Raw genomic sequence first — 117,034 nt, 5'->3', positions numbered from 1 at the left:
TAGAGTGATTGTGTGGTCAACTCAAGTGAGGTTGGAGTGAGTAAGCATCATATTGTAGGTTTCCTTCTCACTCTGTGTCAACAATTTTAGCCATTTCCTGATTCACTTCTTTTAATATGTGTAAGGGCACTTATAACCTTGCCACTGAGTGCCCGTAATCTCCATACACACGTTGAGTGACGAAAAGGATGAAAGTTGCTAGGAGCAAGGTCCAGCATGTAGTTGATGAAGTCACAGTGAAACTGCCTCAGTAGTATGGTAGATTTCTTGGCTGTATTCGGTTGTGTGTTGTGAAGGAAGATGATTCCCTCAGTGAGAAGCAATGGCCATTTCCTCATGATTCCTTTGCACAATCGTGTCGAGGTCTCACAGTACCTGTCAGCAGTCACTGTTTTCCCTCTTTCTATATCTCCATGAGTACAATCATTGTGGCCACCACATTCACAGCAGATGGCATCACCTTAAACTTCATTGTCTATGGAGAGGAGGGGTGTTTCCATTCCACTGATAACTGCTGGGGGGAAGGTGGCGGATCCAGGTTTCCTTACTTGTGGCAATGCAGTGAAAAAAACTGTTCCCCTCCCTGGAGAACTGTTGCAAAAATGGCAGACTTGCCCCCCATGAGCTTCTCCTTGTGTTAGTTGGTCAGATTTTGTGGAACCCATCAAAAACAAACTTTCTGGTGCTGCAAATTATGATGAACAGTGTGATGAATGCTTCTGAATGACATTCCGAATTCTACCATCATATACCATAATGTAACCCTCCTGTTGTTCTGAATCAGCTTTTCCACATGAGCTGTGTTCAGATATGCTGAAGCCATGCTGGGTTAGTCACTGTGATCCTTATTGGTGACTTTTCTGTACCAGTTGCAAACATTTGACATTCTGCAACATATTCTCCATATGCCTCCACCAGCTGCCAATAAATTTCAGTCACAGTTACATGTTTTGCACGCAGAAATCAAATAACATCAGACTGCTTTGTGAGACCAGTTTTCCAAGTGAGTTGCCATTTGTTTTTGCTTATAAGTAACACTGTAGGTGGCGGGTGGCTGAAACTACATCTACAGCTACATAGATACTCCGGAAGCCACTGTACACTGCATGGCAGAACGTACTCTGTACCACTACTTGTCATTTCCTTTTCTGTCCCACTTGGAACTAGAGCAAGGCAAAAATGACTGTCTGTATGCTTCCTTATGAGCCCTAATTTCTCATATCTTATCTTCATGGTGCTTACGCACAATGTATGTTGCCTGCAGTAGGATTGTTCAGCAGTCAGCCACAAATGCCAGTTCTTTAAATTTTCTCAATAGTGTTTCTCAAAAAGAATGTCGCTCTACCTTCAGGGATTCCCATTTGAGTTACTGCAGGATCTCCGTAACACTTACGTGTCGTTCGAACCTACCGATAATAAATCTAGCAGTCTGCCTCTCAGTTGCTTCATTGTTTTCTTTCAATCCAATGTGGTATGGATCCTAAAAACTCTAGCAGTCCTCAAGAACAGGTCACACTGGTGTCCTACATGCAGTCTCCTTTATAGGCAAACCACTCTTTTCTAAAACTCTCCCAACAAACTGAAGTTGACCATTCGCCTTCCCTGCCACAGTTCTCACATGTTCGTTCCTGTGCTGGCACAATCTGTCGCCAGCACACCAGGCAGCAAAGAGGCTGCGAGGAGATCGATAGTAGGTGCCGGAGCAAGCAAACCTATCATGAGAGACAGTAAAGACAAACTCACAAGAAATGCGCTGCCAACGCCCTCTTGACCACCAGTATTTAGATCACCGCTATGGACTGGAGGGTCCAGTCAGTTGCAATTGCAGTCACAGACAGAGTCAAGTCATCACTTGTGCTCCAGTCACTGTCAGAGTCAGTCAGCACCTAGTAACCAGAGTAGAGTTCATAGAGGGACTTGTACTTCACCAGCCGTGAGGCTAATGTGGACTATTACAGAGAGCTTGTGCTACAACACGTAGACTATCTTAAATTACGTAGCTTCCTCTTTATGTTAATGAAGAACCCTATTAATATATGCACACAGTTGTGTTATAGAATGAAAATACCGGCCACCAAACAGAGAACCCTGTCAGTATATGCATACAGTTGTGTTATAGAATGAGAATACCAGCCACCAAAAAACATCCTCTCCTTGCTTCCAGTGATACAAGCCTACAGTGTAAATGGGAAGACACAAAAACCGGCGATGAGCATAATTCAGTGCAGATTTTGCTTGTTTCTCTTGTGGTTTAGCTTGCACATGTGCTCATTTCTATTTGCTAACATGTTGTTGTGTTCTTGCATGTATTCCTGGAGGGGAACTGCAAAACTAATCAAATTTCTCTTTCCAGAGGCTTTGCTTATCTTTTTGCTATAACATATCTGTGCAAACCATGGCTACCCCACCTCATCCACCCCCTGCCCCTGTGCCTCAGTCATAGACGGCCAATGTGATGGATCTAATACCAATTTTTCAGTTTCAGAACCAATAAATTGCTACCTTACTGATTATGGTACAACAACTACTGGCTGCAAAGCCGCTTTGGCCACACACTAACAACCAACTGAATGACCAGCCCAAATAGTGCCACTGAGCAGCATACCAATGTTCTGGCAATTTAACGACACAGAAGAGGAATGGCTCAAATACCTGACACAGTTCCTAGCACATTGTGAAGTTCATTGAGTCTAAGGTACTGTGAAGCTACAATACTTTCTGTCGATTGCAAGGTCCCCAGTGTTCGGGTTAATACAAAAACTATTCCCAACCATGTCTCCTAACAAACTCAGCTATGATGAAGTAATCGCTACATTCACTCAATTATGGCCAGCAAGTCCAAGTAGCTGCAGCCAAATATCAGCTTTTTCGCTTGTAGGAAAAGTCGGAACAGACGTACCGCCAGTGGTACACAGATTTGACAAGCATGACTAGGAAGTGTAAATTTAAGTGTAGTTGTGGCAACTTTTACAGTGATTTAATGATTAGAGATGCAGTAACATTCAATGTCCCAGATAGTAGAATATGGGAACAGATCCTAAAGTATTCTGATCTATCGCTTCCTCAAGTATTGCAAATCTTAGAGCAATATGATTCGAGTGCCACAGCGGCCGATAAGTTTGACCAGGCTCCAATTTGTTGGGTTGAGTCACTCCATGCTCGCGGCTGCCCCGAGCAGCCACAACAATGAGCACATACACAGTTGTGTGGACAGCCATGTAGGATGGTAAACAGACCTGTGCAATTAGTGAAGTCTTGCCGTAGATGGTTTGCTCACCATAAAAGACAGGATTGCCCATCACATAATGCAACATGTTACACATACGGAAAAAAAGACCATGTCAAAGCACTTTTTTTTTCAATGGCACAAAAACACCAATTTTGCCCATTCCCAGAAAAAACAGGTTTGTGCACATGCAATGAATGTTATGTTTACAAAGTGTACAACAGGTTCTGACAAAAGTAAAATGAAGGTTGTGCCACATTCTCGCCAGTGCTGTGCAACGGCATTCTAACAAACTATTTGTCTCCTTAAGAACTGCTGGCCATCATGTGAACTTTCAGTTGAACACAGGTGTCTTAGTAACTCTGCTTAATTGTGCCATGTACGAATGGTTAGGCTCATCAAGCCTTTCTAAATCTAGCATGTGTCTCACTGCTTACAATGGACAAGTAATTCCAGTGCTTGGACAATGTAGTTTGCCTGCCACTTACAAGTCTCACTCCAGGATACTGAATTTTATTGTGTTGAAATCAAGACACAGTGAGAACATTTTCAGTTTAAATGCCTTTGATTTGTTTGGAATTAGCATCCATGACAATGTACTTTCCATATCCACTTGTTGTCCAAAAGACAGTGTCGCTAGCTTGCTCAAAGAATTTCCTGAACTATTATCATACAGAATGGGAAAAGCTAGTAACTTTTTAGTGCATGTTACATTGAAAGACAATCCATGCCTAAGTTTTTCCGGGCCTTCCCCATTCCAATTGCTTTCAGAGCCAAAGTAGCCAGTGAACTGAAAGAATTGCAAGATAACGATGTAATTGCTCCCATTCTAGCTATTCAATGGGCAAGTCCTCTCATTTGGTTGCCTAAGCCATTTGTGCTGACTTCAAGTCCACAGTCAACCCACAGGCAGTAGTTGACACTTATCCATTACCTCACCGTGAAGAACTCATGCATATTGACTTTGCAGGACCATTTTGGAACACTTGTTGGCGCATAGTGGTAGAGTCTTTTAGCAAGTTCCCATTTGTGGTGCCTATGGCTTCTACTGCATCACATAACACCATTCAAGTATTGTCCTCCATATTTTGCATAGAAGGTTTGCCAGAAGAACTTGTGTTGGACAGTGGACCACAGTTCACTTCACATGATTTTGAACAGTTTTGTGAACGGAATGGCATTCGCCCTCTCACAAGTGCTCCATTTCACCCGCATTCCACCGGAGAAGCAGAACGCTTTTTATGCACTTTCAAACAACAGTTGGCCAAGCTTTGCACGACCTACACACAGGAACAGGTGCTGCAACTCTTCCTCGCCTTCTATCACTCCCACCCACAAGACAGACCATCTTCGGCGGAACTTCTGCATGGCCACTGCCAACAGATGCTGCTCCACTTGCTACACCCACTGCAGCATCCGGTGCCACCAGTGGTCCTCAATCATTACTTTGTGCCATGTGATCTCATTCTTTTAAGTTTTAAGGGTTTATGGCAACCGTGGGCATTGGGAAAGAGGCGTGATCCAGGAACACTCACTAAACGGAAACGGTGTGGCATTTCAGGGAGGAGGAATGTGCTGGTGTAAGCTGTTGCCAGCACACCAGACAGCCAAGAGGCTGTGAGAAAATTGTTAGTAGGTGCTGGAGCAAGTGAACCTATCAGGAAAGAGGCCAAAGACAAACTCGCAAGAAACGTGCCGCCAACAGCAAAAAAATGGCTCTGAGCACAATGGGACTTAACACCTTAGGTCATCAGTCCCCTAGAACTTAGAACTACTTAAACCTAACTAACCTAAGGACATCACACACATCCATGCCCGAGGCAGGATTTGAACCTGCGAGCGTAGCAGTCCCGCGGTTCTGGACTGAAGCGCCTAGAACCGCATGGCCACCACGGCCAGCCCGCCAACAGCATCTTGACTGCTAGTATTTAGATCACTGCTGTGGACCGGAGGGTCCAGTCAGTCACAATTACAGTCACAGACAGAGTCTAGTCATCACTTGCAGCCCATTCACAGTCAGAATCAGTCAGTACCTAGTGACCAGAGTAGTGTACATAGAGGGACTTGTATTTCACCAGCCGTGAGGCTAACATGGACCATTATGGGAAGCTTGTAACATAACACCTGGACTACCTTAAGTACCTTCCTGTTTACGTTAATAAAGAACTCTGTTAATACATGCATGCAGTTGTGTTACAGAAAGAGGATACCAGCCACCAAATAACTTCCACTCCTTGCTTCCCTAGGTACAAGCCTACAGTGACAACAAGACGGCACAAAAGTTCCATTTCAAATTGCTTTGCAACGTTATGCCGAGATATGTAAATGAATTGACCACATCTGCATTAACTTAAATTTTTCCACATTTAGGGCCAGTTGCCATTCATCATACCAACTGGAAATTTTGTCTAAGTTGTCTCGTATCTTTCTATAGTCGCTCAACTTTGATACCTTACCGTACACAATGGCATCATCAGCAAACAACTGCCAAATCATTTATAAATTTAGAGAACAACAACAGTCCTATCATACTTTCCTGGGGCACTGCTGATGATGCCCTTGTCTGTGATGAATACTCGCTGTCGAGGTTAATATACTGGGTTCTATTATTTAAGAAGCCTTCGAGCCACCCACATATTGTGAACTTATTCGATATGCTCTTATCTTCATTAACAGCCTGTAATAGGGCACCATGTCAAATGCTTTCTAGAAATCTAGAAATGTAGAATCTGTCTGTTGCCCTTCATCCATTATTTGCAGTATATCATGTAAGAAAAGCTGAGTTTTGCACTAGTGGTGCTTTTTAAAACCATGCTGATTCATGGCCATAAGCATCTCAGTCTCAAGAAAGTTTATTACATTCGAGCTGAGAATTCATTCAAGGATTCCACAGCAAACAGAAGTTAAGGGTATCGGTCTGTAATTTTGCGGGGGTCCGTTCTTTTTTACCCTTCTTACATACTGGAGTCATCTGCACTTTTTTCCAGTTGCTTAGAGCTTTGTGTGAGATGAGAGTATCCCGATAAACGCAAGGAGCCAATGCTGTAGAGTACTCTTTGTAAAATCTAATTGGGATTCTCTATGCAGTTGGGGGTTGGGTTGTTTGGGGGAAGAGACCAAACTGCGAGGTCATCGGTCTCATCGGTTTAGGGAAGGACGGGGTGGGACGTCAGCCGTGCCCTTTCAAAGGAACCATCCCGGCATTTTCCTGGAGCGATTTAGGGAAATCACGGAAAACTTAAATCAGGATGGCCGGACGCGGGATTGAACCGTCGTCCTCCCGAATGCGAGTCCAGTGTGCTAACCACTGCGCCACCTCGCTCGGTCTCTCTATGCAGTTACCAACCATTTGTATCAGACTTACCGCACACTACTAATTTCTTTATAACAGACTAAACTCCAAACTATTGGTCTTGTAACCTAGTTTCTGATCATCCCTTGTACCTCCATGTTACTTTTGTAAGATACAGGTGGGAAAAAGGAATATTGGTTTACTGTCTTGGAATGTACACACATGGAATTTTAATATCAAATCACATTGTGATGCACAACACTTCTCATTAGTGTCTGCCATTGGAACATCTCAGCGAGTTTTCACTTTTACTAAACAAAACTGTGACGAAATATGTTGCTCTTCTTTAGACCTTTTCTATTTCATCTATCATTCCTATCCGTTACGGGTCCCAAAGTAAAGAATTATACATATTGCCTGAACAAGGATTCTGTAAGTTATCTTCCTCAGGCTGAACTACACTTCTTGAGGATTCTTCCAGTGAATTTGTCTGTCTTTCCTATGATTAGTTTTGTGTGGTTGTGTGGTTGGTCCACATTAAATCACTACACACACACACACACACACACACACACACACACACACACACACACACACACACACTCTCTTCCAGATATTTTATGGATATGACTGCTACCAGTGATTGTCCATAAATCATGTAATCATAAAATAATGGGTCTTTTTTCAGATAAAATTCAGTCAGTTGCAATGGAGGGTGTCAGCACAACAGTGGTCTAAGCCAATTTTTTAAGAAATAGAGAAACAGAAGGTCAACGTTATACAATTGTGGTTTTTCTTGGCATTTGGAAATCCCACTTTTTTGGTAGTGGTGTATTCCATGATGATTGGTTAACTTAACCACAATGTTATAAAGTTTTTTGTGAATTAGTTTTAGAAATAGTGCAGTTTTTATGAGGCACCTGCAACTCGTTTTCTTGGTTAGATCACTGTTACATTGACATTTTTGTGTACATGAGAAAGAAGGAAAAATGTTATTTGAATAAATGTAATGTAATTAATCATATGTTCGTCCTAATAGTTCTTTTACAAATTTTAATATGAATTTAAAGTAACAACACATTACACAAAGTGGTTCTGTCAGTAAAATATTAAGATTATAAACTTATCATTACAAGCAAGAGCTTTCTTTTTCTGTAAACTTTTTCAGTATGTGTTTTGCAAGATTACACAGTAGGCCTACTATACATAACAGGAATATCAGAAATGTCTTCACTGTCATCCTCCACAATATGTTGTATATTTGCATCTTCCTCAGATCTATTTTGAGATACCAGACTATTGTAAAATGAATGGTGAATGGGTGGAACATATTTCAAAAGGTCATTAATATCTTTAAAATTCTTTGGGTTTATTGGCCTTGGATTGGAATGTTTTGGTACTAGCTGAACATGTTGTAGTTCAAGGGTGTGTTTATTCTTTCTCTTTTGTCCTTTAACGATATTCAGATATGCATCTTGCTCTATACCATCTGAATAACAATACCTGGCACAATATTTCCATGGTTGTTCAACAGAGACTTTCAGCATTGAAATGCGACTGAAAGCAACAGGTTCTTTATCCTCAGTATGTTTACAATTAGTTATTTTATGAGTTAAAGTCTTTGAACTTACGAAATCAACCTGTTGTGTTTCAGTTACATTAAATTTTCTTTTACCTGTCCTAGTATTTTTTATAACATCTACCCACCCAGCAGGTGTATACACATATTTTTCCAATCTCTTTTACATCTCTATGAATCCGAAGTCCCTATCACAGGGTAGGTAGCTATGACCTGATACTAGATTATGATGATGATGAGTCCCATACTTCTTTACAGAGCATAGGGGAGCGACGCGGGAGACCCGCGCCGCCTTACTAGGCAAGGTCCTAGTGGAGGTGGTTTGTCATTGCCTTCCTCCGACCGTAATGGAGATGAATGATGATGATGAAGACGACACAATGACACCCAGTCATCTCGAGGCAAGAAAAATCCCTGACCCCGCCGGGAATCGGACCCGGGACCCCGTGCTCGGGAAGCGAGAAAGCTACTTGTGAACTATTTCCTTAACATATAGTTTGTGAATAAGTTGCAACCAAAAACATACTAAGGATATATTCTTATTTTGAGCAAAACAGTTATCAGAATACACGATTAATTTATCAATATTTTGAAGATTGTTGGAAGTATATTTAATTAAACATGATATTATTTCATCAGCACCCTGTCCTGCAATATGTACTGGCCATACATGCATGTGCAAATCATCTGAAGTACAATCACACACAAAAGTTACAAGTCCACAACTGCCTCTTGTAGAAAACTTCACTAGTGTGTAGATGGGTTTCACAGATCTGTGGTCTTTAGAATAAGCTGTATCATTCTTTAGATTATTATATGCCTGTTGTGCTTTTAATTGATGCAAATCTAACTCTCTTAGGACGTTAGCTTTTTCAACATCTTCCTCCGCATGTGAAAGTTTTATGCGCATTGAATCACACACCTTGCATGTGTCAGTAGGTGGTGAGGAAAAAAAGTGAGGTTGAATTTTGTATTTAAAATATCCCTGTAAATATACTCACTAACAATATCTTCAGAATTATGTTACTGTTTCATCCAAGTAACATAAAATTTATACATCATAGCTGCATTAAGACCTTCAGGCAAATCTGTTCTGTTTGGAGCAGAATAATGACTTTCACGCAATGGAAAACTATTAGTATAATTTACAACTAAATTGAACTGATGATCACTAGTTTTATTGAGTCTATTTCCATGTCTTCCACGACCATCTTGTTTTGGTATTCCCTCAGTCTGTTTCTGTGAATCTGCCCTCGAAAGTCTACCATTACTGATTCCAATCAAAGATATGGATGCCTGTTTGCAAACTCTTTTATCACTACCATCTAACAAAATATAATATTCATGGGTGTGTTGTCTCCTACTCTCATTTCCACTCACACCATATCTTTTCTTCACTAGGTTTACTTTCACACACCCACTAATATACACATTTTGTAAACTAAAGTCACACAAATTTCAAAATCTTTTGAACACTGTTTTGGGTTTTTCTTCACTGAAACATGTGTAACACTTACGTTGACAACCACATGGTGTGCCTTGTCTATGTTTGTGGACTTTCTTACCTGTTCTCCCTACATATTCTTCTCCTGCATTTCTTTTCCTATTCTTTATATTCCTGTCCCAGGAATGTATACACCTTGCCCTTTTCCACTGTTTCTTCATTATTTTCATTGCTTGAGACATCACTCTTGGCCTGAATGTCAGCCATACTTGATGTTATTATACGTGATCCAGATACTGACCTCTCATTGGCTGTTTGAGGTTGCACTCAAACAAAACAAGTTTGTTCAAGGGAAGAAATTAGTGGCTTCTAAATACATGTGTAGGTGGTGATATTGGTGTATGCCACATGATAGAAAGGTAGTTCACCTCACTAGACAACAGATGGCACCAATATCTCATTTTCCGTATTGGAGAGGGTTAGACCACTGTTGCGTCGACCCACTCAATTTTATCCTGAAAAAATAATACTACAGTTGCTGAAAATTACAACCATGAATAAAATAATAATCAGCCTTTTCACCTGTTTATGTGCCATGCGTTGCTGCATTGTGTCAGACAGGTCCAGACAGCTAAAGAAGCCATGTGGATTGGCCTGACACATCTGCAGTGTCTCGCTTGCTGTCAGAAGCTTTATCAATGAGCTGCACCATTCAGCTTTACTTCCTCTAGTGGCTCTCAGTATTTTATTATGTACCAGCCAGCGAGGACTGCAGACATGTACCTGCAAACAAACACAGCATTGACTACTTTTTGAGATGAATAAAATTTTATGACTACTCAACATAACATTACTGGTGTAGGGTCATTAATAAACAGCAGAAAAAGTAAGGATCCTGAGAGGCAAGCTTGTGGACCATTACATTTAATTAGTTCCCTGTTGGATTATGACTGATAGCTCAATATAGTACTTTTCTATTGATAGTCTTTGTTTCCTATCAGAGAGCATTGTGGCATTTCCTGTTACAACATCATATATTAATTTATTTAAAAGGCTATTGTGCAAGTAATTTACTGAAATATTTTTGACAGATCAGAGGCTACATTAGTAGCCTGAAATGTACTGCCTAACTATTGTGACACGCCAATCTTTCAAAGTGCCGCCACGCAGTTACGCGCGTCCTCTACATGTGGCGCTGTCTGCCAGCCATGCAGCAGCAGCGCCACCTAAGCGGCCAGCCAGCCAGCGGCTGCTAGACTCGGACTCAGTTATGATTTGACTGTTAAAGTGTACACACGTCTTACTCTGTTTACTTGATCTGTGACTTTCATGTATTGCGTCTTCCTTGAAATATATTTGTTCAACTTGAAGTTATAACAATTGGTGACGAGGTAGTGATTTTTCTTTTCCATCGTTGACCCACATGTTTCCATGGCTACTTTAGAGCAACTATTGCAAGGTCTCATAGAACATCGAATGCTTCTCACAAATGCGATTTGTGATTTCATCGCGGCATCAAATGTGGGGCGTCTCTCGTCGTTGTCTCTACCTCCTTTTCCTCCTTACGATGAGACGGCGGAAGACTGGTCTGATTACGAAAAACGTTTTCAACAGCACATCTTGGCATTTCGTGTCGCAGATGAACAAACATGTAAGTCTCTGTTCCTTTCATGGATTTCACCTCAAATGTATCGGTTGTTGTCGCAATTGGCTCCTTTGAAAGATCCTGCATCTTTGTCCTTTGCTGAAATGTGCTCACTTCTGTCCATCTATTTTCAAAAGCAAATGCATGTGGTAGCGTCTCGTGTTGCCTTTTATCGTTGTCAAAAACAACCAAATCAATTCTATCATGCTTGGGCTGCTGAACTTCACAGCCTCAGTAGGAAGTGTCAATTTGTTACTGAAGTTCACAAAGAATCCTATGCCGATTCCATGGTACGGGATGCTATTATCCGACTGGCGCCCGACAAAGAAGTTAGGCAACATGCCCTTCAGTTGGCAAATCCGACTCTAGATGAAGTCCTATCCATCGCTCAGTCTTTTGAAATTTCTCACGCTGCTGGAGCGCAAATAGAGGCATGCGGCGACATTGGGGAAATACAACCTCTGTGTGATGTTGACAAAGCGTGTGGCATGTCCCCGCCGGCCGACGTGGCCACAGTACGCTCCCAAGCGCAGCCTCGGCCTAACCGTAAACAAACCCCTAAGAAACTACAGCACAACCCATGGTAACTTCCTTCATGTCTGCGGTGTTTTACGAAACATTCCTGAGAAGATTGTCCACAACGTTGGGCCGCATGTAAAAAAAAAAAAAAAGTGGGGGGGAGGGGGGCTCATGTGTCATCCGTTTGCAAATCCGACCGCATACATGATGTTCATGAACATGACGCTGATTCTGATTCTGTGTTGTCTGTCAATTGTACTTCTTCCCTTTCAGGGAAGTTATTCCCCACTGTCCAAATACTCGGTCTAGATGTTCGCATGCAGGTGGATACTGGTTCTGCTGCCACTATCATCAATTCTCAGACGTATCTTCTGTTGGATTCACCAATCCTGTCACCTGTCACTAGCCAATTATGGACTTACAATAAACAGAAGATTTCTCTCTTGGTACAATTTGATGCTGAGGTATTGTACAAATCTGTCGTTCGCACTGTTGCCATATTTGTGGTCAACCATAGTAACGCGGAGAATCTTTTTGGTTTTGATGCCTTCTGCGTTTTTGGGTTCTCCATAGATGACTCTGTCAATATCGTCTCTGATGCTGTTCCTTATGCTCAATTGGATTCCTTTTCGACGACATTTTCGTCCCTTTTTTCTCCTGGATTAGGCCGTGCAAACGACTTCGAAGCTCATATCACGCTCAAACCCACTGCTCAGCCTAAGGTTTTTTTGGGCTCAGCCCATTCCTGTCGCCCTTCGTGATCAGGTCAAAAGGGAGCTGGATTATCTCACCGCTTCAGGGGTCTTGCTTCCTGTCACTTCCAGTGAGTGGTCCTCTCCTGTCGTTGTCATTGCTAAGCCAAATGGTGATATTAATCTCTGTGGCGATTTCAAAGCCACTGTAAATGCTCAATGCCTTATCAACACTTACCCTATGCCTCGACCTGAAGAATTGTTCACTAAACTTGCTGGAGGCCAGTGTTTTTCTAAACTTGACCTGTCAGAAGCTTATCATCAACTTCCTCTCGACGCTGCTTCCCGGCAGATTCTGGCCCTTAACACGCCTTTCGGCCTCTATCAATACCAATGATCGCCATTCGGGGTTGCCAGTGCCCCTGCTCTCTTTCAGCGATTCTTGGAACAATTATTGCTCACTGTCCCTGGGTGTATAAATTACCGGGACAACATTGTTGTCACTGGCTCCACCACTGACGAACATCTTCAAAATCTCCACACACTTTTTCATGTCTTACAGACTGCAGGTCTTAAGTGTAATCTTCACAAATCAAAATTTTTTCAGGCATCTATCATGTACTTGGGGTTTCAACTCTCTCGGGATGGTATTTGCCCGCTTTAGCAATCTGTCGCTTATCTCGACCCATTATCATCAGGGACACTTCAGTCCATATGGAAAGCCTCCTCCTCGAGACTTTACGGCCAGTCAAACAACACCTATAGATGTTAGCAATCTACAGGCCACCTCCATCAAGACCTGTGCAAAAACTTCAAAGGGGGGAAATGTGTTGTGACTCGCCGATCTTTCAAAATGCCGCCGCGCAGTTACATGCATCCTCTACATGCAGTGCTGTCTGCCAGCCATGCAGCAGCAGCGCCACCTAAGTGGCCAGCCAGCCAGCGGCCGCTAGACTCAGACTCAGTTATGATTTGACTGTTAAAGTGTACACATGTCTTACTCTGTTTACTTGATCTGTGACTTTCATGTACTGCGTCTTCCTTGAAATATATTTGTTCAACTTGAAGTTATAACAGTAACAAATTAAGTAAATGTTCTTTCTATATGTGTAAATAGCCTTTTCAGTATCAGAACACTTCAGGTAAGATGCATTGTTATGTTTATTATATAATTTGAGAACCAATAACAGTGAGAGAATTTAGAAATGACTTGAACAATATCTTCACTTGTGATATTATTTCCATGTAAAACATATCTCCTAGGTAGCTCAGCGCTAAGATATGTGTATATGTTGGGTTGATTGTGTTCTTCAGTTTAGTTAATGTGAGAAAGGAATGATTATATGCTCACAGTCCAAGAGGAATATCTTGTGTGTGGACATTAACATTTCCTTCTTTGATAATATCTAATTCTGTGTTGTATTTATTGTCATATTCAATGTAGTATATGCATCAGACACCTAATGGGAGCCAAACCATCAGAATACCTTTTCAATGTTTCCTCTTTCTGTTTGTGACAAAAGCAAAGTTTCACTAATGCTGAAGAAAGGTATCTTTTTTTCCAGCTGGCTTTTCAGTCTGAGTTGTCATACTCAAGGGTCCAGCTTATATTTCTTACACTATTTTAGTAGCATTCTTTTGGAAAATTTAAAGCTTGCATTTTTCAATGAACATTGAGCATGTAGTGCCTTGATATTTAACTGATATGAAGCCAAGTACCATGACATGTAGGCCATTAACTTTTCATAATGAATCTTCTTCTGAGGTGGTCCAAGTCAGGTGGCAAAGCGGTATGAGAGTGGGTTCATATATGGGAGGAAAGTATTCAAATTCTCGTGCAACCATACAGATTTAAGTTTTTCCACGATTTCCCCAAATCAATTAAATAAAATGCTGGGGTACTTCCTTTGGCTGATTTCCTTCCCAAATCAGAGCTTGAGCTCAGTCACTAATTAGTCTTTTGCTAATTGGACGGGAAACCCTAATATTCCCTCCTTTTTTCTGAGTGCAGATAAATCATCAAAAACACTCAAGCTTTAGGAAGAAGAATATGTAAAACTGAATGTTCTGATTCTTGGGTATGCATATTGACCAGAACTAGAATTGGAAATTGACCAGAATTTGAATTGGAAATCACACAGGTTTTCTCAGGCTTATCATTTAATCAAAGGTTACTCTACATGTGTTGTGATAGAAAGATCAGAAAGTTACTTTGCATGCAATGTTCTGGAGCAATTTTACAAGTAATATTCATTGTACAGAAACATTCTGTAATGAAAAGCATCCATGTTTTACATGTGTATAGGCAACAGGATTTTTTTTAATAATCTAGACTTACTAATAACAGTCTCAATACAAATATTCTCATATGAAGTTTGTTATTAACAACCAATCACAATATTAATATAGCAGTAGCATTCATGAAGAAAACACTAAGAATAAAACTGGCCTACACTATTCAGACCTTAACCTTATTCTTGTATTGAAAGGAGCCAGGTATGCACCTATTAAAAGTGTCTGACAATTTTGTTTGTTAAAAAAACACTGCTGACAGACAATGAAAACAATTTTCAAGCTAACAATTTTTTCTGCTTTATATCTACTACCACTCTACGTGAATTTCTACGTTTGTAATATCAATGTGAGATTAGGTTGTACTTGGCAAATTTGTTTGTGATTGAAAGTTAAAGTAAAAATCAAATAAAGTAAATGTTCAGCAAGTGGTCATATTTTCACCAAGAAAATGTATAAATATGTAACCAACTGTCATGCTACGTGTCATGAGCAGCCACGTACAGTGTTAGACATAACTACATACATGTTCGAGGATATGTAAGAAATAATATTTGGTTTTAAGTGAAACAAACTGTAGTGTCACACCTCTTCACACAGCACACATCACTGTGTTTCACTGTGTGGAATTCAAGTGTGTATAATTTGTAATGAAAGCCATCAAGCCTATATTCAGGACAATAGAAATTAAAATGTTCTATGATGTCTCTCCTGCTCCCAGTCGGCCGTTCCTCTGGGTGGCGATGTAGGCTGGGCTTATGCCGAGTGGACAGGACGTTTATAAATGGGCATTTGCCTGGTAATTTGTCAAAAGCAGTTTTAAATGCCTAGAACCTGGGCATTTATAAAAAAGTACTTTTTTTAGTTTTTACTGCTAGAGTGTATAATTTACTAATTCAGATTGGGGGAATGGGATGATACTCCCAATATAAAAGTAAGTAAATGTTTATACTTGCCTTTATTCTAAGAATAAAAGGAAAGAAGAGTGAAGCCGGGTGATGTGTGTATGTGTGTGACAGTTGCGCTCTCTCTCTCTCTCTCTCTCTCTCTCTCTCTCTCCTCTCTCTCTTCCCCCTCCCTCTCAAACACACACACACACACACACACACACACACACACACAAACACACAGAGCACAGGGAGAGAGAGTTGAACAGCTGTGAACATTGTCCTTAAAAATCCATGTCAGATCTCTGAATAATATTGAGGAATGATTACTGATAGCAAAATTATTACTGAATTTTATAAAAAGCTGGCATGTGTTTCATGACAATAAATGTATTCTTAAATGTTAAACTGTTTTCAGTGGGGGAAAAAAAGGTTTATTATCAGATGTAGTGACATCGTAGTTTTACTTTCTGCTCATTTCTTTATATACTTTTGAATGAATGGACTGCTGTGAAGATAAAATGAGAACACTGACATAAAAAAGATTTGATAACAAAGATTCAGTGCCCAAAACACTGGAAACGTACAGTTCCAATACTAGGTGATTCCTAAAGAATCTGCAGTTCTTGGAATTGTGGAATCAGAATTTGTATGTCACACATCCCTAATTAAAATCACTATGAATAAACTTTTCTACTGCAATTCCAGTTTTTATAAGTACATATTAGTGCTTTTATTGCAAATAGATAGTAGATGAAATTTTGAGTAAGCAGCTGGTAATTTCAAGTAATTCATACAATTCTGTGGGTTATTTAGTTAATTGGAATTGTCTGACTGTTTGGCAGTCATTAAAATCTGTCATTGAGTGAGAAGGAACATAACCTGGTCTCTGTTGTATTTACAGTGTTATAAACAATGGGCTATTGAACAGTAGCAAGATGGTTAAGAAAAAAGAACCTCTTTGATTTTTCAGTTTAAAAGGGAAAGGAGGATCTTGGAAATATTGTTTTAAGGAATACAAACAGTCACATTCCAACAAAATAGGAAAGCATATCAAAAAGTGGTTCAAGTGCCTTTAGAATTTGAAAAACCTGCTTGAGTTAGGTACAGTGATTGAGAACAACTTTCTCATTCTCTTACAGTAGTATATTATAAGTAGAAATAATACCCACAGGCTAGCTACTTAATATAAACTATACTTTTTTTCAAAAATTACTTTTAAACTTGAGTGTCATTTTCTTTTTCCATTATGTACTACCCCAAGAACTGACCTCATTAAAGATGTAAAAAGTTACATTTGCAGACCAATTTATTTGCCCTAATAACCCTTCCCTAATTCTCAAACAGCTTTTTCAGTTTGGTTAACCAATCTCTGAAGAAGCATTGTTGCAAAACACCTTTTCCAGTACAAAATACCAGCTTAAAATTTCTTTATAAGCACTGCTTATCAATTGATCTTTAAAATGCATAAATGCCTGTGCATTTATGAATTTTGGGCATTTGCCCAGACATTTATCCTGGCTATTTTCCCCAACTTATAAATACCCAGGCATTGTATACCACTGCCTCTGGTGTTTCAGAAGACAACTGCATGAAAACAGCAAGATCAGTGGATAGAACATCTCTCTTCTAAGCCTGCATTTCACGTCAAAGGCGCTCGGTATAGGCACCTTTTATGATGCGGCAAACATCTATATCATTATCAAACTCTTGTACATGTCCCAACACTTCTACATCTACATCTACATCTACATCCATACTCTGCAAGCCACCTGGTGGTGTGTGGTGTAGATATTAGTAACCACATCAATTATCCTTCCTTACAACTCTTCTAAATTAAGTGGCAGGGAAGGCAGCAAAATACAGTCTTTGAAATAATACCATTAGAAGAAACCACATGGAGTTAAGTCAGGTGAGTGTGGAGCTATTCAAGGAGAGAAACCACATGGAGTTAAGTCAGATGATTGCAGAGCTATTCAAGGAGAGAAAACTCATTATAGGAATCATGTCCAATCCAACGCTGAGGAAGTTCAGCACTGAGGTAACTGCAAACGTCTGAAAGAAATTGTGGGGAGCATCGTCTTGTTACAAAATGAAGTCTCCACTGTCTTGCTGTAATTGTGGCATAATGGGTTCTACAGCATGTGCAGCTACACAAAATCATTCACGATTTCCCCTCAAAGAAAGTTGGTCCATGAAAGGACATGCCACAAAAGTAGCACCATATAAACAGTCTGCCTGATGGATATGTTGTACTGTCCATGAATTATTTGGTTTGTTGGAGCCTTTACCTGATATTTGGTGCAAAATTGTCACTGAACTATCACAACTCATTCACATTTAGTGAATTCAAAGCGACACAAAGCATGCATCACTACATTATACACCACATTCTTAAATGCTTGCTCTCTAGTGACATGCTCTTCAACTACACCATGGTACATTTAAGAATCTAAACTTAGAGAGATATTTTATAGTTTTCAAACAGCTGTTTTCTGAAAGCTTGGGGGTACTTATGAATAATCTTGTATATTATCCAAGTATATGCCAATAATTAAACTAAATAAACCAATAAACTTATTTTTTTGCCAGCACTTAACCGTGTGAAAACTTAGCTTACCATTGCTTGGTACAGTTTTCTAATTTTAGTGTTTTTCTCACCAGGAAGAAAAATTTTCTGAAAAAAGGTGTTGACATCTCCACCTAATGGTAGAATACAACATAACGATTACAGTATTCTCTACATTCAGTCTTAACATAGCTGTAAGTGTGGATGCAAGCAAACCCCTTCTAATTACAGAACCATTTTCATCCTTCAAATCTTTTCAATATATCTTCTCAAAGTAGATTATGATGTAATAAAAAGCTGAGAATAACTTCTTAATGACCTTTCACAATTAACTTCTAGTTAACTCCTACATATAGACAGTACCATTTTTCTTCCATTTCAAAATTATTTGAAAACAAAAGATCAGAACACCTTAAAAACTTTTCAGTTTTAAGTAAAACACAGTTTGACTTTAAAGAATGTACCAATTGAAGAGACAATCTTCACATTTATGGATGACACCTTAGAGTCCCTAAACAAGAACTGTTTGCCAGTGCATGTAGTTTTTGATCAGATTAAATCCTTTGATTGCATTGATCACAGTCTACTATTAGTGAGGCAGTCTTCAGCTTTGGTGAACCATGCAAGAATTTTTTCAGTGATGCAGCTAGGAGTGCTTGTTTGTGAACAGACTGATGGTAAAAATTCGTTACATCAAGAAATCATTGTAATTCTTCAAAATTAAGTGTATGCCTTTCGCATTCATAGTATAGTCTAGGAACTATACTTCAGCTGCTCTGAAGATGCATTTCAACCATTTGATAAGCAGGCTGTGGGCGCCTATATGAGTGGAGATCTGTCATAAGTGTGACTTGTGTTCTGCTTTTGAGTTTGACATGACCAGGACATCATCGATATACACCTAAAAAAAAGTCCTAAGTTACATGTGACTTCATCCATGAACTGTTGAAATGTTTGGACAGCATTACAAAGTCCAAAAGGCATTTGGATAAATTCAAATAGTTTCAACAGTGTGCAGATGGTGGTCTTAGCTACATCAGCTGGTGCCACAGGTACCTGGTAGAAAGCAGATACCGAGGATGCACTTACCATGGACAGTGACTGTAAAATCTTCAATATGTAGCACTGGATATTGATCTGGAATGGTTCTGGCCTTGCGCTATCTATAGTTGCCACATGGACACCATCCGTTATTCTTCTTTGGAAATAAATGTAATGGAGGTGCCCAGGTGGAGTCAAAACTAGTGCACCACAGAGTGCTGTGCTGCATAGGTGCTAATTTGGGAGTCTGGCATGTGATCTCCGGGAACTGTCTGAGGAGCTCTATGAATGGAGCATTACCAATAATCATCCATAAAGCTTTTTCTTCCACACAATGCTCTTGCACTTGGCTTACTAGATTGGTAGAAGTGTCAAGAAAATGTCAGTGATGGAGGTCAGGCAGCAGCTACTCTGAGTATGGGCTGCATCACACCCTCTTTGACAAACTGCCATTCAGATTTGCACTGTAGGCCTAAGTTCAGCACTAATGTGATACGATCATACATGGTGAGCATAGAACCATTGGTGGCTAAAAGGTGGCAGTCATTACAGTTGCAACACGTCATACGGGCAGATGGATAAACTAACTTGTCAGCAACTGTGTCTACCAAAAACTGCAACTTTGTGCCATGTTATGTTACAAAGAGTCGATGGCTGCCATCTGGAGAACCAGTGGCCATCATCACTGACTTCCTGCTGAGTTTCCCTGATCACGTGGCAGGCTGTGCTTCCACACTTTGGAACCGTAACATTGGTGGGACTAGCTGACTTTTGCTGTCGAAGATAAGCAGCTGTGTTTCTCCAGTGAGCAATGGTGGTGAGATCAATGACAGGTAGTCTGGGTCCATAATGCAGCAAACTGGGCACTGAGCTCAACAATCTGTGCTTATAGCATGGTGAGGGTGTTATCTAACTGAGGCTATGAGCAAACTGTTGCCACATATGTCGACAGATACATTTCTGCTAAGTGATTTGTGGTTTGCACAAGTGCATCTAGCTCACTGGCAGGCGCAATAACCAGTATTCTGCTGAATGTCATCACTGACTGCATTGCTTGCTAATATACACAGCCAGCATATTAGCTGTGATGAGGTGCAATCACCTGCATCTTCAGTGCAGAGTAGTTTCTCTGATCTCTTCGCCTCTGCCTGTGAGAGACAGGTAGTCAGGGCATCCTTGCTGGTTATGCAACAATCAGTGCTCATTGGTGATGCCAGAATTTCCTGCACCTCTGTGATCACATCTTCATTGAGCACAGCAACTACATAACTGTATTTTGCATCATCTGCTGTTGCGTGCAGTAACATAAACTAGTTTCTAGTTATGCAAACCAAAATGGTAGTGGTTTTACTGTCATGCAAATAAATACTGTGCCAGTAGATATGGCTTGTAATGGTCGCCTAGTCGTAGATATTGCTAATTGCTATAATCGCACTATTTCACTCCCATTTACGGAGCTTGTTAGCACTTGATGTTAGGTTGGCACCATTAAAATGCATTGTGTTGTGGTAATCGCTGCTACTTACTGGATCGCTGCTGTGTCTCGATGCTGATGCTGGCTCTAAATCTGGTTGTCTAGGGTTAAAAACATGAGGTCCCATGTTTTTATGTGCTTTTGATGATAAAGAACGAGCGAAACCGACAAATATGTAAACTTCAAATATTTATTACTCTGGTGGCCATCTTAATTCCACTGTCCACCAAAGACCATGACACAATACAAAGTAGTACTTCCTTTACATGTTCTTTGCATTGTTTATCCACCTCAAACAATAACACACAAACACACTTTACCAAAGTGACATTCCGACTGCGCCCCGACCCTTCTTGCTGCTTGTATTTATAACATTGTCAAAGAACTACTAAAAAGAGATATAGTTTATAAGTCGCATGTACATCTGTTATCATAATTTGTGCAGAAAAGTTATTAATTTGCATCGAGTGACGTAATTTAACATGTTACTAAAATGACAAACAGATTTGTTGACTTGACAGAATAATTCTTTGTTACAAAAAGGCCGTTTTTTAGAAGTTTGTCAATTGACTTCTCTAATTTGCATAAATAAGTAAATAACATGAATTATTAAGAATTACATTGGTTTTCGTCTAAAATAGGATTGATTACGTGAATACTGAGTGAAAACGCTCCTAGTGAACAAATAGGTTTCACTGGGTGATTTTTATTTAAGGAGATCCAGAATACCTAAGTTGGCCACTATTTTTCGTACTTCATATTAATTATTTAAGATGAACTTAGTGTTTTTACATGATGACATTTGCTGTATCAGTGATCAAGTGATATTAACTTTTGTGTGGGTCAGTTATTCAGTATAATTTAATGGGTTGACTGTTTATGGAGACATGTTATGCAATCATTGTTAACATACACAATAACTTTTCTATAATCATAAATACTCATTAAACTGGTTGAATTTGGAGGGTATCGCATACTTCGGTAAAGTAAAGCCTTTAATATGTTCCGTTACAGGCTGTAGATGGGAGGGGTCTGACATTGTGGAGTTGCATTGAACTGGGATGTGGAAGATGCATGACGTGTTTGACACAGATGTTTGTTCTCAGTGTAACGTGGCACAATACGAAGCATTAGTGACCATCAGATATCATGACAGGATCTCCAGTTGTTGCAGGGCTAGATGAATTAACTTTATTGCAACATAAAAACTTAACTGCACCTCACATGACTCTGTTTAATAACACATTCAACAACAAAGTAAAACATATATGAAACGAAGAGAAAACATAAGTTAACAACTGCACCAAAGATAGTCATTTAAAAAAATGATGAGGGCTAGTAGAAATCCTTGGGTAACAGAAGAGACATTGAATTTAATTGATGAATGGAGAAAATATAAAAATGCAGTTAATGAAGCAAGCAGAAAGGAATACAAACATCTCAAAAATGAGATTGACAGGAAGTGCAAAATGACTAATTAAGGATAGCTACAGGACAAATATGAGGGTATAGAAGCACCACTGAGTGGTCAGCACGATAGACTGTCAATCCTAAGGACCTGGGTTCAATTCCCAGCTGGGTCAGAGATTTTCTCTGCTCAGGGACTGGGTGTTGTGTTGTCCTAATCATCATCAATTCATTCCCATCGACGCGCAAGTCACCGAAGTGGCGTCAAATTGAAAGACTTGCACCAGGCGAGTTGTCTACCCGACGGGAGGCCCTTGTCACATGACATTATTATTATTACTAGGGGTAAGATAGATACTGCCTACAGGGAAATTAATGAGACCTTTGGAGAAAAGAGAACCACCTGTATGAATACCAAGAGCCCAGATGGAAAACCATTTGTAAGCAAAGAAGAGAAAGCAGAAAGATGGAAGGAGTATATAGAGGATCTATACAAGGGCGACGTACCTGAGGGCAATATTATGGAACTGGATGAGGACATAGATGAAGATGAAATGGGAGATACAATACTGGGTGAAGAGTTTGACAGAGCATTGAAAGACCTAAGTCGAAAAAAAGGCCCCGAGAGTAGACAACATTCCATTAGAACTATTGATAGCCTTGGGAGAGCCAGCCATGACAAAACTCTTCCATCTGGTGAGCAAAATGTATGAGACAGGTGAAATACCCTCAGACTTCAAGAAGAATATAATAATTCGAATCCCAAAGAAAGCACGTGTTGACAGGTGTGAAGTTACTGAACTATCAGTTTAATAAGTCACAGTTTCAAAATACTAACACGAATTCTTTACTGACGAATGGAAAATCTGGTAGAGACCAACCTTGGGGAAGATCAGTTTGGATTCTGTAGAAATGTTGGAACACACAAGGCAATACTGACCCTATGACTTATCTTAGAAGATAGATTAACTAAAGGCAAACCTACGTATCTAGCATTTGTAGACTTAGAGAAAGCTTTTGACAATGTTGACTGGAATACTCTCTTTAAAATTCTGATGGTGGCAGAGGTAAAATAATGGGAGAGAAAAGGTATTTACAATTTGTACAGGGACCAGGTAGCAGTTATTAGAGTCAAGGGTCATGAAAGGGAATAAGACAGGGTTATAGCATATCCCCAATGTTGTTCAATCTGTATATTGAGTAAGCAGTAAAGGAAACAAAAGAAACATTTGGAGTTGGAATTAAAATCCATGGAGAAGAAATAAAAACCTTGAGGTTTGCCAATGACATTGTAATTCTGTCAGAGACAGCAAAGGACCTGGAAGAGCAGTTGAACAGAATGGACAGTGTCTTGAAAGAAGGATATAAGATGAACATCAACAAAAGTAAAACGAGGGTATGGAATGTAGTCAAATTAAATCAGGGGATGCTGAGGGAATTATATTAGGAAATGAGACACTTAAAGTAGTAAATGAGTTTTGTTATTTGGGGAACAAAATAACTGATGATGTTTGAAGTAGAGAGGATATAAAATGTAGACTGGCTATGGCAAGGCAAGCATTTCTGAAGAACAAAAATTTGTTAACATTGAGTGTAGATTTAAGTGTTAGAAAGTAATTTTCTGAAAGTATTTGTACAGAGTGTAACCATGTATGTAAATGAAACATGGATGATAAAGAGTTTAGACAAGAAGAGAATAGAAGCTTTTGAAATATGGTGCTACAGAAAAATGCTGAAGATTAGATGGGTAGATCATGTAACTAATGAGGAGATACTGAATAGCATTGGGGAGAAGAGGAATTTGTGGCACTACCTGACCAAACGATGGGATCAATTGGTATGACACTTTCTGAGGCATCAAGGGATCACCAATTTAGTATTCGAGGGAAGTGTGGAGGGTGAAAATTGTAGAGGGAGACCAAGAGATGAATACACCAAGCAGATTCAGAAGGATGTAGGTTGCAGTAGTTACTCGGAGGTGAAGAAGCCTACACAGGATAGAGTAGCAAGGAGAGCTGCATCAAACCAGTCTCTGGACTGAAGACCACAACAACAACAACCACCTCTGTGATGTCATCTCAAGGCCACCATTGTAAGGGAATTTGAAATGAACTGCCACAAGGTGCAGCTCTGAGTACAAAATACTAACTAAAATGGACTGTAGTACACAATTTGAAACTTGAACTATTGTATGGACCAGGTCTCAACGGTCATACTTTAACCATGTCACTGTAATCTGACAAAAAACGTATCCACAAAATCGTGTGTATACATTCCGAAAGGGTTAAACACTTGCCCAATATATTTTAGAAAGGCAGTAACAATATTTCTGGTGGGAGTATTATTTCAGATTGAGTTTAGCATATTTTGCCTACTTGTTATTTCCAATAAATCTGCAGTTTAAGTCCATAGATTCTGAACTATATCCCTGTTATGGTACTTTTCATTCTCAGGATGCCACAAACTCCTCCTTTGACTAAACATATAAATTTCTTGCAGTTCAGTTATCAGGCTATACTGCCAGTATTGTATTAGTTTTCACCATGATACCATACAATGAGCTGCTGTGAAAACACAAATATACTTTTCGTTAATTAAATAATACATGCTTACCCACATACAAATTTTGTTCATGCAGCATATAATAGAAACATCTACTTTCACCATATAAATTAACCATTATGTGCTCATAACCTCATTAGCAAAACCTTTATACATCAAAGTATGTGAGTGTCTTTAAATGTGCCTGCCTGCAACTTGAGGCGTCTTCTTTATGGTAAGTAGTAATCTGTCTTTCCCTACATTGTTGATATTTGTACACCAAAGTCATACATTCTGCTACTGTAGCATAATAAACCATGCTCTGAACATGTCCTTAGTGAATGTGTCACTGAACCTACAAATTATTGTAATACATACTTACAAAAATGATAAACATCAGGTATTGAATATTAGCTTCAAAGGTGATGGCCCCCTTCTGAAACTAATCAGTGGTGAGAGAAGGAAAGTGGTGTCACAAAGCTAACGTGTTTTTAACTTTTGTGGCATGGTGTTTTCTTTTCATCTCATATTTGTAAAACTTTCATCTCATATTTTCATAAAACTTGTCTGGTAATGCCAATAACTGAAGGCAAAGCATTTAGTACTCACCGCATTCCTTTCATGACAGATATAGTTTATTTACATGTGTCCAGCTTCTTTTTAATAGTAAATGCCACATTGTAACACTAGTCTCCAAGTATAGAGGTGTCGTGGTTTCCATCCCTCCCTTGGGAGTTAAAGTCTAACCTACTTCATACATGGAATAGATTCAAAACTGCCCTAAACTCCTAGATCCCACCAAAAACTGATGAATGAGATTGGACACACTGTGACGAAGCTGTCTGCCTATGTTATTGGGTGACCTCTGGCAATGGTGCCTGATGACTGTTGTTGGTGCCACAGTGAACACAGTCTTATTGGGCAACGATGGACCTCAGATCACGAGGCCAGAAATATCCACAGAACTGGCACGTGGTTCAGGCCCATTGCGGAAATGCCCTTGTATATGACCACCTGTTGTAAGAGCACTTGGTCCTTGAAGAAACCTAAGTAATGCTACATTATTTTCCACTTTTTCAAAAAAATATAAGCAACTAATTTCTGAGACATTACCTCCTAAGACAACTATAGGAAAATATGTACACCATAAACTAAATGTTTTGTCCTCTGGTCAAAACGATACGGCATTTATGAGATCAGAGAAAGCTTATTGGCTATTTTTGTCTTCATTCATCTGAACACCAAACAGTTATGCACATGAGCTTCAAATATTTTCTATAATGAACTGTTAAAGTGTTTCCATTTAACTATTTACAATCCTATTCAGCTAAGTCCTTAACTGTATGTGGTAGGGTAGACTTTGAACCCTTTAGTATTATGCTTTAGTATTGACATCTTTGGTAGGTTATTACTGACAGTCCAGAACGGGAGTGAGGTAAGTACTGTACCATGTGGTATGCCGTGTCCATAAACCTTTTCCTTCTTCTATGTCTATTATAAGGTTTATAATTTGAAACAGCAACCAGCCACAAGTATGGTTTTAAAAGTTTATTTCAATCAAACCTTTACTCATTTCAGATTTCTTGCAAGTCAGTTGTAAAATGGCCCATACAGATTTCTTTATTTTCTTCTTGTAGCCTTCTTTTGTTGCTGTTACTGGTTTCATGCAGTGTTATACACTTCTGTGTGATGTATTCATCATGTATAACCCAATTCTCTGCTGTGGAAATAAGATTTACATATCACTTGTTGGAATAACATGTCAATTTCTCTAATAGAATTTCATGATTTTGTGGCGATGCAAGCAGTTGGAAGTGTGGACTGGGCCTATGTGACAGATGATCTAGAAGCATCCTTGTCTATTTGTTAGCCCTTGTTTTGTGAGATCTCTCTGGTTTTTTTTGTGTTTGATTAAAGTAATAAATTGTATAATATTTACACTATTTATAGTCAATTGTGGATTATAGTTCCCACAAGTGGCGACACTGAGAATGGCAGATGATAAGCTAATCAAGAGTGAGATTACTTTTCCTATTAAGGTGAACATTGCACCTCCAAGATGCTTACTGAGTCTTTCAGAACACCCTTGGACTATTCCACAACCAGTGTTAACTTCCAGGGAAGAGCCAGGTGCTTCGCATCTTCTGCAGCTCACAGACATTTCACTGTCAAGCTGCATTGTGCCTTCCAAGCCAAGTAGCAAATTCATCGTGTCACTGTACCTGCTGCAACAGCCTGATCTTTGAGGCCTACTGCATCTCAGATGATAACATGCTATTCACCCTCACTGTTGGAGTATTTGACTCACACACTTTATTGTTAATATTGGATGTTGTGCACAAATGCCTCCTGGGGTAAATATACACACATAAAGAACAGCATGCTTCACCACATGCACAAATCGATGGACATCTGCAGTCAACAAGTGCTACAAGGTGAAACCATTGGTGACAAGGCCCTGTCTGCTTTTTTTCTTTTTAGCAGCACTTACAACCACTGCTTTCCATGACCAAGGTTTTGTATGCCACACTCAAAACAGATTTAGGTGAGGCAGTTACATTTTGTGGTGAAAAGCACAGTGATTTCCAGTACTTTCTCATCTTATGATTTGCTGTCATTGTTTACAGATCAACTAGATCATGTTCTATCATTCAGTGTATCATGTTCTATCATTCAGTGACACAAGTACCCCCCCCCCCCCCTCCCCCCACAAACTGGACAAAATTATGTCATGGATATGGTTACAGGCACTTCCTCTAAGGAGCGATAGCTTCCATTTGTGAGACAAGTGAGTGTACTTTGCAGCACCAACACTCCTTAGTGGCAGCTCCTAGGAACTCCAGCCATTTCCAGACTACTCAGCATACCACATGGTGCAGTGCAAGGTAATGTCTGCCAGCAGAAACAACTCAGTGATTGAAATTAGGCACTACCAATTGCTGCACTCTACAATGCATACTCACTACTATAAATAATTCTACCTCCACTAGAAGGAGGTGAAAAACTTATACTCTGCTACACGATATCAATGTACTCCCTTGTATTGGCCGTGTATCTCTCTCAGGTACAGCTGACAGTCTCTCTATTCTTCACAGTGTTCTGACATCACATCGGCTGTACTTTAAGGGTATATTGAATGAGCTAGTTTATATAATAAACATAGGCTTGGATGTCACTCTTCTCCCTACAGCATCAAGAAACCATTCATCCATAAAATCATGGCTCACAGCAGTGAACAATTCAAGGATTCCTACCATTGGTCTCTGAGATGCAATCATTAATTTAAGGTTCACACAGAATTTTCAATGGACTTTCATGATCTCTGATGTTACTGAGCCCTTTCTTGTGGATTTTCTCCTTTGTTACAACATAACTGTGTCCATGTGGTAGGCTGTACCTCATATGAACAATGAAACTGTACAAGGTGATATGATAATTCTATGAGATGCTTTCGGGTTGGCAACTACCACATCCCCGCATGAGAGGACTTCAGCTTGTTCAGCAGCAGGTACGAAAACACCACTGTTAAAGGATCTCCTTACCTTATCATTCAGTATTAGTGATCTAATTTCAAAAGTTATGAAGATGCACAAACTGACGGGCAGCAAGGCTCTGAATGCCTTCAGTTCAGACAGTGCCACTGCACTTGCTACAGCTCAGGAGCACCTCCGTTAGTCAGGGATGACATCACTCCCAGCATGATTGTGGATGCAGCAGAATGCCAGCCCGCACAGCAGTTTTGTTAGAATTGTGTGAACATTATATTTCATGTAAGGCAGCAGCAAAGTGCATCATGTGAAATATAATAGACCTCTCTGTTGCTATTGTACTCTCTGAGTTTTATGTGTGTAATATAATGTTCCTTGGTTGTTGTGTTCAAAGTATTTTACCTGGAAATGCAAATATAGTTACTGGCACTAAATGTCTTTTTCTCACTATTACTTATTCAACTGTGTTGACTCTAATAGGTTATGGGCCCAGCGATACATTTGGAATAAATACATCCATAATACAGTAGTGAGAAAATATTCGAAAAGTTCCAAGTAGTGCACTTGCATGAATTACGAGTTATCCTTACAAGACGAACGCAACTCTTTTGTATTATTCTTTACATAAGGAAAGATCAAAGTTACTGTTGAAATGAACACAGCATAAATTCCACAGATTGAAAGACTTATGGGTCGCGAAAACTATGAAACTTGGAGATTTTCAGTAGAAGCATATTTACGTTTGGACGACCTATGGGAAGTGGTGGATGGGACAATGAAATCCACAGATCAGAATTATTCAAGTAAGGATAGGAAAGCAAAATCAAAGTTGATATTACTGGTTGACTCAATGAATTATGTTCACATTGAAAAGGTGGGATAGCTAAAGAAGTCTGGGACAAATTACGAAGTGCATTTGAGGATGGAGGTTTTACAAGGAAGGTAGGATTATTACGTGAGTTAATTACCACTCAGCTGGACAAATACAAGAGTGTAGATGAATACATCAACAAAATAATAGCGACATTGAACCAAGTGAGAAACATTGGGTTTGAGATCGCTGACGAATGGATAGGGACACTACTGCTGTTAGCATGAGTGACGTAAAAGTAGACATCTTAGGTGTTGTGAAACAACTCAGATCACTTAAGAAAGGCAAGTCTTCCAGTCCAGATGGTATACCAATCAGGTTCCTTTCAGAGTATGCAGATGCAATAGCGCCTTTCTTAGCAGTCATATACAAATGCTCATTTGATGAAAGGTCTGTTCCTAAAGACTGGAAAGTAGCACAGGTCACACCAATATTCAAGAAAGGAAATAGGAGTAACCCATTGAATTACAGACCTATATCACTGACCTCAATTTGCAGTAGGATTTTGGAGCATATACTGTACTTGAACATTATGAATCACCTTGAAGAAAATGACTTATTGATACATAACCAACACGGATTCAGAAAATATCGTTCTTGTGCAACACAGCTAGCTCTTTATTCCCATCAAGTAATGAGTGCTGTTGACAAGGGATCTCAGATTGATTCCATATTCCTAGCTTTCCAGAAGGCTTTTGATACTGTTCCTCAAAAGCAACTATTAATCAAATTGCGGGCATATGGAGTATCATCTCAGTTGTGTGACTGGATTTGTGATTTCCTCTCAGAGAGGTCACAGTTCATACTGACAGACAATAAATCATCAAGTAGAACAGAAGTGATATCTGTCATTCTGTAAGGTAGTGTCATAGCCCCTCTGCTTTTCCTGATTTACATAAATGATCTAGGTGATAATCTGAGGAGCCCCCTTAATTTGTTTGCAGATGACGCTTTAATTTACTGTCTAGTAAAATCATCATATGATCAATTCCATTTACAAAATGATCTAGAGAGAATTTCTGTATGGAACGAAAAGTGGCAATTGGCACTAAACAAAGAAAAGTGCGAGGTCATCCATGTGGATACTAAAAGAAATCCAATAAATTTTGGGTATATGATAAATTGCCCAAATCTAAGGGCTTTCAATTTGACTAAATACCTAGGAATTACAATTATGAGCAACTTAAATTGGAAAGACCACATAGATAATATAGTGGGGAAAGAGAAACAAACACTGCACTTTGCTGGCAGAACACTTAAAAGATGCGACAAGCCTACTAAAGAGACAGCCTACATTAGACTTGTCCATCCTCTGCTGGGATATTGCTCCATGGTATAGGATCCTTACCAGGTAAGATTGATGGAGGACATCGAAAAAGTGCAAAGAAGGGCAGCTCATTTTATGTTATCGCGCAGTAGGGGTGAGAGTGTCACTGATATGATACGCGAGATGGGGTGGCAGTCACTTTGCAGTGAGATTCATTTACGAAATTTCAATCACCAATTTTCTCTTCTGAATGCGAAAATATTTTGTTGACACCCACCTTTTTCCCACACGCCATTCGAAAGTGGAATGGTAGAGAAGTAGTATGCAAATGGTTTGATGAACCTTCTGCCAGGCACTTAAATGTGAATTTCAGAGTAACGATGTAGATGTAGATGTAGATGTACTGTTGGCAGGACTGCCCAAAAGGTATGCACCTATGATTGTGGGGCTGGAAAGCTAAGGTATACCAATTATGGGCAACAGTGTTAAAGTGAAAATGCTACAGGATATAAAGAGTATGTCAATCTGTCATGTTGCTGCACTAGTATCAGTCTTAATTGTACGAAAGGGGAATTTTGTTAAAATTCAGTAAAGGCGCAGTTGGGCGATGAAGTCTGGGGCGGCTGGCAGTGTGTGGTAATAGTCAGCAGCCAGTAGGCCAGGCAGGGTAAACATGGCACAGAGTTGCAGCGGCTTATTGCATGTACAATTTGTTTGGATTGGAGCAACAGCGAGTTAGGGAACTGCAGCATTGCTTTAAGTTATTGCGGTGTACGTGGCGAGGCAATAGGATAGAGCCAGGACGCAATGTGTAACTGGCTGATGTATGGGAGTTTACCCCTGCCATAGTTTCTGTCTCTCTCTGACACTACATCAGAAGCGAGGGGAAAAGCAGTATAAATAGTCAGGCACTTTTAGCTTGCGGGTTGTGCCAGGTCAGTCGAGAGTCGGGTCAGACCCATGCTGGTCTATGCTTATAGGGGCCAGTCTGGCAGCGATGTTGTAAATATTCTGTGTAACCCTGTACTTTGTTTCTATGTACTTGTTTGGGCTGTATTCCACCTCTGGGGACACAACACCTGGCGGGACGGAATGGCAGCTGGGCACTTGGAGATTGCATGGTCTGCAGCGGGTCCAGGACGGGCCACATTCACTTCCCACCTGGCATACCGGGGTCCGGGTGAGGTGTATGCTGTGGGAGGTGCAGCAGCACTGAAACAGCATTAGGGATGGCCGTGGGTGTTGCCATCCAATAAGCACCACTAGCGGCAAGTTGCGGCTCAGTGTCCAGGAGGGCGCAGGTTTGAGTCTGGTCCTGTGCTGGGAGCAGCAGAGGCCGCAGGCCACGGGTGACCAGTACAATCACCTTCATCCAATGGTCGGACAGAGCAGGCCAAACGGGGTGGTGGGCGGCGGGGACCATGGACTGTAACAGTCTCCGGAATCATGGGCAGTAGAGTGGCACCAGTCGCTATGCCTTGGCAGGTGCCGACCGCAGCTGCGCTTCTGTAAACTAGCTGAATAAAGTAATACTTCCAAATACCGCTGTATCACTCTGCACTGCCCCTTGATGCAATTGAACTTGTTCGGCCTCCTGATGAAATACGGCGCAGTGTGTCGCAGCTTCAGCTCGGCCATCTGGAGTCCTGGGTTCGACCACTGATGGGGCGCAACAGTGGTGTCAGAAGTGGTACTGGTTACAACACTGGTACTGTATTTCCTTTCCCATATCTTAAGTTGAGCAAGTAGCATTGAGGTGTGCCTGTGTAGAGGGGTGTTTCAGGTGTTTGAATGCATTTGTGACGGGTGGTCGTACACTTCTTGTTATGCCTTGTCGTTCAGGAAGTGTTTGTCCTTACCAGTATAGGGAGGAAAGCAGGACTGTCACCTGCGCATGAGCACGATGGGCATGGGTGAATGACATTTGATTTACTGTTTCTGTGTCATTCTTTTGTGTTTTAAGGGGTTAAATGCCAATTAGGATGGACTTTTTGAAGGTGTCTTTTGTAAGGCCGGAGGAGCCTATAGATTTATCTGAATTCAGGGGAAATGGGGGACATGACGACATAGCGCCTAAGTGATGAAATTTTTGTAACCTTTCAGGCCACGGATTAGTGTGTACAAAGTGGGTGCCAAAGAGTTGTTTTATTTGTAACAGATTTGGACATTTGGCGCGCAATTGTTCAGAACGTAGATGAGATGGTTCGCCGCAAGAACTAAGTTTTAGGAGTAGCAGAGTGGAATTAATACTGATATTAGAGCTATAAGAAGGAATGGAGGAAACACAGCAAGCAGCGGAGGCTGCGGCAGTGACTACAGTGGAAGCTGTAGCCGCTCTAGCTGAGCAAATTCAGGTACTGTCAGAGGCAAGGATAAGGGACAAAGAAAAATATGAAGAACTAGTGGGGAGATTTGAAGCATTGCAAGTTGGGGAAGGGATGTCAGGCGAAAGTAAATTACAGTTTGTGGAGTGTAATAGACCATTTGACCCAACAATCGTGGCACTGATTAACCCCTTTTCGGATAAAACAATGGAGGATGTGTCGGTATTCTTTAATGACATTATCACAATGGCTGAGGCCAATGGGTGGTCAGATGATTTAATGTTGAGAGTGGCGAAGTTATGCTTGATAGGGGATGCCAAGTCATACATACTGTACCATGAATTGCTGAACAATGTGGGGACGTTTGGAGAGCTTGAGGCTGGGTTATGCCAGAGGTACCGAAAACAGAATAGTACCAGGTTTTCTCAGGAAAAATTAAGTGCGTTAGTTACGAGAAGAAATGAGACTGTGGAGGTTTTCTCAGTCAGGATTCAAAAGCTGAATGCACAAATGTTCCAACTGTCACCGAATGAGGAGACGAATAGAGTGCTGTTACAGGAGGCCGATAACAGGGCATTAGATGTGTTTTTGCAGAGAGTACCGCCAGAGATGTCATGTCGGGTGAGAATGTAGAATCCCAGTGATCTTGCAGAAGCTGTAAGGATTGCCACATACTTAGAGGAGGTAGATTATATGACGAAGCAAAGGGTGAAGCATAAAGTTCTGGCAGTGGAAAATAAGTGTTTTGGTTGTGGCCTGGTAGGGCATATTAGGAGGCAGTGTCAGCATCAGTTGCGGTGTCACTCATGTGGGAAAATGGGTCACTGGGCAGTGAACTGCACAAGTAAAAGTAGGGGGGAACCTTGGCAACAGCAGCCATTAAACGAGAATGGGACTGCTTCAACCTTCCAAGGGCGGTCCCAGTGAAATTAGGTAATGCGCTTGTAGGTGCACAGATGGAAAGCTGCTTATTAGGCTGGATGAGCAGAAGGAAACAGAGGTTTCTGATTGAGACGGGGCACATGTATCTGTTATTACTTTAGACCCCTGGTTAGCAGGAGAAGGCTTGAGCCACCATGATATAGGTTACGTGGGGTGGGGGATAATAAAGTGGAGTCATTGGGTACGACGATACTTCAATTAGTGAGCAGGTAGTGGTGTTACCATGTATGGGTGAGGGGTATTCGGTGATTCTCGAACTGGACTTCCTTGACAAACATTGTGCGAAGATAGATCTTTGGCAACATACAGTGGAACAATGTTTTGCATGGGGAAAATGGTTGCAAATGGATGAATGTCACAAGGCGCACTTAACGTGAAGGTCATGCCAGCTGAAATGCAAACGGATTTATTAAAGGTCAATCAGCAGGATAACATACCGGCAGGTAGAGGGAAGGTAGTCTGGGTTTCAATAAATACGGACCTACCAAAGGAGATGTTGTACATGGTGGAGCCACTCTCGAGTAATGAGGAGTTGGATAATGCGCACTGTTTTGTGCAGAGGAGTTTAGCTCACGCAAGTTATGTGGAAGGAGATTATAGGGTTCCTGTAAGTATAGATAACTTCAGCAGAACAGATTTTAGCTTGTCAAAAGAGTTGTTATTGGCCACATTGGGGTTTTTTGATGAAGATAACCTTGATAGGGAGGATTTGTAGGAAACCATATAGGGTAGCACGTCATATGCAACCGCTGCTAGAGGCGTTTATAGAACAACAGCTACGGGATGGAATCATAGAGCAAAGTGATAGTCTGTATTCAAGCAATGTAGATCTTGTACCTAAGAAGTCTGTGGATGGTACAAGGAAATATAGGTTTTGTTGTGATTATAGGTTTCTGAATGCGGAAACCATTTCGGACGCATATCCGATTTCGAATATCACGGACACATTGGATAATCTGGGACAATATAAGTATTTTATGATGATGGATTTACAGAGTGGATACCACCAGTTGGAAGTAGCACCAGAGGATAAGGCAAAAACAGCTTTTACTGTTCCTGGGGGACAGTATCAGTATATATGTATGCCGTTCAGGTTGAAGAATGCTCCAGCCACTTTTCAGTGATTATTAGATGGGATTGTATAGTTTACCTAGATGACATTATAGTATTTTCAAACAATATACCAAAACATGTATCGCGTTTAAGAGAAGTCCTTAGAAGACTGCGGTCAGCATGGTCAACATTAAGTTTAGAAAAATGTAATTTTTCGCAGACGCAGGTCAATTATTTAGGTCATGTAATCAATGAACAAGGGGTTCAAACCGATCCTCGGTTAACAGAGGCAGTTCAGAATTTTCTGACACCATGTACAATGAAGCAATTACAATCATATATTGGGTTATGTTCATATTATTGTAAATTTGTAAAGGATTTTGCTAAAATAGCCGAGCCATTAACAAAGATTTTTAAAGAAAGGGGTTATATTTCAGTGGATGGAGGAATGCCAGCAAGCTTTTGATGAATTAAAAATGAGATTAATTTTAAATTAACAACAGCCTCAGTTGCAATGTTTACCTAGATTTAACTAGGTTTCAGTTGGGATAACCCAACCTTCTTCAGAATAAAAGGAACTATGGTTTGTCCATAATGGACAACGTCAAAAACTATAATATAGTAATACATCATCATATTGCAATAACTTATCTGGGAAACAGCAATATGATGATGTATTACTATATTATAGTTTTTACTTTTTGACATTATCCATTATGGACAAATCCTAGTTCCTTTTATTCTGAAGGAGGGTGGGTTATCCCAACTGAAACCTAAGGAAATTTAGGTAAACATTGCAACTGAGACTGTTGATAATTTAAAATTAATATTTATACAGTTGCTGACAGGGCCGCAAAATGTTGAAAATATTAAAAAAGAGATTAGTTTCTGGTCCAGTGTTGGTGTTTCCGAATTTGGAAGAAGACTTCATCTTTTCATGTGACGCTTCAAATGGTGCAGTAGGATGTGTTCTGGGGCAAATGGTAAAGGGACAGGAGCATCCTGTGGCATATGCTTCCAGACAGTTAAATAGGGCAGAGCGGAATTATTCCAAACAGAAAAGGAGATGTTGGCTATAATATACGGAGTAACGTATTTTCATTGTTACCTTTAGGGTAGGAAATTTAAGGTCGTGACAGACCATGCAGCGTTGAGATGGTTACTGGGACTCAAGGATCCTTCTAGTCAGTTAACATGGTGGGCTCTAAAATTGAGTGAGTTTGACTTTGAAGTAATTCATAAGCCAGGGAAGAGACACGGGAGTGCAGATGCATTAAGTTGCAAGTTAGACGCGTTAGATGTAATGGGTAAGAGTGTCGCGGAATGGCAAAGGGCACAAGCAGAGGATGAGGAGTCCCAGGGTTTTAAAACTCAACCACATTTCATTGTGGAGGGAAATTTGTTGTGTAGAGTTACCAGGTGTGGACCACAGGTAGTACCAAAGAATTTGAGAGAGGAGGTCTTAAAGTAGGCCCATTATCATGTGCTTTCAGTGCATGGGGGTCATCAAGCAACGGAAAGACGAGCAGCAGAATGATTTTGGTGGCGCACTTGGAAAAGGGATGTGGAACAATACATAGCAAATTGTGGACCAGGTGCACAGCGAGCGAATGCAACATGAGCAAGAATTCCATTGTAACAGTTACCAGAGGCTTCGAAACCTTTCAAGTTTATCGTGCTAGATATCTGTGGGCCATACAACAAAACACTGGCAGGGAATCGTTATGTTTTAACTATAATTGATAATTTTTTGCAGCTTCTAGCCCTGGTCACAATACCAGACCAACAGGCAAGTATTGTAGCACAAGCTTTAGTCAATAACTGTTTATTGAAGTTTGGGGTTCCTGATACCATAATTATGGATCAGGGAACAAACTTCATGTTCGAATTAATGTCACAGTTGTGTCGTTTTTTGAGAATTAAAAAATTACGGACCAGTCCATGTCATCCATAGGTGAATGGGAGAATGGAGTGAGTACATAAGACAATTTCAAAAATGCCAAGTTATTATGTGAATGGAAACCCTGATAGCTGGGACGTTTATCTTCCGTACATGGTATTGAGTTATAAGATCAAAATACATTTGGGGGTCGAAATGTCACCATTCGAGGTTGTCTATGGAAGAAAGATGCCATCACCGTTTGACATTCTATGTCCGAAATTGGGAGCTAAAGAGAACGCAGGGAGGAAATTTGCACGGACAACACGGGAAGTCTGGAAGAGGGTACAGAAAGCCAATACAAAAGTGTTGGGAAGTCAAGAAGAACAGAATAAGCACTTGGGACCTTTACCGCAGTACAGGGTAGGTCAATGGGTACTGATCATGAATCAATATACTCATAGGGGAAAGATGAAAAAATTCTTGATGAAGTACCACGGACCATACCAGATCATGGAGATGACTTCCCCTGTAAATGTTAAAGTGCAGCTGCCAACAAAACATCCATTATCCACATAAGTATAGTAAAGCCTTTTAAAGGAATGGTGGACAGATTACCTCAATTACAAGGAAGAGACCCAACTGCAGAGACTAGACAAAGCAAACGGAAGAAGAACATCATGGCAGATGGACAACAGCAGATGCATAACGTTCCATATGCATTACGGTCATGGAGGGAGTAAATTATTATATGTGCAATATTGTATGGTATGTGTTTACATTTTGTGTTTTTGTATCAAGGGATAGTTTGCAAATTTTTTTTTTTTTTTTTTTTTTTTTTTTTTTTTTTTTTTTTTTTTTTTTTTTTTTTTTTTTTTCAGAGATTTCGATAGGGGCGGAGTGTACTATCAGTAATTTTGGAGTATGTCGTATGGTGTTGTAGTAACTTGTAGTGGAAAGAGGTGGTACAGGCATGTTTCGTTTCTTTTCTTCACAGGGTCAGAATATATGTGGACATGTGGGATGATAGCCATGGGGATGCTGGTCTGTGGGTACAGCAGGGAAGGGGTTCTGGAGATATTACCAATGCAGAATCTGACATATTTAAACTCCACGTTAAATCCAAAGGTTTTGAAAACATTGCATTCCTTTATTAATGCACAAGAAGGATCTATCACAGTTAATAAAGTATTGTAACACATTCGAACACTACAACAGCATTGCACAGACCGAATAATTACAGAGAGCGTTTCAGCCGCAGGGTGTACCATTTTTCTATTTTTCTTGAGTATAGCTTTGTGGAGAGTGTGGAAACGTGCACCAGTAGAGGAGGTGCTAACACATTGGTTGCCTATGGCATTGGTAATCAGTGTAAACAGTGTATAGGAGTAACGTTAATGTTTTTATGTTCTCATTAGTTTTAGTCAGTGGCATATAAGTTTTGTGAACAAGGTATGTTTATGCAGTCACAGGCCATGGCTATTATATTTCGATTTGGGATGAATCTTGTTGAAAGGAAGGAGGTATGCTATGCTAGTATTAGTCGTAGAAAAGGGGAATTTTGTTAAAATTCAGTAAAGGTGCGATTGGGCGATAAAGTCTGGGGCTGCTGGCAGCATGTGGTAATAGTCAGCAGCCAGTAAGCCAGGCAGGGTAAACATGGCTGCTGCGGCGTATTGCATGGACGATTTGTTTGGAGTGGAGCAACAGCGAGGCAGGGAACTGCAGTGTTGCTTTAAGTTATTGCGATGTATGAGGCGAGGCAGTAGGCTAGAGCCGGGAGTGGCGATGTGTAATTGGCTGACGTATGGGAATTTACCCCTGCCATAGTTTCTGTCTCTCTCTGACACTATGTCAGAAGTGAGGGGAAAAGCAGTATAAATAGTCAGGCACTATTAGCTTCAGGGTTGTGCCAGGTCAGTCGAGAGTTAGTTCGGACCTGTGCTGGTCTACGCTTATAGGGGCCAGTCTGGCAGCGATGTTGCAAATATTCTGTGTAAACCTGTACTTTGTTTCTATGTATTTGTTTGGGCTGTATTCCGCCTCTGGGGACACAACACCAGGGCAGGACGGAATGGAAGCTGGGTACTTGGAGATTGCATAGTCTGCCTGAAGGAGAGCAGTGACAGTGGTCTGCAGCTGGTCCTGGTCCAGGATAGGCCACATTCACTGCTGGAGGCGCCGCAGCACTAAAAGTGCATTAGGGATGGCAGCGGGTGTTGCCATCCGGCAAGCACCACTAGCGGCAAGTTGTGGCATGGCGTCCAGGAGGGCGCAGGTTCGAGCTCGGTCCTGTCCTGGGAGCAGCAGCAGCCGAGGGCCATGGGTGACCAGTACAACCACCTTCATCCCATCTGGCTGAGTTCTATCGTCAGGCAGCCTTGATGACCACAGCAGTGGTGTCGGCAGCCCAGGAATGCTGAGATGGCCGGACTCGCGGAACAGCATGCGGGTGGCGTGCCGACATGCTTCTGTAAACTACCTGAATAAAGGAATACTTCTGAATACTGCTGTATCACTCTGCACTGCCCATAGCTGTTATTGAACCTGCTCAGCCTCCTGACAAAGTATGGTGTGGTGGGTCCCGGCTTCAGCTCGGCTATCTGGAGTCCCGGGTTTGGCCATCGACAGGCTGCAACAATGTATTGGAGAAGGGAACTGCATCCACTCTTTATTCAAAAAACAAAAGGAAGAAATCAGTGAGGTTCTATACATATCAGAAGAAGGGGCATATTGAATCTCACTGCAGAGAAAAAGTAAACCCAAGGTCAGACATGCAGAAAAAGAGATATGTTGCTCAGGAACCAATAATAACGGTAAGGCACTTTCATGTTTTCATTCTTTTGGAGATGTGGGTAATTGTCAACTGGAATGGATTTTATACTCAGGTGCATCTGTGCATATGGTTAAATTGTTTTCTTTCGATGTTAAAGGTAAGACTTAAATGGGAATATCTACTGTTGATGGCAGCAAGCTCCAATGTCATTTGCCTGGGAAATTAGATCTACATGTAACTGTAAATGGTGAACATGATATGGTTACAGCACATGATGTTCATTTTGTAAAAAAAGGTTGCAACTAACCTACTGTCTGTACGGAAAATTGTCAAGAAGGGAAGTACAGTCACTTTTGACATGTACGGAGCAAGAGTAATCAACAAAAGGTGTATTTTTAAATTGGATACCATTGACAGTAAACATAGAAATGTTAGTCATTCAGTGTACTCAGCAGAAGGTTTTTTTATGGCAGCACAGACTTGGACACTTAAATAGAAAGTGTATGTCTTTAATAAGAGATATGGTAAAGGGATACAGAATTACAGTGTATGCAAGGATCCTTGTGAGATATGCACAAAAGGAAAACAAGTGAGGCTACCTATTAAGACTAGTAAAAGTAAATTTGCAGATGTCTTACAGTTAATCCATTAACATGTATGTGATCCGATGGAGTGTGAATACATAGGTGGGAGTTATTATTTTCTTATGTTTATTGATGATTATTTATGATATACTCATGTTTATTTTCTTACTTCCAAAGACCAAGTGAGTGACACTTTTGAGGAGAATTGTAATATGATCGAAAGGTGGACGAGAATGAAGATTAAGATCATCAGGTTTGAAAACAGGATAGAATATATTAACCAGAAATTGAAGACACTTCTGGCAAAAATGGGAATCATGCATGGAACTACCAAAGGTACAGCCCATCTCAAAATGGGTTTGCCGATGGGGCTAATAGGACCATTGTTGAAATAGTAGGGAACATGATAACTGATGCTGGATTATCAAAAGAGTTTTTGGGCAGAGGCGGTATCAACAGCCTTATATTTGAACAATATATCACCTACAAAAGCATTAAGGAATACATCCCCCTATGAGGTATGGGTAGGAAGGAAACCTGACCCAAGCAATATAAGGGTTTTTGGGTGTGAGGCAATTCCAAAACAGCTGAGTGGAAAATGGGACCCAAAAGCTAAAAAGTATATTTTTGTAGGCTGTTGTGAGAATTCAAAGGGCTACTGATTAATGGATCCGTTGAATAAAAGGATAGTTACAAGCAGAGATGTAGTATACTTTGAAAATAGAAAGGACTCTGAAGAGCGCAAGACTATTAAGTTAACTGCACCTAGTTCCAAGAGTGAAACCTTATGTGAAGAAAGAGGGAGTGAAGAACAGTAAGAGGAGAGTCAAAGGCAAATGGGGACTATTTATGATGACAATGAGTTTGAGGACGAACAAAATGAAGAGAACACTGTAAGGCATTCTTCTCACATACCAAAACCGAAAGAATATCTGGATTTTGAGATGTATGCAGCACAGTATTTTAATGATGAGCCAGCAACAGGAGAAGAAGCAATGAGTGACCCGAACTCTCAAGAATGGAAAGAAGTGATGGAGAGGGGATTGGAATCTTTATCTCAGAATGAAATCTTTGAATGGGTAAATATTTCGGCAGATAAGGAACCATTACAGGCAAGATGGGTATTCACTTTGAAGAGCCCCGAAAATTCATCACCAAGATATAAAGCATGACTTGTAATAAAAGGATATTTGCAAAAACAAGGGGTATATTACAAAGAAACTTTTTCATCAGTAGTCAAGCATGCCTCATTGAGATATCTTCTAGCCTTGGCAGCAAAACGAAATTTAACAATTCATCATATGGATGTAAAAACAGATTATTTAAATGGGAAATTGAGGGGTGAGATATATGTCATTCCAACAAGAGAAGTCATGAAAACCAGATCGGAAAGGGAAAAGATTTGGCGTTTGTGAAAAAGTATTTATGGACTTAAACAGAGTGGACATTGCTGGAATCGATGTATAAATACAACTCTAATAAATATCAATATGAAGTAGTCTATGGCAGATCCCAGTATATACTATAAAAGGGGAAGAGAAGGGATAATAATAATGGCAATAGGGGTGGACAACTTCTTTATCCTGACTGAAAACAAAAGCCAAATGAGAATTTTTAAGAAACAGCTGCAAATCAAGTTTAAGGTGCATGATTTGGGAGTCGTTAAACATTATTTAGGTATGCACATCATTAAGGATGAAGGGAGACAAGAATTGAGCATAAATCAATCATCGTATACAAAAAATATCTTAAAGAAATTTGGCACGAGTGATTGCAAACCCATAACTACTCCAATGGAAGTAAGAGTGAAGATAAATATAAATGAGACAGATGTGGAATGTGATAAGAATGTTCCATATTTAGAAGCAGGAGGGAGTCTGTTATATTTGTCTCAAATGTAATGACCTGACATTGCTTTTGCCACCAACGAAGTAAGCAGATATTGCAGAGACCCAAGGGAAAAGCACTGGAAAGCTATGAAAAGGATATTCCGATATCTAAGAGGAACTTCAAACCACGAATTAAGATACCAAAAAGAAAGTAATGCAAAACTAGAAGGCTACAAAAATGTGGACTGGGGGAATGAATTGGGAGATAGGCACCCCACTACTGGCTGCTGCTTTAAATTAATGGGGGGGCCTCATTTTATGATTCTGTCAAAAGCAAAAAACTGTTGCTCTGAGTACCGTAGAGGCGGAGTATATGGTGCTATCTTACACCACACAAGAAGCATTGTGGCTAACAACATTAATATGTGAAATAGAACCCAATTTAATTGTGGAACCTATAAAAATCTTCTGTGACAATGAAGAAGACATTAACCTAGCTAAAATGAGGTCACTAGTGCTAGGACAAAACAATCAATATAAGGCACCGTTTTATTTAGGACCACATAGAGCAACAGAATATCGCCGTGTACTACCTGCGTGCAGATGACATGTTGGCTGACCTTCTGACAAAACCCTTGCACAAAGAGAACTTTGAAAAGATTGTGGGGCTATTTGGTTTATCTTGTAAAGGCAAAAAACCACAAAATAGATGTTCATAGGGGGGTGTTGGAATTGTGTGAACAAAATACACTCCTGGAAATGGAAAAAAGAACACATTGACACCGGTGTGTCAGGCCCACCATACTTGCTCCGGACACTGCGAGAGGGCTGTACAAGCAATGATTACACGCACGGCACAGTGGACACACCAGGAACCGCGGTGTTGGCCGTCGAATGGCGCTAGCTGCGCAGCATTTGTGCACCGCCGCCGTCAGTGTCAGCCAGTTTGCCGTGGCATACGGAGCTCCATCGCAGTCTTTAACACTGGTAGCATGCCGCGACAGCGTGGACGTGAACCGTATGTGCAGTTGACGGACTTTGAGCGAGGGGGTATAGTGGGCATGCGGGAGGCCGGGTGGACGTACCGCCGAATTGCTCAACACGTGAGGCGTGAGGTCTCCACAGTACATCGATGTTGTCGCCAGTGGTCGGCGGAAGGTGCACGTGCCCGTCGACCTGGGACCGGACCACAGCGACGCATGGACGCACGCCTAGACCGTAGGATCCTACGCAGTGCCGTAGGGGACCGCACCGCCACTTCCCAGCAAATTAGGGACACTGTTGCTCCTGGGGTATCGGTGAGGACCATTCGCAACCGTCTCCATGAAGCTGGGCTATGGTCCCGCACACCGTTAGGCCATCTTCCGCTCACACCCCAACATCGTGCAGCCCGCCTCCAGTGGTGTCACGACAGGCGTGAATGGAGGGACGAATGGAGACGTGTCGTCTTCAGCGATGAGAGTCGCTTCTGCCTTGGTGCCAATGATGGTCGTATGCGTGTTTGGCGCCGTGCAGGTGAGCGCCACAATCAGGACTGCATACGACCGAGGCACACAGGGCCAACACCCGGCATCATGGTGTGGGGAGCGATCTCCTACACTGGCCGTACACCACTGGTGATCGTCGAGGGGACACTGAATAGTGCACGGTACATCCAAACCGTCATCGAACCCATCGTTCTACCATTCCTAGACCGGCAAGGGAACTTGCTGTTCCAACAGGACAATGCACGTCCGCATGTATCCCGTGCCACCCAACGTGCTCTAGAAGGTGTAAGTCAACTACCCTGGCCAGCAAGATCTCTGGATCTGTCCCCCATTGAGCATGTTTGGGACTGGATGAAGCGTCGTCTCACGCGGTCTGCACGTCCAGCACGAACGCTGGTCCAACTGAGGCGCCAGGTGGAAATGGCATGGCAAGCCGTTCCACAGGACTACATCCAGCATCTCTACAATCGTCTCCATGGGAGAATAGCAGCCTGCATTGCTGCGAAAGGTGGATATACACTGTACTGGTGCCGACATTGTGCATGCTCTGTTGCCTGTGTCTATGTGCCTGTGGTTCTGTCAGTGTGATCATGTGATGTATCTGACCCCAGGAATGTGTCAATAAAGTTTCCCCTTCCTGGGACAATGAATTCACGGTGTTCTTATTTCAATTTCCAGGAGTGTATTTTGTTTGAGATGGCAGCAAAGTGCATCATGTGAAATCTAATAGCTCTCTCTGGTACTATTGTATGCAATGAGTTTTTTGTGTGTAATACGAGGGCTGTTGGAAAAGTCTGTGCAAAGTCCTATGGTATCAAGGTCATGTTTAGTTAGTAGCATCTTTGGAAGGGACGCACACCAAGTTCCAGCCATATTGGTCTATTTCTTTGTGTTTGACAATCATGTGAATCAAGGAAGTCAACTCAGTGTCAAAAAATCGACAAAAAAGAATTTAGTGTGATGATTAAACATTAGTTTGTGTAAGGCAAAACGCCTCAGAAGACCAAAGAGAAGCATTATAAACATTATGGTGACTCTGCACCTTTGATTGGTTTCAAAATTTTCGGAATGGCCATATGGGCACAAGTGATGCTGAATGTTCTGAATGCCCTGTGGAGGTTATGACTTCAGAAATCATTGATAAAATCCACGATATTGTGACGGATGACAGAAGAGTTAAGGTGCATGAAATTGCTAGTGCTGTGTGCATCTCAAATGAATGGGTACATAATATTTTGCATAAACATTTGGACATAAGAAAGCTATCCACAAGATGGGTTCTACGATTGCTCACGCTTGACCACAAACGGAATCGTGTGAAGTGTTGCAAGGATGGTTTTCAGCTGTTCAGGAAGAATCCACAGGACTTTAAGCATCGTTTCATGACTGTGGATGAAACATGGATATATTACTATACTTCTGAGACCAAACAACAATCTAAACAATTGTTTACCAAGGGAGAATCTGCAGCAAAAAATGCGAAGACCATTCCTTCGGCCGGAAAGGTTATGGCGACTGTCTTTTGGGATTCGCAAGGGATAATCCTCATAGACTATCTGGAAAAGGGTAAAACTATTACAGATGCATATTATTCATTGTTATTGGACCATTTGAAAACTGAACTGCAAGTAAAACGCTGGCTATTGGACCGCAAAAAAGTCATTTTCCATCACGACAATGCACCAGCACACACCTCAGCAGCTGTGGTTGCAAAAATTATGAAAATGGGATTCCAACTCGTTAAACATCCCCCCCCCCCCCCAATTCTCCAGTCTAAGCTCCCTCAGACTACTATTTGTTCCCCAATTTGAAGAAATGGCTGGCGCGACAAAGATTTTATTCAAATGAGGAGGTGATTGCAGCAACTAATAGCTATTTTGCAGACTTGGAAAATTCCTTTTATTTGGAAGGGATCAACAAATTAGAACAGCATTGGATGAAGTTTATAAGTATAAAAAGGAGACTATGTCGAAAAATAAAAAAGGTTTACCCCAACATGTAAATAGTTTTTATTTTTGCGCGGACTTTTCAAACGCCCCTCGTATAAGGTTCCTTGGTTGTTGTGTTCGATGTATTTTACCTGGAAGTGCAAATATAGTTACTGGCACTAAACGTCTTTTTCTCACTATTACTTATTCAACTGTGTCGACTCTAATAAGTTTAAAGTAAAACATGATACTAAATGCACCATATTTCCACTACGCCAGGTCCACCAGTGGCTTACAATACCCTTCGGTTAGCTCCTGATAAGTTTGCTGTTACAAAGAAAGAGTTTAAAGAACTGCTGGCCATGGGTTTACTAAATATTCCAACAGTCCTTGGGCATATCCCCTACATCTAAATTCGAAGAAAGACAGTTCGTTGCATCTGTACAGGGCTATCACACCCTGAATACATAGGCCACGTTAGATTACTACGCTATTCCCCACTTACATGATTTTACAGCTGCTTTGGCAAGCTAACAAACATTTAGTGCTATTGACTTCCAAAAGGCCTATCATCAAATCACAGTAGCACCAGGGAGGTACAACAGACAGCAGTAATCGCACCTTTTGGCATCTCTGAATATGTATGGATGCCATTTGGCCTTAAGAATGCCACAAAAAACATAGCAACATTTTGTTGACGAGGTTTTTTGCTTTGTGTACCTCAACAATGTGTTAATTTTTTCTGCATCTGCTACAGAGCATGACTTTCACTTACGGACTATTTTTAAGACAATTTCTGATCATAGATTGAAGATAAACAATGACAAGTTTGTGCTTCACAAAGAGGCAGTGGGCTTTTTGGGACATCAGGTGACTCCCGTAGGTAAGAGGCTCTTATAATTTAAGGTATATTTATTTCAATTATTTCCCCTTCCGAAAACATATCAGTAGTTATGCCACTTCTTAGGCATGGATAATGCCTACAGGCACCACCTATCACACTCAGTGGCAGTCTAGGCACCATTCAAAGTAGTGCCTCCCAGCATCACTTCACAAGAAAAACTCGGTGTCACATGTACACCAGACATGTCTGCTTTCCACAAAGTCAAATCCTCCTTGTGAAGCAGTCCTTGCTCATCCTCTCCCTTCAGCACTACTGGCTGTGGTCATAGACCTCAGACTGCTATAGGAGCAGTTCTACAAGTGAAGGTAAAAGGGCTGTGGCAGCCACGCTATTTTTTCCCATAAATTGTTGACAACACAGACTAAATGGAGTGCTTATGACCATGAGCTGTTAGCACTCTATAAAGTAGTTACACATTTCTGACCACAAGTTGAGGCATGCTACTTCACTGTCTTTACAGATCATAAACCTGTTTCTTTGCTATTTAACATCCCTTGCAAATCCTGTTCTCCCCAGCAGTTTTGCCACTTAGAATTCATTGCACAATTCACTTCCAATTTCTGTCACATGCAAAAAGCTAACAATGTAGTTGCCGACTACTTCTCAAGAACCAACATGCTCTCTGAAAGAGTGGATCCAATGGATCCAACCCAGCTAGCTATGTCACAGGAAACAGACGAGGACTTATACGAGTTTCCTACCAAATAAATGACTGGAATGCAGCTAAATAAAGTACCTATGGGAACCTTCCTCATCCAGTGTGACATTTCTCAGAGCTGACCCTGACATTTCATACCTTTTCATCGTAGGAAACAGATTTTTTACACAATTCACGACTTTGCACATTCTGTAGCCAACATGACTATTCGTATCGTAGGGGTCAGGCATGTTGGGCCAGGAGTATGACATGATTGTCATTTGTGGGTTAAAACCTGCATACTTTGTCAGTTGGCCGAAGTTGGATGCCATATCCAAAAGCTTCTCGGCTCCTTTCAAGGTCCACCAGGCTGTTTTTCTCATATCCACACAGATCTCAGAGCCACTTGCCCCAAGTGCAAGGATTCAAATATATTCTCATAGTTACAGATAGGTCTACTAGCTGGGTCAAAAAACTATAGACATTTCTGGAGAGATCCTGGCAAAAAGCCTTCCTGACTACATGGATTTTAATGTTTGGGTGCCCAACATATGTGACAACAGATCAAGGTTGACAATTTGAGCTTCTTTGTTTGACAAACTAGCTGCTTTATGTGGGTTCACTCCTCAATGTCCCAGCAGCTATCATCCAGCAAGCAATGGCGTGATGGCACCCTAGCCACTCACGTCAGCAATAATGTGTCACAAGCTTTCCTGGTTGACAGCACACCACTGGTACCACTCAGGCTGTGGACTGCATCCAAAACCAACCTTGGTGCTTCAGCAGGAGAAATAATATATGGTGAAACCCTGAGACTTCCACTGGACTTTTACTCCACACAACAAAAAATCCTAAAGACCCTTGCTCATTGGTGCACGAGAAACTGTATTTCAAATTTCCAACGTTCAATGGTGTCTTGCCACACAAATCCACCCATTTTCATTCACAAAAGCCTCCATCACTGTGCCCATGTACAACTGGCGTGATGGCACACCAGCCACTCACGTCAGCAATAATGTGTCACAAGCTTTCCTGGTTGACAGCACACCACTGGTACCACTCAGGCTGTGGACTGCATCCAAAACCAACCTTGGTGCTTCAGCAGGAGAAATAATATATGGTGAAACCCTGAGACTTCCACTGGACTTTTACTCCATACAACAAAAAATCCTAAAGACCCTTGCTCATTGGTCCACGAGAAACTGTATTTCAAATTTCCGACGTTCAATGGTGTCTTGCCACACAAATCCACCCATTTTCATTCACAAAAGTCTCCATCACTGTGCCCATGTACAACTGTTATTAGAGCACCCTGGCAAACATCTTACATCAGTCCCTTTCCAGTTTCTGATTTAGGTTTTCCGTGATTTCCCTAAATCACTCTAGACAAATGCCGGGATGGTTCCTTTGAAAGGGCACAGCCGGCTTCCTTCCCCGTCCTTCCCTAATCCGATGAGACCAATGACCTCGCTGTCTGGTCTCCTCCCTCAAACAACCCAACCCCCTTTCCAGTTTTAGAAAGAGACGCTCATGCAACGACGCTCTTTATTAACCCCAAGCTAAACAGGGTTTCCACTGAATAAGTAAAACCAGCATACCTGCTTCCTCATATGACACTGTGCAACAGCAGCCTCTCCATCAGCTGATACCTGCTTTCAGACTTTCTCCTGCTGACCAGGCCTCCACTCCACTGGCCCCAACGACCACTATACCATCATTGTCAGTGGAGTCAGATGCTGCAGACGCTCAGATATCAACAGGCACTTCTTGTCTCAATGAGCCCTCTCATTCACTATTGCCAGTATGGGCTGCATGGGAGCAGGCAGGATAATTCAGCACAAGTTTTCTTTTATTCCAGGAGCTAAACTCTACATGAGGGGAACTGTGTGATGACAAAATTAATCAAACAAGTAACTGATAATGTGGACTATCTATGTGCCTATGTGATGGGCACTCTAACAGCACCTTTGTCAATTTCTTACTCCTTATTATGTGAGATCCCTCTGGTTTTCTTCAGAGGATTTTGTTCATCGATTTTCATGTTTGATTAAAGTAATACAGTGTTTAATATTTTCACCATCCGTATTCAATTGTGCATTATAGGTCCCGCAATTTACAAAGTCACAAACCTTGGTAAGTTTGCATAAAATTCAGAAATGACAATTTACCTCATATAGCTTGTCACATTATTTCCAAATCAGCTACATCAATCATAATGTTTCATTCTACAAAATCTCCATTTACACTCCTGGAAATTGAAATAAGAACACCGTGAATTCATTGTCCCAGGAAGGGGAAACTTTATTGACACATTCCTGGGGTCAGATACATCACATGATCACACTGACAGAACCACAGGCACATAGACACAGGCAACAGAGCATGCACAATGTCGGCACTAGTACAGTGTATATCCACCTTTCGCAGCAATGCAGGCTGCTATTCTCCCATGGAGACGATCGTAGAGATGCTGGATGTAGTCCTGTGGAACGGCTTGCCATGCCATTTCCACCTGGCGCCTCAGTTGGACCAGCGTTCGTGCTGGACGTGCAGACCGCGTGAGACGACGCTTCATCCAGTCCCAAACATGCTCAATGGGGGACAGATCCGGAGATCTTGCTGGCCAGGGTAGTTGACTTACACCTTCTAGAGCACGTTGGGTGGCACGGGATACATGCGGACGTGCATTGTCCTGTTGGAACAGCAAGTTCCCTTGCCGGTCTAGGAATGGTAGAACGATGGGTTCGATGACGGTTTGGATGTACCGTGCACTATTCAGTGTCCCCTCGACGATCACCAGTGGTGTACGGCCAGTGTAGGAGATCGCTTCCCACACCATGATGCCGGGTGTTGGCCCTGTGTGCCTCGGTCGTATGCAGTCCTGATTGTGGCGCTCACCTGCACGGCGCCAAACACGCATACGACCATCATTGGCACCAAGGCAGAAGCGACTCTCATCGCTGAAGACGACACGTCTCCATTCGTCCCTCCATTCACGCCTGTCGCGACACCACTGGAGGCGGGCTGCACGATGTTGGGGCGTGAGCGGAAGACGGCCTAACGGTGTGCGGGACCGTAGCCCAGCTTCATGGAGACGGTTGCGAATGGTCCTCGCCGATACCCCAGGAGCAACAGTGTCCCTAATTTGCTGGGAAGTGGCGGTGCGGTCCCCTACGGCACTGCGTAGGATCCTACGGTCTTGGCGTGCATCCGTGCGTCGCTGCGGTCCGGTCCCAGGTCGACGGGCACGTGCACCTTCCGCCGACCCCTGGCGACAACATCGATGTACTGTGGAGACCTCACGCCCCACGTGTTGAGCAATTCGGCGGTACGACCACCCGGCCCTTCCGCATGCCCACTATACGCCCTCGCTCAAAGTCCGTCAACTGCACATACGGTTCACGTCCACGCTGTCGCGGCATGCTACCAGTGTTAAAGACTGCGATGGAGCTCCGTATGCCACGGCAAACTGGCTGACACTGACGGCGGCGGTGCACAAATGCTGCGCAGCTAGCGCCATTCGACGGCCAACACCGCGGTTCCTGGTGTGTCCGCTGTGCCGTGCGTGTGATCATTGCTTGTACAGCCCTCTCGCAGTGTCCGGAGCAAGTATGGTGGGTCTGACACACCGGTGTCAATGTGTTCTTTTTTCCATTTCCAGGAGTGTATTATCATATAGCCAAGTAGTATCAAAACATGCAACATGAATCATTATAAGTGCATTTTTAGCAAATTAACAACTAGTTTTTCACAATATGTTTCTCTGTGGAAAGTAATAATATTTTTCCTGTGGTCTGGTAGAATGGTTGTAGATAAACATTGACTGCAGTATTTATTTAAAGTGGATTTGGCTTCATGTTGATTGAGACTCTGCCTCTTTCTTTGGAAGGTTGTCATTTACTTTCCTGTGGTTTTCTTCTTATAAACATCATCTTGAAATTAAAAAAAAAAACAAGCAGTCTTGGTTGTAGAGTTTTTTTAATTATTATTTCCCAATGATGTTGCGACGTAACATGCTCTCTCATGCATCAATGGCAGTTCTGCAACATAAATTGTCCACCTACCTTGATACTGCTGCAGATCTGCATACGTAACTCCTGACTGCAGCTACTTAAGAGATCTCAGAAAAGTAGTGTTGAAGAAACTGAGATTTCATAACTACACGTCGGAGGCCGCTATAAGTACAAAAAGCTCAAAATAGTCTTGTGAAGTCTAAAGAATAAATCGGAAATGGGTTGCTGTTCAAATTTCTAAGTTCAATGGTCCTTTTAAACTTGCATTAGGATTTTTTTTATTGCTATTAAGCAAGATCATCAGCCCACATGTGTTCAAATCATTTAAGTTTCTGGTCACAGTCCTTGTCACACTCAAACAGCCAGAACTTTTCCTATCCAATTCCGAAATCATTTATGAGAGTAACACAGTCAATAAACTGCTATTTACTTTTGCACTTGGCATTCAGTGGTTGTCTTTAAATAATGTTTTTGCTCGCCATAAATACTCAGTTATAAAAAATTTACTTAGTACCACCACGCTTTTAGTTCAAAGTTTACACACGCGATTTTCTCCAGAACAAAATATCTCTTGACTCTTAAAATTTCACAAATAGTTAATGGTAAACACCAGCTACCTTTATCACTGTACCGAAACGCGGAAGTCACAATATCACTTCATTTTACACATAATGCGTTCGGACGCTTTCAGCATGACCGGCTCCTTCGAAAGCTAGTCCACCACTTCCTTCTTCTCTCTCTGCCTCTACAAGCACCTCTATCTCATCGTTAGGTGGCAAAACCGTCTCACTTCTTATTGGCTGTACAGAATTACAGCCAATCTGAACTGACTTTCAGGGCATGGCTCACGCCAAAATCTAGCAAGAACCAACCACTGCTCTCAGCTCATGGACTTCATTAAAAGAAGCAACTCAAAACTCTCTTGTTAAACAAATAAAGTGAAATAAACTTTAAGCTGTACTTTACATCCGGAATTTAACTATATAGTCGCGAATGTTCTGGCTGTCTCTTACACATTCAAACACGCTTGGACATCCGTCATCCACTAGTAGGGGAACCACCGGTGGATTCGTTCCCACGATACAAAGCTGGAACATTGGCAAGTTCCTATAGAGAATTTCAAACTGACAATTTAATATTGGCGAATGTCCCACATACACTCACACAAGTACTCCCTTCACACTCACCCTAACACAAAACATAAATATCTACTTGAAATTCTTAAAGTTATTACTACAGCAAAATTACAAAAGGTTTTCTAAAATGAGAACTTTCCAAATTTGAATCTAAACACTGAAGGTGTTATCACATCTTTTCAAATAATCACATTTGGTGAACTATTGACATATATATATTGATTTAGTTTTTTAAGTGGCGGATAATTACGTTTTTTACTGACTTCTATTTTTTTTTAGAGTGAAATTTTCACTCTACAGTGGAGTGTGTGCTGATATGAAACTCCCTGGCAGATTAAAACTGTATGCCAGATCGAGACTCAAACTCGGGACCTTTGCCTTTCGCAGGCAAGTGCTCTACCAACTGAGCTACCCAAGCATGACTCACGACCCATCCTCACAGCATTAATTCTGCCAGTATCTCGTCTCCTACCGTCCAAACTTCACAGAAGCTCTCCTGCGAACCTTGCAGAACTAGCACTCCTGGAAGAGACGATATTGCGAGGACATGGCTTAGCCACAGCCTGGGGGATGTTTCTAGAATGAAATTTTCACTCTACAGCAGAGAGTGTGCGCTGATATGAAACTTCCTGGCAGATTAAAACTGTGTGCCGGACCAAGACTCGAACCTGGGATCTTTGCTTTTCACGGGCAAGTGCTCTACCAACTGAGTTACCCAAGCATGACTCACGCCCCATCCTCAGAGCTTTTTTTTTTTTTTAACTTCCAAATTATGACACTTCAGATTTTGACAGATTGTTCCTTTACACAACAGAAGGTTATGTACCTAATATGAAGTTCCTTAAGCTATTTCTAGATCAGTTATTAATTTGTAAAGTTCCAGAGAATGTAACTACTCTGAAGTGCCTCTCCGATACTTTCACACGCTGCAGTCATGCTATATGGTCATGATGCACATCTGCAGGACATAGCTCACCCGTTGCAGATTGTATAAGATTCTGACTGCTTACACTGGAGCCCACATACACTCATATAAGAAAGCTTTAATAGACAAATTGGCGATCGTGCCCTAGCTCCGATGCCTCAATGTGATTTACCTTTATTTAAGCATCTTTGCATTGACTGATATTTGGTAGCGATGGGTACATGGGATACTGCACACAAAGTACCCATCAGGTAAATGCCCTTTGTCAAAGCTTTAAAAATAGTGTGCGGTGTCCTTATTACAGTATGTGGTGCGGTGCAGTGTGGCGCAAACCAAACAGGATCAGGACTACAGTAAATTTTTATATTATAAACCTGCCGGACGTGTAGTTCGTATTCTGACTGTACACATTGTGCTGGATATCCAGTTTGTTCTGGATATCCAGTTTGTTTTACTGCTTCAAATTGTTAGTTTTTGTTGTTTTAATTCAATTTGAAATTTTGTGTTCTAAACTTCAAGAATTTGCATTTTTGTTTCATAACATTATTTTTGAAAGAACTATTTTTTGTTTAATGTAAGTCACTACTCTTGCCGACACAGACCTGGCTGTAACCATAAGTCCCAAATGATTTAATTAACATTTGTCTATGTAGAAATGTTACACAATTTTTCACACTTGTATACATTGCAATTTCTTGTTAATTCTCCTTAAGTTACATGCTTTCACTAAAACTAATTCTGTCCTTTCAAACATGCTGCAGACATCCACATTTTGAAGTATTAATCTGAGTCTAATTTGTATCAAATGATTTTTCTGTAATTTTGTACATTTGTTTGTGATTCATTACAAGTCAAATAAACTGTATGATAAAAAAAGTGTCATATCAAATAAATACCCATTTCCAAGTTTACATCTCTAATTACTTTTTCAGTTTCAAAATAATCAATGAGAGGGTGAACCTTCAATGGAAAGTGTTATATTTATGTATTGTCCACAACAATGTCCCCAAAAGAAATGTTTCTGTTGATTCAGATCCATAATAATTGAAATAATTTCTTCAGTCCGACCAGTAGTATCACATAACATGTATGCAAATTTGTTTTTGAAAGTGTACATGAGACCTTGTGTCAATTACTTCATTAATGGAATTCTGCCTACCCCCCCCCCCCTCCCCCCCACCCCCCGCCGATACGTATCAAGCTCAGAAGAATTTAATTTATTTTTGTATGCATGTTTCACAGATTTATACAGCAGTAATATGGTCAGATTGAATATTACTTTTGCAAAAAAATTACTTGCACAACACACAATAATAAAATACTTATTCATATTATTGACTCAGCAAATGACACAGTGTCTTGAAAGGAGGGTATAAGATGAACATCAACAAAAGCAAAACGAGAATAATGGAATGTAGTCTAATTAAGTCGGGTGATGCTGAAGGAATTAGATTAGGAAATGAGATACTTAAAGTAGTAAAGGAGTTTTGCTATTTGGGGAGCAAAATAACTGATGACGGTCGAAGTAGAGAGGATATAAAATGTAGACTGGTAATGGCAAGGAAAGCGTTTCTGAAGAAGAAATATTTGTTAACATCGAGTATAGATTTAAGTGTCAGGAAGTTATTTCTGAAAGTATTTGTATGGTGTGTAGCCATGTATGGAAGTGAAACATGGACGATAAGTAGTTTGGACAAAAAGAGAAGAGAAGCTTTTGAAATGTGGTGCTACAGAATAATGCTGAAGATTAGATGGGTAGATCACATAACTAATGAGGAGGCATTGAATAGAATTGGGGAGAAGAGGAGTTTGTGGCACAACTTGACTAGAAGAAGGGTTCGGTTGGTAGGACATGTTCTGAGGCATCAAGGGATCACTAATTTAGTACTGGAGGGCAGCGTGGAGGGTAAAAATCGTAGAGGGAGACCAAGAGATGAATACACTAAGCAGATTCAGAAGGATGTATGTTGCAGTAAGTACTGGGAGATGAAGAAGCTTGCACAGGATAGAGTAGCATGGAGAGCTGCATCAAACCAGTCTCAGGACTGAAGACCACAACAATAACAACAATATTGACTATAATACTGTATTAGAAACACAGTACTGGTGTATTTGTACTTGAAAACTTGTCTAAACTAAGCAATCTTTGCATGATAGTAATCTTATATACATGATACTGATATTTGCACTTGAAAACCTCATGCAACTGTTCATGGTAATTACTTATTTTCAAAGCTTGTATATGCAAACTCATCAATACAGTAAAAATTCTGATCCAACCAAAACTACCATAATTCCACTTTTATGTATGTCATCAAAAAAATGCTGAAGTATTTATTATGCTGCAAGTATTTTTGACAATTTATTTCATCATTTCCTCAGAATTATTGAGATCCTTGGTACAGTAAACCATGCAAAACTATTCCACCTGGCATAAAAGATGTAAAGACAGGTGAAATACTCTTAGACTTCAGGAAGAACGTAATAATTAAAAAAAAAAAGGGTGGGTGTTGACAGGTATGAATGTTACAGATCCATCATTTTAACGTCACAGCTGAAAAACACTGAAATGAATTATTTACGTAATTTTTGGGTTCCGGAGAAATACCAGAACACATGAGGCAATACTGACCCTAAATTTTAGCTTAGAGGGTAGACTGAAGAAAGGTAAACCTACATTTATAGCATTTGTAGGTTTAGAGAATGCTTTTGACATTTACTGACTGCACTCTGAAACTTCTAAGGTAGCAGGATAAAATACATGGAGCCCAAGGTCGTTTACAACTTGTACAGAAATTATGAGTCAACAGACATGAAAGGGAAACAGTAGTTGAGAAGGAAATGAGATGGCTTATAGCTTTTCCATGACAGTATTCAATCTGTACACTGAGCAAGCAGCAAAGAAACTGTGACAAAATTGGGAAAGGTAATTGCAGCGAATAAGACAGCTACCAGAGGCACTCTTGATTTGGCAATGGCAATTTTTTGTTTGACACTCCATGGAACTAAAACATGAGATTTTCTTTGTGGTAATGAAGACACATCTCACCATACATTACATCTGAAGGCAAACATTCTAAAGAAGATAGTTTTCTAAGCCATGAGAAGTTGCCTGCACTGATCATGTCATGTCCAGAAATCTTTTGTGGCATGTTGAGAACTGCTTCCTTGTTGTTCATTTCATTGTTTCTAAAGTCTGTTTTGGCAGAACAGTGACTTCTGCTGCAATTTAAAAGATTTAATGATTTGCATCTCATCAACATGTATCTTGTAAATAAATGATCTGTTATTTTTAGAGTTCCACAACTGCTAATAAATCTGTGCCATACAATGGCTGATTTACCTGATCACATGCACATAAGAAGTTAGGATGGTCATTGCACAGCATTACTGACGTTACTCACCCTGATGTGATTAAGCCTACAGGTAATTGACCACAGAATTTTGAAATTACCAAAATGCATGTGGTAACACAAGAAGATATCAGAGACAGTAAGCCATTACATTACCTAGGGCACCTGCGTAGTAAAATCAACATAGTAACTGTGCCTGACACAGATTAGATTAGATTAATACTAGTTCCATGGATCATGAATACGATATTTCATAATGATGTGGAACGAGTCAAATTTTCCAATACATGACATAATTAAGTTAATTTAACAACATAATTAAGTTAATATAACAACTTTTTTATTTTGTTTTTTTTAATTTTTTTTTGAATTTATATCTAAAAATTCCTCTATGGAGTAGAAGGAGTTGTCATTCAGAAATTCTTTTAATTTCTTCTTAAATACTTGTTGGTTATCTGTCAGACTTTTGATACTATTTGGTAAGTGACCAAAGACTTTAGTGGCAGTATAATTCACCCCTTTCTGTGCCAAAGTTAGATTTAATCTTGAATAGTGAAGATCATCCTTTCTCCTAGTATTGTAGTTATGCACACTGCTATTACTTTTGAATTGGGTTTGGTTGTTAATAACAAATTTCATAAGAGAGTACATATACTGAGAAGCTACTGTGAATATCCCTAGATCCTTAAATAAATGTCTGCAGGATGATCTTGGGTGGACTCCAGCTATTATTCTGATTACATGCTTTTTTGCAATAAATACTTTATTCCTCAGTGATGAATTACCTCAAAATATGATGCCATATGCAAGCAATGAGTGAAAATAGGCATAGTAAGCTAATTTACTAAGATGTTTATCACCAAAATTTGCAATGACCCTTATTGCATAAGTAGCTGAACTCAAATGTTTCAGCAGATCATCAGTGTGTTTCTTCCAACTTAATCTCTCATCAATGGACACACCTAAAAATTCTGAAGATTCTACCTTAGCTATATGCTTCTGATTAAGGTCTATATTTATTAATGGCGTCATACCATTTACTGTGCGAAACTGTATGTACTGTGTCTTATCAAAATTCAGTGAGAGTCCATTTACAAGGAACCACTTAGTAATTTTCTGAAAGACATTATTGACAATTTCAACAGTTAATTCTTGTCTGTCAGGTGTGATTACTATACTTGTATCATCAGCAAAGAGAACTAACTTTGCCTGTTCATGAATATAGAATGGCAAGTCATTAATATATATTAAGAACAACAAAGGACCCAAGACCAACCCTTGTGGAACCCCATTCTTGTTAGTTCCCCAGTTTGAGGAATGTGCTGATCTTTGCATATTATGAGAACTGCTTATTTCAACATTCTGCGCTCTTCTAGTTAGGTACGAATTAAACCATTTGAGCACTGTCCCACTCATGCCACAATACTTGAGCTTGTCTAGTAGAATTTCATGATTTACACAATCAAAAGCCTTTGAGAGATCACAAAAAATCCCAATGGGTGGTGTTCGGTTATTCAGATCATTCAAAATTTGATTGGTGAAAGCATATATGGCATTTTCTGTTGAAAAACCTTTCTGGAAACCAAACTGACATTTTGTTAGTACTTCATTTTTACAGATATGTGAAGCTACTCTTGAATACATTACTTTCTCAACAATTTTGGACAAAGCTGTTAGTAGGGAGATTGGACGGTAATTGTTGACATCAGATCTATCCCCTTTTTTATGCAAAGGTATAACAATAGCATATTTCAGTCTATTAGGGAAAATGCCCTGTTCCAGAGAGCTATTACACAGGTGGCTGAGAATCTTACTTATCTGTTGAGAACAAGCTTTTAGTATTTTGCTGGAAATGCCATCAATTCCATGTGAGTTTTTGCTTTTAAGCAAGTTTATTATTTTCCTAATTTCAGAGGGAGAAGTGGGTGAGCTTTCAATTGTATCAAATTGCATAGGTATGGCCTCTTCCATTAACAGCCTAGCATCTTCTAATGAACACCTGGATCCTACTATATCCACAACATTTAGAAAATGATTATTAAAAATATTTTCAACTTCTGACTTTTTGTTCGTAAAGTTTTCATTCAATTCGATGGTAATACTGTCTTCCTGTGCTCTTGGTTGACCTGTTTCTCTTTTCATAATATTCCAAATTGTTTTAATTTTATTATCAGAGTTGCTGATTACAGACATGATACACATACTTCTGGATTTTTTAATAACTTTTCTTAATATAGCACAGTAGTTTTTATAATGTTTGATAGTTTCTAGGTCACTACTCTTTCTTGCTGTCAGATACATTTCCTTTTTCCGGTTACAAGATATTTTTATACCCTTAGTAAGCCATGGTTTGTTACATGGTTTCTTACGAGTATATTTAACTATTTTCTTGGGGAAGCAGTTTTCAAATGCATTTACAAAAGTGTCATGAAATAAATTATATTTTAAATTGGCATCAGGTTCACGGTACACCTCATCCCAGTCTAGCTGCTGTAGGCTTTCCCTGAAATTTGCAATTGTTAAATTCTTGACTCGACATGCTACTTTGGAGGACTGTTTAGTACTGCTGAATGGAGCTATGTCATATATTGTAACACATTACTTCATATGCTCTGGAGTAGTTGTCTTCCATCTTGAGTTAACCCCTTCATACCCAAATAAATTTCAACGCAAAAGAAAAGTAAAAAATCATCTTTTGTTACTAGTAATGAAGTGTTACAGAGTACATAAGGTCAAATCTATATAAGATATATTATACCTGTCAGGTATAACTGGGTATATACACTCCTGGAAATTGAAATAAGAACACCGTGAATTCATTGTCCCAGGAAGGGGAAACTTTATTGACACATTCCTGGGGTCAGATAAATCACATGATCACACTGACAGAACCACAGGCACATAGACACAGGCAACAGAGCATGCACAATGTCGGCACTAGTACAGTGTATATCCACCTTTCGCAGCAATGCAGGCTGCTATTCTCCCATGGAGACGATCGTAGAGATGCTGGATGTAGTCCTGTGGAACGGCTTGCCATGCCATTTCCACCTGGCGCCTCAGTTGGACCAGCGTTCGTGCTGGACGTGCAGACTGCGTGAGACGACGCTTCATCCAGTCCCAAACATGCTCAATGGGGGACAGATCCGGAGATCTTGCTGGCCAGGGTAGTTGACTTACACCTTCTAGAGCACGTTGGGTGGCACGGGATATATGCAGACGTGCATTGTCCTGTTGGAACACCAAGTTCCCTTGCCGGTCTAGGAATGGTAGAACAATGGGTTCGATGACGGTTTGGATGTACCGTGCACTATTCAGTGTCCCCTCGACGATCACCAGTGGTGTACGGCCAGTGTAGGAGATCGCTCCCCACACCATGATGCCGGGTGTTGGCCCTGTGTGCCTCGGTCGTATGCAGTCCTGATTGTGGCGCTCACCTGCACGGCGCCAAACACGCATACGACCATCATTGGCACCAAGACAGAAGCGACTCTCATCGCTGAAGACGACACGTCTCCATTCGTCCCTCCATTCACGCCTGTCGCGACACCACTGGAGGCGGGCTGCACGATGTTGGGGCGTGAGCGGAAGACGGCCTAACGGTGTGCGGGACCGTAGCCCAGCTTCATGGAGACGATACCCCAGGAGCAACAGTGTCCCTAATTTGCTGGGAAGTGGCGGTGCGGTCCCCTACGGCACTGCGTAGGATCCTACGGTCTTGGCGTGCATCCGTGCGTCGCTGCGGTCCGGTCCCAGGTCGATGGGCACGTGCACCTTCCGCCGACCACTGGCGACAACATCGATCTACTGTGGAGACCTCACGCCCCACGTGTTGAGCAATTCGGCGGTACGTCCACCCGGCCTCCCGCATGCCCACTATACGCCCTCGCTCAAAGTCCGTCAACTGCACATACGGTTCACGTCCACGCTGTCGCGGCATGCTACCAGTGTTAAAGACTGCGATGAAGCTCCGTATGCCACGGCAAACTGGCTGACACTGACGGCGGCGGTGCACAAATGCTGCGCAGCTAGCGCCATTCGACGGCCAACACCGCGGTTCCTGGTGTGTCCGCTGTGCTGTGCGTGTGATCATTGCTTGTACAGCCCTCTCGCAGTGTCCGGAGCAAGTATGGTGGGTCTGACACACCGGTGTCAATGTGTTCTTTTTTCCATTTCCAGGAGTGTAGCATATTTCTGACAACAGGCCTTGAGAAATGAACACTTATGACACTTCATTTAATATTAAATATTTATTTAACTTTTGATGATGCAGTAATAGGATTTAAAAATGATTAAAAACAAAAAATACAAGCTGAAATATATTTTCATTAATTATATGTAACTGGAATTCTCAGATGAAGTTTACACTTTTGTTTGGGCAAAGATGAATGTTAAACTTACCACAAATGAATAGTGCCTGTCCTTTAGAATTTGATCTTTTAAATCCCTGCCTTGCATTTGTAACCTGAGGCCAACGACATACTGCATTAATTTGGATGGACTTAACTGAAACTGGTTTTGTTGAACTCTGAAGCTTCTTGTATAATAATTCTGCCTCTACACTGGCTGAAAGGCTACTTCTTTTTTTTGACATGGCTTTTCCCTACTTGCAGAGTGCATCTACTACTTTGGATTTGAATTCTAGTGGATAATTTTGTTTCTTACAGGGTATCTCGAAACTGTCACAGAACCTCTCCATGGTTGGTACATGAGCTTTCAAATGTTCATTTGCATTTTGAGATGCACAAAACCCTGGAGATACAGCACTAAAAAAATCAATGCTTCAGACTGTTAGCAGTTCATTAGAATTTCCACATCACATTGAATGTGAAATGTAATCAGTCAAAACACTGCCGTGGTCAGATGTTAATACAGGGTGTACATAAAGTCTGGGAACACTTTCAATTATTGCACAAAAATCAAACATTGTACAGATATCACACATATGTCATTTTTAAGAGAAACCCTGAAAGTTTTTTTCACATATACTGCCACAGCATTTGCCGATAGTTAGCGCTAGTTGCAAACGTGGCAAGTTCAGGTGCGGAGCAAGCTTTCTGTGTGGTGAAGTTTGACAAAAATAAGTATGCTACAGCTGTTCAACAGATGTTTAGAACCAAGTACGGTAAGAAGCCACCAACAAGAAGGGCTATTTACCACTGGCACAACAAATTCGTTACCATGGGTTGCTTGTGCCCGGCAAAGAGAAGTGGGCATCCCAGTGTGAGGGAAGTAAATGTGGAGCGTGTACGAGAGACATTCATAAGGAGTCCAAAGAAATCGGTGCGTCATGCATCCTGTGAACTCGAAATGGCTCCAATGACAGTGTGGAAAGTCCTGCAGCAGAAGCTGTCTATGAAACCATTCAAATTGGAGCTAGTGCAGAAGCTCAATGATGACGACATCGACAAACGATTTGAGTTTTGTTTGCAGTTGCAACAACTGAATGAGGATGGGGATGTCATTGATGATTGCTAATATTTTAGCGAAGAAGCCACTTTTCACGCTAATGGGAAAAATAATAGGCATAAGTGTCGAATCTGGGGTACAAAGCATCCACATGAATGCATTGAATTCAAGTGTGATTCCCCAAAGGTAAGTGTTTTTTGTGCCTTGTCATGTCGAAAACTGTACAGGCCATTCTTCTTTGCCGAGAGCATTGTCACTGGATATTCCCACTTAGACATGTTGCAGCAATGGCTGATGCCTCAAATGCAATCAGACTCTCTCTTCATCTTTCAGCAGGATGAGGCTCCACCCCATTTTTATCATGAAATTCTTGGGTACCTGAACACGGAGCTGCCACATCGATTGATCAGCCGTACTACAGAAGGGACAGCTGTTTCATGAAATGACCTCCCCGATCACCAGATCTCACTCCATGTGGCTTTTTTCTTAGGGAAGACATTAAAAATGTGGTGTATGTACCACCTCTACCATGTGATGTAGCAGAGCTCCGGGAGAGAATACGGCCAGTCGACGACATCATGCTGGGATGGGTATGGCTAAAATTTGGTTACTGCATTGATGTCTGCCAGGTCACTCATGGTTCGCTTACTGAATGTTTGTAAAAAAACTTTCAGAGTTTATCTTCAAAATGCAATATGTATGAAATCTGTACAATGTTTAGTTCTTGTGCAATAAATAATTGAAAGTGTTCCCGGACTTTATGCACACTTTGTATGTATTATTGAAAACAACACAATTGGTCACTGAAGTATCCCAGTGCTACAAATCAATGGGAATATTTACTTTCATTGCATTTGATTTTATTTCCACAGAGTTACACAAACAGTCTTTTCAAATTCACTTGCACATGCAACTAGATTATTGCATTAAAATGTGATTTACATCACATCACAGATATAACACAACAAACAAATAATTTTCAAAACTGAACTTCCCTCTGTGACATAGAAGGCCCTGCAGTTATTCCAGAATGAACTCGTCAGTTGCAAGTGGTGCAGAGCAGTCACCTACATCGTGTTGGTTTCACTGGAAATTTGATCAGGTGCACCTTACCTTGCACCTACTCAAATGGCAATGGCAGTTGGACATAGGCACATTGGATTGTTAGACAGTCTCTGTACTAGTGACTGGGAGAGTAGATGGAAATTTCTTTCAGATGCAGGCTCAGATTTGTGCATTTACCCATACACTTTCCTATATAACTGCTGGCTGCCAACTTTGTTCTGACATTCTGTTACTAATAAGTCATCAATAGCCACTTATGATATGGAATGTGCTGAGCTGGACTTGGGGCTGTTTTGTGCCTTCATCTGGAATTTTAGTGTGGTGAATGGCACATAGCTTATATGTGGAACTGATGTCTCAGTATATTACCACATGTTACCTGATGTAGCAAATGCCTGCCTCATTGACAATGTCACCAAAAGTTCTGCTGCTGGATTCAAACACAGTGCAGTGATTCATAGTGTCAGGCTACTGCAGGCAGCTAAAAGCAGAAATGCCTACTTGCTAGATCAGTTTCCAGCTATAAGCAGACCACTGATGCGTCAAGGGAGGTATGTCACAACACTGCAACTGCATTTTGTCAAAATTATCAATGGTCCACCAGTTTCATGCTGTCCTAGATGTTTAGCTCCCAACCCTCTCACGATCACAAAGGCAGAGTTTAACTCAATGCTTAGGGTGGTATTATTCATCCCTCTTTTAGTCCTTGGTCTTCATCCCTCCATCTTGTACTCAAAAAGGGTGGTTTGTGGCACCTGTGTGATGATTAGTGTGTGCTGAAGGCAAGAACAATTCCATGGTCATTGCTGCTACCAGAGAAACTGGAAGCCATCATGAAGATCCCACATCTGGAAACCATCAAGGAGCTATACCATTTCTTAGGGATGATGAATTTTACCTGCAATATCTGTCCCACTCTACTGACTGAATTCGGCCATCCACTGGACAGATGAGATGAGCTTTGCTATTAAAGCAGCAAAGCAAAGCCTAGCAAATATTGTACTTTTTTAACACCCTGTATTGGATGCAACACTAATATTAGTAATCAGTGCCAGAGAGACAGCTATTGGTGCAGAGTTGCTGCACAAGTCAATGGCAGCCACCTACCTTCTTCTCACACAAGTTTTCCACATCTCAATAGGAATGAAGTACTCATCATCGTGAGCTTCTGTCCATATAAGAAAGCAATCAGGTGCTTTTGAACACAGTTGCAAGCCAGAGAATTCGTGATATTTACCAATCACAAACCACTTATCTATGCCATCAAACAGGGTAACAAGTGTTCACCATGGCAGTCCAACCACCTGGAAATTATTCGTCAATTCAGCACATTTATTATGTAAACAACGTGGTCTCCAACTGTCTGTCTTGGATTAACAATGTGATAAGTTTTATTGATGATGTTCAGCTTGCAAAGATATGGGCATCTGATGAGAAACTTCAGAAGTTACTGTGTGATGTACTGTATTGTAGCAATTACAACTTGTCAACATACCTGGTTATGATGTCCAACTATATTGTGACATTTCCAGTCGAAAGTCTCACCGTTGCTGCCATCTGCTTTCTGCAGACCTGTATTTGACAGTGTCTACAGCCTTTGCCATGCTGGCATTAGAGCAATGACTCACCTGCTGTCAAAATGTTTTGTCTGGCCTGTTTTTTTAGAATAATTGTCACGAGTAGGTTTATGCACGACTTCAGAAATAGCACAGTAAAATAGCCTGTCATGTGCATGTGCCCATTGGAAAATCTTCATACACAGCAATGGACTTTGTACACGTGCACATTGATGTTGTAGGCCACTTCCTGCTTCTAATGGTCAACGTTATTCATTGACTGCTTGCTGATCATATTGAATAATAACCACTTGGCTGCTCTTGTAATTAACTTGTTCAACAACCAGTTTCATAGCCTAGGAGCCACACCATCAGATTAAATCTGTTAAATTAAAAAATGTGTCCACTACAATTGTGGCTGAATCATAGTTACAATTAATAGTGGGAAATGGAGTAAATTACTTACATGGTGAATCAAGACCTTGAAGTTGCAACATGGGCAGGACCGAACACTCCTTGTCTATGAATAAATGATGTAGTCAGAAGATTGTCTAGTAAATGGAAATTAGGGTCCATAGTTGCTTAACCAAGCCTAAAAATTTTTTAAAAACTATAAAGAACGCCAAGAAATATCCTCCCACCCTAATGTGATAAAAGATCAATAATGGGCTAGAATATCCAGTTAAAAATTAAAAACACCTACCATGAGTCCAACAGACAACAATAGGCCAAATATAACCAATTAACTATGAGATATAGAGACACAATCTATCCAGAGAGCCAAAAAATTGATGAAAATGTAGGAGGTACCAAAAAGAACCCACTTAGTAACAAAAACAGTATAAAGATGATAACTTATGGGGAAATTTGTGTGAAAATGACGTACCATAAATACAGCAGACTGCCTATTGACTTTTACACAATGGCTAGTATCTGAACCAGTTGTCTACATACTGACAGAGACACTAGCCTTTGCCTTTCTTTTCAAATTGGATTTCTTGCTTCAGATGGCATCTGCAAATTACTATAGATAATTCAAGTTTGATTCAGAGTTATTTAACCAAATCCAGCAAATTCTGTCACTTTCCATTGATGAACAACCAGTTACTACCTTGCAAGCAATGACATCGAATGAGGGTACCATTCACTAAGGGCTGCCTTAACATGTCACACCACACGCCGGACAACCACCACATTATCTACAGTCTTACTTGGTCTTTGCACTACTCACAAAATGGACTTAGTGTCATCATCAGTAGAACACATACATGGCAAAACAATTCAGCTGCCCACCTAATTCATCGATTTGAGATCTTCATAGCTACCAGACCGTTGTCCATCAGATTTTGTTTGTCACTTGAAAACCACATCAAGCCTCCAAACATGGAGCAGCACCTACCTTCGTGCATCAGGATCTGCAAATGTGCCCAAAATGTAGATGGTGTCAAACCTCTAGCTCCATATACAGGTCCACATCGGTTGGGCAAAAGAGGAGTATTAAATGGTAACACTACTACTGTCCCAGCTGACAGAGTAGAATCAGTGAGCTTATTTCCACAAATACTACCTACACTTGTAACTCAAAACCATCCTCAGCCTCAAATGCAATACTAGTCATTTCCTTTCCTGTTTATTCGCAACTTCCATCCTGATAAGCCGCCTGTTACTACACAGACAGTGCACGTGCTTGCGGCGGTAAATGAGGGAAATGTGCTGCTTAATTTTACATAATTCCATAGATGATCACATACTGTCAGTGTTTGATCACTTTTCCAGTATATTGGGACCCATTAGCACAACAGCTATTGGTACTCATGGTGTTACAGGAGTGCTCTACGTTGTTTAATACTATTTCATAACTGACATCTGATACTTAGCAAAAAATAGTTCACTATGAATGCTGGGTCAACCCATTCTCTTTTCTCTATCAAAACATGACTATTTTATTGCCCCTAATGATGCTGTGAAACCAGTCATGCTTATAAACAAAGTACTTACAGCTGAAGTGGTCTCACCTGAAAACGTACTGCAGCTGGCCATGACACTAAATCATTAGAACTCCACATCCGTATCAGCATCTTCAAGAACTTCGTTGACTCTCTTTCTGCATGCCTCACAGAAATCTGCACTGCAAAATGTGGATAGTCAAGCTTTTGACAGGTTATCACATTAATGTGACTGGGTAGTGTATAATATACCAGACTTTTCCCATTGCTTCACCCATGTCATGTTTGATACATACATCACAAAAATTTCCTCCACTTCTCTTTGTCATCTCCTCCTGCTCCCTATCTCTGCCCATCTCCTCCTATCCTCTCTCTGTCCATCTCCTCTTCCCTCCCTTTTCTGTCCCTCTACTCATCCTCCTCAATCACTCTGTGTCCATCTCCTCCTCCCTCTTCTCTCTCTATCCATTTCATCTCTCCCTCTACCTGTCTCCCTCTCTTTGTAAATCCCATCTTCCCCTCTTTTTCTCTGCAGGGCAACCAACTTGTAAGGGGCTTGAAAACAGTTTTTTTTTTGTCCCTGATGTGTAGGCTGTCTTGCAAAATTGATTGACAACCCAGGCTTCTATTACTGCAACCCAACACGTATGTCGTGTGAGGCAGCCTACATGTCAGGGGTTGCAAATTGTTATGTGCCCCTGACGCGCACACACACACACACACACATGTACATGTACATATACTGAACACACCTCCTCCTCCACTCTCCGTGTCCACCTCTTCCTTTCCACATCATCCTTCCATCACTATCTTTCCATCTCCTCCTCCCCACTCTCTCTGTCTCTTAATCTCCTCCCCCTCTATCTGTCCATTTCTTCCATCCCTTCCTTCTGACCATATCCTTCTTCCCCTCTTTCCATCTCACATTCTTCCTTTTCAACCTTCCCACTATCCCTCTACACTGTCCACCTGCCTCATGCATCTACCCTGCTCAGTTCTCACTGTCCATTTCCTCCTGCCCCTCACTCTGTCCATCCTCTCCTCTAATAATCTCAACTTGTCCCCAGCCATGCTCATTGGAATGTGGAGCCCCTACAATACAGTTAAATAAGGCTTGTCGATACTACTCCTACACACACCTGTCATGCAGGGCAGGCTACACATATGGGACTTGAAAAACCATTTAGTTGCACCTGATGTACAGGCCACTGTGCATACCAGACTGATACTGCTCCAACACATCCCATGTATCATGCAGGGCAGCCTTCATGCTGTGGCCTGAAACACTGTTTCTTGCCACTGCCATGTAGGTTACCCTGCAAAACTGGTTGATTTAGCAGGCTGATATTGTTCGTACATAATATGACTATTGTGTAAGGCAATCTATATGCCAGGGATCGGGAAAAATACATTTTTACCTTTACCCCCCATCCCTATGCTTAAAAAGGGATAGAGGGTACAGATAAAAATGCATTTTTCCCGGTCCCTGGCATACAGGTTGCCTTACACAACAGGCATATTAGGTGTGAACAGTATTAGCCTGCTAAATCAACCAGTTTTGCAGGCCTCATGATACTCATGGGGCCTGCTGTTTCTGTACCAAATCTGGCTGAAATCAATCTAGGGGTTTGGGAGATAATCCCGAACATACACACAATTGCTCTGATTTATATAATATAAGACATATATAGAGTAGCCTTCTTCCAATGGTTTTGCCCACATATGGATTTGGCACATCTCCTCCTCCTCCTCCCCCTCTGTGTCCATCTCTTCCTTCCTCTGACCTTCGTCCACCTCATTCTCCCACCACTATTTATCTACATCTACATCTACATCTACATCTACATATATACTCCGCTAGCCACCAAGTGGTGTGTGGCAGAGGGCACAATTTGCACCAAAGCCATATTTCCTCCCCTCTTTTCCACTCGTGGATCGCACAAGGGAAAAACGACTGTTTCAATGCCTCAGTACGAGCTCTTATTTCCCTTATCTTTGAATTATGATCATTACACGATTTGAAAGTTGGTGGTAATAATATATGCTCTACATCCTCGGTGAAGATTGAATTTTGGAATTTAGTGAGCAGCCCCTTCTGTTTAGCGCGTCATCTATCTGAAAGTGTGTCCCACTTCAAACTTTCTATGAGATTTGTAATGCTCTCGCGATGGCTAAATGTACCAGTCACAAATCTTGCCACTCTTCTTTGGACCTTCTCAATCTCTTGAATCAGACCCAACTGGTAAGGGTCCCATACAGACGAACAATACTCTAAGACTGGATGAACTAACGTATTGCAAGCTATTTCCTTTATTGAAGGACTGCATCGGTTCAGGATTCTACCAATAAACCGCAATCTAGAGTTCGCCTCACACGTTACTTGTGTAGTCTGATCATTCCATTTGAGATCATTTCGAATAGTCACACCCAGATACTTCACCGATGTTACCGCTTCCAAAGACTGATCATTTATTTTGTACTCATACATTAATGGGGATTTTTGCCTCATTATACGCCGTAGGTTACACTTACTAATATTGAGAATAACTGCCAGTCATTACACCACACATTTATTTTCTGCAAATCCTCACAACTTTCGTGTGATACTACTTTCCTGTAAACTACAGCATCATCAGCAAACAGTCTAAGGAGCTGTCAATATCATCAACCTGATCGTTTGTGTAAATCGTAAAAAGCAGAGGACCTATTACGCTGCCCTGGGGCACATTTAAAGTTACTCTTGTTTCTGTTGAAGTTACCCCATTCAGGACGACACACTGCTCCCTGTCTGTTAGAAAACTTTCTATCCAACCACATATGTCATTGGATACGCTGTAAGTGCACACTTTTTGTAGCAAGCAACAAGTCAAACGCCTTTCGAAAGTAGAGAAATATGGCATCAACCTGGGAGCTGGTATCTAGAGCCTGTTGTATATCATGCACAAAGAGGGCCAGCTGTGTCTCGCATGACTGCTGTATCCTAAAACTGTGTTGGTTTCTGCAGATGAGCTTCTCAGAGTCTAGAAAGGTCATTATGTCTGAGCATAAAGTATGTTCCACGATTCTACAACAAATCGATGGCAGTGAAATTGGCCAGTAATTATGTTCATCCGATTTTCTACCCTTTTTATAGATTGCTATGACTTGGGCCTTCTTCCAGTCCCATGGAAGTTTTTGCCGTTTCAATGATCTCTGATAGATGACGGATAAGAATGGTGCTATATTTGTAGCATAGTCAACATAAAATCTTACAGGGCCAGATGCCTTTCTGGTGTCTAAGGATCTTAACTGTTTTACAGTCCCAGATACACTAAACTCTATGTCAGCCATCCTTTCGTTTGTTTGATAGTTGAATTGGGGAATGATGCTGCAGTCCTCTATCATAAATGAGTTTTTGAAAGCTAGGTTTAGAATTTCCGCCTTCTGTTTATCATCATCAGTTACATTACCTGTACTGTCAGCAAGAGAAGGTATTGAATTATTTGTAGCGTTCATAGATTTTACTTATTGGGGTTATTTTTAGAATCTGCAGATAAAATATTGCTTTCAAATTCGTTAAAAGAGTCTCTCATTGTCCTTCTGACAGCTGCTTTCATTCCTCCATCCCACTCATCTATTTTCTCTCTCCTTTTATCCAGCTCCTCCACTCACCCTGTCTGACCATATCTTCCTTCCTCCCCTCCCCCTCCTGACCACATCCTTCTACCCCTCTCTCTTTTCATCTCCTCTGCCTCCTCCTTCTTTTCCATCTGCACACTCTCTCTGTCCGTCTACCCTGTCCCTCTCTCTACATCCACCTCCTCCTCCACACTCTCTCTATCTATCTCCTTCTACCCCTCCTATCTCAGTCTGTCCTCTCCTGGCTCCCTCTCTCTGCTCATATCCTCCTGCCCTTTCTCTCCTTATCTATTCCCTCATGGCCCCTTTCACTGTCCATCACCTCCTCTATCCATCTCAACAATCCCTCTGCCATGCCCATCCACACAAGTAGCAATGCAGACAGGTTGATACTGCAGGCTTCTTACTCCCAAAGACGCCTGTTGTGCAGGATAGCCTTCAAGTCATGGGCTTCAAACCAGCTTTGGTCCATGACATATAGGCTGCTATGAAAAGTAGGCCAATATTACTCCAAATTAATGTGCCGGGATAACGAATACAGCAGGAGCTGGAAAAACATGTTTTTCCCCATAGCTACTTGAGCTAGGTTATAAATCCCCCAGTTCTGATGCTCCTGAGGTTTGGTGTTTGTGTGCCAGATTTATTTAAATAACCGAATAGGTTGACTAACCACATCCCATACTGTTTGTTTAGTACAAATAATGCAGGTAAAAAACATTGGAAGCACAAAAGATTGACGTTATATGCAGAAATAGCAAGCTGACAAGGCATTGTGGATTTCATTTGATCTGGTATTGATCTGTTCTTAATGTACTGTCCCATTCTGCTACATTACAAACACCCCCTCCCCTCCTCCCCCCACCCCTCTCCAAGTACTTCACCTGCAAATAAGACCTAAGGGCAAGACTCAGCCAAGGCATGCATTCATCAGGGAGGGAAATTTGTTACAAAGAGTAATTGTGGTGTGTGTTTTTGCTTGTGAGACAAAGTGGTGACAATAACTTGTGTATTAATCATGTTGTAGGAAAGTTCTTGTAGGATGAAATACTTTCAGATTAAATGAGTGCTACTCACTTCCCCCCCCCCCCCCCCCCCCCCTCCTCTCCTTGCCCGTCTTCTATGGTACCCACTAGACTAACAGTGCCAGTGCTGTATTTTTAGCAGGTGGGTTGGTTGTGGTGGCAGTAGTAGGGTGGGTTGGTTGTGGTGGCAGTAGTGTGAGGTGGGTTGAGTGAAGTGACAGGGAGGTGGGAGGCAAGGAGAGGGACTGGGTGGCTAGTGGCATGGAAGGAAGCAGTCAGTTTACCAGCAAGGAATGTGGGAGGAAGCATGGCAGATATGTAGGCTGGCACAACTGTATCACTCACATAGAGATCATGAGAATAAGATTAGAATAATTACTGCAGGCACAGAGGCATTCAAACAATCATTTTTCCCATGCTCCATACATGAATGGAACAGGAAGAAACCCTAATAGCTGGTACAATGGGACATATCCTCTACCATGCACGTCACAATGCTTTACATAGTATAGATGTAGATGTAGAAGGCTTCACCTACCATTACCAGTGATTTTTATTCAAACTCTAAGCAATAACCCGGATCGAAATTGGAATCCAGGACTGTTCGATTAGTAGTCAGTCATTACCGCTAGACTACAGTAATCAGTACAAATTTCTTATAGAGTGGATTTAAGAAGGATGCATGGAAGCTGAGTCATTTGGAGACAAATAGAAAAGAAACTGAAGCCATCGTTGTAACTGCAATTTTACACAGTCATACGATAGCAATGAGGTAGATACCTCTTGGGTCAACAGAAAGCTCCAACTTACCGCAGACTCCTCCCTGTAGAATCCTGTGTAAGTTCCATGACAGTCTCCATTATCCTTTTGCAGGAGTTACACCAAACTGTTACAAACCTTGCAACAAATAGTTTAATTCCTTTTATATCTACTGTCACATCTTTCTTATGTTCCCCGGTGTCAATTAATTGTTTTGTAAAAGTTTGGCTTTTCTTTTAAGTGATGACTTCTGATTGTGGCTTAAGCTCACCTTAATGCCTGACCTTTGGTAAAACTAGAATTTCATCTTTAGATTTGGCAATACATGCTTTCAGCCAAGAATTTAACACAATATCCAACTGCATAAATAAATATGACACCACCAGATCTATGTGATATTCATTCTTGATCTAAAATACAGTAACTCTTCATATTAAACATTTCTTTGCACAAGGCATTACAATAATTGCTTAATTCTCAGTCTCTATGTAAATATCACATTGACAGATCAAAATACAACAACAGACTGTACTCATTTGTTAAATTTAGTCACTTTCCCTATTTTCATCAGTGGCTGTTCCTCCAGGGTCCATGCACTTCTCTGACCTAGACTGAGAATGCCCCTCAGCAGATACTGCAACTTGCTTAGTTACTGTAATTACTGTCCCACTCTGAAGACACGTCATCTCTTCCAATTACTTGCCACATGCAAGTATATACCAAAAACTGCATTCTCTCAAATATTAAGTTATTCTGTCATTTTATAGTTCACGAGCATCATTTACAGTATTAGCAAGGTAGACGCAGGGATACCTATGATCTTTCCAGAATGATGTGTAACACCACCTATTCCATCACTCAGATGTACCATTTTATCAAGTTCACAAATTATACATGGTGATCATTTCTCCTGTATTTCCTGGGAGCTCCCGTAACATATCAATTTTTTTTTTTAAAGTCCTCCTGGCTCCTTTATTGACTGCCTGCTTCTCTTGCATATTTTGTTAGTGATTTACTGTTACATTAATCCCATGAAGTACAGGATATCACTACCAGAATTCTACACCTTTGTAGATCAAGTGTGAACTACTTATGCACAGATGTGATACCACATTTCCTGGCATTTCCATAGTTTTTCTCACTACTTTAGGGCCACATGTTCCTAATGTATCTGACATTGCACTGATGACTGACTGGTCAGTATCTTTTATTGTTAGCATCTGACCATCATGATCAGATAAAACAATGGCTACTGGTTTTACAACTAAGTCACTGCAGTGTATTGGATTTAAAAACAAATTGTCAATTGTTATTGAGCAATGTTTTTCAATCCTCATAAGGAATGTTAATGTTGCAAATAGTGCAAAGCTGTGCATCAACAATTGTAGGTGTCCTTGATCAGTATCGTCTGACAAAAGAGTCAACATAGAAGTCCCCATAAATTATAATCCTCCAGTTAATTCTCTATAACATTACGCATTTTAAAACTGTCTCTAGCTCCTTTATGACGCTTATGATACTTCCAACTGGTGGTCTGTAAATTATCAGTATTACAAGCTTGTGTGTTTTCTGATCCACTATTGTGGCACAGCAATCAAAGTGTTGTGCAACATAATATTCATTAACCTGAATGATCTAAATGACTTAAATCTACTTTTTTGGATATAAGCCACTCCCCCTTCCTTCTTACTGGTTCTCCAGTAGTGCAGTAGTGGCTTGTGTGAATCTAGATGAATCTATTCAAGTGTAGTGATTTTGGAGTAGTGTTCTGATATGCACAACAAATCTGTTGACAGGCCATCTATCTTACCAGTTTTCTGTATGGATATGAGATGTTCAACCTTTATTTATTTATAGTTTTTTTTAATGAGACTTATGATGATTTAATTGAAGATACTATATATGTATTCCTTTCCATCCATGGCTTGTCCAAGCTACAGTATTTAGTTTTGATGGTAACTGTTTCAACTGTGTTTATATTTATTCTACAGCTTTCTCTGTCGAATAAAGTTACCCTTAAAAATGTCAAGGGAACACACTGAAAATCACTCAAATGGAATAGATACTGCTTTGGTCAGACCGGTTGCTCCTGGCAATTAGTTGGGCAAGTGTTCAGATGTAAATCATGCCATGTATGACAGTGAGTGTGCAGTGTTACATCAGTCACACGTGAGTGCACATCCTTCTCTCCTAAGTGATTTTTCAAGCTCTGTGTTAACATGTTCCACATAATATTTCATCAAGGGCTTGTCACATGGTTCAGAGTGATATGGGTTTCACTCTAGTGTGAGAAGTGTTCTCACCAATGTGCCTCATTTCATCCTCAGTTGTTTAATTAAAGTTATGGTCCAAACTGTTGCTTGCATGGGCCTTTATTTTTACAAAATATTTTTCCAGAACCTTATCCAAAGAGCTTAATCATAGATGACATTCCTGAGCCCCGTACTTTGGTTAAAAATATCAGTTACCTGGTAAGTTTCTCCCAATGAGTTCTGTACAAGGTATGACATTTCCCTCCCATTATCACCAAACAGTAAAAAAGATGTCTTGGTCTTCTTAAGACTTTTCTACCTAGACATAATTTGCAACTTATGCCTTGTACCTACAGTGAGGCTCCATCAAAATTTCTTAGGTTGTCTAAATGTTTTTGTCCACAGTCTCACAAGTACTGAAGCCAGACTGGAGGTACCTGATTTACAGAGTCTCTTGGATCTGCCAATGATTTGGATATCCTGACTATCATCCTGTTTTCCGGTCTAGCCGTAACATTACTCCTGAAAACTGCTGCTAATAAAACTGGTAACTCCTCTTGTGTTACTACCAAATTGGCTTAAAGCTTCTAGATAGGCTGCTCTTTTTCCAGTATTCTGTAGTGGGTGTGACAATCACTACAAACATGATCATCATCATTCCTCATGTAGGTTGTGTTGTAAAATCCCAAATTGAAAACAACACTTACATTCCTCACACTGACTGCTATTCCTGATGATTTTCTAGCAGTTTGCACACTTATCCATTTCGATAGTCAGTTAAATTGTAGACTGGAGGAAAGAGTATAATTACCTTTCTCTGTAATTCACTGGTTTTGAAAAAAAGCTTTTGCTTTAGTGCAACAAAATTTGCACTAACAACCCTGGAGAAATAAGGTATTGTTTCAACATAGATTAATATACTGCTGAAGTTACGAGTAACATCTGTAACTTCCAACTGACTTTATCAGGATAGTAAGAATGACCTGCATAATCAGAAATATTTCAGGAGGAGTAGGAGGAAGAAGAAGAAGAAGAACAAGAAGAAGAAGGAGGAGGTGAGAAATTCAGAATTGAAAGGGGAGTCAGGTAAGGAGATTTCACCTGATAAAAACTGTTCTCAGTAGCACTACATCAGTTTTTTTACCTTTAAATTGGAAAGAGGAAGAATATCTCTGAACAACCTTTGTTTTGTACAGTTTGCATCTAGTGGGGGGGAAGAAAACTTTTGGTAGAACAAGTCTGAACGTAAGTGCATATCAACATCTGTCATTTGATGTCCACTGCAAGGTAAATGCTTCTTCTAGAGTTTCTCATGCACTGCGGTCTTCAGCAATGCATATCCATGCCGTTCATATATGTTTTCTGTCATCGAATCACCTTACATTAGGCTGTCATCTTATCTCTTGAAATCCAGTAAAGAACTACTTTGGTATACCCATCATCTGTTTACCTTGTTACAGAGGAACCCCCCCCCCCCCCCCTCCAAAAAAAAATGGAGTTTCATTTTCATTACAGCCATAAGCTTGTTGATTAGCAAGTAATGGATGATAGAAGTTGGGAATTATTCAGAGAGACAAGAGAAAAATGGAATAGAACACATGGTTATAGCTTTACTGTAAACTGAAATAAAGATGGGCTGCACAGGTAGATAGGTGAAGGAAGCTCATCACTCACATCCAAGGGATTGTAAACTGACCAAATCAGGCGAGATGATGGCTTTAATAAGACATATAAGAACAATATGTCTGCTTACAGCGGAAGACTGTAACATATACAGAAGTGTGGTGGAGGCCTTTCCAGCAGTAGCTATCAAATGCCTGCTCCAGCTGATGATAATTATAATACAAGTATCAGTAAAACTATGAATGCTGTTTCTCTTGTTATACTGTCAACACAGGACCTTTTGCTGCATGGTAGTATTAAGCTGTTCTTTTTTTCTCAAAATATATACTTTATTGCCAGTGACTAGAACTCAATACTTCTTACTCTTTGTTATATACTGTATATTCCATGGTGCTGGAGTTCTGAATTATGTTATTGTTTGACTTATTGAAAAACCTTCCTTTTCTTGAGCTTAATTTATCTTTTTAAATATCAATCTACCCCTACATTTGAATAGATATGCTGAAAATTTTGGTATAGTTGCCAATATTTCATTGCTTCTTTATATCTTGATGCTGAATTCTTTATCTTTTGACAGTACCATTAAAAATGATAAATTCATGCCTTGAAAAACATGGAATGCTCTAGTACACCCCACGTCAATTTTTCTTAGTTGGAAGAGCAGTATGGCAGATTACACACGGACACAATCAGTTCTGATTATATATTTCTTAATACCGAAACCCACCCCATTGCTCAACTATGCTAATGTTCGCATTGTATTGGTTTCTCGTTTTTAAATATTACCAACTCGTAATTAAATTATGCATGCAGTGGGCATAAGAAACCTGATACCAGTACTTCTTTTGAGACGCATCCGTTGCTCGTGCGTGGGTAAGGGAACACGGTTACTCAGCTAAATGGTTATTTTTGTCACTGGGATGGGCGGGGTCCCAGTATGACCGTCGCTAATCAGAACTGAAGTGTTCTGCTGAAACGCTTTGTTTTAAGTAGCTACCTAAGACATTACATAAAAAGGCGGAACCGTTATCGTTTTAGACTTCAGCGCTATTAAGAGGCAGTAATTACGTAGCTGACACACAGCATTTGTCGCTGCTGCACTTATGTCCAAACAAAGTTTCTCATTATAGATGAGGAATCCAACTGAATTTAATGTGCAGAAAGACCTGTTCACGTAATAATAGAATTTTGAGGTATTCATAATACTCGAAAAATACAGCAGCGCGTTTCACAAGAACGGCGCAATTTTCTTCACCATCCAATACTTTTTATAGAGAGTTTCTCCCGCGTCCCACTTACCCTTATTAGGGCAATCAGCTGTGCTTTATATGGCACTGAAATGAGTGTTGAACATACGAGTTAAAAATCAGCTCAAAAATTCCTGGAACAGAGTGAACTTCTGAAATGCTTTTTCGGTGGCAACAAATGTACTGGGAAATATCGAAAGTCATCTCAACAATATGTATATTTGATTCAATAATCAATAAAAACTCAAATTCTTGACATATCCAATCTCTACATTCCACTACAATTACGAAGCTGCTGCAGGTAAGCCAACCTATAAGTGAGCTACCGAATAGCTGAACAAGTTTATTATACCCACGAGACTTGTTTCTAAGCAAGTAATGCAGAGCGGAATTAATTATATGACTATTATAATGCACATTTTCACATGACTGCGAATTCTGCCTTAAAGGACACAAAAATAGTAATCCCACACTCTATTTATTGGTTGGTGGACCTGTGTACATGCTTCAGTTGTTTTCAAATATCTCGGTCGCTACGGGTGTGGTGGGGTGTTTACATCTGAGTCATCAAGGCGTTTATACGAACATTGTGGCAGTTGTGAGCTCGGAAATTTAACGGCAGGTACCTGAAACCAGGTAATTTCAGAAGTGCAACATTCTTTAAGCTTAGGATGCCGGGGTACAAAAAATTTTCTGCCATACTGTACATTAAAATGTTTTTGTTGTAAGAAACTGTCAGCTGCTGTGCTGTTATTATCTGCTAGCACGGCGGTGAACTAAAAGAAAATATTTTTCGACATTATAGTAATGCTAGTATCGCATAAATGTCCTCAAATGAAATCTCAGTAATCCCTCGCCCTTCTTTCATTTTCTGAAGTATTTAGTTGTCGCTTTGTGTGATGTTCGGTGTAGTAGTAATAGTCGCAGCTGTACTTCCTTGTGTTATGGAGAGTAACTGTAAGTCACAAAGACTGATTTTATATTATTAGCTGACAATATTACTATAGTACTTTCATTTATTATCAATAAAATTTGTCCTTACAGCGCCTTTACAAATATTTGCATTGTTTCACTCCAACTGCCAGAGTGCAGCTGTGTTTATCGCCTCAGCCTGTAAAAGTAAGAATTGAGCAGACATGTATTTGGCAAAGAATTAGTGTGCCGGAATATATAACTCCTCAGATGTTATTTGTAGAGCCTGAAACTATAACCACACCTGCACTCTGTCAGGTGCCGTGAAGCAAATGCAAACAATTGTAAAGATGATGTAAGAACAATTTAAGAAGCTGTATTTTTCTTCTTTGCAAAGTAACTAGAAATAAGTTATTAAAGTTAAAACGATTTCTAATACTATCATGTAGTCACTGTAAAGCCTAACAGGAATTCAGTCAGATTATCACTGTTTTAGAATATTTCTTGTATTTAACAAAGATATAGTGAAATCTTTTGTTTAAATGTGATTTTACATGCAGTACAGAAAATGTCAACTTTATGTTGCTGTGCCAAGGAATAAGATTAAGAGAGCAGTAGCAGTAACAGCCCCAGTTTGCGCATAGGAGGCCTTGCATAGATACTTTTGAATATGCTTGTTCTGATGAGGTTGGTATTTAAGCAAGGGCTTGCACCCCCAAGTTTAGAGAAAAATGTGAGTGTAAGAAAACAAAATAAATGCAGTCTTTGCACCTTTTCAAAAGCAAACAAATAGGAAATTCACAGTTCAAGGATATTAGCTAATGCCAGTTCACACGAAAATGTTGTCAACTCCAGATTAGCAATAAATTGATGCAGCTGTTTAATTTGCTTTGTGAGAAGATATGGGTCTACAAATCCATAACTCAACAGCAACACAATAATGTCACACACTGAAACATACAGTACTGGCCATTAAAATTGCTACACCAAGAAGAAATGCAGATGATAAACGGGTATTCATTGGACAAATACATTATACTAGAACTGGCTTATGATTACATTTTCACGCAATTTGGGTGCATAGATCCTGAGAAATCAGTGCCCAGAACAACCACCTCTGGCCGTAATAATGGCCTTGATACGCCTGGGCATTGAGTCAAACAGAGCTTGGATGGCGTGTACAGGTACAGCTGCCCATGCAGCTTCAACACGATACCACAGTTCATCAAGAGTAGTGACAGGCTTATTGCGATGAACCAGTTGCTCGGCCACCATTGACTAGATGTTTTCAATTGGTGAGAGATCTGGAGAATGTGCTGGCCAGGGCAGCAGTCTAACATTTTCTGTATCCAGAAAGGCCTGTACAGGACCTGAAACATGCGGTTGTGCTTTATCCTGCTGAAATGTAGGGTTTCACAGGGATCGAATGAAGGGTAGAGCCACAAGTCGTAACACATCTGAAATGTAATGTCCACTGTTCAAAGTGCCGTCAATGCGAACAAGAGGTGACCAAGACGTGTAACCAGTGGCACCCCATACCATCACGCCGGTTGATACGCCAATATGGCGATGATGAATACATGCTTTCAATGTGCGTTCACCGCGATGTCGCCAAACACGGATGGGACCATCATGATGCTGTAAACAGAACCTGGATTCATCTGAAAAAATGACGTTTTGCCATTCGTGCACCCAGGTTCGTCGTTGAGTACACCATCGCAGGAGCTCCTGCCTGTGATGCGGCGTCAGGGGTAACCGCAGCCATGGTCTCCGAGCTGATAGTCCATACTGCTGCAAACACTGTCGAACTGTTCCTGCAGATGGTTGTTGTCTCGCAAACGTCCCCATCTGTTGACTCAGGGACCGAGACGTGGCTACATGATCCGTTACAGCCATGCGGATAAGATGCCTGTCATCTCAACTGCTAGTGATAAGAGACCGTTGGAATCCAGCACGGTGTTCCGTATTACCCTCCTGAACCCGCCGATTTCGTATTCTGCTAACAGTCATTGGATCTTGACCAACGCAAACAGCAATGTTGCGATACGATAAACTGCAATCGCGATAGGCTACAATCCGACCTTTATCAATCGCGATAGGCTAAAATCCGACCTTTATCAAAGTCGGAAACGTGATGGTATGCATTTTTCCTCCTTACACGAGGCATCACAACAACGTTTCACCAGGCAACGCTGGTCAACTGCTGTTTGTGTATGAGAAATCGGTTGGAAACTTTCCTCATGTCAGCACGTTGTAGGTGTTGCCACTGGCGCCAACCTTGTGTGAATGCTCTGAAAAGCTAATCATTTGCATATCACTGCATCTTCTTCCTGTCGGTTAAATTTCCCGTCTGCAGCACGTCGTCTTCGCGGTGTAACAATTTTAATGGCCAGTAGTGTATTTTTTTTTTTTGTTACTGTCTCTTGATGTAAAAGGATGACATGAATGTGAAAGTATAAAACTTACTCTTAAAGTGACTCAGTTGATTGTTGATGAAGTAACAAAGAGATTAGCATTTAACATATTGACAAGATTGAGGAAAAGTTCAGTTTGGGGAAGGAAACCAGTAGTATGCTTTTCAAAGGAGCCATCGTGGCGTTTGGTGTAAGCAAAACTTTAATGTGGGTAGGAATTTGGACCATAATTCTCCCAAATGAATGTCTAGTGTCTTAACTGCCACATCATCTCAGTTGTTTATGGACATCTGTTGGGTTACATACTCTACCAAATAGATGATGATGATGATGATGATGACGATGATGATGATGTAGCAATTTTCAATGCTTTGGCTATCCTTTTATCAGCTGTAGAAATTTATTACAAAATTCAAAATAACTGTCTTGTACTGTGCCCCACATACCTCGGCAAAATGAAGTTAGCACAGAACGAATTTTCACTCTGCAGCAGAGTGTGGCAAAAGCTACGGCCTCAGGTTTGAGTCCCAGTTTGGCAGAAAGTTAAAATCTGCCAGGAAGTTTCAGGTTAACACAATTTTTTTTAAATACATAAAGGCTCTGAGTTGCTTAAGTCTGACAAATTAGGAGTGAGACCTGTCAGCAACTCCATAAAATGGCAAGTTACTCATGGCACTTTTGGTTCATGGTACAGCGTGGAAGTTGGTTGATTTGCTTATTTCTCTGTGTATCTTTAGGGCCTTCATCTAATGTCAAAGTTCCAAAAATCATTTGTGCATCAGTGTTCTTTACTTTGTTTTTATAATATTGTTAAGTTGCTTTTATAGGTTATCAATATTCCTTAATACACTGGCATGCAAAAGTTAGGCACTAAAGTAACTTCCACGTGACATCACTTCCAAGTAACATAGCTCAATGAAACTTGAATTATAGGTAGAAAAAACTGCTAAAGTAGTTATATAATTATAGTAATACTAATAGTATAGTAGGTAGCTGGGAGCAGTACAAATGATTGGAGAGTCAATTATGCTGAAGTCACTGTGATTTGTGAAAATCTGGTGCATATTACAGAAGCCATGATTGTTAATAGAATGTGTAACCATGTTCGACAACAGTGTACATGCTCTGCAATGTTCTCCCATACTGGGTACAAAGTTGGCAAGGAATTCTTCCTCCCATCAGTGCAGTTTACAACAGCTGAAAGGTCGTTACTTTACATGTGAGTGTACTGCAGTACGTCCCACCGCCAGCCACATCCCACACTTGCTGAATGGGATTAAAGTTGAGGAAACAGGTAGGCCAGTTCATTTGCCAATTATCTTCTCATTTTGAGAATTCCTCTGTATGCACTGTTTTATGTGGTTGCACATTGTCATCCATAAAAATTAAGTCCGGGTCAGATGCAACCCTGAGACAGACATTGGGAAGGATTACAGTGTCAAACTAGCAATGACTGGTGAATTTGTGCGTTCAAAGATTTTGAAGTCAGCACACCCATGCAACATTATGCCTTCCCACATGATAACACCTGGACCACCATAATGATCGTGTTTGACAATACTTCTGGGTGCATTACGTGTTTCCACCTCTTGCCTTATGCGTGTGTGTGCAGAACCACAACTCGAACTGAAATTGGGCACATCTGAGTGCAGCACGTGTGTCCGCTTAAATGGAGCACGTGGGTCCGCTCTTTATTGGGCCAGTCCCTATTCTCTTTACGTGAAATTGGGTGCTTTGCAGTCCTGTTAAATGTGGTTGCAATTGCACCTGCTGTTTGACGTGGGTCCCTTCTTGCATGTTGCGCAGTGTAGTGGTCATCTGCTGCTGTGGTTGACCACCTCCTCTCCTTCGGGCAACAGTGCCTATGGTTAAGAATGTACCCCTTGTACACGAAACAGTGCTGTAAGCAATAACAGACTCTTAGGCTACACTCATCACAAGTTTGTTCTTCTTCCAGTTTTGTAATGATTCTCCCCTGTGTGGAGTTATTCAAATGTTGTCTCCAGGTCACATTGTAATGAACGTCGCCACAATGCACAGTAACTGCTCTCTGATTGGCACACATTGTTGGGGGGGCCAGCCTCATTCATCGCAATAGTTACACTGATCTCATGCCATATGACATCCAACTTCCTGTGCTTGACTCTGAGACCTCTGGCAACGTGCTGCTCCTGAACTTTCATTCATTATGTTGTGTTACTGTATTTAACTTTGGCAGAGTATTGTGTACTATGCCAGAGAAGAAACTGGTAAAATTGCTAATGGAATTATTTCTAACTCATAGACAGCTATTCAGTGTTGGTTGGCCACTTTTTCTCAGTTACTGTCTCAATGAAAACTCCATTTCGTACTTGGCTTTTTGCGGCTATCTCTTATTGCTGTAATTCTCATGTGGGTGCTCAGGTTTTGAGTTTTGTGATAAGCCTGTCTCCTCTATCTTTTTGGGGTTACATCATTTAAAAAGCTTTTGTGTGATAACCTCGATTTTACTTTAAGCTTTGCTCATGAAGCTATTATTTTCAGGAATTTCTCTTAAGTTTCTTGATATTACGGCGGTATAAGTAGGCCTAATTATTAATTTCCGTTTACATTTTTTGTTCCAATACCTTTTTGTTTTCAATGTATAGCTTTACCTAATTGAGCCTTCTCATAACTTAAGAGTAATTTTATTCTTGTGCTGCAATGGATGTCTGCATTTTCTGACTCAATAGCAATTTGTACTGGTATGAAAACAGAAATTCTCATTAATCACTATAAGTTATGAGGTGATTATTTAACATTGAAAATAAATGTGTACTAAATTCTCCCCATTCTCATATGCTAATGGAAGCTGAAATATCAAAAGTGCTTTTTGTCTTTCACTCAGAAAAAATTATATGATGAAACTCCTATAGGTATTGTTGGTTGGTTGGTTTCATGCTGTAGGGATTATTTGCATTATAAATTGTAATGATGTGGTATGTTGAATGAGTCATGTTATGTTCACTTCGCAAATTAATTTGTAAATATGGCTGCATGCTGAACATAAATAAGATTGTTTTGTTTTCTTCTTCTTCTCATTATTATTATTATTATTATTATTATTATTATTACATATACAAATGCATGCCAGTAATTCCTACCCAGCACCTTTCACATATTAGGCTACATTAACAGACATTCTTGTACAGAATAGAAACTGTCAAGCAGAAACTTTTTCAGTTTGTTTTAAAGCTCTACTCTGCTCTACTGTCTGTCAGACATTGTATGTGACTGAATAAGTTTCAGCATTGTGCATCCATTTTTGTGCTAAAGATGACTTAATGATAGTCAAGAATTTCATTTTTCCTTCTGGTATTGTAATTACATATGTCATTGTTCCTTTTGAACTGCAATAGATTATTTACAAATTTACAACAAACTTTGTGAGGGAATAAATATGCTATGAAGCATCAGTCAGGTGCCCAAATCCTTAAACAGATGTCTGAAAGATGATGATGGGTGAGCACCACGTAATTCTTGCGGTATGTTTTTGAGCAATGAAGACTCCCTTAAAGATGAGTTACCATAGATCATTATTCCCTGTGACATTATTCAACGACAATATATATCACTGATTTCTCTCTCCCAAGATTTGCAATGATTCTAAGTGCAAATGTGGTGGCACTAAGTTGTTTTAAGAGTTCTAAGTCTGCTTTTTCCAGTTTCAATCCTCATCAGTATGTACATCTAAGAATTAATGAAACTTCTGCCCTATTTATTATTTTGTCACCATGTGTCACACTTACAGTTAATGTAGTAGAGCTAGATGTGCAGAAATGAATATGTTGTGTCTTTTTAAAATTGTTTCGCAACGTGTTCAGCAACAGGGTGATCCACTTGTTTCTTGGCCACAGTTTGTCGGTGACCATTCATGTGGCCAGACAGCTTGTTGGTTGTCATGCCTACATAGAATGCAGGACAGTGGGTGCAGCTTAGCTTGTAGACCACATGACTGGTTTCACAGGTAGCCCTGCCTTTGATGGGGTGGATGATGTTAGTGACCAGGCGAGAGCCATGGCTCATAACCCCTGTAATAGACCTAGATGCAAGTCCTGTCCCATACATCCTCCCACCACCACATATTTTAGTCTGGTGGCCAAGAAACAAGTGGACCACCCTGTTGCTGAACATGCTGCCAAACACAATACCTTTCATTTCAATGACTGCCTCACAGCCTGTGCCATATGGATTGTTCCCACCAACACCAGCTTTTCTGAATTGTGCAGGTGGGAACTTTCCCTGCAAATTCCCTCCTGGCCTCAGCCCTCGCTACTCACTGTTCTCACCCATCCAGCCTCTTCCCTGTTCCCATTCCAGCACTATACAGGCGTCATTCCACCAGCACACCCACTCTTTTTATTTCTCTCCTTTTCCGCTCCTCCCACCCCCCCCCCCCCCCCCCCCACTTCTCCCCTACCCTCCGTCTAACCTGCAGCACTTCACTGTCCACCACCCCCACCATACTATCCCTACCCGCCCCAACCTCTTCCTTACCCCGTCCCAGTCGCCAGTCTCATCATGCATTGGTGCTGCTGCTCGCAGTGTGGATTCAGTTCCCTGAGACTACAGTTGTGTGTGTGTGTGTGTGTGTGTGTGTGTGTGTGTGTGTGTGTGTGTGTAAGGGGGGGGGGGGAGGGAGCACATCTGTGTGTCTATTGTTGACAAAGGCCCAGAAACCTTTAATTGTGAGAGTCTTTTTGTTGTGCCTATCTGCGACTCAGCATCTCCGCTATATGGTGAGTAGCAACTTTCCTTCCCAGAAAATTTTAAAAATTGTTCCATTGTGCTGGAGAGCATTGAAAAAGGTGAGGCAATGGACATAAGTTTTGAGTGCTGTAACCATGATTGACAAGGCCTGGACAGATGTCAACCCTACCACTCTTTATAACTGCTTCAAAAAGTGTGGGTTTGTAATCCAAAGAGAAAACGCAGAACAGCCAATAGAGGTGCCATAATTAGCAAATTCAATGCTGCCAGACTCGTGGTGGTAACTTCTACCCAGCTGTGGTGAGTTAAGCTTTGAATATTTCATTCATGTTGATGACGACGACATTGGTGTCTGTGGTTGGCTTGTCTGGATAAGAAAAAAGAAAGATGATAAAGCACAACTGCCAACTCCACATGCTAGAGTTTACTTTCAATCAAACTCTCATTTGTACCTCCACCCCCCCCCCCCCCCCCCCCCCCCACTCCCCTCGATTATTTTAACTCCTATTATTTTTAACTCTAGGTAATTTGAACTTGTTCCCCAGTCTGTTGAGTTTCAAATTGAGAATTGACTGTAGTTTGTATTGGCATCATAGCTGGAGCATTGGACATTCTCTTATTGACAAGATACAAGAGCAGCATAAAAACCAAAGACTCTTCTGTTAAGGTTTATTGTTAGTCTTTACACCACATTGGGCCTATGTGTGTTAAAGAAAATAAATAATTTACTCTCTTACATGGCTAGACAGATTATGTTCTTCCTGTCTCCACAGCTAGACCTGAAAGTGGTATAAAGGTTTCCTAGATATCATGGTGAAACTTTTCAGTTTTGAAAATCTAAAATCTCATTTACTGATGATGATTTGCCTGTCTTCAAGTATTGCATTTTAAGGAAATTGCTGTTTTGAGTTGTCTTACGACGCATCATAAATAGTTTTGGAATGTTAACCTTATTTGTTACGTGAAAGCAGATAGTGCACACACAATTCTAATGCTTAAAACTTGTCTATCCTTTCAGATTAAACATGTCTTCACGCAAGACTGCAGGACGTCGTGCCACGACCAAGAAACGTGCGCAGAGGGCGACTTCTAATGTATTTGCAATGTTTGATCAAGCACAAATACAAGAATTCAAGGAAGCATTCAACATGATTGATCAGAATCGTGATGGCTTTGTTGATAAAGATGATCTTCATGAGATGCTGGCATCTTTAGGCAAGTAATTTTGCTGTCAAGTGACATGGACTTAGTGCTATTAGAGAAAGCAGTTCTTGTACATAACAAGAAATGATACCTATATTAAATAATGTAATATTTGCACTAAAATAGTCATATTTATTCATGGCCTGAAAGTTAGTTATGTTAATAACACTTTGGCTTTGACATTCACTTTTTGGAAATCAGTTTTGTTATGTTTAGAAGGTAGTATTGAGCATAGTCTTACTTGTTTACTAGTAAATATCTATACAGTTTTTCCATTCATTTAGTCCAACGCTCAGTTGATTCAATCACATGATGTAACTCGTCGCTTTGGGAAGGGACATATCTAAAAGTTAATGGTAGACTGCACCAACAGTTGTGCATAGTATGCAGCCTCCAAAGATTTTTGTAATGAAAGTAAATAAATACTTCTGCAGTACAATTTGATATTCTTCTTTAATAAATATTCTCTTGTTGAAAACAGTGTAAGACGTGGAGGAGGAAATTAGTTTGCTTATATCCCTTTCCAGCCATTGACCAGTTTTGAATATGTTGCATTATTTCTCACTTTGTTAGGTCTTTTTTGTGACTTCGGCTCATCAGTCTCTGATCCTAATTTACTTCACTTCTTGTAGAACTAGCCAAAGTACTTTATGGCTATGCCTAGTTTCATTCTCTTGTATCCGTGAAAACATAATCAGAATGTTCTAATGCTACTTTATATGCCAGGGTTTTAATTGTTTTCTTTCTTGTTTAAAGTGTTAAATAATGAGTTAGGCCCTTGTTTTTTTTCCACTGTGGCTCAATTTACAGAGTGTTAAAGATTGATACAATTTTGCGAGACCACATGAATGGTGACAGAAACAATATGTAAATTTTGACTTAGTCATACGACTGCAAAGTTTTTATTTTTTAAAAGAACCATATGATTTTACAAGTGGGTTTCTTTTATGCATAGACACACAGCCTTGATTGTAAGTTTTACAATTACAATTAGGATCAGTTTCTTTTTACCTTTCTCTAATGTTCAATGTGCCATTTTCTTGATGCACGAAAGGATGTCAGATGATGGCTTTTGTGAACATGTCTGGAGTTACCGTGTTCTGTGCTGTTACTATGCTGTGTTGTAATTCATTCAGAGTTATTGGAAAGGGAGGCACATAGTCCTTCATAAACCCTCACCCCCTACTCCCACAAAAAATTACATATTCCGAGATCAGGTGATCTTGGAGGCTAGTGGTGCAATATGAAATCTGTACACTCCATACAACCAATTCAGAGCTGTGCTCTCAACAAAAATCACCCCACACTGATGTAACTGAATTACATCTGTTGAAACAGAGAACAGAAAACACTCCCCCCCTCCTTAATACACATTTGGTAATGGATGAGCTAGCTGCACCAGGATTTTTTAACCCATGCTGACAGCTTACAACTGGTGCCGAAGTAAACTTTCAGTTTTGACTCAGGAGTGAAAATCCACCCCAACTTTATATCTTAATTCATATTGAATATAGGCAGTTGAGTGAATCCTTTCGAAACAGCTTGATTTTATGCAGAGATATATTTTTGGTTTGAGAAGAGTGCTGTAATATCTTTATTTTGTGTGTTGAGAGGTACATTCTGTGTTTAATTATTTTTGGGTTTTTAAAAACTGATGTCAGTTATTTTTACTGGTTCTGTTTTCATTCTCCCGAGTTACCACACAACATTATTTAAATTGTTGTACTTGTGGTGGTGGTGGTGGTGGTTGTTGTTGTTGTTGTTGTTGTTGTTGTTGTTGTCTGTCTGTTCTTTATGTAATGTATATGCAGTTTCTTTTAAGTGTTCTCCCTCTTCTTACAGTAGTGCTGTATTGTTTTTAAACATGTGGCAATATTTGTTATTTTTCTTTTGTGACTTTTTTCAGGCTGATTACTTAATGTTAAGGATGACTTTTTCATTTCTACTAATCTAGTACAATGTTTTTGAGGAATTATTGAGAGTGAAGTAGTCAGTATCCAAGCATTTTGGACCTTGGGCTTCATTTTGTATTTTGTGTCAATGTTTCTTGTGATTCAAAGGCATCATGCAGCCAGAATAATGTATAAAATTGTTATGAAAGGGGTAGATTGTTACTCATCATAAATATGACACATTGAGTCGCAGATAGGCACAACAAAAAGTCTGTTATACATTTAGCTTTCAGCCTGAGCAGCCTTCATAAAAAGAAAACACAGAAGGCAATAGCAGCTCTGGCTGAACTGAAAGTTAACTGTGCAGCAATCTTTTCATTATTTTTTTTATATAAAATGCATTTTAACCATCAGCTATTTATTTGTCCCGTTAGTCATCTGCCGGTTTCTGTTATTAGCCATCACCCAGGATGTAGGGTAAAGCATCCCATATTTCTTTGAAGCTGAACAATATTGAAATTGTACAGTTTGTCTTACAATACTGACACTCATATCTTACTGTCTAACAGACAGACATCACAGGAGAAACTAGACAAACAATTACTCATAACTGTTAGTCTTGTTTCTCCTGTGATGTCTGTCTGTTTCTCATAAGATATGAGTGTCAGTATTGTAAGACACATTGTACAATTTCACTAGATAATTTCAATGTTGTTCATCTTCAAAAGAATATAGGATGCTTTTAACTAATCTCTTGTACCCTACATCCTAAAGGATGGTTAATAACGGAAACTAGTAGATGACTAATGGGACAAATAAACAGCTGATGATTAAAATGCATTTTATAAAATACTTAATGGGTGTTGAACCTCACATTTCAGATCTTTTCATTGTGCCTGTATGCAACTCTACATGCCATCTTTATGGTGAGTAGCAATCTGTTCTTCTCATGATATTGTTGATATTCCTACCTGGTCTTTCCATTGTTTATATGATGGTGTGATATAAATGTGGTAAATTGTTTCATTCTTGAATTTCAGTACACACAAAAATCATATCTAATAATGGCTTCACAATCACCAACATTAGAACTGATTATTACATAGTATCTTTTTTTGCAGGGAAAGATGTATCTGATGAGTATCTTGAGGCAATGATGAATGAAGCTCCGGGCCCAATAAATTTCACAATGTTTCTGACACTGTTTGGGGAACGTCTACAGGGCACTGATCCAGAAGAAGTAATTAAAAATGCATTTGGGTGTTTTGATGAAGAGAACAAAGGAGTCATTAATGAGGAACGACTTAGAGAACTCCTGACATCAATGGGTGACAGATTCACTGATGAAGAGGTAAGGAACAGTTTTCTCTAGTGGAAAATATTTTCATAGGAACTTTCGAAAGTAATATATTACAATTTTTTTTTGTAATTGTTGCATCAGATTTGTAATATTATTCTGTTAGTCTTGTTGGTCTGTTTTGGTATGTGTATGCATATACACTGAGGTGAAAAGTCATGGGATAACAATATGGACATTTACATATGGCAGTAGTATTGTGCACACAAGGTCTAAAAGGGCAGTGCATTGGAAGAGCTGTTATTTGTACTTAGGTGATTCATGTGAAAAGGTTTCTGATGTGATTGTAGCCACACGACAGGAGTTAAGGCCTTGAACACGGAAGGATAGTCGGAGCTAGACGCGTGGGATATTCCATTTTGGAAGTCACGAGGAAATTAGATATTCAGAGATCCACAGTGTCAAGAGTGTGCTGAGAATACCAGATTTCAGGCATTACCTCTCACCATGGACAATAGTAACAACCGAGAGCAGCGACATTTGCATAGAGTTGTTGTTCCCAAGGCAAGCAGCACTAAGTAAAATAACTGTAGAAATCGGTGTGGGACAAAGGACAAACACATCTGTTACAACGTAGTGGTGAAATTCGGCATTAATGGGCTATAACAGTAGATCACCGATGTGAATGTCTTTTGCTAACAGCAGGACATCAGTTGCACCACTTCTCCTGGGCTCGTGACCAGATTGATAGGACCCTAGATGATGGGACAGCTGTGGTCTGGATGGCTGTAAAAACAGCATGGCTCAATATTTCTGCAGGGAACTTCCAATATTTGGGGAGTCCATGCCACATAGAGTTGATGCATTACGCCGGACAAAGGAGTTCAGGCACAATATGGGGGGTATTCCATGACTTGTCACCTCAGTGTATTTTTATGTTCCTTATTGAGGTAAATGATTTGCTTTTTGAGAGGAAAATTATGCTGGAATTCATATACAGCAGAAAACTTCTGCCGTGAAATGGACAAGACACACACATTAGCATAACAAGTTAGTTATAAATCCCTTCTCATCTGTGATATAATTTTTCAAGAATATTCCAGGCATGTGAGAAAAGTAATGAGACCGACAAGACTGTGAGCAATATGGCAATGTTGTTTCTTCTGTTTGTGGAGACTGGTGTGTTCATCTGTTACAGATTCTCAGTCAGAGTTTCAACTCAGAACAGCCCTCATGTGATTTTTGAGTGTGCCATCACTTAAGTTGGGTTGTTGTTGTTGTGTGTTATGAAAATGGGACACAGGGATTTAGAACAATGTTATACCATCAAGTTTTGGGTTAAACTCTTGTAGTCTGTGATTGTGACCTTTGAAAATTTGAAACAGGTCAATGGGGAACATTCCTTATGAAGAGCACAAGTTTTTCGCTGGCACAAATCGAGGCTGAGAACATGTTGGAGATGAACCTCGTTAGGGAGACTACAACTTTAATAACTGATGAAATTGTCAGATGTATGCAAGCTCTTGTGAGATAAAACATTTAACAATACTAACTGTGTGCTGTACAAAGATGTCCTTGAAACACGAAAAGGTTGCAGACAAGTGGATGCTGCAACATGACAACGCCCGATGTCACACGCCTACTTCCATCATGGAATTTTTGACCTCAAAAGGCATTCTTATTGTTCCAAAAGCCTCCTGTTTACCTGATCTGAGTCCATGTGCCTTTTTTTCTTTGCTCTAAATTGAAAAAGTCTTAATAGGATGTCATTTTGGAACTCTGAAGATCATTCAAAATAATGTGTCCGACATGTTAAAGGCCCTACTAGTTTAGAAGCTTTTCAGTGCTGCTGCCGAGACTGGGAACAACTGATCTGCTGGTGCGTAGCTACCAAAGGGGACTACTTTGAGGGGGACATTATTGCTTGAAAAAAATAAAAACTTTGATATACAAAAAATAAGTCTTACTTTTCCCCCGCACCTCATAAAATCTCTCTCAGGGTTTAAATTCACTTTTTTGTTTTGCCATAAGCAGTTAGCAGGTGTCATTAAAAGCGCATTTCAATGTGACTCGTGACTTACCAGTATCATACTGGTTTAATATTAGTTTGCGAAAAGCCTCCTGTTGTGTTAGATGCATTAAGTTGCAGTTTCCTTCAACATCAATGCATAGAACATATTCTTCATCCTTTCAAGTGATAATCAAAATTAGTATTGCTGCTAGTTTGGTCAGAATTCATTAATTACACTTGTCATATTCCGTAGATCCGACAGAGAGTGGCCTCCGTGATATGGACAGAAATTAAAGATGTACATTTTTACATAATTTAAATGCAGATTAAAGACAATGCTAGGTGCTTTTCAGCTTGTAAATATTTGTAAAAGGGCATCTTCTAAACATCATGACCAGCATTTTAAGTCCTTTAACAAATAGTGCTAATTATAATTATAAACTAAGTTAAATTAGAGTTTCTGTGAATATACTCCTCGATGGAGTAGCAGGAGTTGTCCAACAAATTTCTTCAGTTCAGTCATACACTCTACCGCATTATTTTCGTGGCATTTAATGGGCCCGATGAGCTCAAAAGTCCAGATACAGTGCGAGTTGTGCTTTTTCTGTGCACGGGCCCTCGCGAGCGTGGGCATGGGTGTGGGCGTGCTTTCTATTTTGGAAGAAGGAAATAGTCTGAAAGCTCAATATTTCATCAGTCTTCTCCATTGTGCCTGTCTGCAACTGAATACCATCCGTAATTGGGGAGTAGCAATCTATCCATTCCACATTGTTGCTATAACAGTAGTTGTTTTTATTGCAAATATATGTGGTATTTTGGGTAATATCTTGCACATGTTTTTTGTGTACTGCACCTGAACTTAATTTGTATGGTAACAAGTGTGAGCTTGTTATATTGAGTGCCTGTTTACAGCATTTGTGTGTTTGTAATGAGAGCACACCAGAGATGTACTTTCATTCTTTGCACAGTGTGTTCTGTAACATCATAAAAATATCTTTGCTCTGTTTTGTCATCGTTGTCACTGTCACTTTTAGTTCTAATAAAAAGTGTGTTTTGTTGTTTGGCTCAGCTTTTGTCTGCTCTGTGAATTTCAGCAAAATATAATGATAGAGAACAGCTTATGGGCCCAAGAAATTGTATGCATATTTGTTTTGCAAATTCACTGTGTTTGATCAGAGTTTTATTCTAGTGAATCATGATGCTTAAGTTTTGACACTTTGGTTCTGGAACCATCGTATTTCACTGGTCTTTTGGGGAAAACTGTATGTTTGAAATACGTTCAGATTCACCCAAAGATGGATAAATTGAAGACTTATAGTATCCAGAAATTTGACTTTAAGAATTTCCAACTGTGAAAATATCAGTTGCAAATTATTTTTCATGCTGAAAAAGTTCGTGGTATCATGGAGGGGAAACAGAGGCCAAATGAAGCTGGCAAGAGTCAAATAACGTGGGATGACTTAGATGCGAAGGCCATGCTTATTCCATCTACTAAAATGGAATTTGACCAATTGTACTATGTTAAGACATGCACAAATGTGCCTGAAATGTATTTCATAATAAAGATTATTTATGAACAGCAATCTGCAGTTAATAAAATTGCCTTGAAGTGTAAATTTTGTGATTACAGAATGTTATCAACTGACACAATCGCACAACACATAAGTTAAGTCGAGTCTTTGGTACGAATATTAGCTGATACTGGGGAACCTGTTACAGAAGTTGACAAAATGGCTAAAATTTTGGGAAGTCTGCCCTCGAAATTTGGAACTTTCTCGACTGCTTGGGAATAGTTTTGAAGATGAGCAAACATTTGATATTGGACTTCCAAGATTATTGAAAGAGGAACAAATTTTTTTAGAATGAGATGAAATGTCAAAAGCATTACATCAAATAATGTGGGCAAAACAAGGAAGTTAAATTCAAAGAACAACAATTTGTCTAATAGGTCAGTAGTAAAAAATGTTACCTCTGAACACCGGGCTTTGTGCAGAGCAAGTGAATGTTTTCACTCCAGGTTGTGAAAATACTTGGTTAACTGATAGTGCTGCTTCAAAACATGTGATGTCACCCAGAGATTGATTCAACATACTTTTGAGCAAATTCAGTCTGATGATGCCTGTGTTCAAATTGGAGAGAACTCAATTGTTAAAGTAGAAGGCACCAGATCCATTGAAGTATTGTTTCTTTAGTTGATGGAAAATGGCAGCCTCACACTTTGGAAAACGAATTATACGTTCATTAGCTAAAAAGAAATTTATTTCCAGTGGGAGCTGTTACAAAAAGAGTGACAGTGGTTTTTGATAACAAGAGAATAAAAGTATACTGTTTAGGTCTAATTGCAGCAGGAGTTAAGGTGGATAATCATTGTTATCAAATGGTGTTTAAATGTCCAGATACACTACATGCAAATTCTACTTTCTTGAATTCTATTTGGATCACTCCAAAAGAAATGCACAGTATTTTTGTAAAAATACAGTTTTCATTCTGCATGTGTGAAAGTTTTACAGTGTGTAGATACATCCTTTCTGTTTGTTTTCAAACTTAGTTCAACCTGTTCCCGTGAGTGGTGCTGTCACAGCATGTGTTCAAGATGGCTGCTACACTTGACGCTCATCAGAAGCAATGTGCTGCCATGGAATTCCTGTGATGTGAAAATGAGACAGTGGGAAACATCCACAAGAGGTTGAAAAAGGTGTGTGGAGATACTGCTGTTGATCGCAGTACAGTTAGTCAGTGGGCAAGCAGGTTACGTGATGAAAGCGGGCACGGCAATATTGAGGATTGTCCTCGCAGTGGCAGGCCTTGTACTGCACACACTCCAGACAATGTGCAGAGAGTTAATGAATTGGTGACTGCTGACAGACGCATCACAGTGAATGAATTGTCATGCTACGTTGGGATATGGGAAGGAAGTGTTTGCAGAATACTGAAAGTGTTGGCATTAAAAAAGATTTGTGCCAGGTGGGTTCCCAGGATGTTGACAGTGGGTCACAAAGAAACAAGAAAAACAGTATGCAGAGAACTTTTGAAACAGTATGAGAATGGTGGAGATGAATTTCTTGGAAGAATTGTGACAGGTGATGAAACATGGCTCCATCATTTTGTACCAGAGACGAAGAGGCAATCAATGGTGTGGGATCATGCAAATTCACCAAAAAAAAAAAAAAATTCAAAACCACACCTTCTGTTGGAAAAGTTATGGCTACGGTGTTTTTCGATTCTGTGGAACCACCATAAACTCTGATGCATATGTGACGACACTGAAGAAACTTCAAGCTCGACTGAGCCGTGTTCGACCACATCGGCAAAAGCAGGATGTTTTGCTGTTTGCATGACAGTGCACGGCCACATGTCAGTCAAAAAACCATGGAAGCGATCACAAAACTCGGATGAACAACACTGAAACTGCTGCCTTACAGTCCTGACCTGGCTCCATGTGACTATCATCTCTCTGGGAAATTGAAAGACTCTCTTCGTGGAACAAGGTTTGAAGATGATGACTCCCTTGTGCACGCTGCCAAACAGTGGTTCCAACAGGTTGGTCCAGTCGTCAGGCGCTGGTTCCAAAATAGCAGTTGAGAGGGATGGAAATTATGCGCAGAAATGAAAATATTGTTCCTAAAGGATGTATCTACACACTGTAAAACTTTCAAACATGTAGAATAAAAGATGGATTTAAAAAAAAAATAGTGTGCATTGCTTTTGGAGTGACCCTTGTACAATGATCAAGTGAGCACTCAAAATTTAGAGCGCACAATTGTCAATCACTCTCGAGAAGGATTTTCCGCTTTTATATGCGAAGTTCAGCTGAGAAACAATTTCTTCCTCAATAAAGAGAACATCTTGTAAGATGCTGTGCATTGTCATGAACTGAAGATAGAAACAAGGAATCACTTTTGAACACTGGAAGACGTATAGTAACCAATAACAATGTGCTGTGGCTGCATGCACTTTTTTATTTATGCAGTATTGTTTATTACATCCAAAATAGTATTTCATTCTCTCTCTCTCTCTCTCTCTCTCTCTCTCTCTCTCTCTCTTTGTGTCCCCTATATGTGGTGGTTTAGGTCATTTTATTTGCAGATAATTTAAAAAATCGGTATTCTGCCTGTAAGAGTAGGTGCACTGAGAGTCAAGGATATGAACTGATTGAAAAATGCAAAATCGATAATCTCAGTTACGGGATATTGTTTCTTCACCGAAGATATCCTGAATTTTACCGGGGGGGGGGGGGGGGGGACCAGGATGCAGATGATGATGATCAAGAGGAATCTGAAAAGGATGATGATAGCAAATAAGTCAAATGGAAAAATTGACGCTGAAAGATTGATATAGTCTGCGAGCACCTGCCTGTTTTGGAGCCCGAGATACAACCTGTTCTGCCATTTATCGCTGAACGTCACATTTTTGAAGAAGCAATGACATCAAGATACATCAAAGTGGAAGAGAAGATGGCATCTTTGAAGAAAAACAAAGTTTGGGCTCTAGTACTACTATCACACAATCGCAAAGCAGTTAAATGAAAGTGGTCTGTCGTGTGAAGCACACTTCTGAGGGAAGAATTGATTGCTTCAAAGATAGACTATGTGTCTGCAATTAAAGTGCTATTCACTTGATTAAAACTGCAGATCATCACAGATGTAAAAAATTATTAAATATTGCTCCATATGTGAACATGTCGAGAGCAGTGAGACTGAAGTTTATTTTGCTTTTTATGATAGTTGGCAGATTTGTTTATGAAACCCTTAAGTAGAGACAAATACATATAGGATAGAAAATATCGGTTAGTGGTCCTTAAAAAATCAATAAAACGAGTGGGACTGTTAACAGGAGTGAGCTAGGTATATTGAATGTCTTGTTTTCAGTATTCACAATATGAACACATTAGAGATGTACTTTCATTCTGTGCATGACAATGTTCTGTAATGTTATATATACTTAAATCTTTGCTGTGTTTTGTTGTCTTGATTACTGGGTCACTTGAGGTTCTGAAAAAGAGCTTTTTGTAGTTTGGCTCAGAGTTTGTTCTGTTCTGTGATTTCCAGCAAAATATAAGTACGGACAACATTTTAATATGCTCAGACCAAAAGTATTTTTGGCATTTTTATGTTTAGATTGCAGTAGGAGAGTGACTCATTCCTTGTTTCATAGATTACTGAAACTGATTTGGACAGGAACAGTTTCCAGAATTTCTTCTTATACTTAAAAATTACGCACTTTTCTTTTTTACAGGTTGATGAAATGTATCGTGAAGCTCCAATAAAAAATGGGATGTTTGATTATATTGAGTTCACTAGAATCTTGAAACATGGTGCCAAGGATAAAGATGAGAAGTAGAATCACATCTTAGCTGTCAAATACTGATGTGCCTTACTTCTTGACAGTGTTGAAGAACAATCATGTCTTACAAAATGTGTAAAAATAAACCCTAACTTATTTGGATTTAAATTTTTTAGCTTTTTATTAGTAGGTTTCAAAAAATCTGATGCAAATGTGTTGTAAAGATCCTTGCATATGGGACCACAGGTGACTGGCATTTTCTTCTTACTTGCATTTTGGCTTTTGTTATGAAGTGATAAAGGCATTACAACATAATTGTAAACTGTTTGTGTTTTACAATGTGTAATTCATTCCAACATATACTTATATTAATAAGTTACTTGTACAGAAAATATTTTATTAATTTTTGGCTCTTTCACCCTATTAAAGTCTGTAAGAAACTTTAATTCTGTACTTTGATAATACAGAAATATGATTGTACCCTGGTAGTCTCACATTCAGTATTTCTGATAAATGTGATAATTTTTAATACGTTTGTTATATAAAATTGTGACATCATCTACATTTTGTTTGTTTCCATATTTTAATCAGAGCTGAATTCAGTGACAGTTCCTTAATAAAATATACAAAATCAGTTGTGTATTTGAGTTGTTACACCCAAATTCACTCATATTTTTAATTTTTTGATACTTTTGTTTGTACCACTGTTACAATCATTTCTATAAAACTGTGTTTAGTCCCTTTATTCTACTAGGATCGATCCTGTCCTGCTTGCTTCACGTCTCATTAAATTAGCTTACTCAGATATTCCTTTTCATACCATTGCTTATATAACTGGCTTTTGAAGAATTCATGTATTAGGATTAAACAATATACCCTATTTACTCGAATCCAAGCCGCACTCGAATCTAAGCCACACCTGAAAAATGAGACTCGAAATTCAAGGGGAGAGAAAAGTTTTAGGCCGCACCTCCAAATCAAAACAAAGTTGGTCCATTATAATATGAGACACAATTTAGGTCGAATGATTGACGATACAGCTACAGTAGTTTGGTTCGAGTCGTAAGCTTCACAGTTAAGCTTTACCAGGTAGCCATTGCTATGTGTCAGGCGCTCCGTACCTATTTATATGGGCACCCTTCCTTTTTCACGTGCTTCGTCTGGTTGGAATCGATTGCTTATTTTTTCTTTGATCTGATACGTGCCGTTCTCTTTGTTATAGGTATTTACGTCACTCTAAGCTGAAAATGTGTTACTGTACTGTCATGCATTGTTTGTCGCATTCTGATAATGAGTGTTTACGCCCCATCGCCGCTCGCGGCATGGCTTGCTTTCGTGCACGCTACTGCCGCTTACAATTAAAAAAAAAAGATAGAGGGAATCGTCTCATTAGCAAAACAATGGCAAGAGGCTGCTATTTGTTGTTACTTACACTGCTGCTTTCTTTGATAATGATCAACAAGAACCAAATAATAGACTGTGTATGATAGATGATGTTCTCAACGAGAGTTTAGCGAAAATTTTTCTCCGTTTGAAAATCTTTGTAGACGACTCTTTAGTACATTACATTTCTGCCTAGAAATTAGAGTCATCTTAGATTTAAAAAAATAGTCAATTGCCATGCTTCATTTCTGACTGTATCACTATTAGGCATAAGAATAATACGAATATAAACATGACATGATTTGTATATTCTACCTCGTTTGCTGTTGTCTCACTCTAGTTTCGTAGTTTATTAGGCAGACAGGATTTAAACGAAAGAATACGTGGCAAAATGTTTATATTCATATTATTCTTATGGTGAAGAGAATACTGCATGTGATGCATAAAAGTTCCTATTAGCAGCCATCTCTTCTCACAGGTAGGAAGAAATTCAGAACGTAGAGTTGGCCATATTGACAAACATCCGAAACAGTCTTGCCAGTCGGATTTTCGTAGTACAATGAAATGCTGCTACATTCGAAGATGAGCAATACGGAATTTGTATTTACTTTGTTGGCTAATGTATGAAAATGAAAATGCAGTGGTCGAAACTCGGGGCGGAGAAAAAAAAGCTCGTCTTCCACCTTTTTTTTTTTTAAATTTATTTATTGACTCAGAGGTTTTGGCGCCAGTATTTATCTTTGTGCCTGCAAAGCACGCCTGTGTAGCGCTACATATATTCGACGGCAGAAGTTAGTTGTGGTGGCACCTACCGACATTTTTCAGAACTTCCGCTTACTTTGCACTCGATTCTAAGTCGCAGGCGGTTTTTTGGATTACAAAAACCGGAAAAAAAGTGCGGTTTAGATTCAGAGGGAAGGAGAGGGAAAGACGAAAGGATGTGGGTTTTAAGGGAAAGGGTAAGGAGTCATTCCAATCCCGGGAGAGTTTGGGCAGAGATGTCAGTCGAGGCGGAAGTACAGAGGCAAAGATGTTGAAAGACGTGAGGTATGAGCGGCGGCAACTTGAAATTAGCGGAGGTTGAGGCCTGGCGGGTAACGAGAGGAGAGGATATACTGAAGGGCAAGTTCCCATCTCTGGAGTTCTGACAGGTTGGTGTTAGTGGGAAGTATCCAGATAACCCAGGCGGTGTAACACTGTGTCAAGATCTGCTGGCCGTGCACCAAGGCATGTTTAGCCACAGGGTGATCCTCATTACCAACAAATACTGTCTGCCTGTGTCCATTCATGCAAATGGACAGTTTGTTGCTGGTCATTCCCACATAGAAAGCTTCACAGTGTAGGCAGGTCAGTTGGTAAATCACGTGAGTGCTTTCACACGTGGCTCTGCCTTTGATCGTGTACACCTTCCGGTTTACAGGACTGGAAGAGGTGGTGGTGGGAGGGTGCATGGGACAGGTTTTACACCGGGGGCGGTTACCAGGGTAGGAGCCAGAGGGTAGGGAAGGTGGTTTGGGGATTTCATAGGGATGAACTAAGAGATTACGAAGGTTAGGTGGACGGCAGAAAGACACTCTTGGTGGATTGGGGAATTTCAGGAAGGATGGATCTCATTTCAGGGCAGGATTTGAGGAAGTTGTATCCCTGCTGGAGAGACACATTCAGAGTCTGATCCAGTCCCGGAAAGTATCCCGTCACAAGCGGGGCACTTTTGTGGTTCTTCTGTGGGAGGTTCTGGGTTTGAGGGGATGAGGAAGTGGCTCTGGTTATTTGCTTCTGTACCATCCGGGAGGGTAGTTGCGGGATGCGAAGGCTGTTTTCAGGTTGTTGGTGTAATGGTTCAGGGATTCCGGACTGGAGCAGTTTCGTTTGCCACGATGATCTAGGCTATAGGGAAGGGACCGTTTGATGTGGAATAGGTGGCAGCTCTCATAATGGAGGAACTGTTGCTTGTTGGTGGGTTTGATGTGGACAGACGTGTGAAGCTGGCCATTGGACAGATGGGAGGTCAACGTCAAGGAAAGTGGCATGGGATTTGGAGTAGGACCAGATGAATCTGATGGAACCAAAGGAGTTGAGGTTGGAGAGGAAATTCTGGAGTTCTTCTTCACTGTGAGTCCAGATCATGAAGATGTCATCAAATTTGTCACACATTTTTTGTGTTTGTTTGTGTGTCTATCGACCTGTCAGCACTTTTGTTTGGTAAGTCTCATCATCTTTGATATATAGTTATAATAGAAGGAAACATTCCACGAAGGAAAAATATATCTAAAAACAAAGATGATGTGACTTACCAAATGAAAGTGCTGGCAGGTCGACAGTCACACAAACATACACACAAAATTCAAGCTTTCGCAACAAACTGTTGCCTCATCAGGAAAGAGGGAAGGAGAGGGAAAGACGAAAGGATGTGGGTTTTAAGGGAGAGGGTAAGGAGTCATTCCTGTCCCGGGAGCGGAAAGACTTACCTTAGGGGGAAAAAAGGACGGGTACACACTCGCACACACACACATATCCATCCACACATATACAGACACAAGCAGACATATATATATATATATATATATATATATATATATATATATATATATATATATATATATATTTTAGAGGGAAACATTCCACGTGGGAAAAATATCCAAGCTTTCGCAACCAACGGTTGCCTCGTCAGGAAAGAGGGAAGGAGAAGGAAAGACAAAAGGATAAAGTTTGGTACAGATTTATTGATGACATCTTCATGATCTGGACTCACAGTGAAGAAGAACTCCAGAATTTCCTCTCCAACCTCAACTCGTTTGGTTCCATCAGATTCACCTGGTCCTACTCCAAATCCCATGCCACTTTCCTTGATGTTGACCTTCACCTGTCCAATGGGCAGCTTCACACGTCCGTCCACATCAAACCCACCAACAAGCAACAGTACCTCCATTACGACAGCTGCCACCCATTCCACATCAAACGGTCCCTTCCGTACAGCCTAGGTCTTCGTGGCAAACGAATCTGCTCCAGTCCGGAATCCCTGAGGCATTACACCAACAACCTGACAACAGCTTTCGCATCCCGCAACTACCCTCCCGACCTGGTACAGAAGCAAATAACCAGAGCCACTTCCTCATCCTCTCAAACCCAGAACCTCCCACAGAAGAAACACAAAAGTGCCCCACTTGTGACAGGATACTTTCCGGGACTGGATCAGATTCTGAATGTGGCTCTCCAGCAGGGATACAACTTCCTCAAATCCTGCCCTGAAATGAGATCCATCCTTCATGAAATCCTCCCCACTCCACCAAGAGTGTCTTTCCGCCGTCCACCTTAACCTTCGTAACCTCTTGGTTCATCCCTATGAAATCCCCAAACCACCTTCCCTACCCTCTGGCTCCTACCCTTGTAACCGCCCCCGGTGTAAAACCTGTCCCATGCACCCTCCCACCACCACCTACTCCAGTCCTGTAACCCGGAGGGTGTACACAATCAAAGGCAGAGCCACGTGTGAAAGCACCCACGTGATCTACCAACTGACCTGCCTACACTGTGATGCATTCTATGTGGGAATGACCAGCAACAAACTGTCCATTCGCATGAATGGACACAGGCAGACAGTGTTTGTTGGTAATGAGGATCACCCTGTGGCTAAACATGCCTTGGTGCACGGCCAGCACATCTTGGCACAGTGTTACACCGTCCGGGTTATCTGGATACTTCCCACTAACACCAACCTGTCAGAACTCCGGAGATGGGAACTTGCCCTTCAGCATATCCTCTCTTCTCGCTATCCGCCAGGCCTCAATCTCCGCTAATTTCTAATTTCAATCTGCCGCCGCTCATACCTCACCTGTCTTTCAACATCATCTTTGCCTCTGTACTTCCGTCCCGACTGACATCTCTGCCCAAACTCTTTGCCTTTACAAATGTCTGCTTGTGTCTGTGTATGTGTGGATGGATATGTGTGTGTGCGCGAGTGTATACCTGTCCTTTTTTCCCCCTAAGGTAAGTCTTTCCGCTCCCGGGATTGGAATGACTCCTTACCCTCTCCCTTAAAACCCATATCCTTTTGTCTTTCCTTCTCCTTCCCTCTTTCCTGACGAGGCAACCGTTGGTTGCGAAAGCTTGGATTTTGTGTGTATGTTTGTGTTTGTTTGTGTGTCTGTCGACCTGCCAGCACTTTCATTTGGTAAGTCACATCATCTTTGTTTTTATATATATATATATATATATATATATATATATATATATATATGTGTGTGTGTGTGTGGTGGAGCCACTGTGTGTGTGTGTGTGTGTGTGTGTGTGTGTGTGTGAGGGCAATGGATTGTTCAGTTGGAACTGGTATAGGGACTGATGGAAAGAAGGGTTGCAGCCAGAGATGGGAACTTTAAGTGTGAGGCCTTTGGGGATAATGCCAAAAGTCAGACAAGCCTGAGAAAATAAAATATGGGAGCATAATCTGGCTAGGGCGAAGGCATGTTTGCGGAGGGAATGTAAATAAAACTTAATGGGGTCATTGTGGGGGTGCTGTGAGGGTGCCATGGTATTAGGCTAGATATATTTTTCCCACGTGGAATGTTTCCCTCTATTTTATACACTCCTGGAAATTGAAATAAGAACACCGTGAATTCATTGTCCCAGGAAGGGGAAACTTTATTGACACATTCCTGGGGTCAGATACATCACATGATCACACTGACAGAACCACAGGCACATAGGCACAGGCAACAGAGCATGCACAATGTCGGCACTAGTACAGTGTATATCCACCTTTCGCAGCAATGCAGGCTGCTATTCTCCCATGGAGATGATCATAGAGATGCTGGATGTAGTCCTGTGAAATGGCTTGCCATGCCATTTCCACCTGGCGCCTCAGTTGGACCAGCGTTTGTGCTGGACGTGCAGACCGCGTGAGACAACGCTTCATCCAGTCCCAAACATGCTCAATGGGGGACAGATCCAGAGATCTTGCTGGCCAGGGTAGTTGACTTACACCTTCTAGAGCACGTTGGGTGGCACGGGATACATGCGGACGTGCATTGTCCTGTTGGAACAGCAAGTTCCCTTGCCGGTCTAGGAATGGTAGAACGATGGGTTCGATGACGGTTTGGATGTACCGTGCACTATTCAGTGTCCCCTCGACGATCACCAGTGGTGTACGGCCAGTGTAGGAGATCGCTCCCCACACCATGATGCCGGGTGTTGGCCCTGTGTGCCTCGGTCGTATGCAGTCCTGATTGTGGCGCTCACCTGCATGGCGCCAAACACGCATACGACCATCATTGTCACCAAGGCAGAAGCGACTCTCATCGCTGAAGACGACACGTCTCCATTCGTCCCTCCATTCACGCCTATCGCGACACCACTGGAGGCGGGCTGCACGATGTTGGGGCGTGAGCGGAAGACGGCCTAACGGTGTGCGGGACCGTAGCCCAGCTTCATGGAGACGGTTGCGAATGGTCCTCGCCGATACCCCAGGAGCAACAGTGTCCCTAATTTGCTGGGAAGTGGCGGTGCGGTCCCCTACGGCACTGCGTAGGATCCTACGGTCTTGGCGTGCATCCGTGCGTCGCTGCGGTCCGGTCCCAGGTCGACGGGCACGTGCACCTTCCGCCGACCACTGGCGACAACATCGATGTACTGTGGAGACCTCACGCCCCACGTGTTGAGCAATTCGGCGGTACGTCCACCCGGCCTCCCGCATGCCGACTATACGCCCTCGCTCAAAGTCCGTCAACTGCACATACGGTTCACGTCCACACTGTCGCGGCATGCTACCAGTGTTAAAGACTGCGATGGAGCTCCGTATGCCACGGCAAACTGGCTGACACTGACGGCGGTGGTGTACAAATGCTGCGCAGCTAGCGCCATTCGACGGCCAACACTGCGGTTCCTGGTGTGCCCGCTGTGCCGTGCGTGTGATCATTGCTTGTACAGCCCTTTCGCAGTGTCCGGAGCAAGTATGGTGGGTCTGACACACCAGTGTCAGTGTGTTCTTTTTTCCAATTCCAGGAGTGCATATCAAATGAGGCTACTTGGTGTTGATGCTAGAAATGCAGTTTTGTGAACTAAAACACTTATTTTTGAGTTACAGTCATTACTTTGTAATTCCCTGTATCAAGAAAAGAACAGGCAAATGTTCAAGAAAATGAAAATAGGAAAAATTTCTGCTTACCAGAACTTAGCAGGTGTATGCAGACTTATTAAGACATAGCCTAGCTTTCAAAAACAGTTGCTTCCAAACTTCAGAAAAAGTGGACAGAAACCATTAGGCTGATAGGGCAGGAAAGTAAGTTATGATTGGTGCACAACAGATGGCAGCAACACAGGACTAAAAGAGAAACCAACATCATCAATTAATAAATGTAAGTGAAGAAATTGCTTCAGGTACAACAAAATATTAAGAAGAAAGAGACAGAAAATAAGAACACACATACAACAAAAAAGGGGACAGAACTGGTAAAAATTAAAAGGAAGAGACCTGGATGACTCAGAGTAACTTGACCCCATATGAGTGATAACACACAACATATTAGATGCATTAAAAAGTAAATTAGTCAGAGGCTGTAAAATTAAAATTGCTGGAAGGATCATAATGCCATTGCCTACAGAAGACTGTGAGGTCACTGTAAGAGTGCTGAGGCCCCAAACTCGCCGCTAGAGGGACATTGGCGAACACCCACATGACATGGTGAGAATTTTTACACTTTGATCATCCACTGCACTCAGCAATGCTGAAAACAGAGAAATGGAGGTATTGCAAGAAGAGCAAAGGAGTGTGGTATATTTCTGTGCAGTGGAAGGCGTGCGGGGTATGGAAATTCATGAACAAATGACACACCTTTATGAATAGCACTGCATGTCAGTCACAAGGGTCAAAGAATGGCACAATAGACTGAAGGAAGGACGGACAGACAGGCCGACGGACGAAGGGATTAATGTCATAAGCCACTGATGCATCATTCAGAACACCATGTTGCATTACAATACCATTGTTCAGCAGGTGGGTGCTCTCAACATGGAAGACCAAAGAGTAATGATTGTAGCCATTACATCCAGAGGTCAGATTGAGAATCAAAATTGCAATGGATGTGCATTTCCATTATTCAGTGAATTTCTGTTCCTCATACTCCTTCTGTTGTGAGGAAACACACAATGCCCCTGTTGTTCTTCTTTCGAAGACTCCATTTCTCTGTTTTCAGCACTACTGAGTACACTGGATGGTTGATGTGTGCACATGCTAACTCTGCGATGTGTGTCCTTGTCTGTAGCAGTGAGTTTGGGACAGTGTTTGTATAGGGGTCACACCGTCTCCTATGGGTAATGGTGTTATAATCCCTTCAGTGGTTTTCATTTTACAGCTACCAGCACATTTCTTTTTGTATGTGCCTTATAGCTGAACTTCTTATAAGTAAAGGTGTGAGACAGAGGATGCTGTAAGGAAGTATCAAAAGTGCAGAAGTCCACTGTAATCTTTCTTTTGGTGAGATGCATATATCTAAATAGGATCATTTGCATTGGTCAGGTACTTCACCTAGTCATCCAGTCTTCCAGCTGATGAAGGTATGTTGACATCTTTCATTGCACTGCAGTGTTCTTGGGCTGTATCAGTAAGCTGTGCCAAATATGAATACTCCTCCATTTGAAGTTCTTGTCATGATCAATCAGGCTCTATAATGATTTCATTATTCTTAATCATGGGTAGTCTCATGTGATTAACTCATAAAAACAAAATTTTCTAACTTTGTAGAGATGTATGAGGTTTAAACTATTGTTAACCATAAGAAAATAATCAATTATTGATAGTATAATGTAAATGGACAGATAAAAAATCTACTCACCAAGTGGTGGCAGGGAATGCACACATACAAGGGTTTAACTTGTACAAGCTTTGAAGCCACAGTTAAACCCTTATGTGTGTGTGTTCCTCTGCCACCGCTTGGTGAGTAGATTTTTATTATGAACCATAAGAAGTTACATGCCGACATTTTGCTCTACATTACTTAATACAATTCCAAATCCAAGATTAGTGATAAATAAAACATGTACAGACGCAAGGGTGCGAAGCATCAATCATTTGTTTTTGACTGTTTTGGAACGCACTTCATCTGTGTGACTTCTCATCACTGTATGGCTTCATACCTGTGTAAGAGCAGTGCTCAGACCTTATCCTTAGGGCTGATAACATGGAACATACATTGTCGTCTTTGCGATGTGGGTCTCCCTCTCATTACCCCTCTACATAAAAAACAGTACAGCTCATTCCTTCCATGGATTCACCTCATCAAGGATTTGATAATCCCTCCTGTGGGTCCATTTATCCTTCCTCCCTCCTGTACAAAAAGGTGATTCCACATCATCTTAGAAACCTGTAATTGTCTTCTCAGCTTATGACCCTTACTTCTGTAACTTCCAACACTGAAGTTTCTCATTAGCCTAGTGACTTTTATCCAGCTAATTAAAACAGAAGTCTCCTGCTTCCTTCCTTTACATCTTCTCTTTATGCTTTTCACAATGCCATAACTCACATATGTTATCACAAATATTTCATAAAAAGCCTTCACTTAGATGCATTTGTCTTCTAAGAGCCGTTCGTCAAGCACTCATTCCTTGTTACTACCTCATAAAATTGTTCCTTGTTTTTTATTATTCACACAGTTACATTCCACTTATTTTTTAAAAAAATCATGGAGAATTACAGGCAAGTATACCTTTGATTTGTTGTTTTTCCTTTCCGTTAATTGGAAAAATACAAGCTTACATGTGTGTATATATTTATTTATTTATAAAAACCCTAGGTACTATTAAGAACAACTCTATTTAAGCCTTTTATCAATTATCAGGTACAATACCTTCCCTTTATAGCCCTTCAATTCTTTCCATTTATCTTAAAATATGTAATAGATTAGTAATTATTCAGGCTTTCTTATATTCTTAACCTGCAAATTGTTCACTAGTGCATTCTTCTCGGAATGTTAGTTCTTTTAGATTAATTTCACTACACATCTGAAATAAAGCATCTGCATTTTCTTATCAGTGATAATGCTAATGACATCTGCCGTGTCATCAGCAAAACAGTTAGCGTTCCTCGCGACCCCAGTCTCACGTACTTGTTAATACATCACTTGTTGCTTTCTGTGCTATCATTAGCATCCTTCCTCTCCCCCTGTGTAATAGATGTTACTGGCAAGTGTGTCCTATCATAATATTCATGAACTCGTCTGTGTGTCAAAAGAAATGAGGGGGAAAATTGTCAATATGTCTTTTGTGTATTATTCTGTACCATCTCTTGGCATTAACTAAGAAAACATGTTGTAATTGCCACCATGTGGCACAGATAAATGGGGGATTCCAGTGACAGAAACATATGAATCTGGAAAGAGGGAAGACAGAACTCCCGTTGGAGAAGAATGAAAGGGAAATATAACAATGAAGTTGTTAGGATTGAAGACACACAGAAGACAATTTCTGTACCAATGCCCACCACAAGGTACCATTCCTGATGGGCTTCTTCATCGAGTTGCTGAAGGACAAAGTGTGGTCTTCATGACCCATATAACAGACGTGTCCCAGTTTCACGCGAACAGGCCCTGAAAATTGATCCTATATGCAGCCCTGTCAGTAGCCAGTACAGATTGGGTAATAACGTGTCAGTTGTCAGTAGTAGTCAATTTTCTTTAGTCATCATTCGGTAAGTCAGTGGCTATTCACAGTACGTCACCATTTTGAAATGTATGTATTAACTTATAAGTACCTCGGCTTACAATACATACAAAACATCTTGCAGCCCCTAACTTAGTGTATAAAATATGTACAAAACCTAACCATTTTTCATAAGAGATGTACACTGTTTATGAATAACAGTCTTTCTCCGTTACTTTCATGATGTGAGATAGGATAGTAAGTGAGCGATGTAAATTATAGACAGTAGGATTATTGAAGAGGAAGAAGCTGCTCCATGGAAAACTAATATGAAGTAATGAAGCATTTATCTCTGAACCGCGTGGTAACCTATCTGCCTAATCTGCAAGGGTGGGATATTCTCCTAAGGGCTAAATTTCTTTAACGTAATCAGTATTGTATAAGCCCTTCTCCTTAGCTACTGAGTATACTGCCTTCGGATGTGGTCCTTAGTAGCATGGACAAAAATTTACTTGTTTCCTTTTTTTTATATTAGAGCTAGGATGAAAATCCTTCACTAATAATAAAGCTTTTAATCTGGAATGCAGGTACAATTGCTTTTTCATTGCATTTCTTCAATCTGTTTTCTGTTTGTTTTCGTAAGCTGCCTTTTAGCATATTCTGCAGTTGACGCTCCTGTAAATATTGAAGTGTTAAACAACTTTAATAGTGAAACTTACTAACAGATTAAAACTGTGTGCCGGACTGAGACTCGAACTCGGGACCTTTGCCTTTCGCGGGCAAGTGCTCTACTGTCTGAGCTACCCAAGTACAACTCACGACCCATTCTCACAGCTTCAGTTCTACCAGTACCTCGTCTACTACCTTCCAAACTTCACAGAAGAGCTTCTGTGAAGTTTGGAAGGTAGGAGATGAGGTCCGGCACACAGTTTTAATCTCCCAGGAAGTTTCATATCAGTGCTCCCTCCGCTGCAGATTGAAAATCTCATTCTGGCAACATTGCTAATGGTTCACCAATAAAAGCCCTATTCATAATTTATACTGGTGATAAAACCCATAGACATATGGGGTAATTCATTCAATGTAGACTGTAACTCTGGAATCAATTTAGCCCACGTTTTATGTTTGTTAGAAAAATTGTTCTACATAGACATAAAATTTCCTCACTATGCATTCACAAGGATTTCATTTTCGATGATATTCCGAGACAGTTACATATGTCATACCTTCCCACTCTAAAAGTTCCTTGAAGTTATTACTTGTAAACTAGCTCTTTTTATCAGTAAGGTGTCTAAGAAGATTACCCACATCTACGTTGGCTTGTTTAATGGGGTAAAGTTATATATTTCGACCAACACATTATTAGTATAAAGATGTGTTACCCTTCTCAACCTATAGGTAATTGTCAAAAATAAATAAATAATATAAAATAAACTGATAGCCGTTTAATCATGTTAACTTTCTAGTATTATTGTCATGCAATCCTCCTGGTATTATTGTGTAGCTTCTATTGTAGATGGCTATTATAATCGTCAACTTTTTGACATACCACACAGGGTGCAGTAACTTTGTTATTTTCCTACTTAAGCTCTTAAAGTAATAAAAATTATTCATGTATTTAACGCACGTGCAGATACCGAAATGTCTATATCCCTTACAGATAAGCATATTAATTCTTCTTCAACACTTCGAGATATGCTTAACTTCCAACTAGATGCAGTGTTGTTAAATCTCCAGAATGAAATATCATTAATTATTAAGGCGGACAGTTCCAAACCTCAACATGCCCAAAAAATTTGAAAATCAAGATGCAACACACTCTAGAATCCTTGTAGCATTCTTTGTAATGTAGTAAGAGTTATGTCTGTAATTTCTCATGACCTTTGGGTATTAAGCATTGAAATTTGCATTCTGATGCATCCCAAAACTTCGTCTGTCCAATGTGAATTTCAAAGTTTCTCAAGTAAATGTTTACCTGTTATGTTTGTTTAATTTACTTAAGAAAAAATATGAGCACAAGCAGGCTTCTGCAATGGGTTTTGCTTCATTGATAACATGCAGCATTATTGAGCACAGTAACTATAATGATGCAGAGTGAAATGGACGGGGAAAAAGATAATGTTAGTTTGTGAAAGTATTATTACTTCTATTGAATTAGGGCCCAATAAGAAGAAGAATTAACATATCTCTACATGGAAGAAAAACCAAGAGGAAACGAGCAAGGTAAGAAAGATTTTGAAACATTCCTTATATTATTCCTACAAAGATTGCCTGTAGTTTATGCAAGGTATCTGATTAAATCATTTCTTTTCGTGAAATTGTGAATTAACCTCAACTGAATGTTACTAGTGCTGCTGCTCTTTGTGTTTTTAACCTGTATCTTGTTGATGCCATTAAATAGTCAAAAATTACAGATCCAGTTTTTTCAGTATTTCAAACATGTCATCCAAATCTCTTTCAAAGAAATGAAATTGTAGTCACCCTCAAAAGTTTAGATTTAAATGCAATGATCTTGGAATGCAACACCTCAGAAAGTTTCACCAGTCATTTTATGAATCTCACAATAAAGTATGGTTCTTTCAATTTGACACCCGTTATTGATTTTCCTACTCGGGTGGTAAAGGATAGCAGCTCACTGATAGATAACTTCTTTGTAGACCAAGATAAGTTTAACCAGATAAATGCTCAGCCTGTTGAGAATGGTCTTTCTGATCATGGTGCACAGCTAGTTGCAATATATGACATAGCTCCATTCAGCAATACTAAACAGTCCTCCAAAGTAGTACGTTCAGTCAACGATTTAACAATTGCAAATTTCAGGGAAAGCCTACAGCAGTTAGACTGGGATGAGGTGTACCATGAACCTGATGCCAATTTAAAATATAATTTATTTCATGACATTTTTGTAAATGCATTTGAAAACTGCTTCCCCAAGAAAATTGTTAAATATACTCGTAAGAAACCTTGTAACAAACCATGGCTTACTAAGGGTATAAAAATATCTTGTAACCGGAAAAGGGAAATGTATCTGACAGCAAGAAAGAGTAGTGACCCAGAAACTATCAAAAATTATAAAAACTACTGTGTTATATTAAGAAAAGTTATTAAAAAATCCAGGAGTATGTGTATCATGTCTGAAATCAGCAACTCTGATAATAAAATTAAAACAATTTGGAATATTATTAAAAGAGAAACAGGTCAACCAAGAGCAGAGGAAGACAGTATTACCATCAAATTGAATGAAAGCTTTACGAACAAAAAGTCAGAAGTTGAAAATATTTTTAATAATCATTTTCTAAATGTTGTGGATATAGTAGGATCCAGGTGTTCATTAGAAGATGCTAGGCTGTTAATGGAAGAGGCCATACCTATGCAATTTGATACAATTGAAATCTCACCCACTTCTCCCTCTGAAATTAAGAAAATAATAAACTTGCTTAAAAGCAAAAACTCACATGGAATTGATGGCATTTCCAGCAAAATACTAAAAGCTTGTTCTCAACAGATAAGTAAGATTCTCAGCCACCTGTGTAATAGCTCTCTGGAACAGGGCATTTTCCCTGATAGACTGAAATATGCTATTGTTATACCTTTGCATAAAAAGGGGGATAGATCTGATGTCAACAATTACCGTCCAATCTCCCTTCTAACAGCTTTATCCAAAATTTTTGAGAAAGTAATGTATTCAAGAGTAGCTTCACATATCTGTAAAAATGAAGTACTAACAAAATGTCAGTTTGGTTTCCAGAAAGGTTTTTCAACAGAAAATGCCATATATGCTTTCACCAGTCAAATTTTGAATGATCTGAATAACCGAACACCACCCATTGGGATTTTTTGTGATCTCTCAAAGGCTTTTGATTGTGTAAATCATGAAATTCTGCTAGACAAGCTCAAGTATTGTGGCATGAGTGGGACAGTGCACAAATGGTTTAATTCGTACCTAACTGGAAGAGTGCAGAAAGTTGAAATAAGTAGTTCTCGTAACATGCAAAGATCAGCACATTCCTCAAACTGGGGAACTATCAAGAATGGGGTTCCACAAGGGTCAGTCTTGGGTCCTTTATTGTTCTTATTATATATTAATGACTTGCCATTCTATATTCATGAAGAGGCAAAGTTAGTTCTCTTTGCTGATGATACAAGTATAGTAATCACACCTGAGAAACAAGAATTATCTGATGAAATTGTCAATACTGTCTTTCAGAAAATTACTAAGTGGTTCCTTGTAAACGGACTCTCACTGAATTTTGATAAGACACAGTACATACAGTTCCGTACAGTGAATGGTATGACGCCATTAATAAATATAGACCTTAATCAGAAGCATATAGCTAAGGTAGAATATTCCAAATTTTTAGGTATGTCCATTGATGAGAGATTAAACTGGAAGAAACACATTGATGATCTGCTGAAACGTTTGAGTTCAGCTACTTATGCAATAAGGGTCATTGCAAATTTTGGTGATAAACATCTTAGTAAATTAGCTTACTACGCCTATTTTCACTCATTGCTTTCATATGGCATCATATTTTGGGGTAATTCATCACTGAGGAATAAAGTATTTATTGCACAAAAGCGTGTAATCAGAATAATAGCTGGAGTCCACCCAAGATCATCCTGCAGACATTTATTTAAGGATCTAGGGATATTCACAGTAGCTTCTCAGTATATATACTCTCTTATGAAATTTGTGATTAACAACCAAACCCAATTCAAAAGTAATAGCAGTGTGCATAACTACAATACTAGGAGAAAGGACGATCTTCACTATTCAAGATTAAATCTAACTTTGGCACAGAAAGGGGTGAATTATACTGGCACTAAAGTCTTCGGTCACTTACCAAATAGTATCAAAAGTCTGACAGATAACCAACAAGTATTTAAGAAGAAATTAAAAGAATTTCTGAATGACAACTCCTTCTACTCCATAGAGGAATTTTTAGATATAAATTAAGAAAAAAAATATTAAAAAATAAAAAAAATAAAAAAAATAAAAAAATTAAAAATAAAAAAAATAAAAATAAAAAATAAAGAAAAATAAAAAACACACAAAAGAATAAAGTTGTTATATTAACTTAAGTATGTTGTTAAATTAACCTAATTATGTCATGTATTGGAAAATTCGACTCGTTCCACATCATTACGAAATATCGTATTCATGATCCATGGAACTAGGATTCATCTAATCTAATCTAATCTAATCTATGCCAAGATTCATTCATTCTTCGTTACATGATGCAAGAATCCCCACAGTGTAGAAGGCCAAGAATGAGTGAAAGAAAGCAAAGTTGTCACATGAGATACTATACACCTCAACTTGTTTCTGAAAAAAGACTCACTCACTCAGTCTGTCAAAATGTTTGTTTCCATTTTGGAAATTTCAAAATCTAGGGTTCAAAGACTTGGTAGATGTCAGTTAAGACTGGGGTATCACCACGAGAACGAAGAGGGAGGGGTGATAAACACTCAAAACATTATGTGAAACAAGCAGATGGTGTAAAGAAAGTCATTCAGTCTCTGAGACCCATTAAGTCTCGTTACTGTCGTGATATCTTGAAAGTGCCAAGTGAACTGTCCATTCAATCATTGTGGAGAATGTACAGTGCAGCAAAAAATCCTGAAATGAAAGTGAAATATGATTTATCTTATAACATTTTTAGCACAAAATGTAAGTTTCAGGAAACTGGCTGCAGAAAAGTGCTCAAAATGTTCTAAGTTACAAGAATGCATTCAGAGAGCCAAAACAGCAGGTAATGTTGCATTAAAAGATATGTTGCTCAGTGAACTTGGTTATCATGAATGGTGTGTGAAACTGCTGCAAATTCAGAATGAGTGAGAAATAGCTGTCTTTTAACTGCAAAAAATCTCTCTTAACAACGGAAGCTATCAGATCAGGTGTCATATAATATAATGTGCTATATAGCCACCAGTTTTATATGTTTAACTTCAAAACGTAGTGGTAATTTTTCCAGTGTCTGGCCACTCATATGCCACCAGATCAAGTTTATGGTCATGCGGAGAAAGATATTCGACGATGGGAAATAATTCTAAATCCACAAGACTACATAGATGTTTGCCCCCACAAAATGATTCATTATCCGCAGAAGCAAAGTAACAACAATCCAATGTGAAACAAAGTATCTTGCACATCTTGGTGGCAAGGGGTGTCTTGGGAGGGAAAAAAAAAAAAAAAAAAAAAAAAGCGGAATCATTAAGCAGGTGGTTGTGAATCCAGCTACCGAAATCTTCAAAAATCAAAGACATTTTGAACCGCCAAATAAGCACTTTGGTACTGAGTGTGACACTAATCTGAAGCTTAAGTTTTACAAAGAACTGCTCATGTCTTGCAATTTTGACTTGAGACAGCAGCAAGAGGAGGAGAAGAAAGAAGAAGAAGAAGATGAGTCAATGACTGACGAAGATGCTGTTTAATCCCATTCTTCACTGACTCAATGTTTTGTACACCATAAAGCGTCATTTTTAAGCTATTTTCAGCCACGACTGTGTGTTCAATGGATGCTATATCAATAGTGCATAGCATACACATTGTTAACCATACAGTCAAACATTTTCGAAATTTTGTTATAGAAAGAACTGCTTGTTTGTTTCAGATTATATTTTGAATTACAAATAATTTTCAATGGTAACAAATGTATCCCAAATGGGTGCTCCATTAATAGCCCAAAGTATTTCATGTGGGCAGCTAGAACTCATCTGAATTTTGTTCAAGGAAACAACTTATTTTTTCATTCCAGTTGTCATAAATTACAGTTACCATTCATAAAACACATATTTGTGAAATACATACTTAAATAATGCAAAATATTTCATGTGAGGAATTTAAATTTTAACTATTACCTAATTGTGCTCAGAGAAGCAGTTTTGTTTTTAGTGCATTGAGACACAAATGATTATAAAATACATATAATGTAAATAGTAATTACTTTGTTCATGTAACTACTTTATAATGATATTAAAAATGAGAATATGTCTCAGATTTCTTATAAATAGTTCATGATTTCCAGAAACCTTCATGTTTAATCCGTTCCAAAACTCATGTCCATCTTTGTTGATTCCAGAATGAAACCTGTCCTCTTGTACTTCCCAAAAGACAACATGTCCATTAAACATTTGCTATTATTTACGAAAAATGTCAATGCATTTTATAGCAACCATTAAATATTTGTTTGAAATAATTTTCTGCATTTAATTTTGCTTTTTATAGATCTTTAATTTCAACATAAAGTGAAACTGTAGTTTTTTTCTGTTTTTCTCCATTTCCCTTGACATGGACATGTTCAGTTTCGGAAATGACTGCATAAATTGTCCGTTACTCATGTTCATCTGGTATGTCTGCATCGTTGACATTTGACACTAAAGTATTCGTCCATCTTTATTCCTTGCTTTATTCTTAAAGCTAAGAACCTTACCTCACTATTCGCGTAACTGAAATGTTAAAAAATTAATCACAAAAATGACACCTGCTCCCTCAATGCTTTTCATTTCATTTCATTTTAACATAACATTAACAGTGCATCAGGGACTTGGTTGTGAGAATGCAATGTATTTCTATTTGGAATTCTTGTAAAACAATGCCCACCTCATTAGACGACTATGCAATAGCATACTTTCCATCAGGAATGCTAACTCTTGGTCAGTATGGTTAATTATCTTTGATCCCCAAATTAACATCTGGAATTTTTGTCTACTCCTAAAAATAGCTTTAACTCATGCTTTTTAAGGCACCTACTCGTGAAAGTGGCAGTCTCATGTTCACCAACTTCTGGATTCTAATCTCCTCGAAATAATTCTGCAGTGACAACATATTCTGCAGCATCCTCAGCTAAGTTAAACGGCTCATACATCAGTGCTTTCACTAGTACTTCTCTAATAATCTTAGAAGCTGCTTCTTCCCCTTCATCTTGTATCAACGTAGACTTTTGTTTTAATAATGATAACAGTCAAGAATCATTTATTACCTGACCCTGCACATATCGATTTAAAAGCCTCTCGTAAGAGTGTGCTAGTGCCTGAAGTGTTTATGTGAGCATAACAAAACCACAATAATTAGTAATCTAGTATGTACTTTAAAATAAAGTTGAAGAATTAAAGAGCTATAAATTAAAAAGCTTAAACAGAGATTAACAGCTAATGATGAGGTTTTGTTAATAGGATCTAAGATATGTAATATATGCAGCTAGTATTTGTCCAATAACTGAAACGAAAAACAACAAAATGAAGGTGCACTTGCCTGCATTTCTCCATGATTTTTCTGAAGTAAGTGTGAATAATAAAGAACAAGGAACAATACCATAAGCTAGTAATACGGACTAAGTTGTTGACGAACAGCCCTTAAACACAAGCACATTTGAGTGAAGGTTTTTTTTTATGACTTACACTGATAACATATGAGGTCTATTCAAGACATCTGGAACTCCGTTCACAAAATTTTTCTACACTTACCTTTCAGTTATTGTGCATGGTCTCCTTCAAAATACTCTCCTCCACAAGTGATACATAAATTCCCAATGCTGTTTCCACATCATTGTCAATCTTCGTCCTTTCAATGCGGTTTTCAACTTTGGAAATAAAAAAAAAAGAAGGTCCACAGGGGCCAGGTCTAGAGAGTACAGAGGATGAGGCAGTACAGTGATTTTGATTTTTGTGCAGTAGTCATACACAACAGGGATGAATGTGCGGGTGCATTATCGTGATGCAAGAGCCATAAATTGTATCACCACATTTCAGGCCATTTCCTTCTGACATTTTCTCGCAGGCATCACAAGTCCCGATAGTCCTGGCGGTTTCCGGCGGTGATTAAGGGTGGCAGTGTGGTACTGGTGTGCAAGACTCACACTCCCCCTTGGCTATCGAACTTGCATGGAGTCGCTTCGCCAATCTTCTTTTCAGGATAGCTGGCTGCGATGTCCTGCACAACGTCTTCTCCGCAGATAAGATGCTACTTTGGAGGAATTTTTTATTCTTTTAAAATAAATCTGTACACTCGAGAATACTTTGAATTCAAACTCACTGTATTTTCATCACACATAACAGTTTTCATACAACTAAAACGTTTTTCTTAAGTTCGACACCTTCCGGTCTGTCAGAAACTGTCATATTCATTTTTCCATAATACAGTCTACAAATCTCTCCCAAGTTTAACAAGACAACTGTCCCGACCTTATGAAAGTAAGAGAGAGAATGAATAAGTAATTGTCTCTTCTCTTCTTTCACCAACATTTAAATGTTCACCCAATAATGTTTGACATTGCATGGAGTACAGCATGTTTATTCCTTGAACTAGACGTGTAACTTCTTAGGCGGACTCGGCGACTACCTGCCCGCGCCGATCATCTGTCCGATACACATCCATCCTACACACACATTATTGTGGTGCAGTAGACACAGTTCTACTTTACCACACTCATCTCTAAAATAATGCTTGTTTGAGACGGTGGAAATACGAGGGTCTCTAGAACTTACCCTGAAATTCTCAAGGCACTACATATCCCTCCCCTTAGCTCGAACACATGATATTTTATACATGTTTATTATATACATCAATATTGTATTCATAAAATATTACTTTACATTTCCATCAATTTATATAACATTTTTCTAGCCATCGGGTACTTCATATATAGCTCTCTTTCCTTTTTCTTGTTTATACCATTATAATCATGGACCCTTTGATCAATATAGACTTTGTAAGGACAATAATCTTTTCTGTTCCCTTTCCAATCGTAAATTCCAAGTGTGTCTTACCCAAGTGTATGCTGT

General features: G+C 40.1%; 1 protein-coding gene and 1 long non-coding RNA gene across 2 annotated transcripts; one reads left to right on the top strand and one right to left on the bottom strand.

Annotated features, from left to right (window-relative positions):
• Nucleotides 1-9,749: 9,749 nt before the first annotated feature.
• Nucleotides 9,750-76,141, bottom strand: LOC126184713 (uncharacterized). Its single transcript, XR_007536865.1, has 3 exons — nt 76,089-76,141; nt 66,050-66,162; nt 9,750-9,867 (listed from the first exon to the last, which is right to left on the bottom strand). It is a non-coding gene; the product is annotated as an uncharacterized LOC126184713 (long non-coding RNA).
• An 848-nt stretch (nt 76,142-76,989) lies between these two features.
• On the top strand, nt 76,990-96,875 carry LOC126184706 (myosin regulatory light chain sqh). Its single transcript, XM_049927227.1, has 4 exons — nt 76,990-77,137; nt 85,574-85,770; nt 88,772-89,001; nt 96,194-96,875. The coding sequence occupies exons 2-4, from the start codon at nt 85,581-85,583 to the stop codon at nt 96,296-96,298; spliced, it is 525 nt and encodes a 174-aa protein (XP_049783184.1). The 5' UTR covers nt 76,990-77,137; nt 85,574-85,580; the 3' UTR covers nt 96,299-96,875.
• The last annotated feature ends 20,159 nt before the right edge of the window (nt 96,876-117,034 follow it).

The sequence above is a fragment of the Schistocerca cancellata genome, chromosome 1, assembly GCF_023864275.1.
Source record: "Schistocerca cancellata isolate TAMUIC-IGC-003103 chromosome 1, iqSchCanc2.1, whole genome shotgun sequence".
Classification (NCBI taxonomy): domain Eukaryota; kingdom Metazoa; phylum Arthropoda; class Insecta; order Orthoptera; family Acrididae; genus Schistocerca; species Schistocerca cancellata.
The sequence above is the reverse complement of the archived record's forward strand: the minus strand, read 5'-3'. Positions and strand labels throughout refer to the sequence as shown.

Excerpts from the sequence above, each read along its gene's own strand:
- LOC126184706 (XM_049927227.1), top strand. The coding sequence starts at position 85,581 with ATGTCTTCACGCAAGACTGCAGGACGTCGTGCCACGACCAAGAAACGT. Across the intron at positions 85,771-88,771 it reads TGAGATGCTGGCATCTTTAG|GGAAAGATGTATCTGATGAG; the intron begins GCAAGTAATTTT and ends CTTTTTTTGCAG. Across the intron at positions 89,002-96,193 it reads ACAGATTCACTGATGAAGAG|GTTGATGAAATGTATCGTGA; the intron begins GTAAGGAACAGT and ends TCTTTTTTACAG.